Source organism: Elephas maximus, chromosome 7 (assembly GCF_024166365.1).
Source record: "Elephas maximus indicus isolate mEleMax1 chromosome 7, mEleMax1 primary haplotype, whole genome shotgun sequence".
Lineage (NCBI taxonomy): Eukaryota > Metazoa > Chordata > Mammalia > Proboscidea > Elephantidae > Elephas > Elephas maximus.
The window spans coordinates 77669779-77813957 of record NC_064825.1 but is presented as its reverse complement, the minus strand read 5'-3'; the positions used below and the strand labels follow the sequence as shown (position 1 = coordinate 77813957).

The window sequence follows — 144179 nt, the reverse complement described above, 5'->3', positions numbered from 1 at the left end:
GATTCATTAAATCCAAAAACCCATTGCCTTCTAGTCGATTCTGACTCATAGCAACCCCATAGGACTTAGCAGAACTGCCCCCATAGAATTCCAAGGATCAGCTGGTGGATTTGAACTGCTGACCTTTTGGTTAGCAGCCGTAGCTCTTAACCACTATACCACCACAAAGTCATAATGGTAATAATGTAAGTATTAACTGCTGACTCAGTGAAAGAGGCACTATAGCTAAATTGAAAGAGTGAATTAAAGTGATGGTGTGCGTTTAGATGGGACAGAGACGTAAGAAAGGTAAATTTTCAACAGGAAGTCTATAGATTGTTAAGGTTGATTAATCAAAAAGTAGTAGTATAAGCATATTTACAAATGTGAAGGTAAATGCCAAAAGAAATAACAAAAAGCTGAAAGTAACTGCCGCTGAGGAAGGAAACTGGGATGAGACATGTGAAAGTGGGTGTTGCTATTTTTTCAAGATAAGCTTTTTAGTGCTATTAGAATTTTTTAAAACTCTGTGAATATATTGTTTTGATAAAATAGAAATTAGTTTTCAAAAATTTTGAATTAGTGGCGAAGCACTCTGAAGTGAACAGAGTTGTAAACGAGAACAGAGAAAAAAGCAAGCAGTTAAAGGATGAGGGGGCTTGGCCTGGGGACTTTGTTTCTTGTTTTATTTTTTGATGAGGGATCGAGGCACATGTGTTTATGGGAATGATCCAGAAGCAAATAAGAGAAGGATGATACAGTTGTGTGTGTGTGTGTGTTTGAGGGAGGGTGTGGTAACTGATGGAAAAACAGTAGGCTTTTTCAAAGTAGGATTACAGGTCATTGTAATTTCTTGCTTATATTTGAGTAGGTGAGAGGAGAGGGGATACAGAGCTGTGGGGACTGCTTTCAGCAGCAGAAGGAACCCTTCATGCATTGTACGAAGAAGGAAGGCCAAAATAGGTGCCAATGCAAGTGGGACGCAGAACCCTGTTGGAGGAAGAACAAACCTCCTGTCTTATGGCTTTTATTTTCTTAATGAATTATGAGGCTGAAGTCATCAGCTGAAAGCAGGGTTGAAAAGGGAGTGATTTGAGAGATGGGCAAAGGTATGGAATAGTTGTCTTGGGCAGTCGGGAAAATTATTGGAAATCTATTGTTTTTAATTTAAAATAATGAAACAACTAAATATCTACCAATAGGGCACTGGCAACATACACCCTGAGATGGCCTTAAAATAGAAAATAATAGAGCAGAAAATCTACAGCAATTAAAAAAGGAGGTCATTCTATTTTTGCTGATATGGGGGAGCTCCAAGATTAATTAAGGGAAAAAAGTATGATGCAACACTTTGAGCACACAATGATTCTTTTTAAGTAAAGACTCTCTCTCTCTCTCTATATGTGTGTGTACTGAAATATGCAGTTTTTTCTTGAAAGATATGCAAAAAAACTCTTAACAATGTTACTTTCAGGACAGATACTGAGTTTTGGGAGAAAGAGACTTAAAAAATACATATTTTTCTATGCTGTTAGAAATTCTAACTAATGTACATTTATTATTTTTCTTAAAAGATGGCAATAGAAGTTGTGTGGATATTATGGGGAATGAGATTCTGTTTTTTTTTTTTTGTTTGTTTGTTTAAATTTTCTAAGGTGGTAAAAAGAAAGTTAACAAATAGAAAAATGTAAGAGATGGTCCTGATCAAAGTCATGCCTCTCATGCCACAGTTTTCTCCTAGTCCCAGATATAAAGTCTAGTTATAAATTACGGAATGGAAGTCATGAAAACATTTGCTTCTTATTATCTCAACTCTGTAATTGGTTTAAATGAGTTCTGTGTATGAAATTGAAGATAAGCAATGCTAATTATATACGCATTCATGATAGCCATAACAATGCTATTTAATTTGTCATGGATTTGAGGACACTGGTTTAGTTGTAGTATTGCACAAGAGATAACAGTTTAGTGTTACCAATAGCATTCCAACCAAGACACTTACAACTTAACCTGTGGAGGCTTTGTGCCACACTGGTTGAACATACCAGATTTTTTCTGATGGAATCTGGCTCAGTAATGGTGGCATCTCTTAAGACAACAAGCATGGACTCAATCCAGTTCCTGCTCATTTAACACAGTAGATTTGGACATAAATGCTTTGAAATGTATTTGCAAACCTAGAAACTGTATAAATCAACTCCAGAGACCATATAAAGCAAACTCCCAAAGCACAATGTCACAAAAGGTGAAGAAATATGCAATTTTAAGGCATTTGACAAGAAATGATTTACAATAGGGGAGACATATTGAAGCAACTTGAATGATACCTAATTAACTAGTTTTAGCTCCTTTCATGAGGGTAGTCTGATGGAGTGATGTACAGATCTTTTTGGTTTGAGGTATACTTCAATATAGGCCTGAAGTAAACTCAATATGATTTCTTAAATTGCACCATGAATACACCTCAAAACCCCATATGGTGCAGGGGTCTAATTGGGAAGCATTCACCTAATGACAAGGGAAACCGGAGAACTTATGGGCTCTTCTGGAAAAATGAACTAGGTAAAATTGGTAAGGCAACAGAGTTCATTGTTCTCAACAGGAATGTATCTCTTGGGACTTTCATGGTTAGCATTTATTGAATTTTTCTTTGTGTTAAAATCTGTGCCGAGTACTCAATATGCATTATCATATTTAATTATTCAATAATATCAATAAACTAAATTAATTAAAACCCTATCAAGTAGATATTATTATTATCTCCATTTAAAAAAAAAAAAAAGGTAGTTGAAGCTCCGAAAGGTTAAATAACTTATACAAAGCTTGTAAGTGGTCAAGCTGAGATATGAAACCAGGAAGTCAACTTCATAACTCATGCCCTTCACCAAAGGCTATACTGATTTTAACAGATGTAGAACATTTAGCTGAAGGATATATTGCATAGTTTTAAAAATTCTTTGAGGTGCCTGATAACCTATAATTAATCTTGAGTGACTTATCTGAACCTGAAATTAGGACCGCTGCACATGCCTTACCTGGGATTCCCAACTTTTAACTAAAAGAATTTCCCTCTTATTTTCCAAAAGACTTATGATCACTTTTAGGAAGAATAAAAGATAAAGCACCTGCATATAGAGGGATTAAGGGGAAAATGAACAACTTCTTTGAGTCATGGGAAGAGTTTCTTTCATAACTGTTGCCATTTGTGGAGTATCAGGGACTATACCTCTGTCCTTGTTACAAATTTGCATGGTACAAACTTGTACTGATGAGGACATAAGGCAAGAGAGGTTACACAACTTGCTCAGAGTTGTACAGGACTCATTTGATATCAACCAGTTGAAATTTGGTTATTAAAGGACTAGTAAGACATCTTAATTGGCCTTTCCAAATACTTTCAGCCTTTTAATATCATAGCCACGCGGGGAGTATGTGAAAAACTGTAGTTGTATCATTCTGAGAGTATTATTAATATGATGATAATCAAGCAAACAATAAACAATGAGCAAGACCAATAAATAACCACAGAATTCTGCTCTGCCAATGCTTGAGAACTCATGGCCCTAAGGAATGAAAGAAATATTACTGGGTGAACCAACCAAATAATCAGAAACCCTGGAATAGTATGTTCTCCCTTCACCCACTTTAATGCGCTGTAAGAGATATTCTAAAAAAATGCTAGCTGGTAGGATATGTGTTCCATGTAAATATGGCCCCAAGAAAGGCTGGTTCACAAAAAACGCTGTGGGTAGAGTATTTGGAGGTAACTCATTTGGTCAAAAAAAAAAAAAAAAAAAAATCTTTCTGACTATAGATCACTGGTGAGATTGTTGTTAGATACCACACGGGGCTTCAGTATCTGAAGGCTTAACTGCTAGAGGATCCACTTCCAAGGTGGTTTATTCAAGTGCCTGACAGGTTGGTGCTGGGTGTTGGCAGAGGGCCTTAGTTCCTATGCTTGTGAATTTTATCACAAGGCACATTGAGTGTCCTCAGAGAATGGCAGCCGAGTGAGCAATCCAAGAGGTCAAGGCAGAAGCTATCCTTTTTATGACCTAGCCTTGAAAGTCACTCACCATCATATGTCATATTTTATTGATCACACAGGATAGCGCTGATTCAATGTGAAGGAGAACTATATAAGGGTGTGAATACCAGAAGATGAGGATAACTGGGAGCCATCTTGGAGGTAAGTTACTGCAGTGTAATGGGTTGCTTTTTGTGTGGCCTTTCTAGCCATGGTCTTGTAACTCCCACCCAGGTGATTGAATGGGACTATGTGATAGGGTAATTGTGGCCCACAGAGGTGACTGGTCAGTTTTGCCATTATGCAGGGTTTGAAATGAGGCACCCCAGAGACGGGAGAGAGACGAGCCCACTGCCACCAAGAAAGGAGAGACCCAGAGGAGAGACCCACAGAAGACAGTGCAGTGGGCTTCCTGGCCCACAGAGTGAGAAAGCTGATTGCCTTTGGACAGAGACTGAGGGCTAAGGAAAAGCCTATACCTGACCCACAAATTTGGGACTTGCAAGTCTCCATGACTGCATGAGCCATTTCCTTCATATGGTTTGTAAGCTCTGCAAAACCTTGCAGCAAATTAGGGAACCCAAAGACAGGAGGTAGAGTACTGAGGAGAGAGGGAGTAGTTGGTTGATGTTACAGATGACGGGGTGGTACAGCAGCTTGGAAAAGTTGGACATTTGGGTTATTTTTAACCTCTGCCTCATAGGAACTAGCTTTGAGCTGATCCTTATAAAAGAAATTATTTGTTTAGTTACCATGCTCTCCAGTAAGTCCTCACTTCAACACACACAAATACACTGTACAAAATGGCCTGTGAACTGTTGCTGTCTCCCAATGTAAGGAGAGTTTGAAAATCTAAGCCAAGCTTATATTTATGAAAATGTTATATAAAAGATCTATAATTGATTGCATATGTTTTGTTTAAATATTCAACAATCTGGCCATTATTTTATCCACATTGTGAGTATAATGTTATTTTCATTTAATATATTTTCATTATTAAGAATTTTACTATGCTAGCTCATTAAAATAGCTGAATAATGATATTCACCAGGAGTAGCATTTATTGAGTCCTTTATCACGTGCCAGTCATATGCCAAGCATTCAGGGGCATTACCTAGTTCAATTCTCATAGTAACTATGGTATGCCCATTGTTCAGGTAAAGGGGCTGAAGTTAAGGAAGATGCCTAAGTCTGTACAGTAGAGCTGAGATTTGAACTTTTATTGACCTAAATCCAAAAATTGTCCTATTAACTCGTATGCTATTCCCTTAGGTTCCTATAGAACTCTGGTTACCAAATGTATCTTAACATTAGCCAAAGGTAAAAGGTTACAGAATCAACATCAAAAGAGAAATGTTACTACCTTGCTCACAGGTAGGAAGACTCAACATTGTGAAAATGTCTATTCTACCCAAAGCCATCTATAGATACAATACAATCCCAATCCAAATTCCAATGACATTTTTTAATGAGATGGACAAACACATCACCAACTTCATATGGAAGGGGAAGAGCACCCAGATAAGTAAAGGATTACTGAAAAAGAACAAAGTGGGAGGCTTCACGCTACCTGATTTTAGAACTTATTATACCACAACAGTAGTCAAAACAGCCTGGTACTTGCACCACAACAGATACATAGACCAATGGAACAGAATTGAGAATCCAGATATAAATATATCCACCTATGAGCAGCTGATATTTGACAAAGGTCCAAAGTCCATTAAATGGGGGAAAAGACAGTCTCTTTAACAACTGGTGCTGGCATAACTGGATATCCATCTGCAAAAACATGAAACAAGACCCATTCCTCACACCATTCACAAAAACTAACTCGAAATGGATCTAAGACCTAAATATAAAATCTAAAACAATAAAGATCATGGAAGAAAAAATAGGGACAATGCTAGGAGCCCTAATACATGGCATAAACACTATACAAAACATTACTAACAATGCACAAGCACCAGAAGAGAAACTAGATAACTGGGAGCTCCTAAAAATTAAATACTTATGCTCATCAAATAAGTAAACACTTATTTATACTAAAAGAGTAAAAAGACAACTTATAGACTGGGAAAAAAATTTTGGTTATGGCAAATCCAATCAGTGTCTAATCTCTAAAATCTACAAGATACTGCAAAACCTCAACAACAAAAAAACAAATAACCCAATTAAAAAATGGGCAAAAGGTATGAACAGGCACTTCATCAGAGAAGACATTCAGATGGCTAACAGATACATGAGGAAATGTTCACGGTCATTAGCTATTAAAAAAAAAACAAACGCAAATCAAAACTACAATGAGATACCGTCTCACCTCAACAAGGTTAGCATTAATCCAAAACACACAAATAATAAATGTTGGAGAGGTTGTAGAGAGACTGGAACACTTATACACTGCTGATGGGAACATAAAATGGTACAACCACTTTGGAAATCGATTTGGCACTTCCTTCAAAAGCTAGAAATAGAACTACCATACCATCCAGCAATCCCACTCCTTGAAATATATCCTAGAGAAATAAGAGCCTTCACATGAATAGATACGTGCACACACATGTTCATTGTACCACTGTTTACAATAGCAAAAAGATGGAAACAATCAAGGTGCCCACCAACAGATGAATGGATAAACAAACTATGGTATATTGACACAACGGAATACTATGAAACAATAAAGAACAAATGAATCTGTGAAACATCTCATAACATGGAGGAATCTGGAAGGCATTATCCTGAGTGAAATTCGTCAGTCACAACAGGGAAAATATTGTATGAGACCACTATTATAAGAACACAAGAAAAGGTTTAAACACAGAAGGGAACATTCTTTGATGGTTACATGGGTGGGAAGGGAGGGAGAGCGGTATCCACTAATTAGATAGTAGACAAGAATTATTTTACGTGAAGGGAAGGACAACACATAATACAGGGAAGTCAGCACAACTGGAGTAAACCAAAAGCTAAGAAGTTTCCTGAATAAAACCAAACACTTCGAGGGACAGAGTAGCAGGGGCGGGAGTCTGGGGACCACGGTTTCAGGGGACATCTGGGTCAATTGGCATAACAAAGTGTATTAAGAAAACATTCCGCATCCCACTTTGGTGAGTGGTTTCTGGGGTCTTAAAAGCTAGGAAGTGGCCATCTAAGATGCATCAATTGGTCTCAACTCACCTGGAGCAAAGGAAATTGAAGACCACCAAAGACACAAGGAAAATATGAGCCCAAGAGACAGAAAGGGCCACTTAAGCCAGAAACTCCATCAGCCTGAGACCAGAAGAACTAGATTGTGCCTGACTACCACCAATGACTGCTCTGACAAGGAACACAACAGAAAGTCCCTGATGGAGTGGGAAAAAAGTGAGATGCAGACCTCAAATTCTAGTACAAAGACAACACTTAACAGTCTGACTGAGACTGGAGGAACCCCAGAGGTCATGGCCCCAGGACTCTCTGTTTGCCCAAAACTAAAACCATTCCCGAAGCCAACTCTTCAGACTTGGATTAGACTGGACTCTAAAATATAAAATGATACTGGCGAGGAATGTGCTTTTTAGCTCAAGTAGACACATGAGACTATGTGGGCAGCTCCTGTCTGGAGGTGAGATGAGAAAGCAGAGGGGGACAGGAGCTGGCTGAATGGACACAGGAACTACAGGGTGGAGAGAAGGAGTGTGCTGTCACATTGTAGGGAGAGCAACTAGGGTCACATAAGAATGTGTGTATAAGTGTTTGTAAGAGAAACTGATTTGAATTGTAAATTTTCACTTAAAGCACAATAAAAAGAAAAAAGATGGATATTACACCTCACACCTATTAGGATGATTTTTATTAGAAAAATGGAAACCAGCAAGCATTAGCAAGGACGTAGATATATTGGAACCCTGATGCATTGCTGGTAGGCATTTAAACAAAAAAAAAAATGGTGTAGCTATTATAGAAAACAGCTTGATGGTTCCTTAGAAAGTTAAACACAGAATTCCATATGACCCAGGAGTTGCACTTGTAGGTATATACCCAAGAGACTTGAAAGTAGGGACTCAAACAGATACATGTATACCAATGTTCATCGAAGCATTATTTACAATAGCCGAAATGTGGAAATAACCCAAGTGTTCTTCAGCAGATAGATGGATAAGCAAAATGTGGTATATAAATACAATGGGATTAGAAAATAATGAAAGGATTTTTAGAGAGAATATATCGAGTATATCTAGATAGGGTATTGAGAAGGGAGATATGTAAAAGGAAAACATGACACGTATAGAAATATGTCCAGAGACCACTAAAAACATTGAGATAGAAAAAAAGTAAATATCTAAGAATAACTAGGCTATGCTAAGTACCGAGCAAATAGTGAGGGCAGCAGGTACAATGAGAACAGCAAGTAAGTACTTGGGATTCAGTCTGACAAAATTTTAGATCTTGCAGGTCTTGTCTGGACCGTTAAAGTCCCTTGGTGATTTTAGGTAAGTTACTTGAATTCTGTGAGCCTTGGTATTCTAATCCTTAAAATGATGATGATGATAGTGTTCACCTTATGTAGTCGTTGGATTAAATAAAAATGCCACACCACTGGACCTGGGAGAGTGTCTGGCAACTAGAAGACCACAAAAGCAACATTCGCTGTGTTTCCAGCACTAATCGAAGTGCTGTATACGTATTATTTTAGGTAATCATCAATACGAGCTGAGATTCTCCACTTTCTAACATCAGATTCTGGGAGACATACAGAGAGGTACTTAAAATGCCAGACCTATTTAAAACTGACACTAATTAACCAAAATTGTAACAGAAATGAACTATTCTTTATCAGGGTTTCATCTTCAGAAAAATGAGTATAAATAGTCTTTTTTGCATTAAGGGCCTTGAGATCTACTTCTTTAGCACTCTGTGATTCCAAACTCACAGCAGTTTGTTAATTCATCCGCACCCCCTGTTCCCCTACTGGATCATAAACTCTGTGAGAACAGAAGATTTCTCTTTCTGATTCATTCTTGTATTCCTAGCACTTGATACAGTACCTGACACAGAGCGAGGCCTCATTACATATTTAGTGATTAAATGAAAGACGTTATTGTAAAGAATTATGGTAAAGATTAGATATGACTTGATTTTGTAATTGTTAAGCAATACACATGTACATAAGGTTTTATTATAATTAATTTTTTTTGCATTATTATGTGCAGGTGTCACTTCGGTTTTAATCCAAGCCTGTCAAAAGGACTCGAGCTCTTCTTCACAGGAACCTGCAGCAAGAGTCAGAAGATAAGTACTGTTTCCTGAGTAATTTGTGTTTTATCAGTCATGGTAAATGCTGTTACATGTGGTGTATGGAATGAATGTGGAAAATTGATCTAAAGTCCTGATATATGTTAAGCAGACACTGGAGGGGTGTGTTGCAGAGATATTATTCCTAAGTCCCTCCATAGGTGAGAAAAGACAATGGACACTGAGTCAGAACACTGTGGTTTATTTTGAACTCTTGGTAAACCCACCTTTATTAGGCACTACTGTTAAGCACTAGGAGAAACTAAGAAATACAAAGATTAAAACAGTGGGAGAGAAAGCATTACTGTAATTCATGTTAAACCATTATAAATAATATATTTAAATACTATGAGGCCCATAAGGAAAAGTGTATTTTAACATAAAGGATTGAAGAGAGCCTTGAGGGTAACTAAAAAGCCCATTACTGCCAAGTAGATTCCGACTCATAGCAACCCTGTAGGACAGATTAGAACTGCCCAAAAGGGTTTCCAAGGCTGCACTCTATAGGAAAGCAGACTGCCACATCTCCCTCCTATGGGACAGCTGAGGGTAGCTAGGATATCAGAAAAGGCACGAGAAAGAAAATTTGAAGAAGAAGGAACATTTAGTATTTATTTATATTACCTTTAATAAAATAATTCTTAGTGCTGAGCAGGTTACAGAGAAAGTTGATATGGAGAAAACCACCCTCTAGACTCTTTATGAGTCAAAATCGACTCAATGGCAATGGGTTAGGCTCAGTATTAAAGGGCATGTATGTCTGTCTAGAAGCCCCTTGGAATGGGATGTGTCATTGCATCTTCCTGGAACAGCAGTTTTAAGATGATGTGGTAATGTTTACACTGACGTTCAAAAAAATTAGCCTGGTATATTTAACCCAGTTTGGTTGCGAGCTCCTTAACAATTACTTTTCCAGGATTTACAATGCAAATAAATGAATTTTTAAATAAAATTTGTATTTCTGACGACACAAGAATTTGTTCACCACTCCTTTCTTCAGCATTTACCATGTTCCTCCAACCAGGGGTGCTCACAACTCAATTGAGTGAACATCTGGCTCTCTCAAAGTAAGAGCATAGATACTGTGATATCAGGGAGGTATCGGGACACCATAAATGTCCTGGGTTGTCCAGGAGCGTGAAAGTGAAAGGAAAAGAGGAATAAAAGTGTAGAAGGCTAGGGTTTCAGGGAATTTGATTTGTGAGATATCGGGCTTGAATATTTTTTTCTTGCCATCATTGGGACCCACACTTTTCAACTACAAACTTATTCTGGTATGACCTGGAGAAATTGTGTGTTCCAATTTGCTTCAGTTTGTTTCACTGTGCTTATATAGTTTTATCCAAGTCTTGCCACTAATTACATTACATATCAACAAATATTCTTCCTACACATACCACACATGAGGCACCATGGAAATATAGTGGTAAAGAAGAAAAATTCCTCCTTCATGGAATTCTTGTTGAATTTACAAGGAAGCATACACGTCAAGTTTGAAATCATGTTATTGTCATGAGAGATTCAAAATGGAAAATATGCATCAATATATACAGGATGTTTTTAGAAACAGCAAAAAGTATAACTGTTTCATTTCTGTTTAATTCCACTAATCTGTAGAACTAAACAGACATTATTATAACTTTTGTTACTAAGGCATTTTTTCTCCCTTGCAGCCCCTGTAAATTGGCTTTTTTCACATAATATAGCTAAGTAATAATAAAATGAAATATTTTTCAAATCTTTTTTTAACAGCTTTTGAAGTAAGTCTATAGTAAATCTAATATATATATGTATACATAGTAGGGCTGCTAACCAAAAGGTTAGCAGTTTGAATCCACCAGGCAGTCCTTGGAAATCGTATGAGGCAATTCTACTCCGTCCTACAGGGTTGCTATGAGTTGGAATTGACTCGATGGCAATGGTTTGTATATATTTATATATACACACACATACATATGTATGTATATATAATTTTATATCTGCCTTCCTCCCCACCACATGTACATTTAAGTTGGGATTTAAATGAAAGCCTTAAAACTATTGCTCAGCATGAAGATAACTCCAATGTGTTTTGTGCTCATATAAAGCTATAGAAAAGTAAGGCATGGAGAGTTATTATAATAAAACGATTTAGTGATGAGAGGAAAATGAAACAGCTGGGACAAGATGAAGCCATGGACTCCAGGGAAAATCAAATTCATGTCCACACTAATGCTCTTACTAGCTGACTCATTGGAAAACAAATACAATTTATTAGATAAATTTTCCATAGTGAATGTTTTTTTGCAGAATAATTGCTTCGCCTCTGCTGAATATTATAACAATAGACAGAATAATAACAATTTTTAATCACATCGATTACTGATTTTTTTTCCATTTACTTCAGAAGTTAAAAAAAAAAAAGAGGCAATCATTTCCTTGTTTCATTTGGCTAGATGAAAAAGTGAAACCCCGTATATGAAGAATTATGAGTTCATTTTCTTTGTTTCTTTTTCTTTCTTTTTTTGGTGCAGGCATTCATCATTTATAAAGCATTCCCTTCTAATTACACTGAATTAAAATTGCAGCTCAAGCAGGCATGAGCCCTTTATTGTATTATTTGAATAACGATGTACAAAAACCTAACATTCAACCAATTCCGACTGGAAATCAGGTTTAGAAGGTTACCACTGATCAGGGCATTGATTGTTTTATTTAAATGGAAAGTCTGCATTTGCTGACCTTGGTACATAATGTTCTTATTTATTTATTTATTTATTTATTTTTATGTGTGCATGCAATTTTAATTTCTACAAGGGGAGGTGAGACTGTGTGCTGTGGGGATTTCTCTGGAGGCCTATTCTCCTGGCTGGATGTGTATGACAGGTTTAGGCATTAAATGGCTTTAAGCTTGTCAAAGAAAGGTTATTAAAAATGTCCCTCCCTTTCAGGCTCTGTGCTCAGTAGGAGTCCAAATGCAGTCCTATGGGGCTGTCTTTCTATTTAGTCATGTCATTTGGCTCTTTGCCTATAGCAAAAATGAGACACCATCTGTTATTTTTCACTAATGGCTTCGGTCCTGAGCTTGCCTGGCTCACTATGCTTACCCGTTTCCCACCAGCGACTGGACCCAGCTTCACTAACACAATTCTCCCCTGAAAAGTATGCTTTTATTATCAGAAGGGCTGAGGGATGTGGAAGTGCTTTCATACTCTAAAATACTGTTCCAATAGAAGATATTGTCACTATTTTATTACTGCCGAGAAATCTATATAATTTTGTTTTTATTAGTGTGACCCAGATCATATGTTGGTTGTTGTTAGCTGCCTATGGAGTTGATCCCCATGTACAACAAAATGAGATGCTGTCCAGTCCTGGCCATTCCCATGGTCAGTTGTAGAGGATCAGACCATTGTGATCTATAGGGTTTTCATTGGCAGTAGATTGCCAGGCCTTCTTCCTAGTCTGTCTTAGTTTAGAAGCACCCCTGATGCCTATTCAACATCATAGCAACACACAAGCCTCCACGGAGAGACCGGTGATGGCTGTGCGTGAAGTGCATTGGCCAGAAATCAAACCACGGTCTTCTGCATGGAAGGTGAGGATTCTACCACTGAACCACCAATGCCTCCCGGGATCTTATGTAGGAACTGCCTTGTTCTGTTAATAATTATAGCTCATATTAATTGAAGGCTTAAATGAGTCATCCTTTTAATAGAGCTAGGCAATATTACTTCCAGTTTCTAAATGGGAAAACAAGCACAACAATTTAAGTAACTTACCAAGTTTCATAGCAATAAAGAGCAAAGTCAGGATTCACCCAGGTCAAACATTCCTATTGAGCTGTACTCTGAGCTACCACACCTATTGTTTCTCTAATTAGATATTTAACCCTTCTGGGACTCCAAGTAACACACAAGGCTATTTGGGTTTACAATTTGAAATTCTTGGACAGCTTAAAAATGTCTATATGCTGGAAACAAATTATTTTCCCTTGGGTAGTCTTCAGTGTCTCCATTTGTTTCCAAGTGAAGAAAAACCTTCTGTTTAGATTTGAGAACCATTGTGGATTTCCAGCTCTGCAGTCAACCTCATTAAAAATTGTCCTCAGCTTACAGATGGGGATTCAGAACCCAGTGAGGACATGCAGCCATCCTGTTGGCAGGCTGTTGCAAGCAGCTCTTACTTGAAGAACACTGACTGAAACACCATTTATCAGCAAGGGCCATGATGCCTTTTCCATTCCAAAATCTCATCATGGGCAGCACTTTGGGGCAAACATTTATTATATTACAACAGGTAGCTATTGTTTCAGACTAAAAGCTTGGTCAATTTTTCAGCTAGGACACTTTTTTTTTTTCCTTCCAAGGTGCAAAATTTTATTGTGTGGTTAAAAAATCTTATTGTTGGTTAGTTCCAATAGATGGAACTGCAAATACTGAAAGAGCAAAAAGGAAAGAATAAAAATAAGCATTTTTGTCGTAAGTTCAAATCAAAATTCATTCCTGAAGACTTCATTATGATTAATGTGAGTTGGATAAGTGGTAAATTGTTATAAACTGTAAATCATTACCCAAAATGCTAGATTTGCAATTTGTTAATAGGTGTTCAGCGAAAAGAAGTTTCCATTGTCAAATAAGTTTGGGAAAACTTGTATTGAAAATATATGGATCTATTTATGGGGGAGGGGGGACTTTGACCTTTAATATACTGATGTGCATTGTAAATCTCCATAGGAAATAACATTCACAATATTTCCTAAACCTATTTAATCATTGAGCCCTATTTTTTTGAAGTTCTCACATGACTAGTTTTTGTGAACATGTTTTGGAAAATACTTATGAGATATATTACTTTCTTGTCCCAAAGATATTTCAAACATATTTATACTTTATCATTTTCCCAGTTAGAACCTATTCTAACTTCCCAAATTGCCCAAACCAAAACTCCTAAGCTTCATTCATGCCGTATTTTCTTTCATCTCCCACATCAAATTGATTTCCAATTACTATACATTATATCAGAAACCCTGACGGCATAGTGGTTAAAAGCTATGGCTGCTAACCAAAAGGTCGGCAGTTCAAATCCACCAGTTGCTCCTTGGAGCCCTGCTGGTGCAATGGAGCCTTGGTAGCACAATGGTTAAGTGTTTGGCTGCTAACCACAAGGTCAGCAGTTCAAATCCACCAGCTGCTTCTTGGAAACCCTATAGGGCAGTTCTAGGGTCACTATGAGTCAGAATCAACTCTATGGCAATGTGTTTGGTTTTTTTGGTTTGGTGATGCAATAGTTAAGCACTTGGCTGCTAATCAAAAGGTCAGCGGTTCACACCTGGAGATCTGCTCCATGAATATTACATCCTATAGGGTCCCTATGAGTTGAAATCAACTGGAGAGCAAACCACAACAACAAATAACCACCAACAACAACCATTTTACTTCCTAGAAATCTCTTGGAATGACCTCTCCTTCTCATTCTCACTATTCATGGCCTCAGTTTGCATCATTATTTTTTCTTTACTCAGTATTGATGTAATAGCTTCTCCACTGATCTCTCTGCTTCACATCTATAATGTTATTGATTAAATTGTGCCCCATCCCCCCTCCCAAAAAAAAACAAACACAAATACTTTGGAATCCTAACCCCTATACCTGTGGATGTAATCCTGTTTGGAGATAGAGTTTTCTTTGCTATGTTAATTAGATCATGTCTCAGTAGAGTAGGTTTCAAATCTAATTCCTTCTGAGTTATAAAAAAAGCAGATTAGACAGAGATGATACACATACATGGGGGAAGACAGATGGCATGTAAGTGTTTTGTATAGTCCTAAGAACTGAGGAACAGCCGGGATTACCTGCAAGGAAAGAATCAACATGACAGGATTTTGACTTTCATTAGGAATTTTAGCCTCCAGATCGGAAAGAAGATAAGCCTGTGGTCTTTAAAGCTACCCATTTATGGTATTCCTGTCACAGCAATACTAGAAACTAAGATATCTACATTATGGACAGAACAATCTTTCTAAAATATTTGTTGGGTTATATAAATTAGGTCCTTGCATTACTTCACCGGTTTTCCACAGTGAAAAATAAAAGTCAGCTGCCTAAGCATGGATTTTAGAGATGTCTGTGGTTTGGTCCAGGCCTACATTTCTCACTCTTTAGCCATAGTGGTCTACTTGTGGTTTCCAAAATACAGGATTTTTGTTTTGTTTTGTTTTTATGTGCGTGTGCTTTTCCTGCCTGGAATTGCCCACTTGTCTACCCCTTCCAGACTGAATTACTATTTTATTTACAAAGCTGAGATTAAATGCATCTCCTTTGCAAAAACTTTCTGTGTTTCTCTTGAACAGTTATATATTTTGTCCTCTATCATCACAGGGCTTCTTAAAGTAGGGTTTGGTGCATTTTTCCAGGAACCAGTTCTGTGGAGAATGTGGTAGTCAGCTCTCAAGACGGCACCCAATGATCCCTGCCTGCTGATATTCATACTCTTGTGTAGTCTCCTTCCACATTTTATCAAGGCTGGTCTGTATGACCATTAGGATATTGCATAAGTGATGGATGTCTTTTCTGATGCTAGGACATAAAAAGCATTATGGTTTCCTCCTCTGTCTTTTTTATGAATCACTCTCTTTGAGGGGAGCAAACTCCCATGTTATGAGCAGAAATGCCCCTTCTGGCAGGGGATTGAGGTTTTCTTCCATCACCAGTAGGGAACAAAGGCCTCTGCCAATAGCCATGAGTGAGCCATCTTGAAAGCTTATCTTCCAGCCCCAGTCAAGCTTTCAGATGATGGCAGCCCCAGCTGATGGCTTGACTGTAACTTCATGAGAGACTCTGAACCAGAACCACCCAGCTAATCCACTTCGAAATTCCTGACCTTCAGTAATTGCAAGAGAAAATAAATGTTTGCTCTAAGCTGATAAACATTTAGACAAATATTGCTTATGTAACAACAGATAACTAATACCAAGTCCATCAAGTTCTCAAATGGGTCAATGACCCAAAAAGAATTAAGAACCCCTGGCATGTACATTGTTCATACATCTACTAGGATTAATTTTTGTGTACTACTGAATTATTTGTGTGCTTGCCAGTCTCCCCTATTGTAAGCTACCTGAGAACAGCAAAATTGCATTCCTTTTTGTATCCTCAGTACCTAGTTTAATGCTGGAAATATAATAGATAATTTGCAAAAAGATTTACTTATTAAATGTAAGTTTGCCTTTTACCTAGAGCTTGAAGTGAATGCAGGTTTATAGGACAGGGTCAAGTCACTGGAGGTCATCTTTAGGGCCTTGGATGTTACAGCATATTTATTGAGAAGGGCTAGAGAATTCCAATTACCTGAGGCTTCTATGTGAATTTTCTCAGTAAAAGAGATATAGAAAAAATATATATATATAGATGAAAAACATTGACATGGAAAAGGGACTATAGAATTGCTCTTGTTTTTCAACAGAATCTAAGCCTGCATTCTTATGATGCAAAAGTCAGGAGGAAAAGATCCCTCAGCTGTTGTGAGGTGATTGGGCCTTTAATGAACAAGGAAATTATAAGCTAGGTTTGTGCTCAGCCTACTGTGTGTGTGTGTGTGTGCACGTGGCTAATAGGCAGTTAAGAAGTGTCATGTTTCTGTAAAACCCAATGTATGGCTTGCACAAATTTTTATGGGATTCTATGAAGTACACAAGACTTTTGCATGGGGCTAGCTGAAACACATATCCATAAAAAGAGAAGGTGCTTTGTAATTGTCTGTAACCTCTGATTAAGATATATTTCTTATCAATTTTAGTTTATAAATAAAACAAAGAGAAAAACACTATTATACTTGAGAATAAAGATTATTTTTTTCTTTTCCTTCTTATATTTGGAAGAAGAAAAAGAATTTTGCATTCTCTACAGAAATGATTAAGTAAGCAGTCTAGCAAGGGAGGTTTTATCCTCATACCATTCACAATCAAGGAAAATTCTAGAAATTCCAGACATTTCCAAGGTACAAATACAAAGGGAAAAGCATTAGCAGAAAAGAATGGTCTTATGAAAATAGACCTGCATTAGAAATTCTTATGTCCAAATTAAAAAACAGCTTTCTTAAATTGTAAATGCTATATTCCCAGGACTATCTCCAATTCTAGCCAGAACTGAAATTTCCTAAAGGCTTGCAATCACTTTATCAGAAAGGAATCCAAGACTTTGCTTTGTCCTTTGGGGAGTTTTCAATATTTTCCATCATAAATGTTTGCCTCTGACGACAGCTTGGTTTTCATTGTTTTGTTGTTGTTGTTTTTAATTGAAAGTGTTTCACAGAAATTCCTTTTGAGATGGACTTGAATATTCATCAGGTCTAACACCCTTGAACGATCTCTGTGAAATCATAACCAAGTTGTGATTCAGCCTACACTTAAATATCTCTGTAACTGAAGCTCACTGCCTTCAAAGCACTGCCTCAGGAACCACATGTTTATTTCAAATTAAAATGCCTTTCTGTAGCTTCTATCCAACAGAACTGTATCAGGCTACTATCTCCTCCACTGAACTGATTTTCTGGAAAACTCTCGCCCTGCCCACCTTTACCCCACTCTCTTCCCACTGTTGGAATGTGCTTTTCTCTAGACTAAACATTTGACTTCCTTGGCTCAACTTTCTTCTAGTTGTGCTAGTGGACTCCTCCTTTCTTATTCATAACATTAGTACACTCTGTTTCCCAGCCTGGAATGCTTCCTCAACATTTATCCGGTTAACTGTTACTTGCCCTTCAGAGTACAGCTTAACTGTCAGTTCCTCAGAGAAACTATCTCACGATTTGCCCACAGGGCCCCCTGTCATACCCTATTAAAAATCACTGTAAATATTCTTCATTGCTTTTATTAAACTAAAACCAAACTCAGTGCCGTTGAGTCGATTCTGACTTATAGAGACCCTATAGAACAGAGTAGAACTGCCCCATAGGGTTTCCAAGGAGCGCCTAGTGGATTCAAACTGCCAACCTTTTGGTTAGCAGCCATAGCACTTAACCACTATGTGACCAGGGTTTCCATTGTTCTTATTATGGTCTGTAATTTTCTATCTGTGTGATTACCAGATAAATGCCTGTGTCCCCCTCTAGGTTCTATGTTCTACAGGGAGAGAATTCTGTATCTCAAGCACTGGCACAGTGCCTAGTACATACTAGGTCCTCAATAAACAGTTCTCGAATGATTGAAAAATTCTGCATATGTCAAAGGTTTGATCCTCTGCTGACCAAAGAGCTCTTCTCCCTGAAAGAAGAGAGATTCCCAGGTTTGTTTTGATAAACAGAATAGAGAATAGGTATGTAACATCCCTTACTTAGGATGTATAATTGTTTTAAGGCAGCCCAAGATCTCCTTAATGTTTTCTTAGTCACATCACTTGAAATCATCATATTGACACATAGGAAATCTGCTTTTCCTCCAGCGTTGCTGTTATATCTTCATGCTTACCCTTCTCCCTGTTTTGTTTTGTTTTTTTAAATTTAAGGATAGGAAGTGGCACTAAATCAGACTGCAGCCCAAAGCATCAATGGTCTTGTGCAAATGGGAAATGTTCCCCAAACTGTTCAGTGGCAACAGGATGCTAATTACAGTCCATCTCCCCATAGTTTGGTCAGAGACTTGATTGGGATTACTAGAAGTCTAAGTAGTTAAAGTCAAGTCCCTAATTCTACAGAAGGTTTGAATACTAGACAGGTTAACTGGCAGAAGCTTTGGAGGGACAACTAGCCAAAGCTAAGGTTTAAAGCTGGCCAATCCAGTGTTAGGAGAAACCACAAATTAGTGTTCACAGAGGCATCTAGGCCCTACACCATTTTTTAATGAAATCTCCAGTCTAGATGAAAACAAATTAGACTCTAGGAAGACGGTAAAAAAGGTACGAGAGAATGAAAACTGAGCAGAAAAGCTGGGGCCACAGGATTCTAATTCAAAGAAAGGTGATGACTAGGGTGATCATATAACTCACATTTGACAGTGAAAAGAAGGCTATTAATAATAATATGAAGAAAATAAGTGTACTCTGGGGCTGTCTCTAGTAAAACCAGGATGTATGGTCATCCTAATGATGACTTATTTCTTAGTCCCATCAGCTACTGACACTGCTTACTGTTTCCTCTTTTTTCTCATCTGTAAAAAGGGTTGTTGTTAGGTGCCATTGAGTCGGCTCACAATCGTTGAACAAAGACAGATTGTTCCTTCTTCTGGCAGTCCATGGTGTATTCAATATTCTTCAACAACACCATAAGTCAAAGCCATCAATTCTTCATCGGTCTTCCTTGTTCATTGTCCAGCTTTCACATGCATATGAGGTGATTGAAAACATCATGGCTTTGGTCAGGTGCACCTTAGTCCTTAAAGTGACGTCTTTGCTTTTTAACACTTTCAAGAGTCCTTTTGGAGCAGATTTGCCATGTGATGCATCATTTGATTTTCTTGACTGCTGCTTCCATGGGTGTTGATTATGGATCCAAGTTAAATGAAATCCTTGACAACTTCAATATTTTCTCTGTTTGTCATGATGCTGCTTATTGGTCCATTTGTGAGGATTTTTGTTTTTTTTGTGTGTTGAGGTGTAATCTACATTGAAGACTATGGTCTTTGATCTTCATTGGTAAGTGTTTCAAGTCCTCTTCACTTTCAGCAAGCAAGGTCGTATCATCTGCATAACTCAGGTTGTTAAGGAGTCTCCCTCTAATAGTAACCCCACATTATTCTTCATATATATCCAGCTTCTTGGATTATTTGCTCAGCATACAGTTTGAATAAGTATGGTGAAATGATACAACCCTGAGGCACACCTTTCTTAACTTTAAACCACCCAGTATCCCCTTATTCTGTTCAAATGACTGCCTCTTGGTCTGTGTACAGGTTCCTCATGAGCACGATTAAGTGTTCTGGAATTCTCATTCTTTGCAATGTTATCCATAATTTGTTATGATTCTCACAGCTGAATGACTTTTCATAGTTAATAAAACATAGGTAGATATTTTTCTAGTATTCTCTGCTCTCAGCCAAGGTCCATCTGACATCAGCAATGATATCCCTTGTTCCACATCTCCTTCTGAATCTGGCTTGAGTTTCTGGCATTTACTTGTCAATGTACTGCTGTAACTGCTCTTGAAATATCTTCAGCAAAATTTTACATGTGTGTTATATTAATGGTATTGTTCAATAATTTCTGCATTCATTGGATCACCTTTCTTTGGAATGGGAACAAATATGTATTTCTTCCAGTTGTTTGCCCAGGTAGCTGTCTTCCAAATTTCTTGAAATAAATGGATAAGCACCTCCAGGGCTGCATCCATTTGTTGAAACATCTCAACTGATGTTCTGTTAATTCCTGGGGCCTTGTTTTTTGCCAATGCCTTCAATGCAGCTTGGACTTCTTCCTTCAGTACCATCGGTTCTTAATCATATGCTACCTCCTGAAATGGTTGAATGCTGGCCAATTATTTTTGGTACAGGGACTCTGTGTATTCTTTCAATCTTCTTTGATGCTTCCTGCGTTGTTTAATATTTGCCCCTTGGAATCCTTCAGTTTGCAACTTGAGGCTTGAATTTTTATTTCAGTTCTTTCAGCTTGAGAAATGCCGAGCATGTTCTTCCCCTTTGGCTTTCTATCCCCAGGTCTTCACACATTTAATTAAATCTTATCTTCAGCTTGTTTGTGTCATCATTTCTTCTTTTGGCTTTAGCTACTCTATGTTCAAGAGCAACTTTCAGAGTCTCTTCTGAAATCCATTTTGGTCTTTCTTTCCTGTCTTTTTAATGACCTCTTGCTTTCTTCATGTATGATGTCCTTGATGTCATTCCACAACTCATCTGGTCTTCAGTAATTAGTCTTCAGTGTGTCAAATCTGTTCTTGAGATGGTCTCTAAATTCAGATGGAATATACTCAAGGTCAGACTTTGGGTCTCGTGGACTTATTCTAATTTTCTTCAGCTTCAACTTGAACTTGTGTATGGGCAGTTGATGGTCTGTTCCACAGTTGGCCCCTGGCCTTGTTCTGACTGGTGATATTGAGCTTTCCCATAGTCTCTTTCCACAGATGTAGTTGATTTGATTCCTGTGTATTCCATCTTGCAAGGTGCACATGTTTAGTTGATGTTTATGTTGTTGAAAAAAGATATTTGCAGTGAAGTCATTGGTCTTGCAAAACTCTCTCATGCAATCTTCAATGTTGTTTCTACCACCAAGGCCATGTTTTCCAACTACCAATCCTTCTTCTTGGTTTCCAACTTTCACATTCCAATCACCAGTAATTATCAATGCATCTTGATTGCATGTTTGATCAATTTCAGATGGAGGAGTTGGTAAAAATCTTCAATTTCTTCATCTTTGGCCTTAGTGGTTTGTGTATAAATTTAAATAATAGTCATATTAACTGGCATACCTTGTGGGCATATGGATATTATCCTATCACTGACAGAATTGTATTTAAGGATAGATCTTGAAATGTTCTTTTTGACAATGAATGCAATGCCATTCCTCTTCAATTTCTCATTCCTGACATAGTAGATTATATGATTGCCTGATTCAATATTGCCAATACCAGTCCATTTCAGCTCACTAATTCCTAGGATATCGATGTTTATGCATTTCATTTTTGATGACTTCTAATTTTTGTAGACTCATACTTTGTATATTCCATGTCCTGATTATTAATGGGTGTTTACAGCTGTTTCTTCTCATTTTGACTCATGCCACATCAGTAAATGAAGGTTCTGAACGCTTGACTTCATCCACATCATTAAGGTTGACTCTACCTTGAAGGGCCGCTCTTCCAAAGTCATATTTTGATTGCCTTACAACCTGAGGACTCATTGCCATCAATTCAATTCTGACTCACAGTGACTCTACAGGACAGAGTAAAATTTCCCCACAGGGTTTACAGGGAGTGGCTGGTGGATTTGAACTGCTGGTCTTTTGGCGCAGTGGTTAAGAGCTCGGCTGCTAATCAAAAAGTCTGCAGTTGAGATCCACCAGCCACTCCTTGGAAACCCTGTGAGGCAGTTCTACTCTGTCCTGTAGGGTCAGTATGAGTCATAATTAAGTCGAGGGCAATGGGTTTTTGGTTTTCTAACCTGAAGGGCTCATCTTCTGGCACTATATCAGACAATGTTCCACTGCTATTAATAAGGTTCTTACTGGCCAGTTTTGTCAGTAGACTGCCACGTCCTTCTTTCTAGTCTGTCAGTCTGGAAGCTCTGCTGAAACCTATCCACCAAGGGTGACCCTACTGATATTTGGAATACCAGTGGCAAAGCTTCCAGTATCACATCGACATGCCAGCCATCAGAGTACAAAAAGAAATTTGGAAGACAGCTATCTGGCCAACTGACTGGAAGATATCCATATTTATGCCTATTCCCAAGAAAGGTGATTCAACCAAATGTGGAAATCATTGAACAATATCAGTAGTATCACATGCAAGTAAATTTTGCTGAAGATCATTGAAAAGCGACAGCAACAGTATGTAGACAGGGAACTGCCAGAAATTTGAGCTTGATTTAGAAGAAAACATGGGACCAGGGATATCACTGCTGATGTCAGATGGATCCTAGCTGAAAGCAGAGAATCTCAGAAAGGTGTTTATCTGTGTTTTATTGACTCTGCAAAGGCATTTGACTGTGTCAATCATAAAAAAAATTATGGATAACATTGCTAAGAATGGGAATTCTGGAACACTTAATTGTGTTCATGAGGAACCTCTACATAGGTCAAGAGGCAGTCATTCAAACAGAACAAGGGGATAGTGCCTGGTTTAAAGTACATGTTTCCTTTCACCATACCTATTTAATCTGTATGCTGAGCAAATAACCTGAGAAGCTGGAGTACATGAAGAAGAATGGGGCATCAGCATTGGAGGAAGACTCATTAACAGCCTGCTTGCTGAAAGTGAAGAGGACTGGAAGCACTTACCGATGAAGATCAAAGACCACAGCCTTTAGTATGGATTACGCCTCAATATAAAGAAAGCGAAAATCCTCACAAATGGACCAATAAGCAACATCATGACAGACAGAGAAAATATTGAAGTTGTCAAGGATTTCATTTTACTTGGATCCACAATCAACACCCATGGAAAGAGTGGTCAAGAAATCAAAAGATGCATTGCATTGGGAAAATCTGCTGCAAAAGACTTCTTTAAAGTGTTCAAAAGCAAAGATGTCTCTTTGAGGTCTAAGTTGTGCCTGTCCCAAGCTATGGTATTTTCAATCGCCTCATATGTGTACAAAAGCTGGACAATGAATAAGGGAGATCAAAGAAGAATTGACGCCTTTAAATTGTGGTGTTGGTGAAGAATGTTCAATGTACTGTGGACTGCCAGAAGAAGGAACAAATCTGTCTTGGAAGAAGTACAACCAGAATGCTCCTTATAAGCAAGGATGGTGAAACTTTGGACATATTATCAGCAGGGATCCATTTCTGGAGAAGGACATCAAGCTTGTAAAGTAGAGGGTCAACAAAAAAGAGGAAGACCCTCAATGAGAGGAATTGACACAGTGGCTGCAACAATTGGCTTAACTGTAACAATGACTGTGAGGATTGTGCAGGACCGGGCAGTGTTTCATTCTTTTGTGCATAGGGTCACTATGAGTCAGAACTGGCTCTAGGGCACCTAACGACAACAAAAACAACCTCCATTTTCCTCTTAACCTCCCTAGTATTGGCTCAGAAATTAAGAAATTGCTCCTGTTAAGTGGGGAGGAAAGACTTCACTAGACACAACAGAGCCTTGGAAGAGACAGAGAAAATTAGATCTTCCAGGTCAAAGAGGTATTTTTAGCCTAGGTGCATGGGGGCCGAGGTGTTGGCTTTCCAACTTTCCTCAAATCACAGAACACAAGTCACTGTCATGCACCTACTCAGATGCTCAAGTGTTACAGTAAGCCTTAGGAGGAGGTATTTTTAACACTTTAACAGTAGAAGTTTAAAATAATGAATGCCACAGCTGTTTGATTTATGGGCCATGTATTTGGTGAACCTGTGTAGGAGAAGAAGCAAAGAGGGAGGCATAATTGGCCCATAGATGTAAAAGTCCAGGCTTCACCCTGGTGGAATTCTCCCAGGGCATAATACTCGGCCCTCCCAAACTCACACTTCATTTTCCTGGTTCATATATTTGAGATTTTCATTGTTATTTGTTCTCTGTGAATCTTTTTTTCCAAACATTTGGGTTTTGAAGACACAGAAAATGGAGGCTGACTGATTCCTCCCCCCGCCCTTTGGAAGTTTTCAGATAGATTACCAACTCAGGAACACAGCAACGTGTTAAGGATGCAGAAATCAAATGAAAAAATGAGCTGACAGTCAACAAAAAGTAGCTGTGAGAAATGGAGTTTGTTAGCATCTTCCAAGGGGAACCCAGAGAATAAGGGAGGCTTTCAGGACTTGCCTCCAACTCTTCCTCACTCATTATTCATAAAATGAAGTGATACGAAGGCCCTGTGAAGATGAAGAGATTTGATGATCAAGGAAAACTAAATTCACTGTTCCACTGCTTCTCTAGAGGAAAGTAGTAGGATTTCTGCCTCAGCTTGAGGGATGTGGCAGAGGATAGGGAATATATGAACACAGCCTCACCACTTTCTCTTTTCTGACTCTCATGTGAGCAGAAGAATGACATGAGCAGAGTGGATTCTGGAGCCTTACTACAGAGTTCCAATTGCCTCTTTCCCTTACTAGCTGTGTGACCTAAAAACCCAAACACCAAATCTGTTGCCTTTGAGTCTACTCTGATTCATCGTAACCCCATGTGTTGCAGAGTAGAACTCTTCCATAGGGTTTTCTTGGCTGTAATCTTTATGGAGGCAGATCTCCACTTTCTTCCAAGGCACTGCTGGGTAGGTTTGAACCACCAACTTTTAGGTTAGTAGTTAAGTGCAAACAGTTTGCGCCACCCAGGGACCTCACTGCTTGACATAGAGCACATTATCTCTATGTGTCATTTTCCTCATCTATAAAATGGAGATAATCCAACCTCAGGTTATTTTGAGGTCTAGGTGAGTTAATACATGTAAAGTTCTTAGAACAGCATCTGGAACAGAGTAAGTAGTCTATGGGTGTAGTATGCTATTATTATCTACTATTACTAGTGAAATCATTTCTTTCCCCTTATCTTCAACTTCAAGTGCATCAAGAACCTTCACATCTTTTATGGTTCAAAGGTTCCTATCATTGATTAACCCATTCAATCATTCAAACCCACATTGTATTTATCCCTGCATGCCCAATGTCTAGTACAGTGTCTGGTGTATTGCACTTAATAAATGTTTGTTGAACTGAACCGTTGTACATAAACATGTGTAATGCAGAAAAATGCACAACCTAGACTCCCAGTTTGGCAGGATCTTGTTTATGTAAGATATTTAAATTAAAAAAAAATTATTAATACTTCCCTGCTCTACTAATATTTTTATTTTACCCTGTTTATTTCTCTTCTGTTCTAGTCTAGCCTAGTGTAGTTGACTTTATAACCACAATAGGAAGTTTTTAGGCACCTTCTCCTATTGCTGCCACATCTATTTGCATATGTGAAGTTTTGTTGTCCTCATCTTTGGAAACACAAAGCTTATTCAATGTTCAAACTTTTGGTTCAGAAAGACAGTAACTTTTCTGGTGAGCTGGAGTGCACTGGACGCTAGGTTACAAGGGAGGCTTAGACCCCTAAAAAACATCCAGTTTAGTACATGCAGTCTGGGCTAATGAGCTAGATAAAGGAAGTGACCGTTAGGGAATTTGCCTTAAAAATTTTTAAAAAAAAAGGTTATGTCACATAGAGACCCAGTATGCCTCACTGTGGAATTCCTCCTAAAAATCAGAACCAGAGAAGAGAAAGGTGCTTCTGTACTGGCAGAAGCAAGTTACTTTAAGGATGGTTGATTAATTCTGTTGTTGCTCAACTCTTTTGATTTTATCAAGTGCTTGAAACTGTATTCCTTTGTGTAATTTTACCTTTCTCAGCCTTTTCTCTGCCAAGTACTTGCGATCAGGGCCATGTCATAACCATCTTTTTATTACCCACAGAGCTTGACCTATTGCCTAGCCAAGTATAATCAAGTATTATGGATTTCTTTGACCAATACATAAAAATAAAACATATAAGTAGTGTGGGCTTTTTTTTTTTGTAGGGCCCCCCCTCCATTCTATTAGCAAAGACACAGAAGAGCAATTAAAAAATAGATTTTACTTCAAAACACAGGTTGTTACACCCAGAACACACCCAGAATTACCTGTGGTGGTTTTTAAAAATATTTAAGTGCAGGCCTCACTTTTGGGGAAATTTTCAACCGTGGCCAGGGCCTGGATATTTTTTAAAGCTCCAGGTAGCTCTGTTATTTCTTTCTGGTTGAGCCACTGATTTCAGGTCGACTCCGGCACTTTGGGTTTTTTTCTTTGGCTGCTGTTTGGGGGTCTGGGGTGTTTTTCGGGCAGATTTACTAGGAGCGGCGAAGAACTCGGGCCTGGGCTTTTTCGGAGTCTCTCTCAGGTCTTTTTTCCCTGATGCAGAGTTTCATTTTTTTTCTGCCTCTTCTTTGATTCTTGGCTTCTTCCCTGAGCTTTTACCTAGGGTCCCAGACTCTGAAGCTTTAGGGGTCTCCAGAGCTGGGGAAGACTTTCTCTTCTTCCCAACAGGTGTGTAGGGACCAGAACTCTTTTTTGGAGACTTCTTTACTGTGGGATCTTTTTGCATCTCTACTTTTTTTTTTCCTTAGGTGTTTTTTCCATTGGCACCAGTAGTGGAATTTTGTCCTCAGATTCGTCTCCCACTTTAAGCTGGGCTTTTACTCCATGGATCTTCTTCTCTCTGGACGTTTTTCCCTTTTGGGGCCTGGGGCTCTTTGCCGAAATACCACTGACTTCAGCCGCCACCTTATCTTTAGTTTGGGCTGACTTAGTCTTTGCAGCCTGTTACATTTCCCTTTTTCTGCTTTTCTTTTCCTTCTTGTTTTGGAGCTTTTCTTTTTGTTTTTCATATATTGGGTTCCATCTAGCAAACTCTGCTGGATACGGCCCTCATCTGCTGTTAGATTCCCGAGAGGTAGGACAGAAGGATTGACAAGGTTTCTACCACAAATCTTATTTTCAAACCTGGAGAGTTAAAATGAGTTAATGACGGAACCTCAGTAACCTTCATTTAAAAATTCTTAATCCTTAAAGTCTGGACAAGAGGACTCCATTTAACCATCCAGGGCCTACAGATATCTTGGGACCAAGAGGATGTCCTTTAGGGCAATCCTGAGTTGAGAAGAGAAGGTAGTGAAATTATCTCAGGTGGTAGAGAGGGGGTAATAGCTCTCTAAAATCTTGAATTTAAGTGTTAGTTAAGCAACCAGAGGCATTGGGTCAAATACCCAATATCATTTCTTCCCACTTTCCAACCTATTCCACATTACAGAGCTACTATTATGGTGTGGGCACCCCTGGGTGGTGCAAACGGGAACATGCTCCACTGCTAACCAAAGTGTGGAGGCTTGAGGCCACCCAGAGGCTGCTTGAAGAAAGGCCTGGTGATCTACTTCCCCAAAACTCAGTCACTGAAAACCTTATGGAGCACAGTTCTACTCTGACACACAGGTCACCATAAGTCAGAATCAACTCTAAGGCAATGGGTTTTATTATGGAGGGAAGGGTGTTATATCTCTCAGGTGTGGGAGAGTAGGAGGAAAACAAAAATCTTTTTCAAGGAAAAGATGCATCCGGTGGATCTCACCACTTTCCACAAGAACAGGAGAAGAGAGGAAATTGTTCACATCCAAGTTTATTTCTCATCTTTTCACCTGGGGCCACTGCATAAGGCTAAGTGGGTTATGCCCAGAGCAGCAAATCTGGGTTCTACTCTCTAAGCCATGTGCCCAAAGGTTTGAAACCTCACATCACAAAAGCTGGCACCTTTTACAAATTTGCACAAAGGTATTGGATGGGTAAGGAGCCCTGGTGGCTCAGTAGTTAAGCACTGAGGGGCTGAACAAAAGGTCAGTGGTTGAACTCATCAGCCATTCAGTGGGAGAAAGATGTGGCAATCTGTTTCCTTAAAGATTACAACCTTGAAAACCCTACGGGGTAGGTCTACTCTGTCCTATAGGGTTGCTATGAATTGGGATTGACTGGATGGGGCAAGGCTTGTTTTATTTTGCTTTTTTGTTTGTGTGTAGATGGCTGTCTCACTATACACAGTTAGAAGATCTGAAGGCTTTACCCATAAACCTGACAAATGAGGTATCTGGAGACCTGCTTGATAGAACCATTGTGCCAGAGCCTTTTCTGGGTTTAGGCTTCCTGAGTGGAATTGGAAGGGGTTAGTAAATAAATAGGAGGTGATCAATAGTAGCAAAAGGGGCTTTGGAGCTAGGATATATAGTTCGAATTGTATGAAGAAGGGGAAATTCATTAATAGATAGGACACACTAGAATGAATCATTCATCCACAAAATCCAAACATATGCTAAGGGCTTGCCTTTCCATCTGTACCTCACTAATTTGGTTTTAATACGGTACTTCATTTGGAAGGATTTGCTCCAATCAGCAGGTTAAGAAATGATCTCCACAGGAAAAACTTGCATGACCCCAGCTCCTGTTTAGGTTTTATCAATGGTATTTGCCAACACTTCCATAAAAATTAAAGAAATCCCCCCAAATACCAATTCCTGTTCCTCATATTGATTTTGTGATTGTTGTTTTTGGCTTTTATTTTAGACTGGTTCCATTTTTCAAAAATTCGAACACAGTATTAATAGAATTTATCACTCTTGTCTGCTGACTTAACTCTACCAGAAGGCGTCATCTGGTGATTGTCCCCTGTGTGACTAATTGCTTAATTAACATTCAAATCCAAGGCTTTAGGAAAGGGTTAGTATTCTTACAAGTGAAGAGGTAGTTAATTGCTACCATAACACCTTTGAAGCTGACAAAGGAGAAAGGTCTAACTTGAGGGACAAATGAAAAAAATCAGTTTTTAAAAAATATATATGAATATTAACTCAAAGTAGTATTTCTTTTTTAGAAAAATAATATCTAAGCACGACTTTTATAATTCAGTACTAATTATTCACCACCATGAATGAACAGCTCTTTAAAATATCTGTGGATCTTAAAATGGTTTTATGTTATTTTGAAGCAATATTTACACGAGATAGCTGCCGATGCATTTCATTTTACCTATGAATTTCAGAAAATTTCAACAACAATGAGTCAACTTGACTAAAAAATTAGCACAAGAAGATTTGGTGATGCATATTTAGATTATAGGTCCTATAAGCAAGTACAATTTCTTTGATCAATTTAAATATTTTTTCTGGAAAAATATTATCCCCTAAACATAACTACTGTCAGGACCGTCTCCTATAGAAATAATTTAATTTGTAATATGATATTTCAAACTTAACAAAACTAGAAACAACAGCTTCGAGAATTATTTTACACAAACTCAACCAGAACAAAAAAGTGGTTTATGAGAAAAACACAAATCCATAAAAGAAAAAATCAAGATTACAATGGATAGATAAAGTGCACAAATACACAATTCATAAAATGAGATGTATTACAGAAACATACGTAAACACTGTTAATAGTCAAAGAAATGCAACCTGAATAATGGCGATTTTTTTACATCTATTAAATTAACAATTAAAAATGGTAATATTTAATGCCCCAAAAGTGTGGTATAATTTGTACATTCACCATCCACGCCAGAGTAAATCAATATAGCACATTTAGAAAATAATTTGGTAATATCTACCAAAGCCATAAAACATTTTAGCTGAATAACAGAATAACTAAATAATATAGATAAAATAACTCTGTAATGTAAATACTATTGTTATTCTAATTTTTCAGAAAAGAAACTGAGATAAATAGAAAATATCATATCTCAGGATGTTGTTAGTTGCTGTGAATTCGGTTGCAACTCATGGTGACTTTATGTATAACAAAACGAAACGTTGTCTGGTCCTGTGCCCTCTTCATGATCATTGGTATGTTTTAATCCATTGTAGCAGCTACTGTGTCACTCCATCTCATTGAGGGTTTCCCTAGTTTTTGCTGACCTTCTACTTAGTGAAATCTGAGGTCCTTTTTAGTGTTTTAAGACTCAACATTTCCTTTTTACACCACAGGTAGGGTTTAGCACACAATAACAAGTATTTGTTGATTGAAGGAATTACCATGTCTTTTGGAAATATATACAACCTCTTAACCCAAAGCCCAAGTTTCTCAAAATGAAGTCCCATTTTCAATATTCATGTTCCTTCAAAAGAGCTTTTTCATTTGTTTGTTTAGGGCAGCCTACAATTTGTTTCCTAAATGGCTAACCTTACCCAGGGCTACACAAATTGAATGTACACAAACAAAATAAGTGCGGTTCACTTATTTGATAGAAATATTTATAAACTAAGAAACTGGAAACTATATTCAAAAAAATAAATTGAAACCCTTTCCCAAAACCTGTGCCTGAGAAACAGCTACCATCTGCCTCTCTTGGCCGAGGAACCCGTGTTTGAGTCATGCTGGTAATTTCCTTCATAGAAACCAGTCAAAACAAGGTTTGCAAGGCAACTGCTCATTTAAGCAGAGTTTCGTTTACTGTGGCTGTGCTATATGTGCTCTATGCATTATTCAAAGTCCCAAGCCTGCTCTTTCTCCAGTGTTCACCATATGAGTAAATAGTATCACTACTCATTCAGTTGCTCAGAACAAAAATCTTGAAGTCACCCTGGATTCTTTTTTCTCTCACGCCCTACATCCAATCCAGAGGCAAATCCTGTAAGCTCTACCTACAAAATATATCCCAAATCCGACCTTTTCTCACCTCTGCTGTTGTACTTTTGTCCAAGCCACCTTCACCTCTGTCCCACACTAGGGTAAGAGGTTTTTACAAGGCTTCCTGCTTCCACTCTTACCCCTTTACAGTTGATTCTCTATGTTGTAGCCACAAGAGTCCTTATAAAATATAAATGTGATTATGTCACCCTCTTCCAAAAACTCTCCAATGGCTTCCACTATGCTTAGAGTAAATGTGAAAGTCTCTCCAAGGCTCAAAAAACAAAATGATGGAGGTTATGTCAAAAGGACACAGGAGCCAACTGGAAGAGCTCCCAATGGCTAAATCTGAAACCAGCTGAGCAACAAGATAAATAATGCAGGAATGGATTTTAACCCAACATATAAAATAAATATCCATAAACTTTTGCTGATATAAATATATCATGATTGAATGAATTAAAAAATGGAGGAGAATGGACAAGTATCTTGGCAGAAAAATTCTAAATAGGTTATGTAGATACTACTCCCTCCAGCTAACTCTCCCTTATAAAGATTGTAGTGCGACAAGGAGGATAAAAGAGTAACTTTACAGAAACCTGGCAAACACTACCTCAGCCAGATGATTAAGGTTATCAATATCAGTGATAAGTTACGTGAATAGCGTACACTCCTGGTATGACATGATGAGAAGGGTGCTTTACCTCTGTGGACTTCTTCCTAAGAACCACAACCCCAGTCTAACCCTGACAAACCCAAATTGAGGGACATTCTGAAAGATACCTGACAAGCATTTCTCAAAACTCTTCAGGTCATCAAAAACAACGAACATCTAAAAAACTGTCATAGCCAATAAGAGCTCAAGGAGACTTGGTGACTAAATGCAATGTGATATCTTGGATAAGATCCTAGGACTGAAAATGATCATTAGATAAAAACTAAGGAAATCTGAACAAAGTATAGACTTCAGTTAGAAATGATGTATTAATATTGGTTCATTAGTACAACAATTGTGAGGATAGTGCAGGACCTGGTGGTGTTTTGTTCTGTTGTACTTGCGGTTTTTACGAGTCAGAACCGATTGGATTGCAACTAACAACAACAACAATGTAGCATACTAACATAAACCGTTAATAATAGATGAAAGTGGGGATGGCATACAAGGGAAACTATGTATTATCTTTCCAACTTTTTTGTAAATCTGAAACTATTCTAAAATAATTTTGTTTTTTAAAAATCTCTTCATGGCTTACAAGACGTTGCATGATCTGACTGCTGACTACCTCTCTGTCTCTTATCTCTCCTATGTTCTCTCACCTGCTTACTTACTTCGGCTCCACTGACACTCTTGCTATTCTTTGAGCCTGTCCAAGCATTCCTGCCTTAGGGCCTTTGCTCTGTTTTCTTTGTTTGGGGTGCTCTTCCCCCAGGTATTCCCACAATTCACTCTCTCACTTCATTCAGGTGTTGGCTTAAATGTCACCCTTGGAGAGATGATTTCCCTGGCCACTTTATATAAAATGGCCACTTTATATAAAATATCCTCCATCCTTCTCTATCCTGTCTTATTTTTCTTCATATCACTGAATCTATTATGTTCATATACCATATATTCATTTATTATTGTCATTCTCTCTCGATAGAATATAAGTTCCATGAAGGCGGGGACTTGTTTGCTTTGTTCACTGCTGCATTTCCTATTCCTAGAAGAGTGTCTGGCACATAAATATTTATTATAGAAGCAACTGAATAAGTTCAAGTATTTCCCCAAAGCTGTGTCACAATTGTTTCAAAAGCTAGATGCTTTAAAATAAAAAAAATCCTCAACCCTTAGTGCACTGTTATCTCTGCCAAGCATGTCACATCCTGTGCTTAATGTTTCCTATGAATAGATAGCGTAACTGGGTGAGTTGGTTACAGAACACCCATATTAGTTCTCCAGATTCCCGTATAAGTGGGATCACATATAAGTGAGTTTGGGCTCCACTTGCCTTTGATTACACACACACACACACACACACACCTTTTAATCTGGGAAGGTGATTTGGACAATGAGTTGCCTGAGTGGATTTTCCCTTTACAGTTAGTGTAGCCCAAGTGAGACAAAGATCTCTTGCCCTTGCCTTCAAAGGAAGGAAATAAGAGTGAGATCAGCTCCACTTGGCTTAGCACCTGGTTCCCAAGGAGATAAAAGCTTTGTAGAGACCCAAACTCCATCCTATCTAGCTTTTGGAACTGAACTAGAAACTTCAGAAGATTGAGACCTGTGAATATAATCCTTCATCGAGACGAGACCCTGAAACTCCAGGGCAGATGTTTATGAATTTGCTCAATCGCCAGATATTGCCAAATGCCTGTTATATGCCAGGTGCTGTGCTGGGTGTTGTGAAAGTGACAGGGATGATCAGGGCACAGCTGGGTCTTCCAGAAAGTCACAATCTATTGAGATACAAATTACAAGCTAAAATATTAACAGGGGCATGGGAATAGAAGAGGAGAGGTTACAAGGAAGCTTTTGTGAGCCAAGGAATGGATGAGCAGAGACCTGGGAGTTAGATGTAGAGTTGATTACAGGGAGGAAATGCTAGTGGTATGAGGATAAGGTGGGAAGCAAATAAAAAACGTTTAAAATGAACATTTGTCAGTTTGTGTGTATGTATGTGTGTAATTTGCACTTAGAGCCATTTCTGTTTTGTTCTCATGTATACACTTTAGTTCCTGAGTGCTTTCAATTGGAAAAAGCTTCTTACTGCCACTATAAGAAGAACCAGAATGAATGCCACTCCCATTAAAATGATCACAAAAGATGGGTAATCTTGAGCAATACACATTGCATTTCTATTTACACTGAGGCTTTTCCTATTAACAAAAAGTAGTTATTTTCCCCCAGGCATTTTAGGGGTGGAGAAGGACAAGGGGGCATACTTCATGTGTGAATTCCACCTTTTACATGAAACATTCTCTTACCCATGCTTTGAAACTCACAATTGGTGGCACATTTTTCAAAATAATAGTCACTGCTGCTAATTCTAGTGCTCCTTCAAGTCCTCAAGCCTATTTCCTTCCACCACTAGAGTGCACCAAAATATTTATAACTAGCTTGCAGAGCCCAGCGACTATGGCTCAACTATAGAGTCTCATCTTTTTCTCTCTATTTGACAATTCTATCACATAATCATCTATGTGTCTGTGAGAGCTTATGCATAGTCCAGGGCTCGAAGCCCATAAAATAAAAATAAATCCTGTTGTTGGAACCAGGCAAGGATTATGACTTCATTCAGTGGCTGAAATTCTAATGAATCGCCCTTCTTGGTGTGTGTATTTTGAATTATAAGTTTGTACTGGAAGTTGAAGAGGGAGTCTGTTTGGCAAGTGTAATAGAACAGCTTGAAATACACACAGTCCTAGTAGGAAATTTGGCAGAAGATCCTTTCAACACGTCGGTGAGCCAGGGGTGTTAGGCAAATTCCTAGAACATTCTTGGGAATATACAATTTTAAAAATACAGACTACTATCAATATATTTTAGTCATTGTTCAGCCCACAAATATTAGCTGAAAACCTACTATGTGCTTAGCACTGGATGAGCTAGGTACTGGGATAGGCCTCATGCAGAGGGTGACATAGCTACTGATTTGGCATTCTGATTGAAACCTACAAAAGACTCTGCTTCCAAAAGAATTTCGCCTGTAATAATTTCCCCTATAATATGTGGCTTCACCTTAAATGTAATCATTAGAGGTAAAATAGTATTTTCAGGATACTTCTGTTAAAATGAAATTATTTTACCCAAGAAAGAAGGATAACCCATAGAACCACTGATGATGATGAGGTAGTTGCTATCATAATCATCATCAATTTATAGATGATAAATCTGAATTACCCACCCAAAAAACCCAGTGCCATCGAGATCCGAATTACAGATGTTAAATAACTTGGACAAGTTTATACAACTAGTATGTAGTAAAACCAGGTTAAAACTCAGGCAGTCTAGATTTAAAAGCATGCTTTTAACTACTATTCTTTATGATAAAAACAAACCAAATCCATTGCCAGTGAGTCGATTCTGACTCATAGTGACCATAGAAGACAGAGTAGAACTGCCTCATGGGGTTTCCAAGAAGCTGCTGGTGGATTTGAACTGTCGACCTTTTGTTTAACAGTCAAGTTTTTGACCACTGTGCCACCAGGGCTCCACTGGATATATCATATCAAACCCCAAATTTATATCTCCATTCTCTACATGTCCTTTAAGTTGCAATTATATATATAACTGTTATCTTGACATTTTCACTTGGATGTCTCAAAGGTATATCAAAGATAAAATGTCTAAAGTTGATCTCTTTATTTCTACCACCATCCCACAGAAGTCACACATGGATACACCTCAAATCCACACCCACCCCCATCTTCAATTCAGTTAAGATTACCATAACCTACCCATTATTAAAGCCAGGGCAGTGAGAGGTGTGCCTAACTCCTACTGTTTTCTCACAAATACACACAACCATTTCCAAAACACCTTCGGGGGCTATTAGCTTTACATTCAAAATGTATTCCAAATCTGTTCACTATCCCCAACTTAGTCCAAGTCACCAGCCCTACTCACTGCTATGGCCTCTTGTCTGGTCTCTGTTTTTCCTTTCTCCATCTCTCCACCACCTCTAAATTTATCCTCTACATAGAATTATGCTGTTGGCGAAGAAGGCTGAATGTTCCATGGACTGCCAGAAGAATGAACAAATCTGTCTTGGAAGAAGTACAACCAGAACGCTCATTAGAATTTAGGATGGTAAGACTTTGTCTCACCTACTTTGGACATGTTATCAGGAAGGACCAGTCCCTGGAGAGGGACATCATGCTTGCCAAAGTAGAGGGTCAGTGAAAAAGAAGAAGACACTCAACCAGATGGATTGACACAATGTCTGTAACAATGGGCTCAAACATAGCAACGATTTTGAGGATGGTGCAGGACCAGCAGTGTTTCCTTCTGTTGTACATAGTGTAGCTATAGTCGGACCCAACTCGATGGCATGTAATGACAACATAATAACAACACAACACGTACATATCATTGTGATCTTTAGAAATATAAGTCAAAAACATTACACCCTTCTGTAAAAACCTTCAGTGGATTTCCACTGTACTCCAATATAAATTTCTTACCGTGACCCATAATGCTCTGCATCTTCTCTCTCTTTTCTCTGTTTCTAACACCGTATTAGGACCCTCCAACCCCTTGCTTACAATGTTTCAGTTAGGATGATATTCTGCAAATGGCTAGAGCACACTAGGTTCACACCAACATAGGATAACTGTGTACATTTTCCCTTCTGCCATGTTTGACCCCCTAAGATCTCACATGGTTGACTCCTGCTCATCTTTCAGGTCTCAGCTAAAACATCACCTTCTCATAGCAGTCTTCCACACACACTCTATCTAAAGTAGTTCCCACCAAATCTTCCCACTCCATTTCTGCACTTCTGTTCTAACATCCTCTTTCTGTACTCCATAGTACTGATCACAATCTATAACCAGTTAATTATTTATTATTTGCCTCTTTATTTATCTTCTTTTTCCTTATATAATGTACATTCCATGACATTAGGAATCTTATCTCTTTTATTCTCCATTGCATTCCCAGTTCCTAAGAATCTACCTTCCAGGGAACATTTGATAAAAAACTCTTAATATTCTATTCACAAGGAACACATCTAAAAATTAAGGATATAGAAAGACTAAAAGTCAAAGAATGGTAAAAGACAAACTAAAAGAGCTAAAGTAGCTGTATTAACAGAAAAAAAAAAAGATTTTAAGACAAAAAAAAAATACAACCAATCCCATTTACGGATTAAAGTATAAAACATGCAATCATCTCAATAGATGAAGAAAAAGCATTTAATAAAATTAAATGCCCGTGTATAATAAAGACTTCTAGCAAGCTAGGAATAGAAGTCAATTTCCTTAATCTGATAAATCCGATAAAAGACATCTTTGATACATTTTCAGCAAACATCATTTTTAATAATAAAATGCTAAGAGCTTTCTTTTTAAATTCACTTACAAAACAAGTTTGTCTACAATCATTGTCCAAACAGTATGGTAATAATAAAAAAGCAGAAGTATTAAAATTTGGAAAGAAAATATACTTATCATTTTTTTCTTTACAAATATGAATGTTAACATGGTAAGTAAAAAGACTCTACATAACGAATAACTAGAATTGATAACTTAGAAAGCTGTTTGTTTCTTAGATTAATATATAAAGATCAATAGCATTTCTAAGCAAAGATTGTATAAAGTTCCTTACAGCTAGTTTTAATGTGATTTGACCTATTAAAATGCCATCCTTTTCCTTTTAACACAGCTGGCTAAAAATCAGAAGGCTATCAGAGTCCTCATGCTGTTCTCATCTAAGTCAAAGGGAAAGGTTTTGGATTACAGGGTCATTCATTTTATTAAAGAAAGAACAAATATAAAGGAGAATAATTATATTTCCTAAAGATGAATGTATTCTGTAGGAGGCAAATGAGAGCCTAATGTCATTACATTTAATTTCCCTGCCTTTCCTACCCTCCAAATAACCAAGATTTGAAATATTAATATTTTCCATGGTTATAAAACTTTTACAAAAACATAGCAAGACAGGAAGACTAAGTGAAGTTCACGTCTCTGAACTTCATAAGGTACAATTTTGTTTTGATATTTCCAAACACAAATGTTTCTTTCAGGCTTTAAACCTGAAATTATTTTTATAAACATTTTTGAATGACTTTGAAAATATTATTTCCTTCCAGGTTAGATATTTAAGGTATGTCAGAATCCTTCATGAAATATTTCTCAAAGTTTCTTGGTGTGATATTTTATATGTAATAGGAACACATTCCCATATATAGTATTTATTGTATGCTTCCATTTTAATTATTTTCTGTTAAATAAATACCTAATTATAAACTATAGGTAACAATATGCCATCTCCATCATATTGGTTAATTTAATAATCTTTTCTTGAGTCCTTGCTATGTGTCAAGCATCTATATTATTATTATAGAGTCAAGGAAGGCCCAACTTCAACCTTCAAGGTGTTGACAGTCTAATGTCTGATCAAGAAATAGATTATTACGATATGTGGTGGTTAATGTCGTGAAAAGCGAAGCCCAGAAATGACATAAAAACATATAGGGGAACACTTCCTGTGATATGGTGGTCAAAGAAAGCTTCTTAGAAGAGGTGAGGCTTGAGTTGAATATGAAGTATTGTCTAAGCGAACTCAACAAAGGGAAGGCAGTGCCTGCAAGAGAACACATACTGTTAGTTGTTTTGAGTGGAATATTGGATAGAGGGGAAGTGAAAATGTTGATGGCAAAAGATGATGCTAGAGATACAGGCAAAGTAAAGATTACAAAAGGCTTTGTGTGCCATGATACATCATCCAGAGAGGAAAAAAAAAAAAAATATGTGGATCCACTGAAAGAGTTTAAGCTGGAGAGTGACATGATGAGATGTTTATTTGGAAAGATTATTCTGGAAGAATGTGGAAGTTCAGGAGAAATGGAATGAAGCCGATACAGAGAGAGAGAGTTAAACCAGTTAAGATGCTATCACAGTAAAACAGATAAAAAGGAATGGGGCCTTAAAATAAAGTTGTGACTACAGGGATAGAGAGACATGCATAGGTTGGAGATGAAATTGACACAATTTGGTGAGTCATTTAATGTGTTGAGAAGGAGGGAGAGGCGGAGGGGTTACTGCTGATGATCTCACAACTTCTTCTTTGGACCACTGAGTTGCTTGTCCTTGGGCTCCTTTCACTGAGAGTGGTGGAGGAAGAGCAGTAAGGAGAAGAAGGAAAGGTATGCACGTCGCTCTTAGGTACCTTGTGAGTTTGAGGTGCTGTGACTCTGTGGAAAAGATCAGTTGGCTGTTAAAGAACAGGTCTGGAGGTCAGAAGAGAGATAAGATGTGAAATTTCATCTTTTAGAGTCACTGTTATATAGAAAACTGATGGGGTCATGGGAGATGATGGAATCATTTGGTAGAGCCTAGAGAGAAAGGAGAAGGCAGAGGATCTGAGGAACACTGACACTTAAACAACAAGCTGAGGAAAAGGAGGTCATAAAGTGATAGTAGAGAAATAGGAGAAATGTGAGTAGGCCATGGGAAGAGAGAGGGTCCATCAGATCTGGCAGTCAAGAGACCATCGATATCCTCTACCTGAATGTTTTCATTTGAGGTAATGGAAAAATGTTGACTTCAAAGGTAGACTGTAGGGTAGATGAGGGAGGAAGAAATGGAACAGTAAGTGTAGATGACTCAAGAAAGGAAACGGCATAGATGCTGTGGTGTGTAAGAAAGTTTTAGCATCAAGGGAGGATTTTTTTTTTAAGGTTGGAGACACTAAGTATGCTTAAATATTGACAGAAAAGAGTCAGCGGAGAGAAGAGATAATTAGTAAGGAAATATACCTAAGGCATTAGGTAAATTTAGAAATCTAGAACACAGTTGAAAGAATTAGCCTTACATTGAAGAGGCAATGAGTCCACTGTGAGAGCAAAAATGAAGGTAAGAATGGGGTGGGGCAAGAAATGTTGCCAGAAGAATCTGGATGAATTCATGGGTGAGATAATAGGAAAGTGAGAGCTTCTATTTTCATTGTGAGATAGGAGGGCATGCCCTGTATCATAGATGATGGGGAAGTGAGGGGAAGACAGAGAAGCAGGAGATTTAATGAGAGTGAAAAGGATTTGAATAGTTACTGCATGAACTGTGGCAGATAGAAAGATATCAGTACTGCATCAAGGATTGATTGTTCACAGCTTCCACACTCCTCCATTGTGTAACTTCCAGCCATGCTCAGCAGCTCAAACCTAGAAGCAGAGAAGGCAGCATATGCTTGGGATTTAATCAATGCATATCAATAATTCAACTATTTATTAAGAACCTAATTAGTGCCAGGTAGAGTGTTATGGCTTGAAGATACAAAGAAGAATGAGAACTAAGAACTTTATGATCTCTATAATAGCTACCATATAGCCATGGTACCAAGCAGACATAAAACTTTAGGAAATAAAAAACACAACGGTGCAAGAAAGGAACAAATTCAAAACTATGAGAATTCAAAGAGAAGAGTTCAAAGAAGAGTTACTGAGAGCCCACTGTGTGATACATATTCTTCTATGCATTTTACACATATAATTTAATCCTTACCACAGGTCTGTGTGTTTGGTGTTATCCCCATTTCACTGAGGAGGAAATAGGCTCTGAGAGAAATGTAATTTAGGGGGATGAGAAAATTCCTCATTAGTACTTTTTATTTAGAGCAGCTTTGAAAGCGAGTGAGGTTTTGTCAGATAAAGATAAAGGTCTGTTAGCATCAATTTCTGAGTATATCTGGCTGGGGAATGGCATGTTGTTCCATTTGACTGGCTTACAGGTGTGACAGATGAGAGCAATTCTATGAGGCATGAAAACAATGCCTTCCAGCTGTGTAGCTCTTTCATACTCTGGCTTGACCCAAGAATATCTCTTAAAACATCTGGAGAAATGGATGAATTGAATATCTTTCAGGTAATCTTCCATGGATGTTAATTCTTTCAAATGGGCTCTTGCTAAGAAATTGAGGGCAGTGAGTTTGAGGTAATGCTCTCTAGTGATAGCCGGGAGTGGAGATAGTCTAAATTTCTGGCTAAGATCAAGTCTATATATTTCTAATCACTCTGGTACAAGGCAGGGTTTACATTCAATAAGGATAACTGAGGAGGCTACGCTGGCCTACGTTTGGCTGACTAGTTGGTCATCATGGTTCTAAACAGAGTTTGCTCAAAGGCATGTCTGAGGGATAAGTCCACATTTTCCTTAGGAAAAAGTTTTGGCTCCACTCTAGCACAGGAATAAATGGGTAGCCAAGGCTTAACATTCTACCCTATTAAATATGACTGGACATTTTCCAAAGCAGGTGTTACTAATCATTCACCATAGCCATAAAAGAATTCAAAATACAGCAACTTCCTGGTGATTCCTCTGAGGTAAATTACTTGCAAAATGTACTTCCTTGGCAGCTGGAAGATTTGAACATATTCATCAAATTGTTGAAGGTAAACCAATTAAACATGAGGAGACTTCTGCCATAAAGAATGATTTTGGTTTTGAATCTTGAGACATTCTTTTGAAAATAATTAGAGTGTGGGACCAATTGCCTTCTAGGGCAACCCTTAGTATGGCTACATAATTATGTTATTGTCATACAGAAAATTATTTATCTTTCTCTTCTCACCGGCAGGATGGTATGCATCTATTTAATTCAGAAATCTCAAGTTATTAATGTACAAGTTAAAAAGGAGAATATTGAAAACACATCCATGGTTCATGTAAACCCAAAAACCCAGTGTACTGCTTAAAATTGTTATCCAAGGACCGTGACTCTCTGTGGTATTAAGGTGCATCTATACATTAGAGTTAATGGTGACTTCATACATGCAACTAAGTCCATGACCAAAGCCTCAATGGGTGTTTGTCCATATTAATCTATGAAATAGTATAAAACACCAATACCTAATAAAAGAAAATAATTTTTTTTTTTTACTTTTTATTCAGATATTCATTGTTTAATGTAGATAGAGATTAAATGCAATGGCTGATTTGATCATATCTTGAGAAATGCATTAAGTACATTTATCTTGGGTGATATGAATTCATTCAACAAATTCAATTCAGTAACCCACATGCTCCACGTTATTATCCAGGATCAAAAAGTTTGGATAATCTTTGACTTTCTCTCACCCCATACATGTAGTCTTCAGCAATATTCCACTTATTCTTCTTTCAAAATGCATTTTCCTTGGTGTAACATTAATAATCATTGACCGAAAAGTTAAATCAAACTCATGGCAGCCCATGTGTGTCAGAATAGAACTGTGCTCCATAGGGTTTTCAATGGGTCATATTCCAAAAGTAGATCTCCAGGCCTTTTCCTCCAAGGTGCTTCTGAGTGAATGCAAACCTTCGACCTTTCAGATAGTAGCTGAGCTCTTCGACCATTTGCACTACCCAAGGACTCCTGCAGTAGCACAGCACAATGATTAAAACTATGCCTTCTGCAGATACACGCTCTGTGTTTTGGCACTGGGTCTGTCACTTCCCAACTGTGGTCTTAGGCAAATTATTTAAACTCACTAAATCTCAGTTTCATATTTTGGAAAAATGGATTTATTAGGAGACTTCCATAAGATTATGCATGTAAAGGGTTTAGTATTGAACCCTAAGTGCTCAATACATATGGGCTGAACGAATGAGTGAATAAATGAATGATTATCATATTCCATTTTCTTCTCTATCCTTGGCATATGTAATCTTCACCAACACTTATTAAACTAGTGAAAGATGGGAAAATCAGAAAACATAATGAAGACTGTATCCTTGTGCTCTGCAATGGAAGGTTACCAAGTACAAATTGTGCATGAAAAATTCAATAGCTCTCTTTCCACTGAGGGACACATTTAATCAATAAAATTTATCCAGTTAATATCATTGGCCTGTTCTTCAAAGATATGTTGCCTATAATGCCTAACAAATGCTACTTTAAATGAAGCTGTACCCACATGCTAAACAGTCTCTAAGTAAAAGAGAACGTCACCAAAAATAAAGCTAAATTTAAAACCTTAGAACCTTGGAACGCTGATTTTAAAAGTTTAATGATTGATTTCAAATGACAGTGATAATATGATTCACACAAATATTATTTGACTACTATTATAATTTTATTAATGATAAAATTTTTAATATCTGTTGTATACCATGGAAACCCTGGTGGCATAGTGGTTAAGTGCTACAGTTGCTAACTAAAAGGTTGGCAGTTCGAATGCACCAGGCGCTTCTTGGAAACCCTATGGGGCAGTTCTACTCTCTCCTGTAGAGTTGCTATGAGTCGGAATTGACTCGACAGCAACGGGTTTGGTTTTTTTGGTTTGGTTATTATATGTCATGCAAAATTTATTTCTTTGGATGCTTACAAGAGTCCTTCAACTGTTGAAGAAATTATAACTGGTACACATGGGACTTGAATTTTCTTGAATATGATACCCTGATAATTCTGTACACTTCAGCGCATAATGGTGTTATAGTTCCTATTACTGTTATTATTGTGGTACTAAATTAGACACCAGATAATATACAGATGATTCTGAAATAAATCCCTACCTTGAATAGTTATAATCACATACCCATCCCATTGCCATCACATATATTATCAAATTTAATTTTTACCGTAACTCAATGAGATAGAAATTTGTATTATTCTCATTATTTAGATAAGTAAACCAAGACTAGAGAGGTCAATTAACTTGCCCAAAGATTCATATCCATTAAATGCAAAACTAAGCTTAAACTGAGCTCCTCTTCATGAATAACCAGCTAAAAAACATCTAAAAAATCTAAAAATCCAATGAAATACAATTTTTTCCAGTAAAATGGCGAATATAAGAACATGATCGTATGCAGTATTGACAAAGCTCTATGGAAATCACTATTTTCATATATTGTGGTGGAAGTGTAAAGTGGTATAACTATTCTGGAATGTCACTGGCAATGCATCACTGTCTATGGGATGATTATATGTCCCTGCCTCCTGAAGTCAGAATTGGCCGAATGATTTTCTTTGGCCAATAAATGTGAGCCAAAAAGACACTGGAAGAGCCACCTATGTGCTTCACTCATCTTTCCTCACTGCCACGATAATTAGCAGTGTGCAAGATAATGCCTGCTGTTAACTTGCTCCCAGTGTGAAGAGACATGGAGCAGAGCCCACGCATCCTCGGATGACTTATATTATGACCCACTGTCTTGAGCCTCTGAGATTTGGGGGTTGTTATTACCCTGATATAATTTAACATATCACGAATTTTTCCACTGAGAATTTATCGTAAAGGAATCGTTAACTACGTTCACAAAATTTTAGCTGAAATCATCTTCACGGCAGTGAAGTTGGAAATAATCTAAATGCCCATTTATTGGAAAACATTCAAACTATAGTATATCAATGTACATCTACAGAAAGGAGTATCTTCTATGACACTAAAAGAAAGATGATAGTAATAATAAGTTAAAAAAGGTTATTAAACATTATTATATAATCATAATTTTCAAAAGAATTTTTCTTTCAGAAACAATATGCCCCAAGGAGTTTACTAAGTTATTTCTAGGTGGTTTACATTTAGTTTTAAATATTTTTTTCTTATTTACCTTTCTTGATTTGTCTTCAATGCACATTTTTAGCAAAAACAATAAAATATTACATTCTGATTCCAAATCCTATTATCTTTCATTGTGTTATACTACTTCTTTAATGATAATCCTATGCATTTCCGTAATGAATGGAGGGGAATTCCATGAAGGCTTGGCTTTGCCCACTGGGACTCTATTTTTCCTCTAGAGCCAACAATTGGACATTGCTTTGAAGAAGTCCAATCATAATGATAGCAGTTCACCCTGGTACACTGGCAAAGCGGAATACGATGCTCTGGCAAGTTAAGCAAAGATTTTGCTCCTCTGCTTTTGCTTACGGGCTGAAAAAAGAAATGCAGTGTCCTCACAGAAGGGTAGAACTGTCAAAACACTGTGTCTTTGTGTACTGCTCAAACCGTGAAGGTCATAAAAAGCAAAGAAAGACAGGAACTGTTACCAATCAGAAGAGACTGGGGAGAAATGACACTGAAATGCAAAGAAAGACAGAAACTGTTACCAATCAGAAGAGACTGGGGAGAAATGACACTGAAATGCAATGTGATATCCTGGATTGGATCCTGGAACAGAAACAACATTAAGGGAAAAACTGGTAAAAATCCAAATAAAGTATGGTGTTCAGTAATGTAGTAATGTCAACAATAACAGTAATGCACTAATGTTAGTTGCTTAGTTTTTACAAAGGTAGCAAGGTAATGCAAATTGTTAGCAAGAGGGGAAACCGGATAAAGCAGAATAATGGGCTCCCAAGGTGTCTGTGTCCTAAGCCCCCGAACCTGTGAATATGTTAAAGGAGAATTAAGGTTGCAGATGAATTAAGGTTATTAATCAACGGACTTTATGATGAGGAGATAATCCTGGATTATCCAGGTGAACACTATGTAATCACAGAGGTTCTTAAACGAGGAAGAGGGATAAGTGTTAGTGTTACGGTGACGCAGCTGGAGAATGACTTGACTGGCCATTTCTGGCTTTGAATGGTCGAGATTCACCCAAGGAATGAAGGAAGCCATTAAAAACTAGAAAAGGGAAGGAAATGGTTTCTCCATTAGAGTGTCCAAAAGGAACACAGTCCTGTGAAAACCTTGATTTCACTCAGTGAGACCCATTTTGAACTTCTGACTTATAGAACTGTACTATAATAAATTTGTATTGTGTTAAGCCTCCAAGTTTGTTGTAATTTGTTACAGCAGCCATAGAAACAAAGAGTATACACGAACTCTCTGTACTATTTTTGCAGCTGTTCTATCATCCTAAAATTATTCTACAAATAAAAAGTTTAAGAAAAAAAAAACACTGTGCCATTACAAAAAGTCAGGGTGCAGTTGTTATTGTGTGACTTCCAGTCGTTGTGTGCCTTTCAATCGATTCTGACTCACAGCAACCCTATAGGACAGAGTAGAACTGCCCCATAGCATTTCCTAGGCTGTAATCTTTACAGAAGCAGATCACCAGATCTTCTCTTTCGCTGAGTCATTAGTAGTAAAGTGCTTAACCATTGTGCCAATGGGGCTTCTTAGGGTGATTTTATAAGCTGCAATCATTCAAATTAAACCTGGCGATCTGCTTACGTAAAGATTACCGCCAAGAAAACCTTATGGGGCAGTTCTACTTTGTCTCATGGGGTTGTTATGAGGTGGAATTGACAGCACCCAACAACAATCACCCAAAGAACCTCAACTTAGCAAAACACTGTGTTTTCAAATATGTTTAGACTTCCTGCCCACCGCCTTGATACCTTCCATCTGCCTCCCATTCAGTCCCCCCAATTCTGCCACCTCAGTGAGATATCAAGTCAAGGTACCTGGGATTTGCCATCCATCCCACCTCTCACAGAGCTCTGACTTCCACCTCTTCCCTCGGAGCTTTGCCATTCCCGCTTAGGTGCTGACGGCTCAAATAGTTGCCACTACCACCCACAAGGCTGGACAAAAACACCTTTTTTAATGTAACACCTTTTACTGGTGGTAGACATTTAGCAAAGAGCTGAGCTGTATTACCATAGCAACCAGATAGGAAAGAGAAATGCAGCCGACTCTTTTGCTGTGGGTAAAGAGTATAGAAAAGCAGATCATCAAACAAGTTTGAGCGGTCCTCCCCGCTGCCAGGTCTCAGCCAGTCCTCTGATCATTTGTGTACCCTTAGAAATACAAGGAGTGATTATACTTCAGAAACTAAAAAAAAAAAAATCACCTTTCAGAAGGGGGCATCCTAGACCAAAGGCTTTCCTTTTGTTGTTGTTTGTTAGGTTTTTGGGTTTTTTGTTGTTGTTGTTGTTCTTATCTTTACAAACAAGGTTGTTTTCTGTACACAGAGCCAGCCTTAAAAAATTCTGTCCACAGGTTCCAGTATTCACTGTCCCAAATTATTGACCCTACTTCTATGACTAGTTACCTGAAATGACAAGATGGATCCCCCAAAAGAAGAATTAGGGAGACATCAACTCCCAGGCCTTCTTCATTGGTAAATCCTGCTCACGCATCCAAGGAGAGTTGTCTATTGTACTCTGCATAACTCATTGTGTTAAATATTTATCGCCCATCTAATTGGATTTCTCCCTACTTTTTGTTTGGGGGCTGAAAGCTGGATAATCTTGGTTACCATTGTGCTGTTGTTAGGTGTCTTGAATCATTTTCGACCCACAGAGACCCCATGTAACAGAATAGAGCTGCCTCATACAGTTTTCTTGGCTGTAATCTTTATGGAAGATCATCAGGTCTTTCTCCCGAGGAGCTGCTGGGTGGGTTTGACCCATCAACCTTTTTTGGTTAGCAGCTAAGTGCTTGACCATTTGAGGGCTCCTTTGATTGTTGTTTTAATGTCAATGGCTACCACAACATCTGTCCCATATGACGAACATTATTTTTTTCTAAAAATTGAAATGTTTCTGTTGTGAAAAATCTCCCTGCAAAGGGAATACAACTAACTATTAAATTTCTTTATTTATTAGCATTCACTCAGCCACTGAGTAATTACTGGCACATTTAAGACTCTCTAATATGATTTTTTTTTTAATATGATTAGAAGAGGTGTAAAAACTCTATAAGGTGTATATCAGTATATATGTAGTCAAGAAAATATTCCAAGTACACTTAATAAAAGAAATATAAAAACAAGACATTGGTTATTGGAAGCTTTCCATCATAGTTTTCCTTAATATTATCAGAGTTTTTTTTTTTGTTCTTTTTCTTTTTCTGTCAGTTTAAATAACCAAGCTGTGTTGGAATAGCCTTCTTGTGGAAGAACAAAAGAAATCCTCTCTGGCATGGCTTAGAATTTGCAGCTCTTGCACCACTATGGTAGCGTTGTTTTTGTCCTTTTTTTTTTTTTAACACTACTGTTTTAACACTACAGCTTTCTCTAACTTAATCTTTTTTCAGCAGGCATGAGTGGAAATGTACATTTTATCTGATTATTAGTGGAGAAAACAACAGAATCCATGGCAAAATGTCCACTGAGAACAGATGACTTCTTTTCTTAGAGATATCTTTACAAGGAAAGACCGTGTGTGTGAAGATCAGTTGACCCTACTTCTCCTTGCTAAATAATCAGCAGCATCCTTTAATACAGTTTTATTTGTAATGTTGTAAAAAGGAATATCAAAGTATGAGGATATGATTTTTTTTACTCTAAAATCTTTCTTAGGGTGTGGGGGAGGAGAGAAGAGGAAGAATGAATTTCCACAGCCCAGCTCACATCCGTCTAAATCTTAGAATAATATGTCCTTTGGCAATCACTAAATCTTGTTATTGGTTTGAAGCAATAAATCTTCCAAGGTGTTGGGGGGGCAGGGAAGGAACAGCATTGTAGTAATGAGATTATTCTGAAAATAAAGCGGTGGATTAGTAAAATCTAATTTGGAAGTGATGAAGTACACGCGATGGCCAAGTAATTATTCCTCCACAGTTCTCGTCCACGGGGAGCTCGGAGTTATTGGACGCTGCACTATGTTAATGATACTGCTGCCTGACATTTGAGTGAATGTGCTGACCGTCTGCTGTGTTGCCTCTCCTATTGTCAATACCCAGCACTGGCCCCAGCAGCTGCATTCATAATGCTGCCGCAGACACAGCCAGAGCTGAGTGCGTGTGTGCGCGCGTGTGTTCTTTTTCTCAGGTCAGTGTTTTTGTCATTTTTAAAATATGGACTGAGTCAAAAGCGCTGAATTCAAGAGCCAAATACATTTCTCTGAGTTTTATTTAAATACCGAGACCAAGCATACTATTTGAGTGCTCTTTGTACCGCCTTGGTTTTCGAAAGAATAGAATTAGACTCATACCCAGCCAAAAGCAGGCTGTCAGGTAATGCTTATGTGGCCAGTGGAAACATTTCTAATAAAATATACTGCTTCTTTATACCTTGATAACAGAAATCTCTATTATAAGACACTGGAAAGTACTTTATGTGATACAGAGTCCTTTGTCTTTAATACATCTCTATCACCCATCTTTCAGTAAAACACAAGTCTACCATCCAACTGTCAGGTGGCTTGCATGTTGCTATGATGCTGGAAACTATGCCACATGTATTTCAAATACCAGCAGGGTCACTCACAGTAAACAGGTTTCAGTAGAGCTCCCAGACCAAGACGAGTAGGAAGAAAGGATTGGCAGTTTACTTCTGAAAATTAACCAATGAAAACCCTATGTATCACAATAGAATATTTTCCAATATAATACTGGCAGATGAGCTCTCTAGGTTGAAAGGGACTCAAAATACACAGTGGCCATAACAATGGACTCAAGAATACTAATGATTGTGAAGATGGCACAGAACTGGTTAACATTTCTTTCTGTTGTACGTGGGGTCACCACAAGTCGGAGCTGACTCAAAGGCAACAAATAATAACAATAACTATGCATAACTAATCTGACTTCAAGTTAAGTGTACAAAAATTGCTTAGGGAATTAAAAAATTGACCAAATTCAAAGCAAACACAAAATCCTTTTTATTTTCAATTCATTAAGATTTTAATCAAGGTGGCCATGCAAGAGGCATTCGAGAAGAGTGCCATCAGATAGAGCTGGCATGGTCAAGGAGGGATTCTCAGAGGAGTGACTTTAATGGATGGATCATAATAGGCTAAGTGGAAGAGGGAGGTAGGCAACCCCAGTCAGAAAAATGACTTCAGCAAAGCCTCAGAGGTGATATATTGCCTGGTGTCATTAGAGTTAGATAGCTTTTTTTTTTTTTTTTTAATTTTATTGACCAAAATTGTACTTGAATTACCTTTGGTAAAAAGAATTTATTACAAATATATTGGGGTGTCTCATGAGATTCAGTCTTATCAGGACTCTTTCTCTCCCTCCGTTGCTCGCTCATCTTTATGCCTTTTGTATGTCTGGTTATTCTTCTCCTTGAAGGCTGGCTTCTTCCTCCTTGTACATAGCAAGAAATATACCCAAAATAGATCCTGAGTATTATTTTTCACACTTTAGACCTCAAGTCCAAAAGTCGTGGGGAAGGAGGTCATTGGCCTGGGTTGGGTCAGACAGCATCCTATAGGCCAATTAACAGTGGGCAAGGACAGGAGAAAATTAAAACATAGCTGCTTCTACTGGAAACATGAGTTTGGATGGACGTACAATTCCTAGAATGGAGTGTTGATCAGAAAATCTCAGGGATGTCTATTATAGACATTATCTCCTTTAATTCCTGTTGTATAAATGAGTCAAAAATGACCTCTGTGTATTAGTCCCCAAGCTGTTTACTTCTTCATAGCAGCCTGAGACCTGTTAGCACAAAAGAGCCAACCAACAACAAACTCAAATTTATATATATACAATTATTTTAGAAATAGCCAAAATAAGCAGAATTTAGACACTTACAGCCTGCTTGCTTTCCATACCCAGAAAAACTGCACCCAATATCTGCTAGCCCTAGGTAAGATAAAATCTTGAACTTATAAGGACCCTAAGGACCAGGTGCCTCTGGAGCTCTCTGACTCCCCACCTTGCTACAGGAGGACATCACATAATGTGCACATAAGCCTGCCCTCCCTTCTCTCCTTCCCTGTTTTTTTTTTTTTTTTTCCCTCTTCCACTTCTGGTGGCTCCTTTTATTCTTCACACTTAATAGGGCCCCATAGACCCTGCAGTGTCCTGATACCCTCTCTGCCCATCCTCTTTGGACTGCTGACTCATTTGGAAGATTCCACTTGACAGCTCATTTGGCATCTCCTAAGACACAACCTTTCTGATTGCTCCAACTTCATGATTGACCTCAGTTCTCAGATTTGGCACCATGAATCCTGTATATCTTCAGGGATAATATACAGATCCATGAGTATACCAAGTCCAAATAGAAAGATGGTGCTTAGTCAGAAGGGGAATCAAAGTGATATCCCAGAGAGATGGCAACATATTTGGAGCTAACAAGGCAAAAATAAAATGGTAGAAGAAGTGACGAATTGGTAACCAGGAGAGTTTAAAAAAAAATGGAGGAAGCAGTATAGCATGGAACAGTCAAGTTGGAGGTTCAGGAAACAAAATGACCAAACACTGAAAATGCAGTAGGTAAGACTTTCGTGTTGAACAGGATTTATCCTGCAGGGACAGGGGCAATTAAAAGACACCAACATTCTGACATGTTCACAGCCTACTTCCTTTAAAAAAAAAAGATGAGATTATTGAGGGGTATTATGGAAGGGAGTAAAGTGAGTAGGTAGGAAAGAGACTTCTTCCCTCTACTGTCAACGGACAAGTCCTACTTCTTGAAAAAAAAAAAATTACAGAAGAAAAATGGTGGGTGGTAGGTGGTGGATTGGTAAGGATGAACAGTAAGGTAAAATTATTGAGGGGACTATTAGAAATTCCTGTTGTATGATTCTGACTCATAGTGACCCTATAAGGACAAAGTAGAACTGCTCCACAGGATTTCCAAGGTTTGCCACTATGGGAGTCATAATTCAACTTGAGGGCAATGGGTTTGGATTTTTAAAAAAGTCTTTACAGAAACACACTGCCTCATCTTTCTTTCACAGAGCAGCTGGTGGTTTCAAACCACCTAACTTTTGGTTAGCAGCTGAGGGCTTTAACCACTGTGCCACCACAGCTCCCTTTGTCTCATATACATAGGAATTATTCCTATTTTACAGAAGAGAAAAATGGAGGCTAGGTGAGATTAAGGAATAGGCCAAAGTTTACATGTGGCGGGACCAGAATTTTGCATTAGTATGCTTAATCGTTAAATCCATATGCTTTCAACTACGTAATGCTGAAAGCTAATTAAATACATATTATGTCTGAATCACAGAGCAGAATTTGTGTCCTAATTATTCTGTAGTATTTCTGGGTGTGTGTGTGTGTGTGTGTGTGTGTGTCTTTGTGCATGTGCACGCACATAGCTGCATGTGATACACACACAAAAAGAAAGAGAAAGAGAATGGTGTGTCTGTCTCACCATTTAGGGAGAATCCTTGAAACACTTTAGGTTCAAATAATAGGACTACAACTTCTTTCCTACCTTTGCTGTCTTTCCACACAAGTAGTCCCAGGGATAAAATCTGCAAAAACAGCTTGGCCTTGGTTATTCATGAAACAAAACAGAAAAGAGACAAGTCCTTTATTCCAGCCCAGTTCCTTTCTTCCTCTTCTCAAGCCTCCACAGTGTAGATTCAGGCAATAGGTTTGAGGTTGTTTCTTATGTCTTTATAACCAAAAAAACCAGACCCACTGCTGTTCAATCTTAGCAACGCTGTAAGACAGAGTAGAACTGCCCCAGAGGGTTCCCAAGGCTGTCAATCTTTACAGAAGCAGACTGCCACATCTTTCTCCCACGGAGTGGTGGGTTTGAGCCACTGACCATTCAGTTAGCAGCTGAGCACTGTACCACCAGGAATTCCTGATTTCTTTATAGGGTCCTTAAAGGCACAGTGGGTGCAAACTACCTCATCACATCGCCACCCTGAGCCAGGTATCCCCCTTGCCCACCTCAGATCCTAACTGATTTGCACGCTAACAGGCTTTTGACCCTTGAGCCAGTCATATTATAATGCCAGGCTGCTTGCTGACTGCCAGTCGATTTCATGTAGCAGCTCCATGTGACCAGGTAAAGAATATTGTACTCCATAGATTAAAATGACAAACACCCTCTCCTCCCCACATACACACACACACAGTCATCTTGGAAATCAATCTCTATTTTTAATAAGCTGCATAGATCCTGAGGCTATAAGCAACTTCGCCTGGCTGTCATCCGCAGCTTCCTTACTCCCCACTGAGAAGTGGGGAAGGCATGTTGGTAAGGCACTTTTCATACATTATCTCATTTAAATCTCACAGCAAGATAGAGAAGAGAAATCATGACCTCCATTTACTGACAAGGAATCTGAAGCTCAGCAAGGTAAATAATTTACTGAAAGTCACAGAGGCAGTATAGCAACATGGGTGCATTCTAAACAACTTGGATTTGCATCCAGGTGCCACTTACTAGCTGAGTTATCTTGGGCAAGTTTCTTAATCTTTCTATACCTCAGTCTACTCACCTGTATAATGGAAATAATAACAACAACTTCTATGCTTTTATGGGGCTGTTCTAAGATTCTAAGAATTAAATAAAACTATACACACACATACATGTATGTTGTTGTTGTTATTGTTAGGTGTCACTGAATGGATCTCAACTCATAGTGACCAAAAGCGACAGAGTAGAACTGCCCTGTAGGGTTTTCTAAGGCTCCACTCTTTATGGGAACGGAATGCCAGGTCTTCCTCCTGCAGAGCCTCTGGGTGGGGTCAAACCACCAATTTTTCTGTTAGCAGCTCAGCACTTAACCATTGCACCACCAGAGCTCCTTTACATACACACATTGTGCTATATTTAAATATATATATCCAAAACCAAACTAGTTGCCGTCAAGTCAATTCTGACTCATGGCGACTTCATGTGTGTCAGAGTAGAACTGTGCTCCATGAGGTTTTCAATGGCTGATTTTCAAAAGGGATCACCAGGCCTTTCTTCTCAGGTGGCTCTGGGTGGACTCGAACCAACAACCATTTGGTTATTGACAAGTGCGGTAACCGTCTACGCCACCCGTGTTTAGATACTAATTTGAAGCAGAGTCAAGAGTTGAATCCAAAATAATGCTCTATTCACTTGCCCTATTAACTATTCCAGAAAGATTTTAAAGCAGACTCGTAATTTTTCCAAGGGAGAGGCTGCTCTACTCTGACAGGCCGGTATCAAGTTTATACCCTCTTGAAGAGCCACTGTCTCTTATCTCGCCTTGCAACGGGTACCCTGTACTCTCAACATGCCTGTGTATTCAACATAAACATTGACAAAGAATACCTTTCAACTGGACCCGTTATAAACACTCTATTACTCTCTCCACACCTTTATCTTTTACTCTCATTTCTGGTAAGATGTGTAACTTTTCAGTAATTTCCTTAATTACTCTAAAGCTGTTTATCTGCAAAGTAGGTACATGTCAACACTCAGTATGTTTTCTAACACATGATGTCACCCTGATACTAGGCCATGAGTCTGGCCAATTCACGGAGCACCCTGTAGGCAATCTCTCTAATAATAAGTCCTATGAACACTCAAGTCTGGCATCCACTTTGCCCCTTCACACAGGGCCTCTGTATTCCACTCTATTTCTGCCTGTTCTCCACTTTGAATTCTCTCTTCATGTCTTATTTCTTGACCATCTTATTTTTCAGATAAACAGTTAAATTAAGCCGGATCCTCAGGATTCGTCTTAGGCTTTATGTGGCACTTGGTTTCCTTGGTACTTCTACCCAGGCTCACTAATGCATTTAAAAAAAAAAAAATGCATTAGTGAGCTGAAATGGACTGGTATTGGTCATTTTGAATCAGACAATCATCTGGTCTACTATGGCAGGAACGACAACTTGAAGAAGAATGGGGCTGCATTCATCGTCAAAAAGAACATTTCAAGATCTACGCTGAAGTGCAATGCTGTTAGTGACAGGATAATATCCATACACCTACAAGGGAGGACAGTTAATACGACCATTATTCAAATTTACGGCCCAACCACTAAGGCCAAAGATGAGGAAACTGAAGATTTTTACCAACTTCTGCCCTGGTGGAGCAATGGTTAAGAGCTTAGCTGCTAACCAAAAGGTCAGTGGTTCAAATCCATCAGCCTCTCTGTGGGAGAAAGATGTGGCAATCTGCTTCTGTAAAGATTACAGCCTAGGGAACCCTGCGGGCATTTCTACTCTGTTGTACAGAGTCGCTAGGAATTGGAATTGACTCATCAGCAGTGGCTAAATGATGGAGGGAAACCCTCTTGTCCGTTCCTTCTTGGCAGAGAGAAGATCACACTTAGCAACCTACCAAACTGTAGGTAGAACAGAGAATGGTAACTTTTGGAAACATGAAGTACTTCAGTGTGGCTCAAACATGGTTCAGGGATATTGCAAAGCTTGAAAAGTAAGTTAAGGGCCATTCACAAGAATATTATATGAAATGGCAAGGAGTTTAGACTTTTTCCTATGGGTCAACTTTCAAGAAGCAGGATCAATTAGAGAGTCATGAGTTTGAATCAGGTAGAATAGAGGTAGAATCAGAAGGTAGAAACAGCAAGACTTAGTGACTTGTTGAACTTTACCAAAACTTCAGTCCACCTATATGGCCCCAAATTCATGTCTCCCATACAAACTCTGGCAATACAACATTTCCAACCCTGGTTAACACAAGTAGAAAAGCTCTAGCCCGATATGGAAAACGGGAGAGAAAACTTTCATCGGGCCTCTTCTATGTGAGACATATTATAGCTCCAAAATTCCATTTTATCCTCACCATACAACTGAACCAATTTCATAATTGAAGACGCCAAGAGGTTAAAAATATATAGTCGGTGACATGCCAGGATTAAGCTCTTCCTTTTTGTGTTACACCACACAGAACACTGCCACATTTTTAGCAAAGATGCTTATTTTTCAAGCCTGGAGGAAAATAAAGTTATCAATCCATGATCAACTTGCAAAATAGTTCAACAAACTTGACTAATGATCATGTATTTTGCAAATGGAAAGGAGGAAAAAAAAAGCTATTTCACAAAATTTTATGGCATAGACCTTCCTGTAACACTTCCAAGTGAGTAATTACAGTGTCTGGCAGTTAATTGTGGGGAATGTAACTTAATTAAAGCAGATTCCATGTAAATATTCCTCTTTAACATATTGGGGTGTTTGGCCAAACCAATTTTCTGCACAGAGAAATGCTCCAAAATACAATAAGTCTTCTTAGTCCTGGAATCTCTAAGAGTATTTGACTCTATAAATGCCTCTTGGAGCCTCTGCTTCCATAGGTAATGGGAAATTGTTAGGCTCTAGATAATTTCTAAAAAAAAAAAAAGAAAACATGAAGCTTCCTAAACAATAACTATGTTTTAAGAATTGTACTATATTCTAGAGATGCAGAAATTGTTAATTCTCTTCAAAGCCACTTTCCAATGTGGAAAACCCACATTGTGTAGCAAAGAATTTGGGTTTGCCCAAAGACAGTTTTTGCCTTTGCTACTGGAGTCTCTGGATTCTAGGAGGCAAACTATGTCCTAGCTAATAGGAGTGTCTTTGTTTAGGATGAGGTCTGGTCAGTCAAGATTTTACAGTGGGGTCAGTCATACTCAATAGTATTAGGATTGGGGCTGGCTATGCCAGAAAGGCCAATCATGTGATTTAGGGTAGGAGTTTTGGGACACATGATATCAGTTGATTCAGAATCTGAGATCAACCACATGGACAATCCATCAATCGGTCACGCCTATGTAATGGAGCCCCAATAAAAACTTTGAATACTGAAGGATGGGTGAGCTTCCCTGGTTTCAGCTCTCCATGCATATCATTACACACCGATACTAAAACCAAACCAAACCCAGTGCCGTTGAGTCGATTCCAACTTCTAGCGACCCTATAGGACAGAGTAGAAATGCCCCAAAGAGTTTCCAAAGAGCGCCTGGCAGATTCAAACTGCTGACCCTTTGGTTAGCAGCTGTAGCACCTAACCACTATGCCACCAGGGTTTACACTGGTACTGGTACTAGGAGGGTAAAATTTCATGAGGATACAGAAGCTTTGTGTTAGGAACCCTCTCAGACTCTGCCTGTGCATCTCATCCTTTGTCTGATTTTGGTCTCTATTCTCTCCCTGTAATAAACCTCAAACAGTTTTCGGTGAGTTTTGTGAGTCCGTCTAGTGAATTATCAAACCTGAGGACAGTTGGTGTCAGAAGTGAGGGCAGTCTTGGGAACTGTGCCCTCAGATGTTGTAGTTCGGCTACCACTGAGGACACATGTAGACAATTAATTACAGTACAGAGTGACCAACACTATATAGTCTGTACAACATACTGTAAGCAAAGAGTTGGGGATAGTGGGTGGAAGTAACTGAGGGGGAGTTAGTTTTCAGAGTCAGCTTCTGGAGGCTCTAGGAGAGTTAACCAGGAACAAGAGGAGGGCTGATGGAAGAGTGTAATCAAATACTGTGAGGCATAAAACAGCATGATGTGTTTTAAGAAACTGCAGTATTTGAGGTCTTGGGGTAGGGAAAATGGCAAGAGATTAGCCTAAAGTGACAGACAGGGTCACAGACTATCCGGAGGACCCTGCAGGCCATTTAAAGAGTCTAGATTTCCCTGTAAATAGCGAAGTCTTTAAAAACAGTTCTTAATCTGGTTATCAGGAGTCACATAAACCAAAAAAAATCCATTGCCGTTGAGTTGATTCTGACTCCTAGCAACCCTATAGGACAGGGTAGAACTGCGTCCTAGGGTGTTCAAGAGCAGACTTCCTCATCTTTCTCCCATAGAGTAGCTGTTGTGTACAAAATGTTGACGTTTTGGTTAATAGCCCAGCACTTAACCACTGCACTGCCAGGGCTCCTTCAGGAGTTCCATAAATCTTGCAGAATTGCACAAAACAATGCATGGGGTTATTGTGAGTGTTGAGCATGATGGAGGTGGGGCAGGTAAGAGGCCTTGAGCTTTCTTCAGGTTCTCAAAGTCTCCATGACCTAAGAAAGGACTGACATCCCAGAGATTCATGGAGAGACTAGATTCAAAAGGAATTTGGAGTGGAGGGAACCACTTTAATCTCTTAAATCATCCCAGAATGGTCCGGGTTTATGACAGAAAGTGGAGGTGACGTAGTAGGAGTGCTCTGCCATCATCACCTTTGACTATCCTGGGGTGTGGGGGAAGGAGCAGGCACCAGCATAGTTGATGATTTCTATGGCCTCAGGATTATTGCAACTAAAGCAGTACCTGTTTGGGCCGCCACCAAATTTCCTCTGCTTCTTCTGCTCTGTGGCACTTCCCAGCCTGAGCATCATGCGGACTTATTCCTGCTTCACTCAGCCTATTGTGTCTTCAGTCGTGGAAGCAATAAACAAAGATTAAAATAAACGACACGTTTTGTAATGACAGTCTTTTAAAATATCAGCTCTACTCTATATTCAGTTGATTATCATAACCTTTCTGCACTCTGAGCTCATGCTGGAGAATATCCTAGGAGGCTTTGTTTACCAGCCATAACCAAAAGCCTGTTTGTAAGAAACAATACTTATTAAGGAGTATCTTAGCAACATTCTTTTTTCTAAATAGTCAATATCTTCTTGAATGAGCAAAATGTTGTTCAGAGAGATGAGTATCTGGACGACATTGTTTAGAAGCCTCTTAAAATTGCTTTTACTAAATTACAACTGATTTTAAAGAGATTAGACTTCAGCGAGGTGTATTAAAGAATCAGTTGTAATATTCACTGAGGATGTTTATCACCATAATCTCACAGAGATGCCTTTTATGGGGACTCCTTAGCATATAGCTCCAGGAGAAATTTATCTTGGATCTCAGTGTCAGGTAAAATTATTCTGCCGATTAACTACATAGTTTATATCTTATGTCTACGGTGAATTTTAAGACATGCTTTAATTTTTTTGTTCTAACTGCTGGAAAGTTTAGAGTCAAATATATGACCCATCTCTAGAAACGATGTAGAACGATATGGCATATGTTTTGCGACAACTCTTTTTCTTATTCCTTACTCTAATTTCCCAATTGCCCATATTTGTCTCACATTCATGTGACATCATATGTATTTGTGTGAACTGATATTTTTGGAACAGGTTGTGTGTCATCAGTGTATACAAAATATGGGTAATTTTTAAAAAGTATATTTTGCTCTAATTTTATGAACTGAATATGAACTGAATAAAACTGTAGGTGTGAGAGCTGGGCATTGTGTTTCATCTTTATATTCCAAATATCTATCTTTTGTCATAACTCCAGAGAGGTGTCTTTCACAGTTCCATGAGGTCCCCACAGGTCATCGCAAGTGACCTGTGAATTTACATGCCCATAAATAATAATTCACAAGCAAGGTTATGTCTCCAGTGCTTGTCCCTAGCAGAAAGGAGTCTTGCATGGGTTAAATTAACCAGCCAGGAGAACATGTGCGCTTAACATATGGTGAAGTGTTCTGAGGTTTAGAAAAGCAAGTTTCTGGTACAGAGCCTGGCCTCTGAGACCCCACTGTCAGCATGAAAAAAGATCTCCTTACTTACCAGAGTGAAAAGAAAGGGGCACTTTCAATTAGTTCACCTCTGTAGCTGTGCACAATGAAACAGGAAGAGAAATTGCACATTAATAGAGAGGAGAGCAAGCATATGTTCCTTGGGGAAAACAGAGACGACTGCAGAAAGCGTGTAAAAAGTAGTTTACAGCTCTGATTGGAAGAGAAAAGAGAAGAAATTGGAAGTGAAGTCTCACAAATTAAAATTAAAATTGCAATACCCGTGAGATCTCTGGCCCTCACATCCCTGGACTAACTCCTATACTTTTCTAATTGTACCATTTCAAACCTAATGAGTTGGGTTTGGGAAATATTGAAGCCTGTAAATGAAACCGTTTATCATTGTAACACTCTTATTAGGTATTTGATTGCATACTTGTTTCGAAAGCTTACGAATGAAACAGAATTAGTTATTGGAGGTATCATCTGCATTTAGAAGAAAACATGCAAAAATATCCTTGCCCTAAGAAATGGTGACTTATAGAGACATTACTTGCTGACTCCTTAATTTGCTGCTAGGAAGATTTGAAGCTGGAATTTGGATTCCTATTCCGTTAGTTGGGATTGGCATTTTAGTTTGGTTGTTGGTTGGTTTCAACATGTAAGAAATATAGACAGTCTCTTCCTGTAGCTGGGCAATTAGGAAATTTCTTAATTTCTCTACTTATCCTTTCGCTTATCTGTAAAATGAGGATTATAACATTACCTGTGTCATGGAGTTGTGGCAGGAATTAAAGGACATGAGAAAAGTGCTTAGGGCAGTGTCTGGCACATGGTAAATGCTTCACAAGTGGTGGCTGTTATTATTCTTGGACATACAGCACCGACGCCCAACCTTCTGGAGCTGGAATAGCAAATCAGCACTTGTTTGATATAGTAACGTCATTCCCCATTTTATCTCTAAATGCATAAATAAGCAATGCCAATTAAAACAAGGAGCTACAATGACTGTAATACCAAAAAATTTTACATGTTTGTTAGTATTCAGTATTGGTGAAAGTAAAGATAGTCTCAGTAATTATAGGCACCATGCTTATTGAAACCTTTTTACGCAGGGCAATTTGCCCATATTGGGATCAAAATATTATGTGTGCAGACACCTGGACCCAGGAATTTCACTTCTAGAAATGTTGCTTAAGAAATAATAATTTACACAATGTGCTATGCTATAGTTATAGGGAATTCATCACAGCATTATAGTAACAACAACAAAAAAACCTGGAAATGACATAAATGTCCATCAATGTGGTTTAAAAGTAAGATAAATTATGATATATCCTAACCATACGATGAAATTTTAGGTAGCTGCTAAAAAGTAAGGTACATCATTAGGTATTCATTATAAAAAGATTACCAAAATATAGAATAAAGTGTTAAAAACAAGTTATAGAACAATATGTATAAAATGTATGCAATATATTCAAATGCCTATCCCACCCAAAACCAAACCCTCTGCCATGGAGTAGATTCCAACTCATTTTTCAACTGAGGTAACAAAGCAATTCAAAATATGATCTTTTCAACAAATTGTCCTAGATCAATTGGATAACATTGTACAAAAAAAAATGAATCTTCACCCTTACCTCATACCACATACCAAAATTAAATTGAAATGTATCACAAACCAAATTGTAAGAGCTACACACATAAAACTTCTAGAAAAAAAATTAGGAAAATCTTTGTGACTCTGCTTTCAGCAAAGATATCTTAGCAAGGACTCAAAAAGCACTAAGTGATAAAGAAAAATGATAAATTTGCTCTCATCAAAATAAAAAGGTTTTGCTCTTCAAAAGACACTATTATGAGAATTAAAAGGCAAGCCACTGACTGGGAGTAATATTTTCCAAACACATATCTGATAAAAGATGTGTATTCAGAATATATAAATAATACTTACAACTCAATAACAAAACTAAAAATAACCTAATCAAGAAATTGGGGGAAAATTTGCAAAAAAAAAAAAACTTTAAGAATGGCAAATAACCATATAAAAAGATGCTCAAGATCACTAGTCATTAGAGAAATACAAATTAAAACCACCCAGATGAGATGCCACTACACACCTACTAAACCAAAAAATAAAAAGCAAACCCATTAACATCGAGTCAATTCTGACTCATAGCCATACTATAGAATAGCTAAAATTAAAAAAGATTGACAATACTAGGTTTGGCAAGGAGGTTGACCAAATGGAACCCTCATACACTGGTGTTGGGGAAGCAGCTTGGTGGAAAACAGTTTGGTAATTTCTCATAAATATAAAAACCATAAAAACCAGCAATTCTGTCTTTAGGTACTCACTCAAGAGAAAGGAAAACATACATTCACGCAAAGGTTTATGCTTAAATGCCCACAGCAGCTTTGTTAATGTTAGCCAAAATCTGAGACAAGTCCGAATGCCCATCAACTGGTAAATGGATGAATATAAACAAACTGTGGTATATTCATACAACGGAATAATATTTAGCAATAAAAAGAAATGAACTATTGAAACACACAACAACTTGGATGGACCTCAGGGCACTTACCTGAGTGAAAATAAACTAGCCATAAAAGATTACAAGCTGTTTGATTTCATTTATTTGCATTGCTAGAAAGGGTAACACCTATAAAGGTAGAAAGTAGATCAGGGGTTTCTAAAGGCCAGAGAGTGAGAGAAGGAGATTGATTGCAAATTGGTGTATGGGGAACTTTTAGGGTGATGTAAATATAATTGTATTGGTGGCCACAAGACTATGTATATTTATTAAAACACATCAGTGTACACTTAAATTGATGAACTTTTATCATAGATAAATTATACCTCAATAAAGTTGATTTTAAAACTATGGAAAATCCATGCTTTGATTATGAGAAGATAATTTATAGAATTAAGTGTCAAAGTCATTATAGAACAATACATATAAAATCTTCCATTTATTTTAAGAAATTCTATATGGATATACATGTGTCTTTCTAGAAGTATAAACAAGTAAGTCATTACTTCCCGGACAAGAAAGTGTAGTTTGAGGGTGAGGAAGGGGACTTTTAGAATTTTTCATCTCATTCTATTCTGTACTGTCTGGTTTTCTTGTTAGTATGAATATATATTACTTTAGTGATAAAAATATAAATAATCAATGAAACAGAAATGACTGGTTAGAATACTAAGACCATCTTTTTTAAATTAAAATCCAGGGATTATAGACTAAGTAGAGGATGTGAAGTAGAGATTGTCCCAACATAAATATTTGGTAATCATGAATGTAAATTACACTTATTTTCATTTATATGAATTATGATCTAGAAACTCTCTTGGCACAGTTGGAAACACCCCTGGATGTTGCAAAAGCAAGAATGGTAATTGTTGATTTAGCACAAGTCAAACATTTACCATGATAATGTACATTAATTTTTGGCTTAATATACTAGTAACCCAGCATTTTTGCATATAGACGGTTTCAGAAAAAAAGAAATAGCTTTTTAAGATGCTTTTTCATTCAAAATGGGAAAAATTAATTATTTTATATTAGTTTTCTAGGGCTGCCTTAACAAAGTACTCCAAACTGGGTAGCTTACACAAACAGAAATTTATTATTATACAATTCTGGAGGCTAGTAGTTTAAATTCAAAGTATCAGCAGAGCCATGTTGTCTCCAAAGGCCCTGGAGCAAGATCCTTTCTTGTTTCTCTCAGCTTCTGGTACCCCCAGGTGCTCCTTGACTTGCAGCTGTAGCATAGCTCCATCACCACATGTCACATGACCGTTTTCTCTCTGTCTGTCCCTCCGTGTCTCTTCTCTTGCATGGGACATGTTCATATTGGATTAGGACCCATCTTATTCCAGTATGGCCTCATTTTAACTTAACGGATAACATCTTCAAAAATTCTATTTACAAATAGTTCATATTCATAGGAACCAGGCATTAGGACTTCAAAATAAATTTTGGGGAGATGCAACCCAATCTATAACAATTAGGCATCGTGAGGAAAGTTGAATTTTTTTTTTTTTAATAACGCCTTAATATATTAATGTCATTATGAACATTGGCACTGTTTTTGGAAACTAAAATGTTAAAGCTTGGACATACTTCAAGTAGCAATATTTAGGCAGTTTTCTGAGCTTTTGTCTGAATGTTAGCCAGATATATGCCTGAGCACCAGCTGGTTAATCACTTCAACTACCACTAGCAACTGTTGTGATGTAAGAGGTCATCATTCTCTATATATGTAAGCTCCAGGAGGGCAGGTTTTTCCCCCATTCAGTACTATATCCCCAGAGCATAGAACATTTCCCAGCACAAGGCAGGAACCCAATACATATTTGTGGAATGAGAAAAGTACCTAAAAAGTATTGCTTTTGCAACTGACCATTAAATCAGGTCAATGAAAGAAATTTGTTCAGATTTTGATTTATCTCTTGGTTTAACTCAATTGATTTCAATCCAACACATATAATTGCAAACTTATATTTGTTAAGTATTTTTTATATGCCAACAGTATGGTAGATAAATTATTAGTAATCCTTACAAGTCTCCTGTGAAATTAGTGAAGACAAGGATAACTTAAGAGACATGTCCAAGTTTGTGCTGCTGGGAAAAAATGGGTCTGTGTTCAAATTATGGTTGGCTTGGATGCAAGGCCTATGGGCTTTTCATTACTCTAATTTTTAAATATCTAATCAAGAATATAATCAAGTAACTAAGTCATGCAATAACAATATGTGACCAAGGGACAAAATGTGTAAGTTACAGAAGATGCACAGGGAAAAAGAGATCACTGCAGGCTGGGAGAGTTAAAGAAAGTCTTTTAGGAGGAAGGAAAATTCAGCTACATCTCAAAAATCAGACTAAATAATGGAGATTCTTCTGAAGATCATGAGGAAACAAATGGCGTTTTCTTGGTATGTGGTATGAAGATGGGGCTGTTTCAAGAAGTACATCTTGGACCAATGAGTAGGTCATTCAGTGCAAGCTCGTCTTTTCCCAAGGAGGAAAAGAAGGTAGAAAGCTTAAAATGAAAATCAGTGTGGCCACAGCTCCTGTTAGGCTTAAAGACTTGCTGGCCTGAAACTTATATAGATAATGTTTGTTTCTTCTGTAAAAACAAAGAGTTATGCCTGGTAACTAAGTGAATTTAAAATGGCTAAGTCAAACAAAACTGAAAAAGATTTTGCCCTCTTTCCTACCAGCTATAGAGCACAGTGGAAACCCTGGTGGAGTAGTGGTTAAGTGCTATGGCTGCTAACCAGAAGGCTGGTAGTTTGAATCCACCAGGCACTCCTTGGGAGTTCTATGGGGCGGTTCTACTCTGTCCTATAGGGTGGCTATGAGTCAGAATCGATTTGACGGCAGTGGATTAGGTTAGGTTTAGGTTAAAAAGCACAATATGTTGAGAGCTGAAAGGCTAGAGGACCCAGGTAAAGAGTATGGGAGGGAAGATATTAAAATTTTAAATTAAACTTTGAAATGAAAATTATAAGTGAGTTGGATTTAGGGTTAAGGAAATAAGATGTGATTCATACCAAACAGAAGGTTTTAGGATCTGTCTGCACTCTGGGTAGATTTTCAACATCTTAATGTAACTGAGACATGTTTCTGCTAGATTCAGCAGGCTAATACAACCAAAGCACTTTGGGAGTAAAGTGTAAGAAGCATTTCGTTTCAGGAACTGAAGTATAGCAAATTGGAATCCAAAGATTACAAGCTTTTTTACTGATTGCTACTATATTCTGGAATAACTAAAACAGAGAATCAAAGCAATAAGAATACAGTGGCTAATCACCACATAAAACATTGATTTTCAAATAAAGTTTATAAGTCATGAAAAACTTTCCACAAATAAAATCTCAAGTGGGAGTCCGATACGTAAAAATGATAAAAATAAGGGCTGTCTCCACACGCTCTTAGGTAGAGTTGGAAGCCCAGAAGCATACTTACCTCTCTGAATGTTCCTATGGAACTTAGTTTGAGAACCCTTCGAGGTACACTAAAATATCATTTAATCATGTTTCTATGGAAGCCCTCAATGGTTTCTTTAAGGCCTTAGGATAAAGTCCAAATTCCTAAGCATGGCTTTTATATCTTTGGCTTCACTTTAATAAGTACTTACACTGTAATTCTGATCACAGCAGATAACACTGGTATTGTGAGATGTTCAAATTATCTCATTCAAGATGTGCCCTCTAAATCAGCACTTCCAAGAGAATGTTCCATGACCAAATAATTTTCAAAACTTAATAAAAAAAAGTTCAAAAAAGAGATTTTAGGGATTTTAATAGGCCAGTGTTCACTGATAATTTCCAAAAGAAGTATGAAGATTACAGTTACCCACACCTTTTTAACCATTGAAACTTATTGATCAGTCACTTGAAGAATTTGAATTTTTCAACATATGCATTAATAAACATTACTCTAAATTCAGGTTTTGAACACGGGAGAAACAAAAAGTTGAAAACAATGGTATTGCTGTTCTCCAGGGGTGATATATTATTCTGTTCTCGGCTCTCCCATAGCGTTGTGGTCACACCTCAAATATAACACTTACCACTTTATAACCAAGATACACTAGAAAAAGCATGGGCTTTTTCATCATATACACTTGGGTTTTATCTTGCCTCCATCATATAGCAGGGGCTCTTTGCATCTCAGTTTCTTCATTTATAAAGTAAGAATGCAATACTGACCAAGCAAGCATTAAAACACATATCTAAAGCATCAACTTTGTGCCTAGATATGGTTGGTTTTTGTAATTACTGGTTCTCCTTACTTTACAGCTCATCACCTCAGCAGATGGTAAACTCCTTGAGAGAGGAACCTGCTCTAATTCACCTGGGTCTGTACATTACAACTGGCCCATAGTTGAAACCCTTTATATGTTAACTGGTTTGACAATCACATTTTTATGGATCAGGAAGAAGACATGTAGCAGTACCCTAAGTTTCTTTCTTCTTCTTTCCCCACTTTTATTTCTTCTGCTTTCTTTCCCTTTTCTATCTTCAGTTTCTTCCTTTTTTTCTTCCATTGTCTTTCTGCTCTTTACTTTATCCCTTATTCCCATTCTGTTAGCAATTTTTCTCTCCCACTCCCTTTGCTCCATATTTTTTTCTGGGCTGAACTATGCTGAATAACTATTCCTTCCTGCATTTAATTTTAAGAACAGTTTAAAAAAAAATCAATGTTTTATAGCATGTGTGTAAAGTTTTTCAGTTTATTTGATTTTGTTTTGCTTATTTTCTGTGCTACCTTTAATAAATTTGAACCTTTGTGGGAAACAGTGGCCAATGGAAGAACAAAGGATCTGTATCCTTGTTATACAATGTTAAAATTAAACTGACTACACTGGTATTTCTCTTCATAATGACTGGCAATTTTGGCATGCAGTCAACACAAACAGTATGCCTAGAAGACAGGGATCTAGTTAAAGTGAAAAGACCTAAAGTCTATTCTTTTCCAAACTCTTATTTTTTCCTTTCTGCCAGAAGAATAGTTTCCACAGACCTTGAAGAGAGGAGAGGTCCAGATAATTCCATTGGGAATTGTCATCTCCCACATCTCTTGCCTGACGGCTGTGTCTCCAGATAATTAGTAACTCAATGAGAAATTCATTAGTTTTGGCTTGCAGCCCAATTCCCAGAAACATTTTATTTTCACCTCCACATCTTTTGGGACAATTCTGCTTTTAGGTGTCTGGATTTTGGATCTGAGTGAAACTGTCATATCTTAATTATATTCAAAGCTACCCTCTTGACTTCTATTTCAGCTGTGACATTAGCCTTCACACTTGGATTGGCTTGAATTCTCTCTGGCTTGAGAGTGAGAATTTCATATGTTTTCTTTTCATCTGCAGACATCTGTATTCTGTTTAACTCACGGTTGTAAAACGCACAGAGCAGGAAGGGTTTGAGCACATTGTGATCACTGTGGGACTTATTCCTTTCAGGCCAAAAGCTACAAAAATCCTTTTACCAGTGCTTTAAAAATATTTCCAAAATGAAGATCAAGGATAGAGGACATCAAATTATTACAATTATGATTTAAAAAACCTTCTCTTTAAATATAATTTAACCCATAATTCCTAAATTTGTCCACACCAACTGTATACACTGAATTATTTAGACAAAATATATGTATAATTTACAGTAATGTCTAGCTTCCCTTAGCACTGGGGAGACACAAACACATCATTTATTAACAAATTATATGTATTCACTAAATGCTTTCTATGAATAAACAAGAATCATAAACTAGTAACATGTACAGACTTTTATAATCCATAAAATATACTTGTATGTATTACCTCACATGATTCCCATAGTAAATCTATAAGAGTGGGAATGGGTATTATAGATTTAAAAAAAACTAGAACTCAGAGATTAAATAACTTGCTAAGGTTACATATTAGTGGTTGATTTAAGACTAGAGTCCAGGTTTTTGTGGCACCTTCTTAACTCATACCTACAACATTGCATCTAAAACCTCCTAAAAATATGGTCACTAACTTTAAGGAAATAAAAATTTAACTGAAGAGAAAAGAAAAATGAGATAACAACATAAAAATCAAAAGGTATCATAAAACCATCCATTTTAAGCTAAATTAATGAGGTGTTGTCAGTCCAGTAAACTATACTTGTGTTTCCAATTTTTGCCAAAGGATTTGGCCAATGGATTGGACATTTGATATCTTTAGTAATTTATCTCTATAGAAACACCCACTGTTTCCAAGCTGATCATATTTCAACTAGAGCAATGTGGTAAATTCAGTTTATAAATTGATGAATGACGAGGATAATGTCTATACAGAAAAATCATAGTTCTCAATAAACAACTGAAGAATTTAGAGACTTCTGCCTTGGAACAGGAAGACCTAAGAACAGGAAGACCTAAGGGAATATAAGTGTCATCGTAAATGTTTGAATAATCATCCTGTACAAAAGAGTGTAGATTTAGTCACATATTTCCCAAGTTTGCAAAATAATGATAAGTAGCCTTTTAAGTATTGTTAGAAAATACAGTAAATATGAGATCCATACGCACTAAGAAAACCCTGGTGGCGTAGTGGTTAAATGCTACTGCTGCCAACCAAAGGGTCGGCAGTTCGAATCCACCAGGCGCTCCTTAGAAACTCTGTGGGGCAGTTCTACTGTGTCCTGTAGGGTCACTATGAGTTGGAATAGACTCGACAGCACTGGGTTTTGTTTTGTTTGGTATATGCACTAATATTCATATTATTTTTCAAAATTATTCTCTACAGTATTTTGTTTTATAATGCTCTTGATTTGTTCGGTATTTGTTTGGCTTATTTTAATCATTCACATTTTTACTTCCTTTTTGCATCATTAAATTTCATTTTCATGGAAAGATAATGCTAGAAATGCAAGATGGATTTTTTTTTATAAAAATAAACTGTAGTCCAAAAGAAGACATTCATATCATTTTGGGTTGGGTAGAGAATTGAGAGAGGTCTATCTGGAATGAAACAGTACATATTCTGGATGGTTGCAGTATTCTTCAATGAGTCAGCAGTGGTCCTCACAGTGGATTCTCAAAGCCCAACTGGCCCTTGTGATTCTAAAAGTGAGATTTTTCTTTGTTAAAGGGATTTGGCAGGTAAATCCTGGGATAGACAGCCTGGGCATTTGTGGATTTCCTGTGGAGATAAATAGCTCAGGGGACAATATGCATGAGCGATTTTTGTTTGTAGCTAAAAACATAAAGATGATTAGGTGAGAGTTATGTGGGAAAGAGCAAGGCAGATATGAAGGACATGGTGGAGATGTGATGGTGTTCATGGATTATTATAGCACCTGGTTCTTCACAAGCTTTTGGTAAGTACTTATTGAATTAACAAATACATTAATGAGAGGATGAATGAAGCCATGCTTTCTCAAGCACTGGTTTAGAAAAAAACAATAACAACATGAAGACAGGCAATAAGAGAGGAGACTTTATGACCAGGGGGATGTAATATTATTTGACCACTTCGAGGGTTTTATAGTTTTGGGATGCATTTAAATACCTGTAGTTATGACAGCACTCTTCTAGATCAGAGGCAGTGATGCTGAACATTCCAGGATCCTGCCGGTAGGCAGGGAGAGACCAGTGGATATGGCAGATCAAAGTGGTGAACTTGGATGGAAAGTAAGCAAAATCTAGAAGACATGGACAAATGTCAGAATTATTTATGTTCCATGAACAATTTCCTTCTCTACTTAGATTCCATCAAAATCTTATTTCGACCTTTCTTTTCAAGCTTCACATACTCTATAGCTTTCTTGCAATGAATGCTACATTATTGTCACTTTCCCAAAAATTCATATACGTTTATCATTTGTAAATGTTATTCCTTGTGCCTGAAATGCACATCTTGAGGTCTTTTTTTTTCTACTCATCCATTAGAACCCATTCAATTGTCGTCTTCACTGTGAATCCTCCTTTCATTTCTGTTACCCATACACCAGCATAAATAATTTGTTTCCAATATAGTTGCCACTATGGTGGGTTTTTTTTTTTCATGTCATTATTACATATACATTGATTCATCATTTTATATTCAATCCTTTTCTGTTAATTTAAGAATTTTTTGAGAGCCATCGTATCATATTACTGTTTGAATCCCTAGCATCTATCTTAGTTTTCAGTATATAATAAACCAAAACCAAACCCATTGCCCTCTAGTCAATTCTGAGGCATAGCAACCCTATCAGAAACCCACAGGGTTTCCAAGGAGCAGCTGGTGGATTCAAACTGCCAACCTTTCTGGTTAGCAGCTGAGCTCTTAACCACTGTGCCACCAGGGATCCTATAATAAGTCTGATAAATAAATGAACAGTTCTATGGATGAAAGATGAATATGTATCTTTGAATTGCTCTTATGTACCCCCTAACCACTCATTAATTCATTCAGTCAAACATTCACTTAGCTGGTCAAAAATTATGTACTGAACACCCCTATATACCAGACAATATTATTGTCTGAAAATATTATTTACATCATTAGACTGAGGGAACTGACTTTGCAAGCATGCGGTACCCATTACCCTCCTTGCCAGTGTTGCCTATGAGCTATTCATCTCCCGGCCCACAATAACTATTAGCTAGCTCCCATTCTCCCTTTCCCTTGTGACTATTGCTGCTGCACAGCTGGTAGCTGAATTCTCCAAGGAAACTTTTTCCAGATTTGATTTGTGCCTAAGTGAGACCTCTGTGGTCATTTGGAGATAGGGTCAATAGTTCCATGAGAGTTTCTGCTCTTCGATACTGCAGGAGGTCAGCTTGTGAGCGCGTTGGCAAACTGGATATAACAGCAGCTAATGAAGCCAGAACACATTTCCCTGTCAGGTGCCTCAGTGCCTTTCTCCATCTACTTGAACTAAGATGCCTCCTGCTAGCCTGGTGTGGCTCAGATGAGAGGGCACTGCCTACCAAATGTGAGAAAATGTGGCAGAGCGAATGGGATACCAAGCACCCTCTGTGTACACTTCATAGCAATTTTGTAAACATATATCATTCAATCATCCCAATAACCTTCTTTGGTAGGGATTACAATCCATTTTTTAGAGAGGAAACAAAACAAAAAACAAGGTACTAAGATAATGAGTAACTTAAGTTAGATCCACAACTAGTTACAGATCTAACTACAGTCACAATTTAAGGCCCAACATAGTTGATTTTAATGTCCAAGCGTGCATTTTTCCCCCATACAATAATGTACCATTCCAAGAAAGCTGGTTTCAACTCAATATCAAGCAAGATTTTCAAACATATAGAGCTATCAAATGAAGAAAATGCCTTCAAAACTTAGTGAATTCACTGAGAAGAATTCAACCAGAGGTCAGAGAGATATGAGAGAATGAAACTGTCCAGGAAGCAGAAAAATGAATTACTCTATTGGTTGGAATGTTGGCTTTTGGATTTCCACTCTTTATCTAAAATTCTATGCTTAAATACCAATTATAGACAGACAGACACTTACACGTGCACACATATACATAGCAAGTCCTCATTGTAATGAGGAAAAAGAATAGCATACTTAAAATATGTGTGCCCAAAATGCAAAAACATAAATAATAATTATAATACTTATAATAATGAAAGCTAACATTAACTGAACCTTTCACCATACTGGGAGATGTGTCAAACACATTTCATATTTTATCTCATTTAATGGATATAATAATAGTAGATACCCTACAGGGTTGTTTTAATAATTAAATTAATACATGTGAACTGTTTACAATGGATCTTGACAAATAGTAAGTGCTGAATAAATGTTAATTGTCATTATTATCACCACTATTCCTTGCAGCAAGAAATAATAGAAAACCAATAAGCCACATGTGCTGGAAACTGGAAATTCAGTAGGGAAGAAAATGAGAAGACAGAAGGTGTGAGCATGGTATCTTCCTATTTATTATAATGCGGGTAAAAGCAAACTGCTATTTTTAAAGTATTATGTGTTTTAACTCAGAGTAAATAATTTGGGCCAGATCAACATTACAACGCTTCAATTTCCCCATCCTTAAAAAGGGAATAATTCTAGCACCTACCTCACAGAGCTTTTTGAGGATTATGTATACACAGGCATAACTTGTGTTATATTGCATTTTGCAGATATGGGTTTCTTACAAATTGGAGATTTGTGGCAACCCTGCATTGAGCAAGTCTATCAGCACCATTTTTCCAACAGCTTGTGCTCACTTCTGGTCTCTGTGTCACATTTTGGTAATTCTCATAATATTTCAAGGCTTTTCATTATTATTATATGAATTATGATGATCTGTGATCAGTGATCTTTGGTGTTACTATTGAAATTGTTTTGGGGTATCAAGAATTGTACCCATATAAGACGGCAAACTTAATTGATAAATGTCTGTGTTCTGATTGTTCTACTGACTGGCCGTTCCCTGTGTCTCTCTCTCTCCTTGGGCCTCCCTATTCCCCGAGACATGACAATATTGAAATTAGGCCAATTAATAACCCTACGATGGCCTCTAAGTGTTCAAGCAAAAGGAAGAATCACATGTCTTTCACTTTAAGTCAAAAGCTAGAAATGATTAAGCTTAGTAAGAAAGGCATGTCAAAAGCTGAGATAGGCTGAAAGCTAGGCCTCTTATACCAAATGGTTAGCCAAGATGTGAATGCAAAGGAAAAGTTCTTGAAGGAAATTAAAAGCACTACTCCACTAAAAAAATGAATGATAAGAAAGTGAAACAGCCTTATTGCTGATATGGAGAAAGTTTTAGTGGTCTGGATAGAAGATGAAACCAGCCACAACATTCCTTAAGCCAAAGCCTAATCTAGAGTAAGGCCCTAACTCTCAGTTCTGTGAAGGCTGAGAGAGGTGAGGAAGCTGCGGAAGAAAAATTTGAAACTAGCAGAGGTTGGTTCCTGAGGTTTAAGGAAAGAAACCATCTCCATAACATAAAAGTGAAAGGTGAAGCTCCAAGTGCTGATGGAGAAGCTGCAGCGAGTTATCCAGAAGTTCCAGCTAAGAGAACTGATGAAGGTGCCTACACCAAACAACTGAGCTTCAGTGTAGATGAAACAGCCTTAGATTGGAAGAAGATGCCATCTAGGACTTTCCTAGCTGGAGTGGAAAAGCCAATCCCTGGCTTCAAATCTTCAACAGACAGACTAACTTTCTTGGTAGGGGCTAATGCAGCTAGTGAATTTAAGTTGAAACCAATGATCATTTACCATTCCAAAAATTTTAGATCTCTTAAGAATTATGTTAAATCTACTCCGCCTGTGCTCTATAAATGGAACAAAGCCTGGATGACAGCACATCTGTTTACAACATGGTTTACCGAATATTTTAAGCCCACTGTTGAGACCTACTGCTCAAAAAAAAACAAATTTCCTTTCAAAATTACTGTTCATTGACAATGCACCTGGTCACCCATGAGCTCTGATGGAGATGTACAAGGAGATTAATGTTATCTTCATGCCAGCTAACACAGCATCCATTCTGCAGTCCTTGGATCAAGGGGTAATTTCAACTTTCAGGTCTTATTATTTAAGAAATACATTTCATAAGGCTATAGCTGCCATAGATAGTGATTCCTTTGATGGATTTGGGCAAAGTAAATTGAAAGCCTTCTGGTAAGGATTCACCAGTCCAGATGTCATTAAGGACATTTGTGATTCATAGGAGGAGGTCAAAATATCAACAGGAGTTTGGAAGTTGATTCCAAAATTCAGGGATGACTTTAAGGAGTTCAAGACACCAGTGGAGGAAATAATTGCAGATGTGGTGAAACAGTAAGAGAGCTAGAATTAGAAGTGAAACCTGAAGATGTGACTGAATTGCTTCAATATCATGACAAAACTTTAATGAATCAGGAGTTGCTTCTTATGGATGAGCAAAGAAAGCAGTTTCTTTAGATGGAATCTACTCTTGGTGAAGATGCTATGAACATTGCTGAAATGACAACAAAGGATTTAGAATGTTACATAAACCTAATTGATAAAACAATGGCAGGATTTGAGAGGACTGATTCCAATTTTCGAAGAAATCCTACTGCAAGTAAAATGCTATCAAATACCATCGCATACTACAGAGAAATCTTTCATGAAAGGAAGAGTCAATTGATGCAGCAAACTTCATTATTGTCTTATTTTAAGAAATTTCCACAGCCACCCCAACCTTCAGCAACCACCACCCTGATCAGTCAGCAGCCATCAACATCAAGGCAAAACCCTTCACCAGCAAAAAGATTACAACTTGCTGAAGGCTCAGATGATGGTTAACATTTTTTAGTAATAAAGTGTTTTTTTATTAAGGTATGTACATTTTTCTAGACATAATGCTATTGCACACTTAATAGACTACCGTATAGTATAAACATAACTTTTATATGCACTGGGAAACCAAAAAATTTGTGTGGCTTGCTTTATTGTGATATTGGCTTTATTGCAGTGGTCTGGAACTGAACCCAAAATATCTCCCAGGCATGCCTGTAACATGATGCACACAGGGCACTAAGTCTGGTGCTTGGAATATAGATGCCTTTAGAAAAATCTCCAAATATTTAAAATAACTGTCATTTACAAGGTGGCATAAAATAGGTTAGGGTTTTTTTTCTCCCTATTCTACTCCTTTACTTCCCAGACGATTGCATTGAACTTGCTATAGCTTATCAGAAAACACCAAAGAATTATGTGCTTCCAAAATAAACTTCCATGGTTGTGATGGTTAAGGTTGTGTGCCAACTTGGCTGGGCCATGATTCTTGGGGGTTTGGCAATTATGACATAGTTTGGTGGTTATATGATGCTGTGATCATTTCCACAATGAGATCTGATATAATGCGATCACCTACAGGATGGGATCTACTGTGAGTAGCCAATCAGTTGAAAGGGAGTTTCCTTGGGCATGTGGCCTGCATTGAATATAAGTGGATATTCTGATAAGGCTCGGGGGCTTTTGCTAGCTCTGGATCCTGCAGCCGGCTCCTGTTCACCTGACCTCCAGTTCTTGGGACTTGAGCTAGCAGCTTACCTGCGGTCTTTACTGCAGATCTTGGGATTCATCGATCTTCGCAGCCTGTAAGCAAAAGCCCTGCTCTCTGGTTTGCCAATCTTGGGTTTGCCAGCCCCTGGAGCTATGTCAATCAGAAGAAGCCTCTATCCTGACCCAAGGACTTGGGGCTTTTCAGCCCCTAAAACAGTGTGAGCCATTTCCTTGATATAAATCTCTCTATTCTTCTTTATATATATATATACATATATATATATATACATACATATATATATATATATATACACACTTTACTGGTTTTGCTTCTGTAGAGAACCCAGCCTAAGACAATGATTCTACAAACATGACTCAACAAGAATTCATTAAGCATTTATTATGTGCAAAGAGTAGCTGTACTTTGCTCAGTAATGTGAAGGAACAATAAGAAAACCAAAACCAAACCCGTTGCTGTCAAATTGATTCCAACTCACAGCAACCCTAAAGGACAAGGTAGAATGCCTCCATAGGGTTTCCAAGGAGCAGCTGATGGATTCGAACTGTTGACCTTTTGGTGAGCAGCCCTAGCTCTTAACCACTGGGCCACCAGCGCTCCAAGGAATAATAAGAAGTATATGAAAAAGCATAGCATGGAAAAGGCGTGCTATGGCAAAGTTGTCAGAGAGTCTGACTTGGAACCCTACACATACCATGTACTATGTGATTTTAGCCCAGTGTTTTAACTACTCTGGGCCTCAGTTTTTCCATCCATAAAGTGAGGATAATGATAATCATCATCACAGAAGGTAATTATGAGGAATAAGTAAAATAATTCAAGATAAATGCTTTGCACTGTCCCTGGCACAGAATAAGCATTCAGTGTATGTTAGCCATTAATTGTATGTACAGTGATAAAAACTTCCAAATACATATTAGGATACATCATCTGACATTTTTTTATGTGTATTTGTGAAAACAACAAAACAAAATATTGAAACTGAAATTGGCATAAAAACTGTAATTTAAGATTACACACACACACATGCATTCACTCGCACACACACGATGGGGCCTCTAGGAAATGTATAATTTCAATGGGAATACAATACTTATGCATAAGTAACTAAGACTAATAGACACATGTGAATAGTCACATTTTGAAATGTATGAGACCTCAACTATGACAAAAGGGTAATACAATATATCCGTTTATAAGGACAAATATGATTCTTATTCCTCATTTTGTCTCTATTTCCTCACACAATACCTATCACAAAGTTCCTATTCAATATTTTTTATTGTGCAAATGGGAAAAATATATAAAAATGAGTGTTATAAAGTTTATCATCACACCATGAGGAATGTTTGTTACTGTCTTGATGAGAAAAGTATAACACTGTATTCTAAATACAGATTACCTAATAAATTTATTTATTTATACAGACCCAGGCTAAGAGAAAAAAATATTAAATGAAAACAGTTGATTTGTTAATACTGCAGCACATTTTATTTTGACCTGAAGAGTTTGAAGACATTTTAAAGATATGCTAGTCCAATCTGTTCATATTACAAACAAGGAAAAGCGGCCGAGAGAGAAGTTATTTACCCAAGTCTATCCAGATTCAAATGGAAAATTTTTTAACTTTTAGTCCTCCTTTTTTTTTTTTTTTTCTGCTAGGCCAGACTGCCTAATTCTACTCCTTCCTTATAATCACCCTTAATCCCACCAATACACACATATGCAACCCCATACACAAAAGCACTTGCTTTAAGTAAATTTTATTTTTGTCTCCCTATCCAGGATTTCCTCATGAAGTCAATTTGTTGTACTCTTGCGGTTTGTGGATTGCTGTGATGCTGAAAGCTATGCCACTGGTATTTCAAATACCAGCAGGGTCACCCAAGGTGGATAGATTTCAGAGCTTCCAGACTAAGACAGACTAGGGAGAAGAGCCTGGTAATTTACTTCTAAAAAAACTGGCCAGTAAAAACCTTATCGATAGCAGCAGAATATTGTCTGATATGGTGTCAGAAGATGAGAATCTCAGGTTGGAAGGCACTCAAAATATGATGGAGGAAGAGCTCCCTCCTCAAAATAGAGTTGACCTTAATTATGTGGATGGAGAAAAGCTTTTCGACCTTCACTTTTTGATGTGGCATGACTCAAAGTGAGAAGAAATAGCTGCAAACATCCATTAATAACTGGAACGTGGAATGTACGAAGTATGAATCTAGGCAAATTGGAAGTCATCAAAAATGAAGTGGAACACATAAAGATCGATATTCTAGGCATTAGTGAGCTGATATGGACTGGTATTGGCCATTTTGAGTCAGACAATCACTATGGTCTACTGTTTCAGGAATGACTAATTGAAGAGGAATGGTGTTATATTCATTGTCAAAAAGAGCATTTCAAGATTTATCCTGAAGTATAATGCTGTCAGTGTTAGGATAATATCCATACACCTATAAGAAGGACCAGTTAATACAATTATTATTCAAATTTACACACCAATCACTAATGCAGGAAATGAAGAAGTTGATTTTTACCAAATTCTGCAGTCTGAAATTGACTAAATATTCAATCAAGATGCACTGATAATTATACCAGGTATGCAAGGATATTTCAACATTAGAAAATCAGTCAATGTAATCTACCACATAAATAAAACAAAAGAATCCCATGATCATCTCAATTGATGCAGAAAAGGCATTTGATAAAGTCCAACACTGATTCCTGATACAAACTCTCAATAAAAGAGGAATAAAAGGGAACTTCCTCAACATTATAAAGGGCATCTATACAAAACCAACAGCCAATATCATTCTCAATGTAGAAGGACTGAAAGCATTCTTCCTGAAAATGGGAACAAAACAAGGATGCCCTTTATACCACTCCTATTTAATTTTGTTTTAGAAGTCCTAGTTAGAGCAATAAGGTGAAATAAATAAAGGGCATTCAAATTGGAAAGAAAGAAGTAAAATTATTCAAAGATAATGTGGTACTATATACATAGAGAATCTCAAAATTCCACAAGAAAACTACTGGAACTAATAGAAAGATTTGGCAGACTAGCAGGATACAAAAGCAACATACAAAAATCAGTTGGATTCCTACACACCAACAATGAAAACTTCAAAAAGGAAATCAGGAAAACAATATCATTTATAATAGCCCCTAAAAAGACTATATAAAAAAAGCCATATACTTAGGAATAAATCTAACCAGGAACGTAAAGAACTATACAAAGAAAACTATAAAACAGTACTGCAAGAAACTAAAAGAGACCTACATAACTGGAGAAAATACCATGCTCATGTATAGGAAGACAACATACTGAAAATGTCAATTCTACCCAAATAGCATCAACATTCTTTAATAAGATGGAAACACTAATCACCAACTTTATGTGGGAAGAAAAGAGGCCCCAGGTAAGCAAAGCATTACTGAAGAAAAAGAACAAAGTAGGAGGCCTCATACTACCTGATCTCAAAAACTACTATACAGCCACAGTAGTCAAAACAGCCTGGCACTGGTTCCATAAAAGACACATAGACCAAAGGAACAGAATAGAGAACCTAGATATAAATCCATTCATTTATGACCAACTGACCTTTGACAAAGGACCAAAGTCCATTAAATGGGGAAAAGGCAGTCTTTTTAACAAATGGAGCTTGCAAAACTGGAAATCTATCTGTAAAAAAAAAATGAAACAGGACCCATACCTCACACCATACACAAAAACTAATTCATAATGGAACAAAGAACTAAATATAAAACATAAAACAATAAGGATCATGAAAGAAAAATCAGGACAATTCTAGAAGCCCTAATATATGGCATAAATTAAATACCAAACATAATTAAAAATGCACACACAGCAGAAGATAAAACAGATAAATGGGACCTCCTAAAAATTAAAAACTTATGCTCATCAAAAAACTTCAACAAAAGAGTAAAAAGAGAACTTACACACTGGGAAAAAAATTTTGGCTACAACATCTCTGACAAGGGTCTAACCTCTAAAAACTATAGAATAATTCAACACCTCAACAACAAAAAGACAAGTAATCCAATTAAAAAATGAGCTAAGGATATAAACAGACACTTCACAAAAGAGCAAACCCTGGTGGTGTAGTGTTTAAGTGCTGCGGCTGCTAACCAAAGGATCGGCAATTTGAATCTGCCAGGCACTCCTTGGAAATTCTATGGGGCAGTTCTACTCTGTCCTATAGGGTCGCTATGAGTCGGAAGTGACTTGATGGCAAGGGATTTGTTCTTTTTTTTTTTTTTTTTTTCACCAAAGAAGATATTCAGGTGGCTAACAGACACATGAGAAAATGCTCATGATCATTAGCCATTAGACTTATGCAAATCAAAACTACAGTGAGATAACGTCTCACTCCGACATTACTGCCACTAATCAAAAATAAATAAATAACAAATGTTGGAGAGGTTGTGGGGAGATTGGAACTCTTATGCACTGCTGGTAGGAATGTGAAATGATACAAACATGAAAGACGTCATACATGAAGAAAGCAAAAGGTCATTAAAAAGACAGGAAGGAAAGAAAGGACCAAAACGGACATCAGAAGACTCTGAAGCATGCTCTTGGACAAACAGTAGCTAAGCGAATGGAAAAGAAATGATGAAGTAAAAGAGCTGAACAGAAGATTTCAATGTGCGGCTCGAGAATACAAATTAATGTATTATAACGAAATGTGCAAAGACCTGGAGTTAGAAAACAAAGGGGAAGGACATGCTTGGATTTCTCAAGCTGAAATATCTGAAAAAAAAAAAGTCAAGCCTTAATTTATTTGCAATTCTGAAGGAGTCTTTGGGCAAAATATTGAATGATGCAGAAAGCATCAGAAGAAGACAGAAATACACAGAGTAACTGTGCCAAAAAGAATTGGTAGACTTTCAACCATTTCAGGAGGTAGTATATGATCTAGAACCAATGGTATTGAAAGAAGAATTCCAAGCTGCACTGAAAGCATTGGCAAAAATAAGGCTCCAGGAATTGATGGAATACTAACTGAGGTGTTTCAACAAAGGGATACAATCCTGGAACTGCTCATTTATCTATGCCAAGAAATTTGGAAAACAGTTACCTGGCCAATGGAGTGGAAGAGATCCATCTTTGCGCCCATTCCAAAGAAAGGTGATCCAACACAATGCGGAAATTATCAAAAAATATCATATGCAAGTAAATGGTTGGTGAACATTATTTACAAGCATTTGCTGCACTACAATGATAAGGAACTGCCAGACATTTAAGCCAGATTCAGAAGAGGATATGGAACTAGGAATATAATTGCTCATGTCAGATGGGCCTTGACTGAAAGCAGAGAATACCAGAAAGATGTTTTCCTGTCTACACAAAGGTACTCATTTGTGTGGATCATAACAAATTATGGATAACATTGTGAAGAATGAGGATTCCAGGACACTTATTTGTGCTCATATGGAACCTGTACATAGACCAAAAGGCAGTCGCCCAAACAAAACAAGCATATACTGCATGGTTTAAAATCAGGAAAGGTATGTGTGAGGGTTGTATCTTTTCACAGTACTTATTCAACTGGCATACTGAGCAAATAATCTGAGAAGCTGGACTATATGAAGAACAAGGTATCAGAATTGGAGGAAGAGTCATTAATAACCTCGGATATGCAGATGACACAACCTTACTTGCTGAAAGTGAAGAGAACTTGAAGCACTTACTGATGAAAATCAAAGACTACAGCCTTCAGTATGGATTATACCTCAACATAAAGAAAACAAGAATCCTCACAACTGGACCAATAAGCAACATCATGATAAACAGAGAAAAGATTGAAGTTGTCAAGGATTTCATTTTACTTGGATCCACAATCAACACCTATGGAAGCAGTAGTCAAGAAATCAAAGATGTATTGCATTGGGCAAATACGCTGCAAAAAAACCTCTTTAAAATGTTAAAAGAGGTTTTTAATTGCTTCATATGCATGTGAAAGGTGGGCAATGAATAAGGAAGACCGAAGAATTGATGCCTTTGAATTATGGTGTTGGCAAAGAATATTGAGTATACCATGGACTTCCAGATGAACAAACAAATCTGTCTTAGAAGATGTACAGCCAGAATGCTCCTTAGAAGCAAGGATCACAAGACTGTCTCATGTACTTTGGACATGTTATCAGGAGGGAACATCATGATGTCCTGGAGAAGGACATCATGCTTGGTAAAGTAGAGGGTCTGTGAAAAAGAAGACCCTCAACAAAATGAACTGACATGGTACCTGCAACAATGTGCTCAAATTAGCAAGGATTGTGAGGATGGTGCAGGACCGTGCAGTGTATCCTTCTGGTGTATGCAAGGTCCCTATTGGTCAGAAGTGGGTGAATGGCACCCAACAACAACAACCTAAGATTTCCTCATGATGTCAGGAGAAAAAATCTGCTATGTTACCCATCGTAATACAGGGCACATGGACTATTTTTAATAAATGTTTTGTTGAATATTGATTCCCTCAAATAGAATTAACATAAGATTTCAAAGGACAAGACTTTTGAGATCTGAAAGGGGGGAGCCATTTTACTTGTTAAGAATTCAACAATAGTTACTCAACAAATATTTATACTGCACTTACACAGTGGAGTCCCTGGGTGGTGCAAACAATTAACTCACTCATCTGCTAACGAAAAGGTTGAAGGTTTGAGTCCACCAGAGGCACCTCAGAAGAAAGGACTGGAGATCTACTTCCAAAAATTCAACCATTGACTACCCCATGAAGCATAGTTCTACTCTGACATTCCTGGGTTTGCCCTAAGTCAAAACTGACTTGACAGCAACTGGGTTTTCTTTTACCACATTGGGCATGAACAGAGTAGCAAACAAAAACTCACACTGCTCCTGCCTTAATAGAACTTCTTGCATAGTAGAGAAGGCAAAAATTAATTAGTTTTAATTAGTTGTACTAACAATGTATAATTGCAAACTGAAAAAGTGTTCTGAATTAAATGAACGTGGTTCTTTGAATGCATATAATAAATGAGCCTTCCCCTAGGAAGTGATGCTTGAGCTTGGGATCTGAAGGATCAGTAAGGGTTAGGAGATAACACGAGAAAGTATGAAAATGATTAATTTGAAACTCAAAGAAGAAACTATCTGGTTAGATTAATGGGTACATGGTGGTGGTGAAGAAGACATGAGAAGGATGGTATTGGAAATAAGGATGGACAAATGGATGGGTTTGCTGTTATATTAAAAAAATTTTTTTTTATATTAGGACTTTAAAAATACAGTAAAAGGTTAACAAAAATAGAAGGCATAAAATAATAATAAAAATTAAAAAATAATAGAAGCTACATATATATACATGCCAGGTTACAAATTTTACAGACATGATTTTCTTGAACCTAAACATCTCCATTTTTAGAGGTGAAGAAATTGATGCTCAGAGAGACCAGACAATTTACTGGAATATGTCAATCGGTAATCCCAGCTTCAATCCATGTATGCCTGCATTTGTTAAAAGTTTTCGAGAAGAGGGTTGAAGTGATGACAGCTGATAATGGTTTATAAAATGGATTGGAGGAACTAGAGCCAAGAAGACTGTTTCAGAATCCAAATGTGAAGAAATCTGGGCCTGAGACCAAAGTACTGGTCATGGGAATGGAGAAATAGGGTCAAAAGTGGAAGGAAAAACAAATGACTGGGTGGACAGCAGAATGAAAGCAAAAAGTTAGTTAACTATAACTCTAATATGCTGAATTTGGATGATTTAGGAATGGGAGGTGCCATTGACGTTAGAAGAAAATTTCATAAGAAGCTCATTTTGGAGAAGGTAGTATTAAACTAGAAGAAGAAAAACAAAGTCTGTTGAAGTTTTATACATAGATTGGGCTACTAAGTATGTAACTGATTTTTTAAAAAGAATAAGTTAGTAGCTCAAGGTTTAAACTTGTCCAAAATGGACTTTCAAATATTCATCAGAATTTATGACTCAGTGCCAAATGTATTCAACTAATAGATATGTTAAAATGCATACTACACATCTTACTTTTGACTAATGAGATTTCAAATCCACCCGATCCACTCCCGTTTACAGAAGGAAATTAAAAAATTGATTGGTTACTTCCTCAGCTGCTCGCGGACACCTTGACTGGCCAGCTGCCGGTGGCTAGGCAACTGGTCAGGGAATCTTTGGAATAAGTAGCAGACTTCATCACCGCAGGAGCCATGAGGCAAGAAGCTCTGGGATCAATTAAAATGCCAGGCTTTTCCAGGCTGGTTTCCAGCGCATCTGTGCATGATTCCACATAAATTTAGGGAATTAGAGATCAGACAAAGGTAAACATTTCTGTGCTATGCTTAGCATTGATTTAGAATGAGAGGATGAAATATGCCACAGTCATTCAGCCTGGAGCGGGTTTACACCTTCAGCTGATTTTTTTTTTTTTTTCCTTACCCTTAATAATTGCTTTATTTTTGATACGTTGTAATGGAAGGTTGCTTAAATCATCTGTGTGTTCCACTGGGGAGGACAAGAGAAAAAGAATCCAAGGCAAGACCAGTTCCTAGTTTCATCGGCTCACCGTAGAAGATGACTCATTCTTTAATTTTATAGTCACACTTCTAAAAGGACAAATTATTAATGCTCTGCATTTTCTAGCCATTTGGTCTCCTGAACTTGGTTAAGATAAAAAGCTCATTGATATTCCTATAGAAAATGAAAGACATTTCCTTCACAAAAGACAATAGAAGAAGGATGACTTTTTGTAGTACTTCTTCCTGCTTTGATTTTTCTTTTTGTATTTTATCTTTCTTGAAGTCTATAGCTGTGGCTGTTTCTCTAGTGAGGAGGTCTTGGTCTGCCTGTGTGTCAGAGAGAGGTTGAGATTCCACAGCATCCTTTGTTACCTGGGCTGAGGTGAGAGGTTGAAGGTCAGTCTCTTAGGTAGCAAGCAGCATAACAAAGACAGTTCACAGAGACAGGGAAAGAGCAGATGGAAGGCTGGAAAACAAAGACAAGGCAGACATCATGAAGGACAAATGATATTTTTTAAATCCCACAGAATAACAAAATCCACTTATAGGAAGCAGAGAGTTATTCTTTTATTAAACAATTACAAAATAAGCAATAGAGAAAAACCCATTGGTTTGGCTACATATTCAATGCAGAATCAGAAGTGGGGCTTTGAGGCAACTTCTTGAGTGAATTTGACCAACTCTTGGTTTTTTTTTAATATCTCCTAGCCTGCTTCCACACAAATAAATATGTTGGAAAGGAAGACCTCCAAAGTTCCTTCCAGCTTTATGGATGTAAAATTCTATGAGTTCACAATTTTAAATAAGCAAGGAAGGAAAATAACACTTACTGAGCACTGTCTTAGTCACTTAGTGCTGCCATAACACAAAAAGCAAAACACAGAAATGTATTTTCTCACAGTGCAGGAGACTAGAAGTTCAAATTCAGGGCATGGCTCTAGGGGGAGGTCCTTCCTTATCTATTTTATCTTCTAGTAGCTGCTGGAAATCCTTGTAGAAACATGTTTCCATTGTCTGTCTTCCTCCTCTCCCTGTGTGTCCCTGTGCCCATTCTATTCTTTTTGCAACTCTAAACTGGTTAAATTTAGAACCCACTCTGCCGCATGACCTAATTAACATAACAAAGAAAACCCTATTTCCAAACAGATCATAGTTACAGGTAGATAGATGGGCCAGGGTTTCAATTCATACTTTTTGAGGAAAACAATTTTACCCATAACAAGCAGCTAGGGCTGGACTCAATTATGTACACTATTTTATTTTTTTCATTCTCACAAGAACCCTGCGAGGGAGGCTTATCTCTATTCTACAGGTGAAGAACCCGAAGTTCTTCAACATGCCAAAGGTCACAGAGTGATGAATGACAAAGCTCCTGTTTTTCTGCCTATCAAGCCCATATTTCTTCTGCCCTGCCAACTGAATTCTCTCCCTCTCAAAAAACCTTATCCCATGAGGATTATGCGCATAGAGTTTGACTTAGGTGAAATCAATCACTCATTCTGTATGTATGATATAGACATAAGTGGACTATAGTAAAAATCTATAAGGGCCACTTCGAAGACATAAGATGAGAAAATCTCAGCTTAACTATCTCCTGCCTTTTGGTCATAGGGACCTGGCAATCTCCCAACAGAACACAATACACGAGATGGTTGAGGGCTGGACTCTTGAGTTTGGTGTTCCAACTCTAGATGCTTTCAGAATAACATAGTGCAGATCTTACCAAAGTATACAATGACATGTTTTAATAAAAAAAGCAAGTGGAGGGTTAACTCACACAGCTTGTAGAAGAGTATTCTAATTTTCTGTCATCTACGAGTGGCTGTAATTAATGCTGCTTATATGCAGTTGGCATATTTATGACTTGACTTTCCTACTTATAGCCATTCTTTACATTTTTCCTACCTATTAGCAGTGCTCAGAGACCTGGGAGCAACTGACTGCAAGTCAGTGGAAGCTGACAAAATTGTCTAAGAAAATATCAATAAAGGAATGGTCTCTAAAAATCAGCAATTACTTCAGCCACATTCTTCGACCTGATATAAATCTAATTTAGAAAATTCTTCATTTGTTTAGAAAAATCCTGATTTTCCCCCATAAGAGCTTTATAAAAAAGGGGGGATGAGTGGGTGGAGGGCTTCTAAATAATATGACTTTAAATAGTTAATTATTATAGCTTGTAAATTTAAAATGAGATAAACAAGCTGATTTTATATAGTAACAGTCATTGAGTTTTCAATAATTATTCAGGGAAGGCCCGTTGAATTACTGCAAATTTTGCAAAAATCCAATATACAAAAATATGTAAGAGGGACTTGTGATTTGGCAACATGAATGACTGATCAACCAGATTCTTCTTCTCCCTCACAAACACAAAGTAACTCTGGATGAAAGTTAACAAAAATATAAATAAATAAGAAGCTGTACTCAGAAGAAAGAGTAGAAATTCCCGGTTCCAGAAAAAAAAAAAAAAAAGGAAAATTTATACTGAAACAAGTAAGCAATAGTATTAAGCCTGTAAAAGCTGCGGTGGTAGCAAACCAAGATTTATTCCTTGCCCAGGAGCAGACAAGGAGCGGTTGATGCTGAAACTGGGGACACTGCATAAAGCTAAGACATTATTAGGGCAGCCCACTTCCCATACATGGGACTAGAAAAACCTGGTCTAGAAGTGGCAAGAAAACATGATTCTAATTATGTCTTAGAGTACAAAAGAAAAAAAAAATTATTAGAAACCAAAACTCAGCCTATACCACATACAAGGAATCCTGGTGGTACAGTTGTTAAAATGCAGGGCTGCCAACCAAAATGTTGGTGGTTCGAACCCGCTCTACAGGAGAAAGATGTGTCAGCCTGCTTCCATAAAGATCACAGCCTTGGAAACCCTAAGGGGCAGTTCTACTCTGCCCTATAGGGTTGCTATGAGTTGGAATCAACTTGATGGCAGTGGATTTTTTTTTTTTTTGGTATACCACATGCAGGTCAGATTTAACTATCTTCTTTTAAGCTTTTAAGCTGTCTCAAGCTAAGTAATTAATGAAAATACTTTTCTATGAACAGGAAAACCTCTGGGACACCTGTCAGAAGCCAATAAAAATTTGTTCTGTAGGGATATTTCTACTACTCAGCAAAAATTTTATTCCCAAGGAGGGGGTGGGGAAGGTCCATAGATGAAGTCACAACAAAAAGTTAGAAACACTGCATGAAACAAACTGAGTGTATGTTTAAGCTAAGTGTGTCTAAAGTGATTAAAGATGATCTTATAAAAGAACTAAAAACCATAGTAAAATTACAGGATACCATGAAAAAAGAGTAGATATAAAAAAAGTAGAACTACTATAAATGTACAATATTGATGTGGTTAAAATTTATTACTATATTTAAATTTATTATAAAAAATAGCTACAATTGAAAGAAGGAGTAGTGAACTGGAAGAAGAGAGATACTAACTATCCAGAATTGGTAGTGGTAAAAATAAATAAAGAAGCAACTGTAAATGTGTGGAAAACATGAAAAAGAGGCTACAGGCATGGAGGAGAAAGTGTGATAGTTCAATATATATCCAATACAAGTTCTAGAAGAAATGAATAAAGAGACTGAGGAGAATCAATATTCAAACAGATAATGGCTGACAATATTTTGTATTTTGTAATTGATGAGAGACATAATCCTTATATTATTATATTGGTAGTTTTTTTTTTTATCATAAAAACGTGGCTAAAGGGAGTGTTAAAAAAAAAAGAGCAGAAACTAAAATACTTGACACAATTACAGAGAAGCTGGGAATGAGTTATTAGAATTAAACTGGTCCTTGCATTGTCATGGGAAGTAGTAAATATATCAATTAAATTTTTACAATATTAAGTCAGGCGTGGACACTAACGGTATAAAGGTAATAATAAAATAGAAATGGAATACATAACTTCAAAGACAGTAGAAGGGAGAAAAGTAACAAAGAAAGTGTGATCGGTCCAAGGGGTAACAGGAAAGGTGAAAAAAATAAACAAGGCAAATGAGTGTGTGGCTTGTTAGTTGCTGTTTGAGGCCCAAGCTCACCCTAGCCTCCACTCTATGGGGCTAGGAGACTGCAAGCCACCTTTTTCAGACTACCGTGTCTGTTGGTCTCTTGTTAGGTTCTACCAATGGAAGATGAGAAAACAGGAAGAAGCATGTTCTGCTTCTGGTGCCAATAGAAACTGTAGTCATGGGCAGGTGCTGGAGTGATTTGGGGACAGCTGCAGACTCTAGCTGTCCAGGCAGTATATGGCACCTCTTTATTGATTTTGACCCACCTATAACATCGCCTTGTTTGTGGTTCCATTCTGAACCGCAGTAGTTCATGGGCTCCTGGCTGGGGGTGTTAGTGGTTTCCAGAGCCCAGGATACACCTCTAATTCATCTACTACCACTCCACCACCTCTCTTTTGATTCTTAAATAACTACGATACCTCTGTAACCAAGTCTCTATATTATATGCTTTCAATCTGAAATGCCTAACATGGTTTATCTTTTCCTGACTGAACTCTTATATATAGCCGAAAAAAAAAGAGAGAGAGAGAAGAGATGGATGAAATTAATCCAAATATATGCCATACATACAGCTATCAGCACTCAAAATTGGAAAATTGAGATACGATGCAAAATCTTACCAAAATAAAGCAAAGATAATAATAATAGAAGAAGAAAAGCATGTTAAAGCCAACAGATATTTCTTGAAATAAAGATGGTCATTACATAAATTAGAGTAATTAAAACTTGAAACTGTGGTATTGGGACAAGGGTAGATAAAGACATATATGGAATAAAAGATAATTAAAATTAGAATACACACACACATTTATACCAAATGCTTTCTTCCTAATATTAGATAAAAGGCAAGGAAGTACGCTCTTGCCACCTCTATTCAACATTTTACTGGAGGTTCTAGCCTACAATAAGGGGAAAAAAATAAAAAAGAAAACAAGGGAGAGAGAGAACGAACCATTTGAAATGAGCTAAACAATCCCAAGATCTTGGTGTTTATGAAAGTCAGACATAGTCAGAGGGAAGTTTCTACCATGGAAGCACTGGGTATGTAGAGGCTAACTGTAGGACTGTTTGGCTTTGATTCAAGACCACAAAGCTAATTTCTTTCAAAACTTCAAATTAAAGGATATTGTTAAGCATGATTTCTTTTTCCAGTGGCTAATTACGAGCCAAGGGCAACACACAGTCCTCATTTTTATTAAAGATTAAGGCCACACTGGGCCATCCTATAGGTGAGATGTCATGCATTTTAAGTTGTATGTTTGCAGTTGCATTTGTTTATGAATTTTTCTTCTAGGCCTTTTTCCCTTATAAGGAGAAACAACAAACAATGTGCTGTTCTTTGTTCCCTGCCAGATATCCTTATTTCAATTAGGATTGTTCAAGCAATGGTGTAAATGTTAACACTATAATGATGCTTTCTCAAAGCCCAAAAGTCTTCACAACCACTTTGGGCCTAGTCGCATTTCTCAAGCCAAAAGTCATTTCCAGCATTAAGCTAGGATTTTAATTGTAGTTTTCAATCTTAAAACACTATACAATTGGACACAATTTTGCATCTAAAGCCAGTTTTTATCTTAGGCCAAACCCCGAACTGAATTAACTTACTGGAAGTCCTGTCACCCCATAGATGTATCAAACTATAACACCAGTGCCCAGTTAGGGAAATCAAAGCCAGGCAGGCAGTAAGAATGTCTATCTGTGTCAGCTAATGAGGCATTATTTTCTAATGTCAAAACCTCCTAGCAGACAGACATTTCTTAATAATTTCATTTTTAGACCCCAGGTTTCAAAGTTCAAAATATAATTGCCACTGAGCAACATGAGTGATCAGATCTTTCTCTGTCTAACTTCTCTGAATTTCAAGTAAAAATAAATAAATTCAGATGCCCAATGATACATTTAAATAAATAAAAGAATTGGATTTGAAAGAGTTTAATATAACTGAAATAGGCGGAACTTGGATCCAAATTGATACGCAAGTAGTTTCAGTGTTGCTTCTCATTGACTATGTGACCTTGGGAAAAATATTTTAAAACTCTAATCTTAGTTTCTTCAGCGGTCAGAGAGCATAAGCATACTTATTTCTCAGGATTATTCTGAGGACTAAGTAAAATTTCCTAAGCATTCTTAACCTGAGGTGTTTGAACTGCCTTCAGAGTGACTGTGAAGCCTTTGGGATTGCAAGAGGATTTTTGTATGTAGAATGTTCAGAGTTTTTATCAGTTAGTTTCAAGGGAGTTTGTGTACTCAAGAATCACTGAGATGGGATACATAGGTGTTTAGTAAATAGTAGCATGCTGGTGACTTTTGAGAATGTTCTTATGATGTTAACAATCCATTTTCTTTTTCCGTTTGAAACAAATGAATAGGTTAAAATTGCAAACAGAATAAAATCCAAATTGCAGCCTTTTTTATACCGAATGTGCCGATGCACACAACAAACAGTGAGAGCAGGTACAACTTAGTGGTCAAGAATGTGGCCTGTGGACCAAGACCGGCTCCTCCAGCTTACTGTGTGTGACCTTGTACAAGTCACTTAAAACATTGGTGCTTCAATTTACTCATCTGTAAAACGAGGGCAATAATAATAGTACCCACCTCATGAGGTTATTATGAGCAATGATATGAAAAGCATTTAGGACAGTGCCTGGTTCATGGTAAATATTGAAAATAGATCAATAAAATTTGAGCCCTGCCCTTGTGGAAGTCAGGCTAATGAAGCCAAATTAAATAATCTAGCCCAGAGAACTCCCAGTTCCCATTATGATTTATATACTGGTGACTGGCCTTTGGCTAAGCTGATGCTGATTAAACATGGAAATGTGAGATTTCTTAACTTCAATATTTTGTGTGAAATATAATGCTTGTCTCTCTACACCAATAGGTTCTACTCCTGTATCCTTTTATTATCTCATGAATTTTGGGGTAATATGATTAATGTTTGAGCACATTAGCAGTTATTAGAATAGTTTCACATAGAATCTTTACCTTATATAAATGCTAACAGTAATAATAATCACTAACATTTATTGAAAGATTTCCATGTGTCAGACATTATCTAGAAAATGTATATATATGAGTTTGCTTATTCTTAATTCTTTAAGATACATATTGTTATCCCCATTTTACAGATGAGAAAACTAAGCTAAGTTAGGTTAATTTACTTGCAGCAATTAGATACTAGAACCAAGATTCAAATTCAGGATACTCTCTTAACTACCCAAGAAGGCAATTTTAATTTAGGTTCTATAACTTGAGGGATATATTACAAAGGCTATCCCCATCATAAAACATTGCCTTTAGAAATTACACTATTATTAATGCATTCTTGTAAAGATTTAAATATTTAAATGCAAATATTCTCCATAGAATTAACACAATAAATCATTAGCAAGATATTGTGAAATAGACATTCCTATGCATAAAATAAACATTCTTAGAATAATTTAATAGTTATTAATGACTTTTATTATTTACACTATTTTGCTTCATAGAACTCACAATTGAAACATATATTCTCTCTGTTAAACTCTTCCATACAGATTATACCAAAGCCAAAAATCTGTCACCGTTGAGTTGATTCTGCCTCATAATGACCCTATAGGACAGAGCAGAATTGCCCCATAGAGTTTCTAAGGAGCGCCTGGTGGATTTGAACTGTCTACTTTTTTTGGTTAGCAGCCGTAGCACCTAACCACTATGCCACCTACAGATTATAGTTTGTTGATGGATAGTACCTCTATTTGTTTATTCCTACTGCCTTCTCCTCTTTTCGTTACCAATTATTCTCTTTGTAGAGTTTCATTTTGGACTAGCAGGCTCTTTGACATGCCCTCTGCCTTCATTATCTAGTGCTGCTATAACAGAAACACCACAAGTAGATGGCTTTAACAAAGAAAAATTTATTTGCTCACAGTCTAGGAGGCTAGAAGTCCAAATTCAGGCTGCCGGCTCCAGAAAAAGGCTTTCTTTCTCTGTCAGCTCTGGGGGAAGGTCCTTGTCCTCAATCTTCCCAGGTCAAGAATCTTCTCAGCTCAGGGACCCCAGTACCAAAGGACATACTATTCTCCTGCCTCTTGTTTCTTAGTAGTATGAGGTCCCCATGTCTCTCTGTTCACTTCTCTCTTTTATATCCCAGAAGAGACTGACTTAAAACATAATCCAATCTTGTAGATTGAGTCCTGACTCATTAACATAACTGCTTCTAATCCTGCCTCATTAATATCATAGGGTTAGGATTTGCAGCACTTAGGAAAACCACATCAGATGACAAAATGATGGGCAATTACACAATACTGGGAGTCACGGATTAGCCAAACTAACACAAATTTTTTTGGGAAGAATACAATTCGATCCATAACACCCTCTAAAGTTGCATTAATATTTCATCTATGGTTTCTCAGAGTTCTTTTAAATGGTTCAGCAATTTTTACCCTTATTAAAACTACAACACTGTAAAAGAACAGAGTAGGAGGGCTCACGCTGCCTGATCGCAGAACCTACTATACAGCCACTGGAGTCAAAATAGCCTGCCTGGTACTGGTACAATCACAGACACATAGACCAACAAAACAGAATTGAGAACCCAGATGTAAATCCACCCATCTATGGTCAGCTGATCTTTGACAATGGCCCAAAACCCATTAAGTGGGGGGAAAAGACAGTCTTTTTAACAAATGGTGCTTGCAGAACTGGATGTCCATCTGTAAAAAAAAGAAAAGAAAGAAAGAGGACCTACACCTCTCACAATACATAAAAACTCAAAATGGACCAAAGACCTAAACATAGAACCTAAAACATAAAGATCATGGAAGAAAAAAGAAGGACAACACTAGGGGTACTAACACCCATCACTGCTGAGTCCATTCCAACTCATAGCTACCCTGTAGGACAAAGTAGAATTGTCCCATAGGGTTCCTAAGGCTGTAATCTTTATGGAAGCAGACTGCCACACTTTCCTCCTCCAGAGTGGTTGGGTGGGTTCGAACTGCTGACTGGGCCCTAATACATGGCATAAATACAATTAAAACCATAACTAAGAATGCACAAACCACAAAAGATAAACTGGATAACTGGGAGCTCCTAAAAATTAAACACTTATGCTAATCAAAAGACTTTTCCGAAAGAGTAAAATGAGAACCTACACACTGGGGAAAAAAATTGGGGTATAACATACCCGACAAGGGTCTAAACTCTATAAAATACTTCAACACCTCAACAAAAAAAAGACAATCCAACTAAAAAATGGGCAAAGGATAGGAACAGATATTTCATCAAAGAAGACATTCAGGCAGCTAACAGTCATTAATCATTAGAGAAATGCAAATCAAAACCACAGGGAGGTAACATCTCACCCTAACATTATTGGCACCAGTCAAAAAAACAGAAAATAACATGTTGGAGAGGTTGTGGGGAGACTGGAGCTCTTATGCACTGCTGGTAGGGATGTAAAATGTTACAACCACTATGGAAAACAATATGGTGTTTCCTTAAAAAGCTAGAAATAGAAACACCATATGATCCAGCAATCCCACACCTAGGAATATATCCTAGAGAAATAAGAGCTGTGGCACAAATAGACATATGCACACCCATGTTCATTGCAGCACTGGAGCATTATTCACAATAGCAAACCTAACTGCCCATCAACAGGTGAATGGATAAACAAATTATGGTACATACACACAATGGAACACTACACAATGATTAAAAAACAATGATGGATCTGTGAAACATCTCACAACATGGATGAATCTGTAAGGCATTATGCTAAGTGAAATAAATCAATCACAAAATGATAAATGTTATGTAAGACAACTATTATAAAAACCCAATAAAAGGCTTACATGCAGAAAAAAAACATCTTTGTTGGTTAAGAAGGAGGAGAGGGGCGGGGAGGGGAAATCACTAACTAGTTAGCATACAAATGTTAACTTTGGTGAAAGGAAAGACAACAGACAATATAGGAGAAGTCAGCACAACTTAACCAAGGCAAAGTCATAGAAGCTTTATAGACACATCCAAACACCTTGAGGGAACAAGTTACTGGTGCTGAGGGCTGGGGACCATGGTCTTGGGGGACATCTAGGTCAATTGGTATAACATGGTTCATAAAGAAAATGTTCTACAACCTATTTGGTGAGTAGTGTCTGTGGTCTTAAAAGCTTATCAGCAGCCATCTAAGATACATCTATTGGTTCCAACCCATCTGGAACAAAGGCGAATGAAGGAAACCAACGTCACAAGGAAAATATTAGCCCAAAGGACTAAAAGACTACATGAACAATAGCCTCCACCAGCCTAAGCCCAGAAGAACTAAATGGTACCTGGTACCCCACAGACCACTCTGACAGGGATCACAATGTAGGGTCCCAGACAGAGAGGGAGAAAAATGAAGAATGAAATTCAAATTCACAAAAAAGACCAGACTTAATGGTCTGACAGAGACTGCAGGAACCACTGAGACTACAGTCCCCAGACACGCCGCTAACTCAGAACTGAAGCCACTCCCAAAGTCCTCCTTGCAGCCAAAAATTAGACAGGCCTTATAAAACAAGCAACCACATGCTTGAGGAATGTGCTTCCAGTTCCACCAAGTATAGGAGACCAAATGAGCATGGGAGACCTGCCCAAAACAAAGACGAGAAATCAGGAAGGCACAAGAAAACTGGAGGAATGGACACCAGGGGTGGAAAGGGAGACAATGTTGATACATTGATAGGATTGCAATCAATGTTACAAAACAATTTGTGTATAAATTTTTGAATAAGGAACTAATTTGAACTGTAAATTTTCACCTAACACACACACACACAAAAATTGCCAAAAATGACTGTGGTTCTATCACAGCATAAAACAAAAAGACTAAAAACTATTTAATGTTTTTTTTCTTGAGCGTTGGTTAAACATATGTGTTTTTGTTAAATAAAATACGTAGGCTCCCAAAAAGAAAAAAAAAAACCTAACTACTAATTAGTAAATAAAACCTCAGAAATGTACACAGTGCTTAGAGTTTTATACATTGATTTCAAAGTTAGCAGCACGTTGTAAAATTTTTAAATTTATTTTCAGTGAGATTAAGTTATTAAATTCTCAGAAATGCATATAATTTTACAGTAGTCACTTCCTGCCCACTAACATTTATAGGTTAAATTCTATGAAATCTCAAAGATTTACCTGTTTTGATGTAGCAAATTAGCAGGTTCACATGGTTCAACCTAATATCTGAGACTTATTTTTAAGGCCTTTACTCTTAAAAAAAAAAAAAAAATTTTTTTCTTTTTTACTCTTACTAGCCCTTCTGTATGAAATATTCTTTTTCAGGCTCTTGTCATGATTGACCTTTTCTTATCCTTGATTTCTCTGCTCAAATTTCACCTCTTTAACAAGGCCTTTTTTCCCAGACAAAAAGCTCTAAACCAGTTCTCTTTCACCTCATACTGTTAACTTTTTTACTCTCTCCAGTATCTGAATGGCTCATTTGCTTACTTATTATAATTTTCCCTCTTTAGAATGAAAGCTGAATAGTATTCATACAGTAAATATTGACTAAATACATGTGCTAATGAATTCATGTTTATGCTTTTGTTGGCTGCAAAAATCATGTAAAAACCTCTTGGGATACATTCTAAATATTTTATTGCCTAAAATGAGTTTTTAAATTTTTTCTTCCATGCAGGAGGGACTAAACAGGTTGAAAAACTCCAGGTCCCTGAAGAAAAAGGGACACTTAGGTGGAGTTGGGGAAGGGGTGAGGTAAGAGGTGTCTGAGGGAGAGGGTTGGAGGTATCAGGAAAGAGGACTACAAAAGTAGACACTATTGGGAGATAATGTGCCATGAGTTTCTCTCATTTTTCCACTGATTGCAACCAGAGGCACTGGCTGCCTTTGTACCACAGTGTCTTTTTAAAGATTTTTGCATAGTGAATGGCCTTGGAAGATAGAGATAGCATTTCCCTCCAAAGCAAAGAGCTGGTTTGATAATTGCCCAATATGCTAAAGATAGTGTTTCCCTCAGGGCAAAAGTTACAGAAAATCTAAATGCTTAGAGTAAGAAAATCTGGGTATGAAATTTGGCTTCTGCCATTTATTAGTAAGGTATTTTACCCACTGTTGAGTTTCATATTTCTAATCTTATAAACGGTTTTAATAAAAGATGCCTAAAGAACTGTTCTAAGGAACAAATAAAATTACATAATGCCTTATACCATGACTGCCACAATATAGATGCTTAATTTCCATCTGCTTATTTCCTTTGCTTCATTTTCCTTCCTCCCTTTCATTCTGGCTTTCTTAAGCTGTCTTTAGAAAGTCAAAATGCCCAAATGTCCTTAGAAGATCTCAACCTACCTCAACTGATAAAGTAATTTATATTCACGGAACTCATCCAAACATAATGAGGCTAAAGGTTCCTAGGCAAACAACAAAGAAACATAGAAATAATATTGGCCCAGATAATCACAGTCAGATTTCTTTATCACAAGGTCTTTCTTTCATCCCAGATATTTTTCCCTGCTTATCAAACATCTATTGAGCACTCATCAAGTGGATGTGTTGAGAGAGAAGAAATGTATCATTGTGGACTGAGTTCAGCTGTAAATATCAGAAAATCCAATAAGCAGCTGCTTGACCAATTTTGACCAAGTAAAGGGTTTTTTTTTTTTTTTGTCTCGAAGTCCAAGTCTGGTTAGTTTAGATTTAATGATGCTATAAAGCCCTTTCTGATCTGCCACCCTTAACATGTAAGCCTCTGCCTTAAGGTTGTATCTTGTTAACATCAAATGAAATGCATAGTCTGTACCCATTTAACTCTCTGGTACCCTTGAACTCTCCCTTCAGAGTTATCTCAAAATTCCTTAATAGTATTTTCTGACAAAATATCTCACCTCTTTCTGGAATTTAGCCTCAGATGAATTCTCTCCAGTTGGGTTGTGTTTGAGTTCCCAGAACACTGAAGACCACCACCAACCTTATATGGCTTTGCCTCCATCAGAAAAGCTTGAATCTCTCACATGTGGAATTTCCCATATCCCACTCTGGGGTAGGGATCAAGCACCAAAAATTTCTTGTTCACTTGCCCTCTGGTGGAATTCTCATTAGTTTCTTTTCCTCCGCTAATATTTGTGCTTAAATTAAGCAGGGTATTGCAACTGATCTCAGGTCACGTCCCTTTTCTCTCTCGGAGAACACCAAGACAATTCACTCCTATTCAAGAAAAGCCATTGCAATGGAAGGCCTGTCATGCCCTCCTTCCCTTTGTTACAGACACCACTGATAGGAGCACATCACCCCTGCAAATTGGGGCTCACTGGAACGGGGTATATACAAGGAAAAAGTGCAGTGACAGTATCTCCATAGGCCTCATAATTAGACAACTGCTACACACACAAAAGTTTTTTTTTTCCCCCAGAAAACAAGAATTCTGGGCATAAGCAGACTAGGGCTGTGTAGCAGCTTCATAATGAATCATGAATCTGGGTCTTTCCATCTTTCTGTGCCATGATCCATACATAAGACATTCTATTGCTTTATAGCTACAAGGTAGCTGCTGACCTTCCTGGCTACCAGACAGGAGCATAGAGAGAGACAGCCTTCCCAGAAATTCCCAGTGAACATTTGCCTATAACTCATTGATCAGAACATTGTCACGGCCATCTATAGGTGCCGCTTGAATCCACAAGTCGCTCCTCGGAAACCCTATGGGGCAGTTCTACTCTATCCTATAGGGTTGCTATGAGTCGGAATCGACTCAAGGGCAACGTGTTTTTGTTGTTGTTGCTGCAAGGTAGCTTGGGGAATAGAACGTTTAGTAGCAAAATTAAGTTTCAGTTGATCAGGAAAAAGGAAATAATGGATGTTGGGTAACCCAGAACCGAGTGACGTCGAGTCAATTCCGACTCATAGCGACCCTATAGGACAGAGTAGAACTGCCCCATAGAGTTTCCAAGGAGCGCCTGGCAGATGTTGGGTAGATAGCTAAAAATGCTCTGTTGTGATAAATTGGGAATGCTATATCTGATAAATTTCATTTGCCTCCAGTTATTAGCTATTATTGAGTCTTGAAATATTTTATCTTGAATCTAATGAATCGACTTTAAGTCCCATTCAAGTTTTAAATTTCAAATGAACGCTCCACATTTCTTCAATTATACTCTGATCATTTCCCTCAAACCCTAACTCCTCCATTCCTCATCACTGGGTCCCATGCCATTATATCCAAAGCTTTCAGTCACACCCAAACCCTGAAATCAGGGCTTCCAACCTGTTGGTTTCAGTTCAAACCCCTGCTGAAAATTTGCATTTCCAACCCAGATATACTGAATCAGAATCTACATTTAACAAGATCACGAGCTGATTCTTACATAAAATAAATTTTGAGAACCACTGCTTTACTAGCGATTCTCAGAATTTGTCCCTAATCAGCAGCATTACCATTGCCTGGGAACTTGTCAGAAATGCAAATTCTCAGCAGGGGTTTGAACCTGAAGGACTGGTTTGAAGCCATGACTGAAATTAATAGCAGTCAAATAGTTAAAGCCAAGTTCCTAGAAAATTCACCTGTAGGTGATTAGCTAAAGCAATTTGAAAAAGTAAAAATTTCATTGCCTGCCACATAATGTTTCTCTGTCCCCAATCCCTGTAAAAATAAAATGTCTGTAATGGAAGCCAACTCATTACCCAATAAAATTACTACAACACATGTGCTTGAAAATGTAAGACAGATATTCTTAACTTGGCACGCCACAGTGAACCACAAAATTCTTCTCCAAGAAATGATTTCATTTTGTTGGTTTCATATTTAAAGTCACATATTTGGCAGACAACCACAAAGACAAAATTCTGAGAGCAAACCAGAATAGAACTCAGCTTTTTAGTATATTCTCCCACATTTATTTGACTAACTTCACTGCCCTGTGTACCTGACATAATTATTTGGGAGCCTGGCTCCTTCCTTTCTAACTGTAGACCTCCTCTTGACATCTTTCCTTCTTATTCCATTCTCAGTATAGTGTATTAGCTTAGCACACATATGTAGAGTTATAGGCTAGTCTGGATTTGAACAATACTCTGCCACATTAATCACAGTGTGAATTTGGACAATTTACATAAATTTTTTTCCCCATGCCACAGTGTACCCATCTATGAAATAAGCATAACAATAACATCTACCTTATAAAGGTATTATGAGACTTGAATGAGTTAACTATTAAGCTTCTTAGAACAGTGCCCAGCATGTAGTGTTATATAAGTGGTAGCTAATATTATTTTATATACTATTATTATGATCCAGGATAATAGGACATGACCTAAATTAGCCAGCAAAATGGCTCCCAAAAGTAAGCTTGCCAAAACCAGAATAAAAATATTCTATAGAAATATGTGCAAAAGGGGCCAGATGTTGGTTAAATAAGGGAGTCAGGAAGTTAAGTGATCGTGGAAAGTTTCCTGGGATTCAGATTCACTATTCCTCTAGATGCTTAGCAATTATAAAATCTTAAAGAGTACAGTCCCTTCATATTACAAACTAAGATCAGACATGTGAATTAATACAAGGTTATATAAGTAACATCTATTCCAAAGAAAGATGATCAAACAGAATGTTGAAATTATCAAAAAATATCACTAATATCATACACAAGTAAAATTTTGCTGAAGATAATTCAAAAATGGTTATAGTAGTACATTGACAAGTAACTGCCAGAAATTTAATCCAGATTCAGAAGAGAACGTGGAATGGGGATATCATTGCTAATATCAGATGGATCTTGGCTGAAAGCACAGAATACCAGAAAGATGTTTACCTGTGTTTTGTTGACTATGCAAAGGCATTTGACTGTGTGCATCATAATAAGTTATGGATAACACTGTGAAGAATGGGAATTCTAGAACATTTAATTATACTCTTGAGGAACTTGTACACAGACCAAGAGGCAGTTATTCAAGCAGAGCAAGGAGATACTGTGTGGTTTAAAATCAGGAAAGGGTGCATCCTTTCACCATACTTATTCAATCTGTATGTGAGCAAATAATCCGAGAAGCTGGACTATATGAAGAGGAACGGGGCATCAGGATTGGAGGCAGACTCATTAACAACCTGCATTATGCAGATGGCACAACCTTGCTTGCTGAAAGTGAAGAGGACTTGAAGCACTTACTGATGAAGATCAAAGACTACAGCCTTCAGTACAGATTACACCTCAACATAAAGTAGGCAAAACTTCTCACAACTGGACGAATAAGCAACATCGTGATAAATGCAGAAAATGTTGAAGTTGTCAAGGATTTCATTCTATTTGGATCCACAACTAACACCCATGGAAGAAGCGGTCAAAAAGTCAAACAACGTATTGCATTGGGCAAATCTGCTGCAAAAGACTTTTTAAAGTGTTCAAAAGCAAGTATGTCACTTTGAGTACTAATGCATGCCTGATCCAAGCCATGGTATTATCAGTTGCCTCATAGCTATGCGAAAGCTGGACAATGAATAAGGAAGACTGAAGAAGAACTGACACCTTTGAATTTTGGTGTTGGTGAAGAATATTGAATATACCATGGACTGCCAGAAGAATGAACAAATCTGTCTTGGAAGAAATACAGCCAGGATGCTCCTTGGAAGCAAGGATGGTGAGACTTCATCTCACATACTTTGGACAGGCTATCAGGAGGGACCAGTCCCTGGAGAAGGACATCATGCTTGGTAAATTGGAGGGTCAGCAAAAAAGACCCTCATGGAGATGGACTGACACAGGGGTTATGACAATGGGCTCTAACATAACAATGATTGTGAGGATGGCACAGAAATGGGCAGTTTCATTCTGTTGTACATAGGGTCACATGAGTCAGAACCAACTTGATGGCACCTAACAACAACAACTACATAAGTAAGTAGTGGAGAGCTAGTACTACAATCCAAGTTTCTTGAACTTTGATGCAGTGATCTTTTACCTACAACAAGGCAAGAAGACTTCTTCATTTGCAGCAGGTTTCTGAGAAGGTTTTTTCTCATTTTTAAGAAACAGCCATGAGAAATCAACAGGTTTATCTCTTGGTATTAAGGATTCTGTAGTAGAGAAAAGGAAAAAAATCATGTTGAAGCTGCTAAGTTAACCGCCTGAAACTTGCCTAACCTCAGGACTTCCCTCGTGTGAGCTAGTAAGTTTCCTCATTATTTAAGCAAATTTGAACCACATTTTCTTTTACTTATACCTGAAAACAAATGATACTAAAGGTAAGACTGTCAAGAAAGATCTCTTCAAAAAGGTGACATCTGAACTGAAACCTAATGATGAGAAGGATACGACTGGGCAAAGATCTGAAAGGTGTGGGAACAACCAAGGAAAAGAACCTAAGAAGGTCTGACTGTAAGAGACAGAAGGAAAGCCAGCCCCTAGAGAAGAGTAAACAAAGGGAGAATGGATTGAGAAAAGATTGTAAGGTAGCCAGGAGTCAGATCTTCTATAGAATTCTGTAGGCCATAGTAAGGGTTTAACCAAGGTTTATACAGAATCATAATATCCCTTCGTTGAAAGGTATAGCGGCAATGAAAGCTTTCCATAGCCATTCTTTCTGAAGTTACAGACATTGTATGGCACCCATGGTAAACAGTTGTCTTCAAATATTTTCTAGCCACTTCAGCCTTTCTGGAACTAAGATTGACATCTCAATTTTCAAGCTCCTAAATTATCCACATTTGATAGAACAGAGGGCAATATAGGCAAGGATATGGGAAGAAAAGCTGGGATTTTTAAGAATTTATTGAAAGACAAATAAATGGAAAAGGCAAAGAGACAGTCAATATGCAGATTTCAGGGTATGCCACCAATTCTGCCTTAAGTTGATTTTCGAACATCCAGAGGTAAATGCAGAATGAGAGAGAATGTTCAACTGTCGCTGTGGGGTTATTCACAGTTTATTATTGCCTCTTAATCCTTAACGTATTGAAAAAATAACCGCTCCTTACTTTATATCACCATTATAATACTTATTTGTACTTATTACATTTTAAACTTAGTGTTTTATTTATTTATGAACAAGTATGCCTTTCCCAATAGATTTTAAGCTCCTGGGGGATACAGACAACTTCAAATCTCTTCCGTATTTCTTCACCTTCTAACCCCTCGATCAATATAATAGCAGCTCAATATATTTTTGATGAATTATTGGCTCCTTATTGTTATTTAGAAGCTCTGTGGCACAGCAGTTAAGGGCTTGGCTACTTACTCACTGAAAGGTTGGTGATTCGAACCCACCAGCTGCTCCATGGGAGAAAGATGTGGCAGTCTGCTCCTGTAAACCCTTGGAAAGCCTATGGAGCAGTTATACTCTGTCCTATAGGGTCGTTATGAGTCAGAATTGACTCAACAGCAACAGGTTTGTTTTCTATTTCAATAGTTATATCATATATTATATAGTAAGTAAGCTCTTTATAGCAGTTTGTGACAACATTTCATATAAAAGAAGGATTCTTTTTTGGATTATGAATAATTGTACTTGAAGTTGCCTAAGAGATTTCACTGTTGTCTGAATATCTGAAATTGATAGTTCTTTCAATCATTTCATAGGTACAACTCTCCTAAATTTCAAAGATACACCTAAAAATGTACTTTCTTTCACAGTATTCTTCAGATTTCAGTTTCCTTAAAGGATCAATACTTGGGACCCCAATTTTGGTTTTGATGTGCTTTGCATATGCAATCCGAACAGCCTAGTTTGTCTGACACAGTCTGTATGAATCAGTCTTACTCTGATATATACACGATACATGTTTGGTTGAGTAAGAAAAAACTGGCAACCTCCAACTCCCTACGCTCCCCCCCGTAAGCTCTTCTTAGGGAACTAATCAATAAAACAATGTCTGCCTTATGCCTTTGATACAATAAACAAACACATATGCACGTGGCTGACATTGTTAAGTACCATTCATTGTGCTAAGAACGCTTATTCACACATATTTTTCATCCTCAAGTCTTTGTTTCTAAATCCAGTGATCCTTCCCCCATTCTTAATTTTCATCTCCAGTCAGCTGCTGAAACTCAGAATGATAAATCTGAAAGACTCCAGGAATACATATTCTTTTAAAACTATTCACTTATGTTCAATATGCTCTACTTGCTAAGTCTAAGAGTTGCTTAAGTGCAAGGGGGATTATTTGTTTATGGCAGTCTCTTTAGCTTCCTACCATGGTGTCTGGCATGTGATATGTGTCCAATTGAACGGCCAATTGAGTTTAAGGGAAGAGAACATTCTTTCAGAAAGATTTTCAACAGTAAGGCTACAAATAAAAGAAAAAGTTCATTCTTCAGCCAAGCCCAAACTGTACTTCCTTAGATATTTCTTTTCTTCAACTCTTATTCTAAGTAACTATTTTACTGGGGAGGGGGTACCCACTAGTTAAAATCAGGTTTGGTTGCAGACTCTAATATTCTTAGGTTCTAGCTGGGCTTCGAACCCCAGATACACTGAATCATAATCTAAATTTTAACAAGATCTCCATGTGATTCTTATGTGCAGGTTTGCTCTGCTATCCAAAAGTAGAGTGTACCTATGAAACCTTTTATAAGCTGAAATGGCATAAAGCGAAGAAACAATTACCATTAATATATATGTATGAGCGTTCCCAGACCCAAGAAATAACCTATGAAATCGTACCACATAACACATAAAACCCTTACGAGCTCTCTTAGGCTTTTCTGATACCTTAGGACACATCTTGCTAACGGATGCACAAAATAAATCAAGATAAAGCACAGATGTTCAAAGGCACAGTTCAAAACTAGGGTGGCTTGATGCTGACATGCTGAGTGTAGTTCCTGGGGAAGGAGCTTGGCAGAGCCACTCTCTAGGATGCTTGGGGAGTGCGCTGCCTCTTTAACAGCTCATGGCAAAACAAAGGCTGAACGCTATTTCCACTTGGTGCCTTTTTTCCATAAAAGTGAAAATTCTCTTTGGCTTTCTTTCAGTTAGCAAAAACAGGTATTAATGTAGGTCTTTTGTAAAAGCAAAGTGGCATAAAATGAACTTTCAAAAGCAGGGGATACCTGTATAACAAATTTTGAGAACCACTGTTTTACTAGCGGAGCCCTGGTGGTGCAGTGGTTAAAGCACAGGACTGCAAACTCAAAGGTCGGAGGTTCAAACCCACCAGCCACTCTGTGGAAGAAAGACGTGGCAGTCATCTTCCACAAAGATTTACAGCCTTGGAAGCCTTACAGGGCAGTTCTACCCTGCCCTATAGGGTCACTATTAATTAGAATCAACTCATGGCAATGGATTGGTTCTACTAGTGGTTCTTAGAACTGGTCCCTAACCGGTAGCATCAGCATTACTTGGGAACTTGTTAGAATTGCAAATTCTCAGCAGGGGTTTGAACTGGAACCAACCAGAACATAGCCCTGGTTTCCAGTTTCTTTTCTCATTAATAGCTGTAAACTAGGCTATATTTTTTAAATTCAAAGTAGAATACATTACCATGCTTATCCTGCTATTTGGTGGATATTTTAACAAGCAAACTTGATTCATCTTTAAGATTTTGATAGAAAATGTCGTCGCTGCTGCCAGGGATCTTAGGTGAATCAGGATTAGCTCCCAGCATTAATTTCTGAGGCTTTATACCTGCCAAAGAGAAACTGCAAATGACTTACTGTCTCGAAGACTGTCAGTGTCCAGTCCATCGTTACCTGCCGGTAAACCACCTCAGTCTCTCTCCTCAGTTCCAACTGAGAGTTAAACCAAGGATTCTGAATCAACTTCTGAATGTTGCTCATTTTTCAAAGAGAAACAGTACTAAATTATTGAGGTCTCAGGTGGCTCCATAATGGAGATATTCCATCCAAAGTGTGTGTTCCCTTTTATTTAAGATGTTGCTTTCTCTTTACAAACTTATACTTTTAAAAATCCATCTTTGACAGGGCAAGTTTAAATTTTTATCATTACTGGGTTGACATTTAATAAGGTGAAATTCAAACATTTCCACCTGATCTATGCAAGTGGAGATACAAAAGTTGTTGCCATTATTTCCTGGTTCATTACGTTAGGAGCACTGGTGGCCCAGTGGTTAAGCACTTGGCTGCTAACTGAAAGGTCAGCAGTTCAAACCCACCAGCCGCTCCAAGGGAGAAAGATGTGGCAGTCTGTTTGGGTAACGATTTACAGCCTTGAAAACCCTGTGAGACAGTTCTACTCTGTTCTATAGGGACACTATGTGTCTGAATTGATTTGATGGGAATTGATAGGTTTATGTTTTGTTGTTGTTTTAGCTTTAAGATCTTTTTGTTTTTTGTTTTTTCTCTTTTTCTTTTGAAACCTATCCTTAGAGTCCTGAGGCAAAAAAAGGCTGGCAAAACTGCTGTCTTTCCAGGTAGAGATTCTTTAGCACTAAAGCCAGCCCAAAAGCCAGGGATTACACAGTTGAAAGATTTCCATTAGAAGCGGCTCTCTAGCTGAAGTGGCCATTTGTATATTTCATTCAAAATAGGTTTATAAATCTATATCTATATATATGTTTATCTATCTATCTAAATATATGTTTATAAATCTATATCTATATATATGTTTATCTATCTGTAAATGTTTATCTATATGTTTATCTATCTATACATGTTTATATATCTACATACTTGCCCAGAGAGAAATCCACACTCACATGTCACATGAGAACTTAACCAAGGTGTAAACAGACAATGAAATCATGACTGTAGCAACCCTACCATCGTGAAGTTATGGAGTTTAAAGGCCATTTTGCCCAACTGTTCCTTTTACAGATGGACAACCTGAAGACCAGGCTGAATCCAGGACTTGCCCAAGATCACAGAGCTGACGAGTGGATTAGAATTCATGTCTCTAGCTCCCAGATCAGCAGTTCCTCTGCCTGTTTGCACTCAGATCCTCTCCTTGCCATTCGTGAGCTCTCCTGTGAGACACTGGCCTTTTTGCCAGCTGGCTTCCACTGTGTTAGACCACTGGGAGGCACTCGTGAAGATGAGAGGGCTGGAGGAAGGGAGAAGCAAAACTGATCTTACCAATCTCCATGAGTAGTAATGCCATAATATTTTGCCTTCTCTCCATGAGTGTGACGATGGAAATCAATATTTAACCTTTAGATCAGGGATGGAAAACTTCAGCGTGTTAAGGGACTGGTTAGGTCACATAAATGAATAAAGCAGGCCCAGTGGGCACCATCGCAAACATGCAGCTGTCAAAAAGGGACAGCCTGCCACACAGCTCTAGACTACCGCCACGTGACAAAGCTGGCTCGTGTTACCAACTCCTCTGATATTTTTAATTGAAAAAGACATCCAGAATTATAAGTGAAATGTCTGCATTGTTAAGTTATAGAGAACTTTTTTTTTTAAATACTATATGGGCCAAACACAACCTAGCTGTGAGACGAATCTGGCAGAGTTTGTGATCCCTGCTTTAGAACATCAGCTCACCTGGAGAGGAAACCTGTGCCTAAGTATTCACAGTGAAGCCAGGGGTTAAGCAATCATCTGGATAGTGCCTATTGTCCCGTCCCCTGAATCCACCTGGGAGGACTATTGTTTTTCAAATTTATAACTTCATTAATGCAAAGCATCAAAGGCACACAAAGGGATTCTATAAGAAGTCCAAAAGGGGACTTGGAAATTAAAAACCCCTCACATTTTAAAAGGGAGGAGGGACACTGGCCTCTTTTTTTTTAATCTGTGAAATGGAGAGAAATCTACTTTTCAAAAGATCAACACATTTGCTAGATATGCAGAGCTGACAAATTCACCCTGTTTTTAATATTTGCTTACTTTTAACCTGCTTGTTACTATGTGTACTTAACATTTAGCACAGCCTTTTTTCACCCAAGAATTGATTTACCACAGACAAAATTTAACATGAAATAAAATGGTTATTTCAAAGAAACATGTTATCTTGCTAAATCATCTCAACATGGTTGCTTAAATCTTCCACTTTATTTGGTGTATTTAAACACAAACCAAGCATGACCATATATAGTTGGTGAGAGTTAAGAGGGCAGCATTTGATAGCATTTGATAAAGAACATGCGAGTGAGCTGCTAAAAAAAAGCAGACAATCCTGTTGTAAGGACATGGTATACCTTTAGTTATCAGCTACAAATAAACCCTGGTAATGAGGTTGGGGGTCCCTCTCGATTGCATGCTGATGATAAATTCTCTGTGGAACTGTCTCCAACACATTAAGCAAGCTTGCTACTGCCATCGTAGCTGTTAATTTGACAGGACACTGTCACATTAAGTAGAACAAACATGTTTTCACCCAGTCGGCCATCCAGAACCGACATGGCTGTTACTCTAACAACTGGATATTGATTGAAATCGCTCACCCCTCCTGACCCTCCACTGGGAGGTGGAAACCAAGCTCAGGCTGATAGGGGATTTTCCTCTTGGGCACACATGGGGAGCAAAATTAAGGATAGCCACAAATTCTAAACCATTTAGCTCCTTGTTGTGTTAATCCCTTGGATACTGTCTGGCTCTAATTTTTGTCAGTGGGCAATGGGTTTTGAATAAATCACCGTGTTCATTAATTTTATGGATCAGCACAACCTTCGGGGAGGACTGTTGTTTTTAGAATTTACAGCTTCATGAATATAAAACATCATAAGGCACACAAAGAAGTCCAAAAAGAGGCTCAGAAATGAAAAATCTCTTAAATTTTAAAAGGGAGGAGGGTCACTGGGCTTTCTTTTTTATCATGGAATGCAGAGAAATCTACTTTTCAAATGATCAGCTCATTTGCTAGATATAATCTCAAATCTATAAAAATCTATAAATCAAACTCTCTGGCAATAAAATTGATATTTAGCCTCTTTTTAGTGTTTGGTTACTTTTAACCTGCTTATTACTAGGTGTACCTAACATTTAGCAGAGCTTGTTTCTTACCCAGTAATTGATATATATCATAGATAAAACTAAACATGTGAACTTGCTGGGCTCCCATTTACCTGTGTCCTTATGTCAATGTAAGTTTTTTGTGTCTTGCTCTGTGTATTAAATTCCATGTTCATCTTAGAATCTCATAATTCAAAGAAACCTAATAGGACATTTAGTCAAACTGTTCATCAGAGTCCTTTGCCTGCTCTCATACATTCCAGAGAGGGGAGAAAAAAACAGGTACCTCCAAAAAAACCAGCTGCCCTCAAGTTGACTCTGACTCGTGGTGATTCCATGTGTGTCAAAGTAAGACTGTGCTCCACAGGGTTTTCAATGGCTGATTTTTTGGAAGATGATCACCCGGCCTTTCTTCCGAGGTGCCTATGAGTAGACTTGAACCTCCAACCTTTTGGTTAGCAGCCAAGAGTGTTAACCACTTGTACCACCCAGGGACTCCATGAACATCCAGTGATGATAAACTCATCACCACCCTAAGTAATGATAAAAAGTCATAGTTTTATTCAGCCAAAATATGCTGGTATAAAGCTTCCACTCATTGGTCATAGATCCTCTGGTCTTGCACTGTAGGTCAAATTCCTTCTCTGCATGGAGATCATTAAAATATTTGAAAATATTAATGGTATTCTCTTTCTGTCTTCTCTAGGTTTAATACTTCTGTTTCTCTCAACTGAGTTTCTCACAGCAGGGATCAGCAATCTCTGACCTGAGGGCCAAACCCAGCCTGCCACCAGTTTTTATGAATAAAGTTTTATTTGAACATGGCCATTTATTTACATATTATCTATGACTGCTTTCTTGCCACAGTGGCAGAGTTGAGTAGTTATAATAGAGACCTTAAGATCCACAAAGCCAAAAATATTTACTTATCTGGTATTTCACTTAAAAAAAAATAGTTTGCCAACCCGTCCCACACTATGGCATGTTAAACCCCCCTCATCATCTTTGTTTATCTCCAGAAGACTTTTGGGTCTTCGCTATCTCTCCAAAAACTTGAGGAGCCTGTGTTACTTGTTCTGGATATAATTTTTTTCTATTATCACGGAAAAAAAATTATTAGCTTAAAAAAAATCATCCATCATAAAGCACAAAGAAATCAGTGAAACCACTAAAATTAACCTGGTTTACAGTAGAAAAATATAAAAATTTTTGGAGTTTTTCTCCAAACCTATTCTTTTTTTAAAGATTCTTTCTCACTTTACAATACACTTTTGAATGCCTATTATCATTGCGTGGAGCCCTGGTCCATAACGGTTAAGAGCTAGACTATTAACCAAAAGGTCAGTAGTTGGAATCCACCAGCTGCTCCTTGGAGACCCTATGGGTCAGTTCTACTCCGTCCTATAGGTCGCAACGTGTCGGAATTGACTTGACAGCAATGAGTTTATTATGGCATAGCCTTGTTTTCAGGCACTGTATAAATGCTAAATAAGACACAGTCTTCTGCAAAAGAGCTCGTGTGTGGTTTCATCCAGGAAATATTTACGAAATAATATTTCTTTTATTTTCTATCTCCCTTCAGGATGATATAAACAAGGGCAGAGGGTTTTGTCTGCTTTGTCCTATAATGTATCCTCCCTCAGTGTCTAGAATAGTATTTGGTGCATACATGTTCAATCAATATTCAATGGACAAGAAAAATAATGAAAGAAAAAAAATGAAAGAGAGAATATAATCAAGTATTAAATGATGTGATGAAGACTATATAAAAAATAGGAGCTCTGAATAGAGAGAGATTAACTGGATTTGAACATAAAACTGGATGCAAACTTGGTCATGTAATCTAGCTTCTCCCCGTAAACAGAAATTCCTTTTTAAAGTCTCCAGATTAATATTTTTTACCTGCATCAGAATCCTCAAGTTTACTTATTAAAAAGTTTCTTGATCCCCACAAGGGACCTATGAGTCAGAATATTTGGTCACCAGGCCCAGAAATATGTGTTTTTAGCAAGCAGTCCAAGCAATTCTTATGGGCCCTAAAATTTGAAAGCCATCTCTGGATAATAGGTGACATGGCCTTTACATGAATTCCTTTAGATATCAAGAACTCTATTACAAGGTCAGCTTCAATTTTTGGTAGCTTTACTTGTTGGAAAATAATTATTTATCAAGCTACAACCCACCTCCTATAATTTCCAATCACTAATCCTAGTTGGAATTCTGATGGTGCAGTGGTTAAGCATTATGGCTGCTAACCAAAAGGTCAGCAATTTGAATCCACCAGCCACTCCTTGGAAACCCTACTGGGGCAGTTCTACTCTGCCCTATAGAGTCATTGAGTCAGAATCGACTCAACAGCAATGGGTTTGGTTTTAATCCCAGTGGCACCCCAGTCAAATTAAATGGAATAATTTTTTTTTTTTACTTTTCTTCCATATGAAAGCCCTTCAAAATCTGTCAAGAGTTCTACACAATTTTTTCTAGAAGCTAAACATTGCTTACATGTTGTTATTTTTGTCTTTTTTAATAGAACTGCTCAAGGTATGTGAATTACAGCAGGGTTCCCAATCTGTGCTGCCAGAGGAACCTGGCATCAAGAGTAGAGAAAAAAATGGTTCAGGAATCTATGGGTAAACCTCTCTTCCTTCCACTCCAGGCAAAGCAGCCCACCAAGGCCCCACTCCTCATCTGCACGTGAAGCCACAATATAAACCTCCATCTGTAGCTCTCGATGTTTAACCTTAGCTGACTCATTAAAAAGAGGAAAGGGGAATCTTACTCACAGTTCATGAATTTCAGTCTCCAAACTCTTCTTGATACTCTCCTCGTGAATCCCGTATTTGTCAACATGTATCTTTTATCTTAAAATGTGTCTTCTAGAACAGAATACTGTAGTTGCCAAGATGTAAGTCATAGAATCATACTTAACCACTTATTAGCTATATAAGTGTTTGTTTGACTAGCAAAAGAGAGATAATAGTACCTGCCTCACATAGTTGTGAGAATTAAATATGGTAACATAGCACTTACTGTAATACCTAGTACATGGTAAGTTTCCAATAAATGTCACTATTACTACCCCCTGGTAAAATGAGACCATTACTTTCCAGTGATCCTGTGAGTGTTCTAATTTCTTACTTACATTTCCTCTTGCAGATGGTGAACTTCTTAAGGTAGGGACCACATCTGATATATCTGTAACTCCAACTACTAAAGGGCCACTGGAGAGATATCAGTCATATAATCCAATACTCTCTAAATACTTTATACATTCCAAAGCCTCCCCTCCCCGTCGTGCTTCTAAATCAGGCCAATCCTAACAAACATCACACTGTGGGCAACTAATTAAAAAAAAAACCACCATCACACAAGCCCTGTTCTTGGTAATTGTCTTAAATCCAATTCCCTGTCCCCTGCCCTTGCTGTTATGCTGCGTCAATTTTCCTATCTTTCTCTATCCTCTGAATGGGTCACACATTTTAGTTTTCCACTTGCTTTGTGGATGGACAGACCAGACTAGGTTTGAGCTTGTTCTCTGGCTCTCCCCACTTCTGACCTCTATAAGCAGCCACTGCCTTTCTCAGCTGGAGTTCTTGGAGCTGCACACTTGGCCAACACTCCAACTGTACCTCCCCTATCACCCCAGAGAAAAGCAAAGCAGGGGAATGAGAAAGATGTTGTGATATAGGTTGGCTGTGTATCGGTCTGATCTGACTTCATCTTATCAGTTGGTCCCAACTGCTTTGTTACATGGATCAAGGGTGAGAGTAGCACATCATTAATATTTCATTGCATTATCAGTGATGAAGTGACAATATGGCTGTTTCAACAAGACACGGAGTTAAACAGGAAAACTACTTGTGTCAGTTCTAGAAATCAGAAGGGATGAAGATGATATCAGGTCTAAAAATAAACCACCAGGGCTGAGAGTTTGACCTCCTTTGTCTTTGTTGTGGTCCAACACTCAATCAATCTTAGAATGGGAGTGTGATGTTTTGCACAGAATAGCTGGTGCAATTCAGCTGAGTGGGCAGGCTGATAGAAAGTGACTCTGACACTGCTAAGTTCAAATAGAATTAAGGATTCATGAGAGTGCTGCACAGGCAGGCAGGCATACAGCCCAGATGAATACTGAATGAGTCACAAGGGAGACCCAGCTGAGCTTCGAATCCCAAATAAGCAAGGAATTGCTTTTTGATGATGCTGAACTATAAATATCATCACCTCAGAAAACCAGGTTCTCCTTTTACCAGATCAGGAATGAGCGAAGATGACTACAAGACCTAGTACATATGTCATAGACAGGCATAAGGATTTACGTAAATAATACTGCCACTCCAAAGTCATTCTTGAAAGAATTCTGAAGAGATATATTTCTTAAAATATTATTTTCATTGTGCTAAACGTCATGGATAGAATTCAAGCAAAGTCCATTTCCTGGGCAACTTGCTAGGTGATATTATTAAACACATTTTCTCCAGTCCTACTCTGGGTTTGGAATGGAACTGCTGATGTTTAAGTATCACATGGTCATGAAAATGACAGGTGTTTCAGCTTTGCCTGAGACGCATAGCCCTCTAATACACTCTCTCAAATCCCATTCTTTCGGCTGACAATGGAAAGCATGGAAACAGGAATTTTATTTTTTCCAAAATTTCTTAAAAGCAATGAAAACAATGTGTCCATATTCCTTGGGTTTTAAATCTTTGTCTCACCTTGTTATGGGCAGATCTTGCAGGGTCCCTCACTGTGAGGCTTAGTGAATTAGTGCAGACCTTGCTCACAACCTAGGAAGTTGTTAAGTGCTATATCCTTGTGACCTGTCCAATTCTTCAAGGAAGTGTGGACCTATTTTAACAAAGTAGTACCCACATAATTTGCCAAAATAGAGGAGGCTGAAAACCTGCTTATATTCCAATACTGTCTGCATTGATCATACATTATATACCTGGGAGGAAATGACATGTCTTAACATTGGAGCTATATGTATAAAGGCTTTAAGTACATACAGTGACACATCCATACATAAGCCTGTTACAGTGTTGTATTCTCACCATCTCAGCTTTCAATATAACTTGTCAAGCAAAGAGAAATAAGCAAGATCTAATTTAGGAGAAATAAATTATGTATGGAGGAGCCTGGATCAACATGGCTGTACTCGACTCTCATGTTCAGCAAGCTGATTAAACCAAAGCAGGTCTGAGCTTTAGACTACGTGACCAGGATTTCATTAGAGCAGGCTCTCTGTGCATCATCTGGGAAGATCAGATCCACTTTCTCTGATCTCTTCCAATTTCTGACTGTTGTCTCTGTAGTTATTTGTTGACCAAGTGAAGGAGGCAGTGCTGCTGGCCTTTTTGTGATGCCTTTGAATTATGGTATTGGTGAAAAATATTGAATATATCATGGACTGCCAGGAGAACAAACAAATCTGTCTTGGAAGAAGTACAGCCAGAATGTTCCTTAGAAGCAAGGATGGCGAGACTTCATCTCACATACTTTGGACATGTTATCAGGAGGGACCAGTCCCTGGAGAAGGACATCATGCTTGGTAAAGCAGAGGATCAACAAAATAGAGAAAGACCCTTAATGAGACGGATTGACACAGTGGCTACAACAGTGGGCTCAAACATGGCAACAATTGTGAAGATGACGCAGGACCAGGCAGTGTTCTGTTCTGTTGTATAGAGGGTCACTGAGTCAGAACCGACCGGATGGCACCTAACAACAACATCTTTACAAGCATTTACTAAAAAAAAAAAAAAAAAAATTCCAGCACCTTGGCAGGCAAATGCAAATAAAATATTATCTATTTGATTAATCATGGCAATATCACAGAACATCCGTCTTTTATTAATCTTTCTTAATCATCTTTTGTTTTTCCATAATTTTCTGGGCATTTTCATTATTTTCCTCCATTTCTATGGTAATATAAAAGGAGGTTACATTGTATAAATCTAATACGTCTCTTTTCCTTGCGTGTAATTTACACCATGTAAACCTCACAACTCTCAGTACTTTATAATTACTCTGCAGGCTGTTCATCTGGGGTTTTTCTTACGTAAGTAAAACACTCTGTTTTTAAGATTAATATATATATATATATTTTGTCTCCTCTAAAAAGAATTACAGTGTGGCATGTACCACTCAGGACATATTTTTATTCTCTCAATCTTCTCTCATAATATGCCTGTACATCAGAGCCAGGTCTTGGCCCCACTAAAGTCCATCTGTGAATGTGGCATAGACTGATGAAGAATTCATATTAATTTTTTTTTCTCAGAATAAAAGCACATGAAAAATGGCTTGGGTTATGCAAACACAGATAATAGAAAAGTTAATATCTAGGGAACTGCATAGAATATCAGAGCAGCATAAAGGTCCTGAGATTTAGCAAAAAAAGTTTCTCCTTTAGAAATGTGTTTATAGATTCAAGCCGTATAAGACCATTCACCAACTGGCTTCAGTCCATTTACCTAGTCCTCCCTCCTCTCTTTACTCTTCCACTGAACTACTGCCCCAGACCTATTTGGTTAGTGTCTATTACTGGAACATAAGCATTCTCAGACCACCATGACTTCGCCAGTGTTGTTCCCTCTACCTTTTCACCTCACCATTCCTTCTCTATTTTTTAAACACTGCATGTTCTCTAAGACTTAACCCATATCTTGCCTCTCCTGTGAATTCCCCTTCATACACCCCCCATATAATGTACACCTTGTTCCATTGCTCCTCCTTACCCTGCTTGAAAAAATGTGAGCCTCTGTCAGAGTGGACAGTGTTTATCCATGTTCCTCAGCATCTATTACAGGATCTGGCACAAGCAGTAAATGAATGAATGCATCAACCAATCAATCATCAATGACCAAATTTGACAATTTTCTTCCATATCTTATGATCTCTTCTTTCTGAACCGTGTTTCCCATTTTAATTTCTCTTGGACCTAGTTTTCCAATGAACTTGTGCTACTCACTGATGGTTCAAGAGCCATTGGCAAGCCCTGGATTTATCCTATCAATGTCTATAGTTTTCCCGTTAACAAGTCTTTTGTGTTTTCTTTTGGAGCCTTCTAGCATGTCATATGACTAAATTGAATAGAGCACCAGAAAAACCAAAAAATCCAAACCCGTTCCCTTCGAGTCCATTTAGACTCATAGAGACCTACAGGACAGAGTAGGACTGCCCCATAGGGCTTCCAAGGAGCAGCTGCTGGATTTGAACCTTTTGTTTAGCAGCTGAGCTCTTAACTACTGCACCACCAGAGCACCAGACTGAGTGACATTCTGATCCCAAATCTTCCACTAATTTACTATAAGGTTTGAGCAAATTACTGTTCCTTTTTGAGCCTTCATAAACACTTTTGCAAAATTAAGGAAATACACTGAATGTCCTAGGTCTTCTTTTATTTGAAAAAAAAAAAAAGAAAAGCTGTGGCTGACAACATTTTTAAGAGTAGTGCCTATAGGAATAATTTCAGCTCAACTGAAATTTAAATCATTCATTTATTCATTCAACAAACACACGCCAGACATTTTTCTAAGATCCGAGAATACAGCAATAAACATAACATAAATCCCATCTATGCAGATTGCACTGTGGTCGAACTAAGGAAAAAAAAAAAAAAGAGTATTCTTGGCAAAGGGGATTGTAAGTGCAAATGGCCTATGGTATATGTGTAACTGCCTTGTCCAAAAAAGAACAAAAGGTTAAAATGATGCAGCAGAGTTAGAAGATGAGAAATGTAGTTGAAAAGATTGGTCTAGGGGAAACAGATTACTAGGGCCCTGTATGCCATTGTAAGTGCTTGGCTTTGAGTGTGATGAGAAAACTGTTGGAGGAATTAAAGAAAGAAGCAACAAGATCTGATTCAACACTTTAGAATAATCACTGAGACTGTTGTGAATAGACTGGAGATGGTCAGTAAATAGGTAGATGGTTAGAATCCATAAAAAAACTACAAATAACTTGGATGTGGGTGGAAGCAGTGGAGATAGTGTGTAGCTTTTGGATTCCGTTAATATTTTGAAGGTAGAGCTGATGGAATTTGCCTATAAATATATACGCAGTATGGGAGAGAGAGAAATTAAAGACTATAGTGTTTGTGGCCTGAGCAGTGAAAGGATAGAGTTGGCACTTAGTGCAATGGGGAAGACTGCAGGAGGAGCAGGAGAAGCAGGTTTTAGAAAGCAGAAGTATTCCAGAGTTTGGTTTTGAACAAGGCAAGTTTATGATGTCTCCTAAACATCTGAGTGGTGATGTCAAGTAAGCAGTTGGATAAGAACCAGTCACTCAGGAATGAGTTTGGGTTTGAAGTGATACATTTTGGAATAATCAAGATAGACATGGTTTTACAGACATAAAGAACAGATGAGATCACCAAAGGAGTGAGTGTAGACAGAAAAGAAGAGGCCCAGATACTGAGTCCTGGGTCATTCTAAGAATGAACAATTGAGGTGATGAGGAGAAACCAGTTAAAAAGATTGAGCAGGAGTGATCACTGAGGTAGGAAGAAAATCAAGAATATATCCTAGAAGCCAAGTGAAGAAAGTATTTTAAGAAATAGTGAATGATAGATTATGTCAAATCCTGCTGAGATGACAAATGTGGTAAGAACTGAGTCAATTCTCAGTTCCACTGAATTACAGGGGATCTGTTTCTAATTGTGGTCAGTTTAGATCCCGTGTCAACCAGGGCCACGACATTCTTATCATTCAAAAACCAAACCAAACCTGTTGCCATTGAGTAGATTCCCACCCACAGCCTGTGTGAATCCATGTGCCCTGGAGTTACATTGTACAAAACCTGAGCAGACACACGAGGCAGCCTCGGTCCACTCTAAAGGGCTAGCAGATTCTTTCTGCAGTGCCCCTTAAGTAAGCATTAGGCAGATAACAGGAGTAGGTAATAGTCAGCTGGGTCTATTTCAAATGTACTCATCCTCAACACCACCACCACTCATGTACACACGAAGACTTGGCGTTTGTCATTCTAAATGCAAAGAATGACACATTCACCCTGATTTTCCTCTAAAAAGTAAATAGGCTTGGTAACCAGGAAAATGGCAATAGTTGTTATTACTATTATTTATTATTAACAGCTTATATTTATTGAACAGTTTACATGTATTATTAACTGCTTACATTTATTGAGTGATTAACAGGTACCAGGCATTATTTTAATAATTTTACAAATATAATTTTGTTAAATCCTCACGATACCCTCTGAGGTGTGTACTAGCTTCATCCTGATTTTCAGATGAGGGTATGAAGCCTTAGAGAGGTGAAGTGGTTTATCTAAGGTTACACAGGAAATAAATGGCACAGTCTGTTTTCAAACCAAAGAGTATGCCTCTAGGGCTCTCAGCCAATAAATAAGAATGGAAATGTTCAGTTCTCCTAAATGCCCTCTTCCTTGGATAATACATGTACACTCAACTCTTTGTTAGCAACTGTTCCTTTCGTGACTCTCAATAGGGTTGAGTTGCTTGGATCTAACCCCAGAATCTTCCCAATGCTTGAAATTCAGGAATAGCTGACTTGGTCATCCCTTCTTAGACCAATAGCGATTGCTAAAACAATAGGATCTCATGGTCAGACTGACTAATGCATGGCCAGCTGCCATTTGAGTAGTAGTCTTCATTCCTTCGGGACTGTAAAACTGATGCAAAGGTTAGTAACTTGCATTTGTGGAATCACACAATCACACAGACCCTGAATTCCCTTTTTTGGTCATACTCCAAAGGTCAGATACCAGACCTCCAATGACTGGACAGTAGTTGGAATTGTATTATCATCTTTGTTATAACAAGTATCAATTTGGTAAGAAATAATACAATATTTTTGTTGAAGTGCCTGGTGGTTGATATGGCTACTTTTACAAAATAAATAAATCAATAAAGTAGAAATGTCAAGCCATTTGTTAGAGAGGGGAAGAAATTAGTCAAATTCCTTAGTAGGCAGAAAGGACCTATGAAGGTCTGGGCTACTAAAAAACAACCTGTTTAGAGTCCCCTTCCCAACCCTTCAAAAAAAAAAGATTTACATATAAGTTAAGGCTACAGGTTTGCCCTCTTGTTCATTGAAAAAAAAAATATTCTTGGCAAATCTTACTTCATGGAGTATAGTGAAATGGCACTAAATGTCCATGTTTAATGGATACCAGAATACTTTTCTCGGGCTGTTTTCGCTATTCTTTATGTCTTTCCATTTTCTGTGACAATTGTGATCACTTCAGGTAAATGTGTGAAATGTTAGGGAAAGAGGAACAACTGATTCATTCATCAAAGCAGACATGCCCTGGATTTGGATTTCCTAACAGTCGTGATACATTGTGCTGAGTCATCCATAGCTTCCACTATTCTCACTCCAAACCTTCCCCATTCCTTTGGAAGGAATCTCACTGACCAATGACTTGTGGTCATTGACATGTGCTATCTAGCTGTAATCTAATGTTTCTTTGTGCAGAACCACTGACCCCCACAGGAACAAGCCTAGAATTCCCACTTCATCAACACACAGTCTACCTAAATGAGTTGCCTGATGCAATTTGAACATGGGCCCTGATTCTATCTTTCTTTTCTCAGTGGAATGTAGTAATAAAAACAGGGTTTGGAGTCAGATACACTGGGGTTCAAATTCTTATTCTACATTCCTATTCCTAAACCATTTTAGGAAATCATTTCCAGTCTCTGAGTTTTGGTGTTCTCACCTGGACAAGGGGACTAAATATACCTGTAACATGGGAAATGTACCTATATATAACAAGTACACACATGCTCATCCTTTTATTTTGGGCATCAATGAAGCTTGAGCAGTACTATCTTCACTTTCTTTAAAAATATCATCCTTCTCTATAAAATAATCAAGCTGTTCTTTATAAAGTGAGAACATTTAACTCATAGCTCGATCTGAATTTAGAAACCAACTAAAAACCACATTAAAGCAGTAACATGAAATGTGTGGCCCGCTTTTGCCAACTGCAGTCTTATGATAGCAATTAAAAAATGGATGTGGTTCTGTGCCTCCAAACAATTTTCACAACTACCAAGAATGAATGCATAATAATGACAGCTAACATTTCTTGACTGTTTACCATATTAGTTATCTAATTCTAACAAATTATCCCAAAACTTAACCTAAAGCAACAGATATTATCCCACATAGTTTCTGAAGTTCAGGAATCCAGAAGCAGCTAGGTGGGTACTTTTGGCTCAAGGTCTCTCATGGGGTTAGAGTCAAGCTGATGGCTGGGTTTCTGTTATCTGAAGTCTAGAGGAATTGCGTAAAAACTCCCAAACACGGTTGTTGGTAGGAGGATTCAGTTGCTTGCTGGCTGTTGACTGAAGACCTTAGGGGGCCAAAGGCCTATAGGGAGCACAGAGCAGCTTAAGTGTCCTAACAACATGGCAGTTGACTTCCCCCAGAATAAGATATCCCAGAGAATGTCCAAGACACAATTCCTTTTATGACTTAGTGTTGGAAATGGTAAGCTGTCATTCCTACCACATTCTATTCAATAGAAGTGAATCAGTAAGTCCAGCCCACTGTCAAGAAGATAAGAATTGAGCTCCACATCTGGAAGAAAGGTGTCAAAGCATTTGTGGACATATTTTAAAACCACCACACTTAATATATGCTACAAACTAGTCTAAGTGTATTATGCAAATTATTCCTATTTAGTTCTCACCATTACCCTATGAAAGTAGGAATTACTGTATTCATCATTTTACAGATAAGAAAACTGAGCCTTAGAAAGTTTAAGATACTCACTCAAGGAAGTGATAGAGCTGGGCTTCTAAATCAGCCAGACTGAATGTAGAAATCAAAGAGTATGAATCATCAAAAAAAAAAAAAAATAATAATAACCTAGTTCCTTTAGTAAAAATCTTAATATTTTTCTTTAATATTGATAATTTATGTTGAAATTTGCTAATGTTTTAATAAACAGAAATTTGAATTAATCACACTATATTATTCTCTGACAATGCAAATAATTAACTGCTTCAGAATTAGGATCAATAGTGACCTTAGGTAAATATAGAGAATCTACAATATTTCGCTGTATGGGTTATACTTCATTCTCAAACAACATCAACCCCAGAAGAAAACTTTTTAAAAATATAATATTTAAGAAATTGGGTCACTTACTCAGCCAAGATGGTTAAACATTCTAAAACATTTCAAGAGTCTGGTATAAAATTACCTTAGAATTTCTTCACCCCTGCTATTTTTTATGCTCTCAGACTTATTTCCAATTATCTCATAAACATGAGGGGAAATATGAGGCCTTTTGAGAAATAACTTATACTGTCACTTAAGAGCTGCTTTTCTGCCAACAATGTGTTGAATATAATTTACCAGGGGGTAAAACTACAGTTTTTAAGCGGGTCAGAGCAGAACGGGGAAAAAGCAATGATCCAAATCACAGCTGCAGTAACAGGCCAAGCAAAAATGTCAGCGAGATGTTAATAAATAGATGAGAGAGGGAGAGAGAAAAGGAGGGAGGGAAGGAAGGAGGGAAGGAGAAAGGAAGAGGAAGAAGAAAAAGAAAGAAGAAAGGGAGGAAGGGAGGAAGGGAAAGAGGGAGGGAGGGAGTAAAGGAAGGAAAGATGGAAAGAAGAAAGAGGGAAGGGAAGACTGGATATAAAAGAAGGGAAAGAATATTATAGGCAAAATGTCCTGCTGTGGCAGGAAGAATTCTGGTCTCACATGTTTATGCAAAAATATTCAATGGCTTTTTATTGTCTGATGCAGGAATAGGGAAGCCTTTGCCATTGTCTGTCCCCAAGATGGCTAACACCTGAGGGCTAACAACCAGAGCCTCCTAGACATGTTCCAATTTACACAAGTCACTGAACCCAAATCTCTGTCATTACCTGAAAGCCAAGGATAATATACATGTCCGTCAAAACTATTACAATGAGGATTAAATGAGAAAAAGCAAGTATTTAGCTCAATATCATATAGAGTATCTGCTGTAATTATTACTGTTATTAAGTATATTACAGCCTTTAGGACTCAATATTCCAAGGAATACTCCAAAATTAAAAACAAATATGTAGTTTTAAAAGATATAAATTCATGGGTCATGGCTATTGAGATCTTTAAGCATGTCCAATAAATTGTACCACTATAATCACTACAGGATCTGAACAAAAAAAATAAAAATAAGGCCACGGAGTAACAGGTGGAGGCCCAAATATCACATTTTGACAGAAAAAGGCTGAGCTGGGCCAGCTGACTTGTACACCATGCAATCAGGCGTACTTATCCACTTAGTCACAGCCATGCTGAATTGGGACAAACTTCTCACTCTGTCCTTAACAGGGGCAGAGTTAGTCCCTGGAGGAATAGAGCAGAAAGCCCTCTTCCAAAAAAAGGAGAGTGGCTGAGTTCGGTATGGCTACGCCCAGTTCATTGTTCCCAAATGTCAGATAAGTCACTCTTCTTCCTTTAGCTCAAAGTAAGGACGAGAACAGAGGAAGGTGAGCAGGTACATTGACTGAGCTCCTTTCACATGGAAGAAACACTTAGAGTCAGAGAGAAATATTTCAACATAACAGTAATTTCATCGAGAAACTCTGAATGTTTCCAAGCCCTGGTCAGTTCTCAACTGGCCAGAACACTGGTCTCGGAACAGAGACATCCAGGGACAATTCAAAAGTTCTTAAATTTTCTAGGTATGATATGGTACATACTTCATAACAAATATTTGGTTTCAGTGATATATTTTCATTCTTTGCAACATATTTCTACTGGGGGGTTTACATTACCTCCCTAAAACCAATGTTCTGAACTGGTTCAAATTGGTTCAGTCATGTCTGATGAAGTGAAACTAGAACAGGCCCAAATGTTTTAAATTGGGGTGATCCAGAACCATAACTGGAATGGGAAAAATTACAGGTCAAAGCCTTGGAATGGGAGACTAGGGAGAGGTGTAGTAAGCCTTTTCGGAGCTGGATGTATGAGAGTGGATTATTGCCAGGATTGAGGAGAGTGAATCACATTAAAAGCTGCACTGTCAGCCACCATCTCTGTGGGGCACCACTGTTTCCAACACTGCACAAAATCCAGCAGGCAAGAGATTTGATTGATATGCAATGAGTACACTGCCCTTGTTTTCTAAGAGGGAGATTAAGTTTCTAGCAGGGCTCCAACCCATAATTTTTCCCATTACAGCTATGGCGCCGGTTCACCCAAATTTTTAAAATTTGGGTCTGTTCTGGTGCTGCTTCTTCAGCCATGATTGAACTAGGAAGAACCAGTTCAAAGTCCTGCTTACAACCTAAGGAATCACTCTACAAACAAATAATACCTAAAGCACACAACCAGGAAACTAATTGTATTAATGATTACCACAATCAGGGGAAGCTCTAGATTTATCATTTAAAGGTCTGATTTTCAATCCTAATTCATTCACATTCTAGGTAACTATCTTTGACTAGTCTTTTAAACTGTCAATCTCCGTTATCACATCTTTAAAATGGGGAGGATGTTAGGTTGCTTAAGATACTTCACATGATGCTGGTCGAATCATCAAAAGAATATTGAAAATTCTGGGCATGGAGGCACAGTATCTGCAAGGGCTTCAAATGTATTTTGATTTAACAGAAAGATAAAAGGATTCTGTACCTTGAAAAACAACTAAAAAGAAACCATCTGTATGTGACAGCAAAGCACAAAGAGAAGAGATTCTGATTTCTCCCACTCATAAATCCATTAATTTTTCATGGCGGACTCAGCCTCGGAGAAATTTTACATATTAGCCACTACGCTTATCCTCTTTTCAAAAAGTCACACTGAATCTACTGTAAGTACATTTTTGCAAATGCTTTTCATTCAAAAATGAAACAAAAGATGTACTGGTGCTAAGAGCTCCAAGGTCTAGAAGGCCTATGTGTTCCTTATTATGATTCCTTTCTTCAAAACAGGCACTTTCTGCCCCTAAAGGACAAACCTTGTGTTCTCTCAGCTTTAGGAACTGATTAATGTCTCAGGATGTGATGTATATTTAAGCCGGACTCGTGGGTTATTAGCAATTCACAAACCATGACTGTCCACAATGCTGTGCATAACTCCATTTTGCATTACAAAATGTTTATAAATCTGCCTCTATTCTCAGAATGTTATAAACCTGCCAACAAACCCTGTGTGTATTGAGGTAAGGGAGGTAGAAGGTTATGAATTTATCATAGCCTTAGGCTGTTCTGTGACAAATTAAGTATCACCCCAGCCACTGAGGTCTCTGATAGGCAGTTGCTCAGACTGAACCATAGGTGGATTGGACTGAACTTCTCTTACTGGAGACAAGTCAGCAGTTCACCCAAACATTATAAACTGTAACCCCCATACTAGAAAGAAAATTACAGGATGCTAAAGGCAGCCTTTCTCATTTGTACAGGATTGTATTTTTATGATTTCCTTAGAAGACAAAGAGTTATTATGGTCAAAAAAAAAAAAAAGTCACAAGAAATAGATGGAGAGCAGGATGGGGGAAGGCGAGGACATGACCTTATTTGCATCCCCAACACCTGAGAAGTTTATGGGTTTATGGGTATAATGAGCAAGGGGAAGCGCAGATTCAGATTAATAGACTATATAGGATCCTCAAGTCTCTTTTGCTTCCAGCAGGTGAATCATTTCTTATCTTATTGTTGAGACATTTAAGAGGCACCAGCAAGTGGGCAGAAGAAGGCCTTCAACGCAAAGAGCTCAAAAAAAATGCCTGAAATCACCCATGAGATGACTACCTACATTCTATTTTTCAACAGAATTGTGTCACAGGCAAACCTCATTTTTTTTTCTGTTAATCTAAGGATATGCAGTTGGGCTCAGACATAAGTGGTCGTTTTTGTTTAGTGATTGACAGGAAGTATGCTTTGATATAAACCAAGTATCCTAAAAGTTCCCACAGTCAATTAAAAGGTTCATCTCTTAAAGCTTTAGCTTATAAAACAAGGTGCTTTCTCCTAGAGAAACAAACAGGCTCACTAGAAAGGGGGAAGGTTTTCTGTGACTACATCATGGAATTGTTGACGTTCAGAGCTGTAACCAAAAAAACCAAACCCACCGCTGTCGAGTCAATTCTGACTCATAGCAACCCTATAGGACGGAGTCGAACTGCCCCATAGGGTTTCCAAGGACAGCCCGGTGGGGCCTTTTGATTAGCAGCTGTAGCACTTAACCACTATACCACCAGGGCTGGAAGGGCCCTTAAAAAAATCCATCCAGTATACAGTTTTCCAGAATGTAGTTCTACAAGTTAGTTACAGCTTTTACAATAAGAAAGGGCTCCAAAGTTCTGGTTGTTGTTAGTTCTGCTCACCACCATGCAGTTTTCCTTCATTCTGAGCACTTCCTGTCTCCCTTTGGTTGATCAGTAATTGGTTCCGGCCAATGAGTTATGAGTGGAAATGATATACCCACATCATATTTAGGCTGGAGCACTTAATTGGTCTGGTTTGAGACCCTCCTGAACTTCCTCTTTTACTTCTGGCAAAAAAACAACCTGTAATTTTCATCTGGTATCCCTGAGTGACGGTGAAGAAGAGCCCCTCTCTGCTGCCATGAGTCAACATTGGATATGGAATTTGAGCAAGAGTCCATGAGACCTGGATGCCATTTGCTACAGCAGCATAACCCAGTCTCTATCCTGATACAGTGGTCGTTAAGTTTGAGGAACACAGATTCATACTCTTTTTTTTAACTATAGAAATTTTCAAGGGCTTTAAATGCCAATAGAAAAATGAATCTCCAAGAGAAGGATATATTAAGGAAGGATTTTTCACACCTACTTGGCCACAAAATTTTTCACTTTGTTTTAAATTTTGTATGCTGTTGCATAAAACACCTATCAGCATGTCAAAGAACATAGTGTCCTACAGCGCAGTTAGAGAAACACCTTTGGTCCAGTCCTGCAATTTACAAAATAGGCAAACAAAGCCCTAAGTAGTGAAGGGCTTTGTCTAAGGTCATACACAGTGAGGTAGTCAGTAGTGGCAGAAATGGGAACTAATGTCTGACCACCCTGTCATGGATCTGGCAACCTGGGAGAGTTATCCCAGTGAATCAAATTTGTGTGTGTGTGTGTATTTGCTAATTATTAAACCTATTATATACATTTTTTAAAGAGCTAGTTGCCCATCCCACCTGACTGCAAATTAAAATCAACGCAGAGAATTAAAACAAGGAAACACTGTTGTAGGGGAAAAACATCACAAAGTTTAGTAAAGCAGAAAGGAAGTTTTATTCAGCATATATTCAAAAAGACAAGAGTGGAAGAAGACAGGCATGCTGCCAGAGCTAATGTCTGCCTGAATCCAAGCAAATATTACAGAATAAGCAAGAATGGGAAAACAGACAAGCACGCTGCCACAGCCATGTCTGCCCGAGTCCACAGAATATTACAGAATAGGCAAGAATGACAAAACGGACAAGCACGCTGCCACAGCCATGTCTGCCCAAGTCCGGAGAATATTACAGAATAGGCAAGTCCAAGGGACGTTACAGTCATCAAAAAAAAAAAATTTTTTTTTTTCATCAGTATATATTAATTCTACAAAATGGGCAAAACCTATTGAAAGCTTCACCTTTTCACAGATTGGCTAGAAACTGATTCTACATTTTGAATATCTTTTTTAACAATCCTTGGTACAGGTTTCAGTAAGGACAGTCAGGAGGGTCTTCACTGGTCCAACAAATTTATAATCACTAAATGCTAATAGAAAAAATAGGAGTGGAAAGTCTTTTGTGTTCTGGTTTACGTGAGTTTCCTTAAAAGGTATTCTCCAAGATTATTCTAATCTATTGTCTTTATCTCAGGGCCTAGTTGATGTGTCTTGTGAGTCCTTGTGGGCCCAGCTCCAGATGGGTCATTCTCTATGCGCAAGGACAGGGAATAAGGACTCCAATATTATTTCCTAAATCAACACCCATAAGAAAATCTCAGCAATTTCCCAACCAAGACAAAAGTCAGAGTTAACAGAACTAACATTTGTTGCAGATGTAGGGATAGGGGTGGGCAGAGGGGAAATCTCTCATCTAGATCTTCTGAACTAGGACTCCACAGCCCTCTGCAAAAGATCAGCTCTTTGGCAGAAACCTGACAGTGAGAACCTCAAGGGCAAATTGGACTCCTTCTCCTTCGAGGAAGCTTCAGCCAAAAAATGAGACTTCGCCCTGAAATGAGGGGGAAGATATTTGATTCACTGAGCTTGTTGTTAAGCTACTGAAGAAATCTTTCTCCTTTAAAACAATTTATTTTAAATAGTGCTAGAGGCTCTCTAGTAGGATTTCCTTTCTTCAAAAAATCATAGTAGTCAGAGTGATAGCTTCGAGGTAGCAGGGGTAATGTTCTGCTGAAACACTGGTTGGATTTAATCACAATACTAGAGGAAAGGAGTAAAAGCTATAAAGAAATAAAAGCAAACTGCTGCATGGATATTGCCAGAAGATGATCGATTAAGAAAAGGTAGGAGGGAGGAAAGGAAAAAAAAAAAAAGATCTTTTGTGGCAACTCCAAACCTGATTTCTAAGCTTCACTGAAGCACAAATCACTATGGGATATTTTATCTCACAAACTGGAGAAGGCTTATTTCTTGAAACGTGGCCCCCCCAGTGCACGTTTTCTGTAGCTGCTTTGAAATTATTCAGATTGCACTGGGTCCTTCACCAGAGTGAAATGAGATCTTTAGTCAAAAAGTAATGAAGTGTAATTAGAGCATAAATAACAAAAAAAAAAAAAAAATTTTTTTTTTTGATCCAACTTTGAAAACTGGTGAATAATGTTGTGTCATGCCCTGGGGGACAAGGGGTATACTGGTAAATGTAGCCGGGAAGCATGAACCCAAGTACCACCCTGAGGGTTCCAGATAGAGTGGCTAGAGGAGACAAATCTTTGCTTTTCAGTCAAAGTGCCTACACAGAAATCCTGCCTCCGTGTTTCCTACCCCCATGTGGTGCAGGGACTTCCATAGCCTCTTCTAGTCAGGGCTGCACAAGCTAGGAGCAGCTGAGCCAGCCCATCACAGCTCTCTCTGCCTCGGCAAACATAGAAAACTACACTATCCAGCCTGAGAGCTCCTTCCAGACAAAATAGATGTGAAATTAGGATAAACAGGATTTGAAAAAGCAATGGATTTGACAGAATATGGCTGCTGTAACAAACAGCTTCCTTGGAACCAGACTACAGAGGGAGGCAACAAGTAGAATGGAGAAGGAAGTATGTAGACCTGAACCTGGAAGCCTGTGGACCCCCCTTCACGTGCTGATCATTTGCATAGTCCCACCTTCTCCAGAAACAGGATGCCCTATGCTCGGCAAAGGGACCACTAGTCAAATAGCACCAACTACATAGTGACTGGGTGGTGCAAATGGTTAACGCACTTGGCTGCTAACCAATGGATTAGAGGTTCTAGTCCACCCAGAGGTGCCTTGGAAGAAAGACCTGGTGATTGACTTTTGAAAAGTCAGCCACTGAAACCCCTACGGAGAGCAGTTCTACTCTGAGATACATGGGGTCACCAAAATTCAGAATCAACCTAAGGGTAACTGGTTTGGTTTTTTTTGGTTTATAGTATGTACACTCCCTGGGTGGTGCAAACAGTTAGCGTGCTTATCAGTTAACCAAAGGTTGGCAGTTCAAGTCCAACCAGAGGTGCCTGCGAAAAATGGCCTGCAAACTACTTTCAAAAACTCAGCCACTGAAAACCCTCTGGAGCAGAGTCCTTCTCTGACACACATGGGGTAGCCATGGCTCAGAATCAATAGTGAATAAGAGTTATTGTATGCCTCCCACATAAAAGCGTGATTTCGAGAAAAATAATCTGATACAAGCCTCTTTTCTGGCCCCTCGCTCGTGTTTGAATCTTACAAAGAAGGTCAGCCCTAAGTAAAATCACAAACAAAACTATATTCCACCTTCCTTGTGGCCCAGTTCTTTCATTGTCCTTTTGTCTCTGATTTGATAAATACCTTTGCAAAAAATGTTCTAGATTTAATAGCTTATTATTTCCAGAGCTGCGGCTTCTTAAGCGATGAAAATTATGGTAACACAAAATAATGAATCTTTAATGGCAAGGTTTCTAGATTCACGGCAAATGACTGATAGGAAGAAGACAGTCCTACCCGGTAACTTCAAGCTGAGAGAACTCAGTATTCACCAGTTTCATTCATTCAGTCACTCATTAATTCCTTTAACAAACATGCTACGAGTGCCAATAAGCAGAGCACTGTGCTCATTATTGATGCAGATACAGAGATCAATAAGATACAGCCCCTGGTTTAAAGAAAGTTATAGTCTAGTAAAAGACCCAAAGATCTAAACAAATATCTATAACACGAAGCAGAAAGACATAAGATATCTGATAGAGTTAACCGAAACATATTGCACAATACAGAAGAAGGAACTGATAATTATGATTAGGAAGACCGGAAGCGTTTGGTGGAGCAGGCTGAACTGATTCAGGCCTTGAAGTACCAGGAGCCGTTTCAGAGACGGAAGGGGAGGGGATTGCAGGTATACTGGGCTGAGAGAACGGCATGCCTGATAGACAAAAGGCATGAACACACAAGCAGACTCTAGCCAGAGCACAAAAGGGCAGATCGTGGAGATCACTGAATGCTATGCTCAGTGTACTGGTAATCTATTCGTCTTATTGGTAATCCAAGCCACTGACCATTCCTGAGACAAGTGGGACAACCTAACTGTCACGGTTTCAAGCAGGTTTGCTTTTTATCTAATACCTCAAACTAGAATCTTCTTAGTAAAGACAAGGACACTGGCTACTTTAAAAGCAGCATAGTGTCAGTAGCTAGTCAGATGTGGAGGGACGAAGGAAGAGCGAGGAGTCAATGATGGCTCACTTTCCGGTGGAGGTCACAGGATGACAATGATGGTGATGATGATGATTATGGTGGTGGCTAGCATTTGTTGAGTGCTTCCTCTGTGCTAGGCAGTTTTCTAGCTGCCAGTAATTAATAATCACTACAACCCTGGTGAGAAAGATTCCACCATCTTGCAGGTGGTAAAACATTTACCATTTTCCAGGTGATCAAACTGAGGCACAGAGAGGTTAAGTGTCTTGCCCAAGGTCACACAGCAAATCAATGTCAGAGCTAAAAAGTGAAGCTGGATAGACTGACTCCAGACTCTGTGACTTAAACCACTAAAATTAGAACTACCTCTCTAAGACAGAGTGTGATGCTACCTTTAAAAGAACCCAGAAGAAGTCACAGTAAGGCAAAAGATAATGAAGTGGAGGAATGAACTTGGCTGGAAGCATATTCAGAGAAATGTGCTTCCTAGAACTTACCTGAGAACCTGAATTACATTGGAAGCATTAGGACAAATATTATCTAACAAATATCAATTATATGAAAGATCCAAATGTACAGAATAAAAACACTGTGCTATGTCACAGCAGCATACCTCAGGACACTGTAACCAATTGTCAGGTGGCAGATTAGATGACAGAAAACACTTTTCTTCATTTCCGTTTGGCCTTGCTTTTCAAATTTTTATTCCACATTGGTCTACAGCATAGGCTCCCTGCTTTGCTCTTCTGCAGCCCAGGCAGGTGATTGCAGACGCCTTGTTCACTGGGATGAAGCGTCGAGGGATCATGTCCCAAACTGCTTTATTTCCCTCTTCACTATTAATACTACAAAGACATCTAATCATCAGAAAGGCTTTCATACATTGCATCTTCATGAAAAAACAAACAAACAAAAAGAAAACCTCTCCTTTTAAGCATAGATTGCTTCTACTTAACACACCCTCTCCTTTCTTCACAACTAAACTAAACCCAAACCCGTTGACCTTGAGTCGACGCTAACTGATGGCAACTCCATGTGTTACAGATCAGAGCTGTGCTCCATGGGATTTTCTTGGCTGGGATCTTTATGGAAGCAGATCACCAGGGCTTTCTTCCATGGCGGCACCAGGTAGGTTCAAACTGTCAACCGTTAGGTTAGCAGTCGAGCGCAACGTGTTTGTGTCATCCATGGACCCTTTCCTTCACAACAGGATTCTTTTTTTTTTTTTAAGTACCCTATTCTCACTGCTTTTACTCCTTGACTTCACAACTTCACTCTTCACGGTAATCCATTTTCCACGCCAATCTTACACTGCGAATGTTACCACCTAGGTTACCAAAGATACATCCAAGGATGGCTTCTGACGTTAGTATACTATTTGACATTTTTGATACTTCCTGCCTTCTTGAAACTCACCATTTCAGTGGTCTGTAGGATCACCCCTCCTGATTTTTCTCTTACCTGTATAGTTCCTTTTGTCCTGTTTCCTTTTGAGCTCTGCCCATTACTTAAATTGGTGGTTTTAAAACAAAGCTTTATGAATTCCTAAGAAGGGGGTGCCATGGGGATAAGGATTGGGATAGGCAGCCTCAAAGATGCCCCCAGTGATCTCTGCCTCATAGTATTCATACCTTTGTGTTATCCCTTCCCCTAGAGTGTGGACTGGACTTATTGACTCACTTACTGCAGAAGTGATAGGATGTCACTTTTGAGATTAGATCTAGATCCTGTATCTCCTCTATCACCCCACCATTATTTTTACCTTGATTATTTCAACACCCTGTAACTAATCTACTCACATCCATACAACACAGAGGAGGAGAACACAGGTTCTGATTTCAGACACTATATGGTCACTATGAGTTGGAATCGACTCGACGGCACTGGGTTGGGTTGCATAGTTTGAATTCCACCTCTGTTACTTACAGAGTGATATTAAACAAATGAACCACTCTGCTTAGTTTTCTTACCTATAAAATGGGGAGATAATATTACTTAACTTATAAGGTGATTTTAGTATATAGCCAATTCATTTAACACACTCAGAGCACCACCTGGCAAATAGGACACTCTCAAAAAGTATTAGCACTTACTGAAAGGCAGTCTAGCATAATGACAAGGGCATGGAAAGTGAGCCTGCTGGGTTTGAATTGTTATTCTGCCATTTATTATTTGAGTGAATCTGGGCAAGTTGTTTTACTGCTCTGTGACTTAGTTTTTTCATCTGTAATATGGGGATAATAACAGCACTGAACACATAGAATTGTTGGAAGGATTACATGAGTTAGCACATGTAAAACATGCTGAAAAGTGCTGGCATATATTATGAACACTGAAACTGAGGAAAATCAGAGCAAGTCCACGAGAGCCAAAATATGGCCTTGAGTATATCCCACCTGAATTTAGAGACCATCTGAAGAACAGATTTGACGCGTTGAACACTAATGACCGAAGACCAGATGAGTTACGGAATGACATCAAGGACATAATACATGAAGAAAGCAAAAGGTCATTGAAAAGACAGGAAAGAAAGAAAAGACCAAGATGGATGTCAGAGGAGAATCTGAACCTTACTCTCGAACATCGAGCAGCTAAAGCAAAAGGAAGAATTGATGAAGTAAAAGAACTGAACAGAAGATTTCAAAGGGCAGCTCAAGAAGACAAAGTGAAGTATTATAAGGACATGTGCAAGGAGCTGGAGATGGAAAGCCAAAAGGCAAGAACACGCTTGGTGTTTCTCAAGCTGAAAGAACGGAAGAAAAACTTAAAGCCTCGAGTTGCAATAGTGAAGGATTCTATGGGGAAAATATTAGATGACACAGGAAGCATCAAAAGAAGATGGAAGGAATATACAGAGTCATTATGCCAAAAAGAACAAGTTGATGTTCAACCATTTCAAGAGGTAGCATATGATCAAGCATAGATGGTAATGACAGAAGAAGTCCATGCTGCTCTGAAGGCACTGGCAAAAAATAAGGCTCCAGGAATTGACAGAATATCAATTGAGATGTTTCAACAAACAGATGCAGTGCTGGAGGTGCTCACTCGTCTATGCCAAGAAATATGGAAGACAGCATCCTGGCCAACTGACTGGAAGAGAGCCGTATTTATGCCTATCCCCAAGAAAGGTGATCCAACCAAATGTGGAAATTATAGAACAATATCATTACTATCACAAAAAACATGTAAAATTTTGCTGAAGATCATTCAAAAATGGCTTCAACAGTATATTGACAGGGAACTGCCAGAAAGTCAGGCTGGTTTCAGAAGAGGACATGGAACTAGGGATATCATTGCTGATGTCAGAGGGATCCTGGCTGAAAGCAGAGAATATCAGAAGGATGTTTACCTGTGTTTTATTGACTATGCAAAGGCATTTGACTGTGCGGATCATAAGAAATTATGGATAACATTGCGAAGAACGGGAATTCCAGAATACTTAACTGTGCTCATAAGGAACCTTTACACAGATCAAGAAGCAGTTGTTCGGACAGAACAAGGGGATACTGAGTGGTTTAAAGTCAGGAAAGGTGTGCGTCAGGGTTGTATTCTTTCACCATACCTATTCAATCTGTATGCTGAGCAAATAATCCGAGAAGCTGGACTATATGAAGAATGAGGCACCAGGATTGGAGGAAGACTTATTACCAACCTGCGTTATGCAGATGACACACCTTGCTTGCTGAAAGTGAAAAGGTCTTGAAGCACTTTTAAATGAAAATCAAAGACCACAGCCTTCAGTATGGATTACACCTCAACATAAAGAAAACAAAAATTCTCCCAACTGGACCAATGAGCAACATCATGATAAACGGAGAAAAGACTGAAGTTGTCAAGGATTTCATTTTACTTGGATCCACAATCAACACGCATCAAAGCAGCAGTCAAGAAATCAAAAGACACATTGCATTGGGTAAATCTGCTGCAAAGGACCTCTTTAAAGAACTGAAGAGCAAAGACGTCACCTTGAAGACTAAGGTGCACCTGACCCAAGCCATGGTATTTTCAATCACATCATATGCATGTGAAAGCTGGACAATGAATAAAGAAGACCGGTGAAGAACTGACACCTTTGAATTGTGGTGCTGGCGAAGAATATTGAATACACCATGGACTGTCAAAAGAATGAACAAATCTGTCTTAGAAGAAGTACAACCAGAATGCTCCTCAGAAGCAAGGATGGCGAGACTGCGTCTTACAAACTTTGGATATGTTGTCAGGAGGGATCAGTACCTGGAGGACATCATGCTTGGCCAAAGTACAGAGTCAGCGGAAAAAAGGAAGGCCCTCAATGAGGTGGATTGACACAGTGGCTGCAACAATGAGCTCAAGCATAACAATGACTGTAAGGATGGCTCAGGACTGGGCAGTGTTTCGTTCTGTTGTGCATAGGGTTGCTCTGAGTCGGAACTGACTCAACAGCACCTAACAGCAACAACAACCAGTCATATGTCTTCTATTTTACTATTTATATTTGTTCTGTCCCCTTTGGATGCATTTATTACCTTGCAACAGTGATTATTTCTAAATTTATGACCATTACATTCACTTGCTTAAACCTTGTTGGTGACCCACTTATTACTCCCTTAGCATGACATAACTCAACCTTCATGATCTGACAAACCTCTTAAGCTTCATGTCACTCCACCCTTGCCCAGTGAACCTTAAACTCTAATCAAACTAAACTACCTGACCTTCTTTAACAGGCTATTTTCTCACTGACTTTCTATCACTGCAAATGCTGTCTCTTCTACCAGAAATACCCCTTCTACCCTACTGACCTAGCTAACATCCACCCATCCTTTCAAAATTCAGCTGAAGATATCAAATTCTCCAGAAAACTTCCCTAAGTACCATGGTTACCTCATGTAACACACCAGTACATATACAAAAACCCCTACGTGCAGGTAGATCCTTCCTCAAGTGCTCATAGTTGTCTGTATACATTTCTACATTTAATATCTAAGCATACCCTTCCGTCTCTCTCCACTAGATACGAGCTGTGTGCTCCAGCAATGAGCAGGGGCATCTTTAACATTGTAGGCACTCAATAAATACTTAACCAAGGAATAAATGAGGTCTCTAATCTACCATTTCCCTTTTATTTGAAAGGGTGTGTGAACTTTCTGTGTTTTGTACCCGTGGATGGCTTTTGTGGAACTGCCTTGATATAGTGGCTACAACAACTGGAGGAATTCTCAGGTAAGATCAAAGAAGAACATGGACTCTGGATAATGAAGAATCCTGAGCGTCTTCAGAGACTTTTCTCCAACGTGTCCAACCCAGCCCAGGTGAAAGAAGTCATGAAAATCTCCCCAAGCCTGTCTATGCCATAACTTCATGTAGGAACATACCTGGTAAAATCTACTGTTTTAATTCCCTACTCACACCAAATGCCACAGTAATTTTTTTATGAAATTGAAAGCTTTTGAGTATTTTAAGTGAAAGATTCAAACTTATAACTCCAGTGAGGTAGATTCTGTGTCTCAACTTCCAACAACTCCCTAAGCAGTTGGTGCCATGGACTGGGGCTCCATTAGCCAGTCAGTGTATTGATTTCCAATTGGAAGGAGGGTCCAGGTCTAAATTACTTCAATAAGTACCAGGAAAAGTAAGTGAAGGAACCAAAGAGTTCCCTGTCTTTTTAGATGTAATCAAGAAACTGCTAAGTTCCTGGTTCTTAAAAATATATAAGAATGAGGAGGAGGCTATGCTTTTGATATATTGTGAAGAAGAAGATAATGGTTGAGAGTGACACGTACTCCTGACAGAAGGAAGAGAGATTTCTTAAGGCCTTCACAAAAAAATGAAGAGTTGGAATTACTAATGAGGTCTTCTACTGAACTCACTCACTTCATAAAGGTTCCAAATGTGTAAGATGAGCAAATATAGTTTTCGCAAACAGACCTATGTTCTCTAGCTAGGAAAGAGAAGTGAAAGGAAAAATATATCTATAAAACTAATTAAGAGAATAAAGAAAGAGCTCTCTTTATATTTCTAACACAGAGAAATGGAATTATTTTTCAACGGTGTATTGTCACTACTAGAGTAAGGCAGCTATGATCAAGGTTAACAGTGAAAGACAGAATTGTTATTCCTTGCAATGTATATATAGTGGCATTTCTGGCACTTCCTTTGGAACTAATAATTCTCTCACAGTTTTTGGCTGGAAGTTTCTGTGCTGCTGCAGAAATAGGAAATAGAAGCAATAAACAAGTGATTGGAATATTTTACGTAAGAAAATGCAGCTCATAAAAAAGTGACAGCAAAATAACAGACTATACTTTTGACCTGACTAAGGAAAAAATGTCAATTTAACGGCAACTGAGAAATGATGTGTTCTGCGAATGTGGGCCCAATAAAATATCTACAGGACTGCACACTGTAATATAACTCACCTTGCACCATAAAACTACTCTAGAATTTAGGGGAAAGGAGCTAATGCTTTTGAAAAGTGTTCTACAATCTTATTTTCCAATTTTTCATACAGTGAAACCTGTGAGAGGTGGAACTTGATGGGACTGCCATGTTTTTTTGAGTCTCACAAGTTTTCTGCCTTTGACAGCATGCAGTCTTACTACTTTTCTATCGCTCTCTATTAGTGGAAAATATTTGGGTTTTCTTTCTCTGACAGGTTTCTGCCTGACACAGGTTCTGGCTTTCACAGGTTTTACTGTATATCCTTGTTAAATGATGATCCCCTAAAAAGACAGTGACTTTGTCAGCACTCAAATGATGTATTGATAAAAGCCAGTCACACCTGGGAAAGGGCTTTTTTTAAGATATGTCTAGTAACGGGATAATAGCCAGGATAAGAAGAACTCCTGTCATCCAGCAGTGTGGACACAAGCAACATAGTTAAGGAATAGGTAGGGATTTTGAACAGACATAAAGCAGGGAAGGGTGTACAAATGGCCAATAGGTACAGGAAGGAGTTGGTCACCAGGAAAGTGCAAATTAAACCACAATAAGATATTACTAGCAACCTACAAAAATGGCCAAAATCAAAAGGACTGACCATACTAAATGTTGACAAGAACATCACATCAAATGTAATCCAATTGTAACTCTCATACATTGTTGGTGGAATGTAAAATGGTACAAAAACTTTAGAAAAAAGATCTGACAGTTTCTTATAAAATTCAGCATACATTTATACTATGACCCAGCAACTCCACTCCTAGATATTTACCCAAGATAAATAAAAACTTACGTTCACAAAATGCCTTTCTAGTGATAGTTCATAACTCTCAGGTGTCCATCAGTAGGAGACTGAATAAACAAATGATGGCAAATTCATTAATGGAATACTATTCAGCAACATATGTGTAACAACATAAATGAATCTCAAATATACTATGGTGAGTGAACAAAACTTTACAGAAAAGCCTATACTGTATGATTCCACTTACATTAAGCTCTACCGCAGGCAACATTGATTTATGGAGGGATAAAATCAGAACAGAAGTTGCCTAAGGGGGTAGGGGTGGAGCAATTGGGAAGGAGCATGAGGGAACTTTCTGGGAGTAATGCTAATGTTCTATACACTGATAAGTGTTTGAGTTACACAAGCGTCTACATTTGGCAAAGGTTAATGATTGTACATTTATGGTTTGTGCATTTTATGTATGCAAATTTTATATCAAAGGAAAAAATCTGTAAGCAAATGTTGAACTCTGTCCAATGATGTACATGCTGATGTATTTAAGAAGTTCACTGATGTCTGCAATTTACTTTTAAGAACTTTGAAAAGTGAGATTCATTGATGTATGGATAGAGAAGTGGATGAGTAGATAGATACATGATAAAGCAAATATGGAAAAATGTTAACGGCAGAGTCTCAGTGATGAGTATACAGGGATTCACTGTAAAAACCTTTCCGCTTTGCTGTGTATTTGAAAATTGTCACAACAAAATGTAGGGAAAACCACCCAGTCTCTCAAGATAGGCTACAAGTATCTTTTTTTCATCCTTAATCATTGAAATTAAGCTTCAGTACCAATACCATACGAAGCCACCAATGACCTCCACAATGCTAAACCAAGTGGGCAATGATAGATAAGATCATTGAAGCCATCCCATGAATCATTAGCACCAAACTGTACAAGTTCTTCACCGCTATGCATTCTTTACAACCATGCAATCACAGGGAAACAAAAACAAAAAATAAAGAAAAAAAGGACATTTAAGAATATCCTTGATGAAGTAGTAAAATGTGTTAATTTTATTAAATCTCAGCCTTCGAGTTCACTCTTTTCAATTATCTATGTGTTGAAATGGGAAGTACACACAAATCACTTTGCTGTGCACCAAAGTACAATATCTCTAGAAAAAGCATTCGTGTGATGGAGCTGAGAACTTAACTAGACTTTTTTTTTTTTTTGGAACAGTATTTTTAGTCAAAAGAACAAATGGCAAACTTGGGTATTTGGCAGACATTTCCTCAAAAATGAACAAAGTGAGCCTATCACTTCAAGGAAAACAACTGACAGTATTTGTGCTAGTGATAAAACTCAAGCCTTCCAGCAAAAATCAGAGTTAAAATTTTTTTGTAATGTGTCACCATAAGCTTGAAAGCTTCCCAATATCTAAAGACTTTTCAGATGAGATCAGTGATGATACTAACAAGTATCATTTTTTTAAACATTATTTAATGAAATATGTCAGTATTTGGAAGATGTGTATAACTCAGTGACCCAATATTTTTCAAATGAATGTGTTATAAAATTGTGAGTGTATAAAAGACCCTTTCAAAATTCAAGATGGACTGATGACTTTTAATATGGCAGATTATGAAAAATTCATTGATATGATTCTAAATTCCACATTGTAATTAACATTTAAAACTACCACTTCTCAGGCTTTGGTATAGTGTCAAAGAAGAGCTACAATTATTGGAAAATGCTGTTATATTCATTCTCCCTTTTCCAGTTAGTCCCCTATGTGAGGCTGCCTATTCTTCATGTACTTCCAACCACAACATTCGTATCACAACAGATTGAATACAGAAGCAGATATGTGAATCCAGAATACAGCTGTCTTCTATTACCGTATTTTTACACAAATAATGTGCGCCTTCTACCTTTGGTTGCCAACCGTGCCCCGCCCCCACCCCGGTATTTTTATAGGGACTGCTAAAAAAATTAACATAGCGCCCTTACCAAAATACCTGCAGAAGGGAGGGCGTGGTTGGCAAATAAAAGGCAAGCCTTATTTGAGTCAAAAATGAGGTAAGCTACACATTAAAGTGATTTGCCAAAAATGTAAAACAATGACTTTCACTTTTTTTAATTTGGAAAAAAGTTATTTTTCATAAAAATGTTTTATATTAATATGTAATGAGTTAATTGTTAGTTTTAGATGAATAATTTTAAATTTCTCTGTTTTTGTTTCTATAATATGATAAATATTACTACATATGACCCACATAAATAAAATCCCTTTGGAGTCTCCTATAATTTAAGATAGTAAAAAATTCTCAAGGCAAATATATATATATATATATGTATATATAAAGAACCAATGCTTTATAGCAATTGTCATCAGCTTACATCCTGTATTTTTAAATAGTTGTTTATTACCTAGCTCATTAGATGGTTATCCATCTAGATTGTTCTTGTTCATGATGTATCTGCACCTAAAAGAGTGATTATCACATACTAGGAGTGCTCAATAACTATTTGGCTGCACTATTAAATTCCCATTCTAAAGATGAAGAAACTGAGTCTTAAAGAGGTTAAGTTATATGCCCAAGTTTACATAACAAGTAGCTGAGCTGGGATTCAAATTCAGTCCTGTCCAATTTCAAAGGTCTAATTAAATTACTCCAACAAACTGCCTCTGCAGTGAGGGTTTGGTGGTGATCTCGTCACAGCAACTTCTAGCTTTAATATCAAGAAATTTTTAATCTTTATGAACTTTTATAGCATCTTATGTTTGACTTGGAAGTATTCTAGAACTAGAGGGGACTTTAAAGCCATTTAGTCCAACTTCTTGTAGAGTTAATCAGTGTCACAGAGCTATTCAGACAGCTGAGGACCTGAGCCCTGGAGCTCCCATCCATAACCACTAGGGCAACGTGTGCAAAATCAAGACCATGTTCTTGAATTAAGACCACCAGGAGTTCAGTCACCAAAAGGTAGAGGTTAATTCGATCTCTACTCTCCCACTTTTCCACTATCTCTGGCACCTTCTGCACCCCTGCCCCCACCATCACTCTGGTTCTTTGCTGGGTTCAGTAACTCACTGTAAGGTCTCACAGACCTCATAGACTACACTTATGGTTATGTGGTTTATTAAGGTAAAAGGATACAACCCAGGAGTAAATAGATACAATTTAGGGGTAAAAGGAATTCAGCATCAGGAAGAAGACACAAGCAAAGTCTGGAAGTTTCCCCCAAAGCGGAGCTTCAGTCTTCTCAAGGAGAACACATCTCTCCCTTCACCAACAGAGACAGCTCTCAGAGCAGAAAAGCTCCCTAAGCGCCTGTGTTCCAAGGCTGTCACTTGTCAGTTCACTTGCTCATTATCAGTTACCAGGTGGGCTCTCTAGCCAGACCAGCACCCAACAAATTCTCAAGCGTAGTCAACACACCTTGATTACTTAGGCAATTTCCCTAAGGTTATTTTCCCGAAACCAAGGGCAAAGAGCAAATAAGGGAATTCATCGCACCAAACGGAGAAAATCAGATGAAGTGGTTTTCATTTTTTCTACCTCATCCCCAGCTCTTTCTTTCTAAAACCCTACCACGTTGCCGTCCAGTCGACTCCAACTCATAGTGACCCTATAGGACAAAGTAGAACTACCCCATAGAGTTTCCAAGGAGTGCCTGATGGATTCATACTGCTGAACTTTCAGTAAGCAGCCTAGAACTTAACCACTATGGCACCAGGGTTTCCTCTAAAACCCTAGATGATAAGAAAAGGAGAGAAAGAAGTACAGCAAGGTGTGCCGTATTGAGGGGTTTGGTTTTCTGATCACCACAGATCTATTTTTCCACAGCTGACAACTAGGCCTGACGTTCTATCCCTCTTCTAGAGGTGTGCCTTGATGAATGGCACCCAGCTACACAAAGCAGACCCCGTCTGGTCGGAGGCTATAGATCTGAAGTGCAAGCATATTCTGGCAATTCCAGCATATGGCAGAGGCACAACCTGCTAGTCCACAGAGGACAGGCACCTTTGGAAAGACCCTTGCCAAATCTCTATTGTAATTTAATTACTTTTCTGTTACATCTGACACTAAAGAAAAAAAAAATTTATTACCAAATCATTCCAAATGCTCCAAGTCAACAACCAAAGCAAATGTGATCCAACATCACTAAAGAATATGTTCACGTGTTTGTGTGTTCACAGGTAACACAGCTAGGGAATAGAATGAAAAGGGACCTTGTGTCCTTACGTTTTGGCCTAACACTGCTTAAGGCAATGCTAGTCCCACACCCATTTCCAATTCTCAGGGAAATACCCTTGATCAATGTTGGTTTTAAACACCGAGTGGCTACTTAAGGTGATAAGTTCCCCAGCTTCTAGAACATAGTACAAAAAAAAAAAAAAAAGATGAGCAATAAATACTCGTTGAATGACTAATTTTCCACCATGTCAACACATATCACAAGGATTCGCCCTGAGTAGGAATCCTCAAATCTAGAGACACTTTAGTTGCCCTGAAGACAAAACAAATACTGCTGCCTACAGCAGAGAAGCTTCAATTCACAAATTACAGTAGTTTATATACTTCTCTTGGTAAAGATAATAATATTGTACTTTTAGAGAGGGCTTACATGCAGATTACAGCTGTCTGATAAAAATAATGACTTCGCTTACAGCTCTACCACAAAATATAAAATAGTAACATCTTCCTCTTCTAGAGGAAATTCAAACACTTTATCAATTCGGGGGATGGATTAAAGAAGCCAGAGATTTAAACCAGTTAATAATTAATTTGAAAATATCCTAATTAATTTTGCTAATTGTTTTTCCCTATCACTGATACTATGAGGTAATGGTGGTTCAGTGGTAGAATTTTTGCCTTCCATGCTAGATACCTGAGTTCCATTCCTGGCCAGTGTAACTTATGTACAGCCACTACCTGTCTATCGGTGGTGAGCTGTGTGCTGCTATGATGCTGAACAGCTTTCGGAAGGAACTTCCAGACTTAGGAAGACTAGGAAGAAAGGCCTGGCAATTTACTTCTGATCCCCCCCCCCGAAAATCAGACAGTGAAAACGCTATGGATCACAAGGGTCTCATTCACAACCAATCATGGGGATGATACAGAACAGGACATCATTTAGTTCTGTTTTGCATGGGGATGCCATGAGTCAGGGGCTAACTCAATGATGGCTAACAACATAAACAAACTCATTTTATGTCTGAATTTCAACCTATGTACCGTCCAGACACTAGCACCACCTAAAAGTTTAATGAATTTTTGTTAATTGAATTGATTTAATACAGTGGTTCCCAATGGAAAGGTTCTCTGAGGACTTCTAGGGGCAGTGATGTACTAGGGCTGGCTTCTATCATCAAGTAAGAGCCAACTGTCAAACTTCCATGAATTCTGCAAGCCAATTGTTAAACATGACCATTAAGAACAATTAAATTTTAAAAACTTACAATTATACAAGTTATGCTGAAATAAAAGTAATAAATACTCAACACTCACCACTTCTAATTATTTCAGTATATTTTACTGTTTGTGTTCTTGAGGTTATTTATATCTATTACATTTGTATGGTTAGAATTACTATAAAATAGTGTGCTACTGAGCATCTCTTCTATGTTATCAACCATGTTGGAAGTGTTTAAATCAGAGAAATCAGCAAATGCTACCAATTCTCATCCCCATGAGCTGGTCATTTACCAGCACAACACTTCCAGAGACCTTTTTAAGAGGTCTACCAGGTCCTCTCTTTTTCAATTATATGCATGTGTGAAGCCATATTTTCTCCTATATGCTAACCAAAACAACATATTGAAGCAGAAGAAGCAGATACGAGATGCCAACTATAAGCCAGATATTAAAATAACTTTCAAAAATGTAAATCTATGCCCTTCTTTTCCCAAATATTTTTCATAAAAATATGTCTTAACTTACATATTATTATAGTATATACATTATTATAATATATATTATTAAAAATATATTTCTTACTGCTGTTTTTAAATGGATTAATAAGGATTTTTAAAATCTCTTTTTTTTTTTTTAGTTTCTAGTATGGTAAATATTCATAGATGTAACCTACGTAAGCACAAGCTCTTTGGGAGTCCTCGATAACTTTTTAAGAGTATGAAGGGGTCCTCATACCAGAAGTCTGAGAACCACTGATGTAAGAGTGTACTAAATCATGCTCCAGCCCCAACCATTTTTGCTGTGATACACACACACGTGTATGTGCGTTTGACTTAGTGTAGTCAAACTGGAAAATTGGTCTGTACGCCTACGCCTGTGTGACCCTGGGAAATGCACTTAGCTTCTTCAAATCTTTCTCCGTTTGCAAAAAGGCAATGCTAGACAAAATGATCTCAATTAACCTTATTTTGCCTCTTAGATTCTGTAACTATGAGAATTTATTAATAACCTCTACTCCTAGTTTGAAGGCAGTAGAAATGTGCTTGCTTTGTCATCTTTTTCATACCTCCAATCATATTATCACTGTCTTTAACTACATTTTTCACTTGAGCTCCTCCTGCTCCCAAGAGGATTTAACATTGGATTACATCACAATTTGGTACTTCACAATTACAGAAGTCACTACTTCAGTTGTCAAAAAATCTGGGCAGTTCTGGATTAGACCGTATGCTATGTAGCAGTCCAGTACCCAGTGCCGCATGTAGCAGTAGCAAAGACAAAAACGCAGGGCAGATCAACAAAATGCCACAGTCCAGTGTCAGCTCATCCATCAGGTGGAAAATGAAACGACTACAGCAGCCACTGTGACTGAATTTAATAATGCCAACTGTTAGCCAGGCCCTGCTTTGCATCTCCCCACAGCAGCAGTTAAATGGAGACATGGGCTGAGTATTTTCTCTTTACTGTGCAAACACCACGAATAGGAGCTGCTCGGTGTTCCTACACGTGTGTGAATTATCGGTCTTGGTCCCAGACAACTCTGTGTCTGCTTACCCTCCAACATCACTGCGGCAAAACGCAAATGATGTATGAAATTAAAGGCCCTTGCCAAGTGCGCCAAGGCTGCAGCCTTCACTTTGGAATCACATCTGCCGCTCCCTTCTCCTCAGACAGAGCGAGATGTGAAATCGCAGCCCAGTCTGCTGGGAATTCAATTTCCAGATCCTCCCGAACAGTAAACAAACGACCACGGAAAACCAAGCCCACCCCGCGCCTGGTGCGCGGGAAATGGGGAAAACCGAGAGCGCGCGTGAGTGAGCCCCCATTGCTGGGCCTGGACTGACCTGGACCTCACTAAGGCCTGCTCGGGGAGGAGCGAGGAAGCAGAGCTGCGCTAAAATGGCTGCCCGCAACTCGGCTAGCGGGACGGGACTGCTCTGTGCTAGGGAGGTCTGCCCTCCCCTAGCGCCCAGTGCTACCCGCCGCGCCGCCAGGGCGTGTCGGCCTCGGGTCAGTACCGCAGGCAAGGCCCAATCGCCCCGCACTTGGGGCACTTCTCAACGCCAAGGCCAGGCGACTCGCCGCACCTTCCTTTAACTCTGCAGAAGGCCACCTCCGCATAGCCCTCCCCTGGCGGCACGTGCGGCAAGGCATCGCCATGGCAACCGTCCTTCCCCCCCCCCCCCCCTCGTTATTGAACAGCTGAGACACGGAACGTCCCTGCACTTGTTACTGCACAAGTTAATGTGGTCCTCCGAGGGCTTGGTTTCCTAAGTATTGCGCTTTGCGCAACTGTCTGCTTCCTGAAGCTAGAAAAACCTAGCCCTGTGTTTCAAACGTTGTCCGCACCACTCCAGGGCTAGCCTTACAAGCAAGTCAGTGAAACTGACAATTCTCCAAGACAGTGCAGTGGAATAAACTAGAAGGAAGCAAGGATTCAACTGCAACCCTAATTCCCTGATTCTAACCTTGGAACCGTTTTGTTTAGAGGCTTCAGTTATACAGCTTCCTTCTCTCCCTCTCCTGCCTATAATTAACATTGGATGGTTTTATTTACTGATGCAATATTTTCTCTAGTTATGGCCAATCAGAATGCCCAGTGAAATGGCATTTGGGGAAATAAACTAGCAAACAAGTGTTCATTTTAATTGCAAGTAAAAATAGCAATTCCAAAAAACCAAATTGTGTAAGCTCTTTAATAATCAAAGAGATGTAAATTAAAACAGCAAAGTTATGCTACTTGGTAAAGATTTTTGTTTATTTTTTAATAATAGCCAGTACTGACAAACCAAACCCACCCAAACCGGCTGCCGTCAAGTAGATTCCGACGACCCTATAGGACCGAGTAGAACTACCCCTGTGGTTTCCAAGTCTGTAAATCTTTACAGAAACAGATCACCACATCTTTCTTCTGCAGAGTGGCTGGTGGCGACCTTTTGGTTGGCAGCCGAATGCTTTAACCAATGCGCCACCAGGGCTTCTTGTTCTGACAAGGGTGTTGCAAAACACTCATGTACTGCGGGTGACATGATGAATTAGTACAAGCCTCCTGGAGAGATTTTTTTCAAGAAATAATTAGAAGTTTAAACAAAATATAGCTGCAAAGATGCTCATAGGAGCAGTAATTTTAAAAAATCAAGTTAAATGTTCAAAAGTAGAGGATTGGTTAGAAGAACAAGACAAGGGGATATTGTGCATCTTTTTTAAATGAAAGAATGCTTAATTCCTTGAAAGATTTTTTTAATGATTTATTGGTGAGAGAAAAATAGAAAATAGTGATTAACCTGATCCCCCCCCCTTTTTTTTTTTCATTTAAGTGGATATAAAGAGGAAAATGTTTTCAATGGTTACCTCTGGTGGTGGGATTACAGATCATTTTTCTTGTTCCTTCAGCACTCGGCTACAAGCATAAAGGTCAGCAGTTTAAACCCACCAGTGGCTCCCTGAGAGAAAAGACCTGACAATCTGCTCCGGTAAAGATTTACAGCCTAGGAAACCATATGGGGCAGTTCTACTCTGTCCCGTAGGGTCAATGAGTCAGAATTAACTACATACACACAACAACAAACTATTTGACAAGCATTATTTTATATAACAAAGAAAACCAAAACTTGTTTTGTTTTTAATTTGGTCAACAATTAAAGGTCTAATGTGTATTTATAAGTAAATAATTTTTTTAATGTACATACTGAAAAATATACTTTCCTCAAAGGGAAGTATGAAGATTTTAATGGAAGAGTCTGGATCACTTAGATCATTTGTTATTCCCTTCAGATATCCAAGTACTTGCATTTGGTTTGGAAAGGAAATATTTCTTTAATTTTGTATATTGTACCAAAGGAATAAACATGAGTTTCAGTTGAAAACATGATAATATTAAGGAATATTCAAGGAAACATTTTAGTGTGATACATGACCACCAAGGATTAAGACTTTCTTTTTTTTTTTCCTCATTCTCTCCCTAGAGGATTTACGATTGAAAAGCAGTTGCTGGTTTAAAATGGAAATACATGAGTGATAAGCGGCCTGGCTCTGATGCCAGATCGTGCTAAAGTGGAATCCTTCAAAACTCCCTCTGTGGTCCCTGTACTCAGGCCCCACAACAGCAGAGAACCTCATTCACACAGACTTCTTGATC

General features: G+C 38.1%; 1 long non-coding RNA gene across 1 annotated transcript; it reads right to left on the bottom strand.

Annotated features, from left to right (window-relative positions):
• Positions 1 to 57381: 57381 nt before the first annotated feature.
• On the bottom strand, positions 57382 to 142117 carry LOC126079614 (uncharacterized). Its single transcript, XR_007518223.1, has 4 exons — positions 141886 to 142117; positions 68813 to 68945; positions 59523 to 59660; positions 57382 to 57613 (listed from the first exon to the last, which is right to left on the bottom strand). It is a non-coding gene; the product is annotated as an uncharacterized LOC126079614 (long non-coding RNA).
• Positions 142118 to 144179: the final 2062 nt, after the last annotated feature.